Source organism: Coturnix japonica, chromosome 1, assembly GCF_054131305.1.
Source record: "Coturnix japonica strain WE chromosome 1, WE-NBRP24, whole genome shotgun sequence".
NCBI classification, from domain to species: domain Eukaryota; kingdom Metazoa; phylum Chordata; class Aves; order Galliformes; family Phasianidae; genus Coturnix; species Coturnix japonica.
Window position 1 is genome coordinate 166274039 of NC_140663.1, and position 140724 is coordinate 166414762.

The 140724-nt window shown below is 42.0% G+C and overlaps 6 protein-coding genes across 17 annotated transcripts; 4 read left to right on the top strand and 2 right to left on the bottom strand.

Moving 5' to 3' along the window:
* Positions 1–10592: 10592 nt before the first annotated feature.
* Positions 10593–40800, bottom strand: CEP126 (centrosomal protein 126). Of its 2 annotated transcripts, none has more exons than XM_015852256.3 (11): positions 40563–40800; positions 39797–39922; positions 31618–31763; positions 30214–30319; positions 29614–29812; positions 18409–20497; positions 15928–16086; positions 14761–14885; positions 14367–14454; positions 13627–13836; positions 10593–12274 (listed from the first exon to the last, which is right to left on the bottom strand). In XM_015852256.3, exons 1-11 carry the CDS (start codon positions 40685–40687, stop codon positions 12198–12200), a joined length of 3450 nt encoding a protein of 1149 aa, XP_015707742.1. In that variant the 5' UTR covers positions 40688–40800; the 3' UTR covers positions 10593–12197. The 2 variants fall into 2 exon arrangements, with proteins under 2 accessions (XP_015707742.1, XP_032298079.1); XM_032442188.2 differs by having other exon boundaries at positions 12050–12274; positions 13627–13830; positions 40563–40762.
* Positions 20001–55676, top strand: ANGPTL5 (angiopoietin like 5). Of its 11 annotated transcripts, XM_015852257.3 has the most exons (8): positions 42606–42903; positions 44655–44802; positions 45731–45834; positions 46390–46483; positions 47768–47868; positions 53063–53183; positions 53811–53996; positions 54374–55676. In XM_015852257.3, exons 1-8 carry the CDS (start codon positions 42805–42807, stop codon positions 54691–54693), a joined length of 1173 nt encoding a protein of 390 aa, XP_015707743.1. In that variant the 5' UTR covers positions 42606–42804; the 3' UTR covers positions 54694–55676. The 11 variants fall into 11 exon arrangements, 5 of the variants coding, with proteins under 5 accessions (XP_085364897.1, XP_015707743.1, XP_085364878.1 ...); XM_085508771.1 differs by lacking the exons at positions 42606–42903; positions 44655–44802 and adding an exon at positions 26313–26447; XM_085508752.1 differs by lacking the exon at positions 44655–44802 and having other exon boundaries at positions 42657–42903.
* A 7346-nt stretch (positions 55677–63022) lies between these two features.
* Positions 63023–64441, top strand: LOC146762839 (E3 ubiquitin-protein ligase PHF7-like). Its single transcript, XM_085538720.1, has 6 exons — positions 63023–63065; positions 63331–63422; positions 63518–63619; positions 63738–63862; positions 63991–64153; positions 64244–64441. Exons 1-6 carry the CDS (start codon positions 63023–63025, stop codon positions 64439–64441), a joined length of 723 nt encoding a protein of 240 aa, XP_085394846.1.
* On the top strand, positions 63908–66081 carry LOC146762840 (uncharacterized). Its single transcript, XM_085556153.1, has one exon. The coding sequence runs from the start codon at positions 64468–64470 to the stop codon at positions 65512–65514; it is 1047 nt and encodes a 348-aa protein (XP_085412279.1). The 5' UTR covers positions 63908–64467; the 3' UTR covers positions 65515–66081.
* A 5553-nt stretch (positions 66082–71634) lies between these two features.
* LOC107308383 (uncharacterized) lies at positions 71635–75129 on the top strand. The gene is made up of 9 exons (XM_085538787.1): positions 71635–71677; positions 71943–72034; positions 72130–72231; positions 72479–72603; positions 72739–72901; positions 72993–73099; positions 73325–73438; positions 73590–73708; positions 73866–75129. The coding sequence occupies exons 1-9, from the start codon at positions 71635–71637 to the stop codon at positions 74765–74767; spliced, it is 1767 nt and encodes a 588-aa protein (XP_085394913.1). The 3' UTR covers positions 74768–75129.
* Positions 75130–95701: 20572 nt separating this feature from the next.
* Positions 95702–98133, bottom strand: LOC107308381 (uncharacterized). Its single transcript, XM_085538890.1, has 6 exons — positions 97794–98133; positions 97597–97698; positions 97354–97478; positions 97063–97225; positions 96866–96972; positions 95702–96659 (listed from the first exon to the last, which is right to left on the bottom strand). The coding sequence occupies exons 1-6, from the start codon at positions 97878–97880 to the stop codon at positions 95702–95704; spliced, it is 1542 nt and encodes a 513-aa protein (XP_085395016.1). The 5' UTR covers positions 97881–98133.
* Positions 98134–140724: the final 42591 nt, after the last annotated feature.

Below are 140724 nucleotides of genomic sequence, written 5' to 3' on the forward strand. Positions count from 1 at the left end.
CAGTATAAACAGTTGTTCCCCCTAAATTGACTCTAGAATTGACTCTGGCCTGTTTCGTTTACTGATACAGCTATAAACAAACTTCACTCAGAGACAACTCAGTGTCTGTGCACCAAGAGTACCAGTGGCACCAAGCATTTTAGGAATTAAGATGCAGAGATTTCAGCCTCAGTTTAGGTTTGGAAGCCAGCTTTTTTTTTTTTTTTTTTTTTTTTTTTAGTTTATTTGTAGAAACACTGATTTTCAGTTACTTGGATAGAACAGCATTCAGCATTCACTTCAAGTGAAGAAAGTCATACCTATAGGAACATGAGCTGCAGAAGACACTGGTGACAAGTCCTCATGTTAGACATCCTCTTGTAGCTAACTTCAGCAGCTAACTTCATCCATCAAGGTTTGAAATCTAATGGGGAAAAGAAGTCAGTAGCCCTGTTCTGGGTCTGCCTGCAATGGCACTCATGCTATCTACCTTTAACATCTACAGAGTGCTTATAGCTGAGCCAGTCATTAGAAATGAACAGGCAGCTTTAGGTACTGATTTCTTAGACCTGTTTTAGATACAGACCTCAGGGACAAACAAATTTGCCTTAGAAGTGCCCATTTCTCTCCAGCAGTTGCAAAGGAAGCAGGGCAATCCTCACCCACACCATTTCTACACATCTATAAAGACATATGAAACTTCTAATTCCTCTGCCTATTTTTTAGCATTTTCTTCCAACTTCCTAAATAAATCACTACATAGCAGAACACAGAGTAGCTCTCAGCTTGCATCCAGCCCCACCGTGGTGGCCAGGCAGTGCAGGGTGGGGGTGCAGACCTCACAAGGATGAAGGTGACACGTGGTGGCCCAGGGGGCAGCTTGGGGTCTCCTTGCTCAGCACATGGCAAACAAGTGGCCGCGGACCTGGTGGGACTGTGCCTCTGCCACGGCTGCAAATTTACTGAATGCTGAACCTTCAGCTAATCAGCTGCCAAAGGAAACATGAGCAGCCGCAGGACTTACATTCTTCATAGGAAACAAATAAGCACAAAAGGGCCATCTGATACCCGGCTTGCTAATGTGCAAGTGCTGTCTCACTAATGACAAAAGAGATCTGAGGAACTGGAAGAGATGTGGAATATAGTGCTCCTGCTTTTTAAAGTACATTATTAACTCCACCATCGTAACTCTTCAGTTTTTCTCTTCCACAGAAAAAAAAAACCTTTTCCACTCATTAAGTTTAATATACCTTGCGTTTAATGTGCTTAATAGTTCCTGAAGGATTTTAAACTGCTATATTAATTATGGGCCAGATGTTACGAGCCGTGCCAAGCTAAATTGATAGAAATGGTCAGGGCTTCAAGTGCTGTGCCCCAAAGTTGTGTAGTCGTAGGCAGCTCTCAAGGGAAGGCTGACAGCTGCGAACCTTGGAAAGGGAATTTTGACCCGTGGAGACAGGGAAAATCTGCAGAGATTTAAGAATTATTTTGTTTATAAAGTCCCTTCTGCAGGGGTTCTGCAATGGATTTTCACTTCAGTTCTGAGGAACTGAACTGTGCAGATTTCCTCTGGATTCACCTCGATCTGCTGCGATCTGCTCTGTACATTTATTGCTCCTTTTAAGGCGCCGTTCAGATGCTGTGCTTGTACTTGGTTTATAATCATACCTGAGATTTCACATCTTTCAGAAAAAGGTGGACACCCTATTTCCATGAAAATTAATGGGAACTTTTTACCCTGTCCCTCCAGACGTCACTAAACATTTCTGAAACTACCTTGGGTTTTACATGAAGTCTGGGGGCTTTCCTCTCTGCAGTTTCTCTGTTGTTTCATGATTGGCAGAAGCAGAACAACTTCAAATGGGTCTCAGTGTTTTTTTGTATTGAGTAAAGAATGGAAATGAGCCGCTCTTGAAACTCTTTTGGCATAACTTTCCATACATTATCCAGGCAAAATTTGTCCCAGTGCTGTTCTCATCATCTGTGCTGCTATAATGCAAAACTACGCAATCACATTTCTCCCAGTATCTCAAGCAATATGTAGCCTGCAGCCATTCTCAGGAATCAGGTGAGAGAAGACATGGGACTGGGTCTGCTCTGAATGACACTGAGAAGCAGCATAAAGCTGGGGCAGTACAGCCTCTCCAGGTAGTGTGCATGGACAGTTGCACTGGACCCTACGTGGTGAACAAAGTAATACGCTCAGCCCACACTGTGCTGGATGCAGTTCTGTAGATCTGGTTGTTTAAATTACCACGTGTGCCCAAAGTGCCAATTAAAAGTGGCACTGAGCACACTGTGCTCCCTGCTGCAGGGTCTCCTGGGGGCAATGCTGCCCATCCTGAGCTCAGTTTGCAACTGCTCCTCCTCTTCCACCCCTGCCTGTCTGAGCTTAGAGCCAGAAGTCTCTGCCCTGTAGCCATTCTCCTGAGGCACTGATGTAGAAATGCCTTTAAAGACAACAAGAGAGAGGAAACAACAACAAAAGATATAGGCCCAAACTAAAAACAAAAGCTTATTTTAATTGCGATCAGAAATCCTCATGGTATTAATCTGTGTAGCCACAGTCTTGACACACAGTGCTGGGTGCAGGCTCACGGTTGGAAGGGTCTGTGTGTGCTGCTCATTGCAGTGCCAGGTCTCTCCTTTCCTGTTGCTGGAGGCCAGGAGGCTGAAACAGCCACTGGGTTCCTGTAAAGAGGGGAAGCTGGGTGGGTATCGTGAGCATGCAGGGCATTCCCTTTTGCAAGTGCGCATTTTGTGTGCATGGGTTTTTTTGTCCTGTTATCTCTTTTCTGAATACCCCATCTGATATCACTTGGGGATAGCGAGGCAGACAGCACTGCTAGAAGACATTCCATTTCCAGTGTTTCCCATGGCAAGGCTTGTGATTCAGAGCCCCAGGGCACCTCCATTCCCAGCCCCAAGCACTGATTTATGTGTCCTGCGCTGCCATGTGTGGCTGAGCACGGACTGGCTGTGTGTCCTGCCATGGGGACACCGGTCTCCAGAGACGGGAAGGATGGACAGATGTGGGCTGTAAGTTCTTGTGTGGCACAATAGGATTTACCAGAGCCTGGGAGCATGGGACCTGACAAAGGTTTGGCAGTAGGAACCTAATCCCTGCAGTTAGACCATGGCAAAGGAAGGTCTATGGAGACAGCTGTACAGAGCAGCATGTAAACTCAATAAGGCTGGAGAAGTCTTATATTCTGCTTCAGTGTCCTAGTTCAGTGAGATAACATCTGTGAGGAGACAGCACAACTGCTGTGACTGTTTAGGGAGTGAACAGACAAGGAATAATACTCATTAGTTCTCTGAGGGTTATTAACTTACAGGAGGATTTAGAATGGCACATGTCTAAGTGGATAAAGAAGCTTGGTGCAATGGTCTGGTGCCCAATTCATGCCCAAAGTTTGGTTTCTGCTCATTCACAGGGATGCCTGGAGCCAGTCCTGGGTGCAAGGCCTTTGTGAGCACAGACCTACACACATACAGCCTCTGAGTACATGCTCTGAAAATATGGTACCCTCAAAGCACATCTAAGAGATGCAGTTTTTTTTTTCTTTGCTCATTTTGGTGGAGTGTGTGAATACAAAATCAGATTTACTTTACTCCCATGTGGAGTTCAGTTTCAAATCGGAGGGACTCCTCTCCAGGTCTGGGTCCTCAGAAACAGAAATAGGGTTTTGGAGGCAGGGCTGGGTGGTGCTGCTGGAGGTGCTGCAGTGGGAAGGTGTGAAATGGCTTTGCTTGCGAAGTTTAACAAAGGATTTATTGCTTTGAGCACTGCCCTGTGGGATGGTGGCACTGTGACAGAGCTTTCGTAGCTGGAGTAGAACAAACTCTCTGGGTTGTCCCTTCCAGCTCTTTGTACTAACAGAGGCATAAAATGCTGGAAAAAAAACCGCACTTGGATAGGAAAGCTGTAAAAATGAACTTCCTTGATGGGAAATAAGATTTATGGGGAGTGAGGCTGTTGTGGGAGATAAAGAAAAGAGGGGAAAAGAGAAAGAACCCTGGGCATTTTTCTGTCACTTAACACCAAAGGAAGAAAGGTAGGGATTAAGATGCAGACTGCCCAAGTTAGTTAAAGCTTATCATTCACATATTGCCTAGAAAATGTCATCCACTGCTGTCCTGATTATTCCATATTTGGGCTGTCTGGCATTCAGCAACAAGTCGTTAGCAAGATAGAAATGCTGCTATTGCAGCACAGGCTGAACCCTTTTGGAAAAAGCTTGCAAAACAGTGAATAGCACAGAAAAAGTGAGCAAGATGTTCCTATTTCCCTGGGCTCAGCAGAGAGCAAAGCAATATGATACGGAGCTGAGATAACCCAAACCCGCTTCAAAACCTATTTAAATAATAAGATTGTAAATACTCTTCTGTACAAGACTGAGGCTGGGATGTCACTGTGAGGATGCTGTGCTGTTTCTTCTATCTGTTGTTGGAGGTCAAGCAGAGGGGACCAGAAGGGAGATCCTGCCACAGTCCTTACAGTAGGATGTGAGGGTGCTCTGTGTTGTTGATTCAGCATGCACAGACTCAGCTGATGTGCCTTTTTACAGCATGAACTGCCTGTACCACAGAGGTACCTGCTGGCAATCCCAACAGCAGCTCCCCCACCCCGCACACAGAGCGGCTGCCCCCTGTTCTCTGTGAGCAGCACTGTGCTGTGCTGTGGAGCTGGCTGCCATCTGAAGGTTTACCCGCTGTTTTTTCTGTGCTTATCGGTTCTCAGCTGTCCAATGTGTGTAAACTGGACACAGAGCCTGTGTCTGGGGGCTGTGTGTCTGACACGAGTGTCAGCTGTTGGGAGGACATGGCTCTCAGCAGTGCCCTTCAGCTCAGTGTCAGGGCTGTGAAGGACAGGCTGACAGCAGCACCGGCTATTTATACCCGGGCAGCACTGCGAGCTGTGCAGGTGGAGCTGCGAAGCCCCGTGCCTTGCTGACGATAGGCCGATAGACCGCCTGCATTTCACAGCAGGACAGAGCCGCGCTGTCAGCTGGGTGGCACCTCCTCACTGTGACGGCTCCTGAGCTCCAGCCAGACCGTGCTTTCACCCCAGGAGCTGTGTGGGCCCTTGCTGTGCCGTACAGCCCTGCTTAAGAGCAGAGCGGCTGCAGCCGCTTTCTTTCCACTGGTGCTTAGGCCATATTGCCTGGCAGTGATATTGGTGTGTTAACGTGCTGAGCATCTTCTTCATGCAGAATGTTGGTGTGGTGCAGGCCCCAGGCTGGTGTCCTGTGGCACAGAGGCTGTGGAGCTGCGGGCAGGACAGCGGCTCTCAGGTGTCAATGTTGGTTTATCTGTAATGGGTCTTCTGCAAAGGGATGAAGTTCTTTTGGTGGCTACGTATGCTTTGCAAATAATAAGCCATCTTAGGGTGACTCAACCGTGGAGCAATATAAATATGTGAAAAGCTGTTTTAAGCTGTGTCTCTGCAAGTCCTTAAATCCAATGAGCTGGAGTGTTACATTTGATCCAGTAATCACACCCAGTCTTATTAAGGCCAGAGCGTACGCACAGTAAGTGCAGGTTGGGACCACTTTACGTTTGACTAGAGATTTTCCTGAGAACTGCCTGCCCCAACTGTGGGACAGAAGCTTCTTTTTATTTTCCATAACTTTATGAAGGCTCGCTGGCATGGCAGGCCACAAGAACGAGATACAATAGGCTCTTGGTATAAATCTCTGTTAATGAGATCAGGACTAGAAACTTCATTGTTCAACTTGCATTCTGTCTGAACGCAATCTGCTGCTCAAATTATAAATCAGGGGCAAGACACTGTACCATTGTGTAACCCTACACCCTGCCTCTGGAATGTTTCCTAGTCACAAGAGGATTGTCATCGTTTCATTTATGAGAGAGCTATCAAACAGGCTTGGGCCATATTTGGTCTATAAAATCCCCTCACATGAAGACAGATTCCCCCCCCTCCCGTCCAATGGGGCACTTGTGCAGAACAGCACAGAAGCAGGCATTAATCACATGCCACATCCTGGAATCTAAAGAGAAGAGGAACGAAGTTATCGTCTCTCTCGCTGTCACAAGCAGCGCTGCAAGCATGCTGTCCAGGAAGGGAAAGGTTCAGCCACAGCAACCTGGGCTCTGCCTCCTGGTTCTGCGGGCAGGATGGTGAAAGTCTGTGTGTGTACGGTCCTTCCCTCCAGTCACCTGCTGCCTGAAACCACACCGTGCTGCTGCGCTGCTGAGCGCTGCTCGTACTGCACAGCAGAACAACGCAGCAAATTACAGCCCTAGTCTCCAAAGGGGACTCTGGGCATGGGCTGGCCAGAAATGCTGTGGTCAGTGGTGCAATGTGAATAACTATGGGAAAATAACTCCAGCAAACCGACCCTGTGATCTCTGAAGGCCGTGTTCTACCCAGCCCTCTGCCTACAGCTGAGAACAGAAACTCACATCTCCTGAGTAGGCAGCACAAATAATTGTTGCTTTTAAACTGAGAAGTCAGCAGGGGAAATAACTTCCATTGACAAAACATGACCAAAAGATTTAAGTGGACCTGAAACTGTACATTTTGGCATAGCCTCCGGCTGATCTGCTTAAGCTAAAGTGAGCTTCAAAATCTTATCTTGAAATGCAGAAATGGACATATACATAAGAAAAGAATTTAAAATTTTCTCATTTATTTTTTGTTTGACCACAACTCTTTGCTAAATGTGAAGTATTTCCCCATATTTCACTTTGCTTGATGGCACAGACCTTCAGTGGCCATCAAATAACAGACAATGGTCCGTGCTATTGGCATCTCTATCTAACAGTGCAAGGCACTAAAGAGATTCAGTATCTTTCAGCATCTCACTCCAATGCCAGTAGGAAAAACTAAATAGGAACAGACACTGAAAAATGGAGGAAAGACAATCTTGCCCCACTTCTCCCCTTCCCTCCCCTTCCAATCCTTCTCTCCACTCCTCTCCTCTTTTCCATTCTTCTTCCTGCCTCCCTGAAAGAGCGTGACTATTGAATGCAGATTAAATATTACAGCAGAACAATTCCTTCCTTCTCAAAACAAACGCAAAATTATTGTATACAATTACAGAGAGATTATATGCAGATTTCTGTCACCCGCAGTTACTTCTGTCACCTGGAGCACTGCCACCATTGTCGCTGGCTTGGGGTTTTTATTTAATATTGAAGGAATCCTGCGGCTACAATGTGAAACACAATTCCAATAGCACTGTGCAGTCAGCTCTAGTGAGATGGAGTCATGTTCGTGCTGTGTGAATTCTCTTGTATAAAAGCAGTGATGTTAGAGCAGGAATCAATATGAGCCGCTCTATTATGAATATTATGATGAGGATGATTACAGAACATGGAACTCTTGCCTACTTGCTTGAGCAGATCGATGTGTTTCAGTGCATTCGATGACAATCGGGTCTAATTATTCCCACAAACCGATGGCCACATGTTTTCAATGCTGCTCCCTGCACACAGTCTGCCCAGAAGTTTGCTGATTTCTTTTCATGCACATTGTCGTTCTATTTTTTTCCTGCAGACTTCAACAGCACCAGCAACATAAATGCAGCTTCCAAGGGTGCCTTTTAGTCTCAAACGTTCTGAGGTACCATCGGTCCCAGCAGAGCGTAGTTCCGCCTCTGCCTCGTTAAGTGCTCAAACCCATTGCCCCCTCCCACTCCAGAACACGGCTGCACACGCTGGAGCAGGTGGTGCTGAGTTGCCTGCATGGCACTGTAGATGCACAGGGAGCTCATCCTCTTCTGAGCTTTGGAGGGTGCTGTGTAGGAGGTGGAGCAGAAGGAGACTTTGGCCAGGTGCTTTTGTGCCCCACAGATCTCTGGTGGGTATCAGGCCTTGTCACAGCCAGGTGTGCCTGGGCAGCAGCGCTTGTAGCACAGTGCGCAGGTCGCTGTGAAAGCAACGCTGCCTACTTATTTCCTTAGAAACTAGAACAGATACAAATAGCACAAAAACGCTATTTGATAGAGCAAATTTTCAGCTACCAAACTACTTTTCAACGTAGTCATCACCATTAGAGGGAAACTGACTGTGAAGTGGCAAATTCATCTCCAAAAAGAGAAGCACATTTGCTTCCTGTGAAATGTGAAGGTTTAATCTTACCAATGGAAAATTAATTTTCATCTCCCAGTACAATTTCATGTGACCTGTTGGACTTCAGCCTTTTGCTAAAAGGATACTTCACCTCACAGCATGAAATGGTACCTGTTGATTTAAGGTTATTTTTTGAGGGGGACCACTTAGGCTGTTTTTTTGTATGTTTTTGTGCCAAAATTTGTTTGTGGAAAGAACAGGGACTAATATCTCTATAAAGCAGTGGAAATGGCAGTCAGAGTGAAGACTTTTAGGAAGAAATCTAAGGTTTTGCTTAGATTTGCAAATTCGAACGTTCACGTCCAAAACAACCTCGCTGATTTTATCATGGTTCTTCATACTTAATAAATAAAATAGTCTGCTTTTTAAAGGAACTCTGTGTGATTAAAAGAAAGCCTTAAATGTTAGTCAGGGGAGTCATCATCAATTGATGGAACGAAAAGGACTCGTTGGCTCTTCCCGAGTGCTCAGAATCCAGCAGCTGCCTCTGGGCTCATGGACTTAATGCACATTCCTTGTTCTGAGAATCACGCTGTTCAGACACCTAAACAAAAACTGTGATACTGCCAAAGGAATCAAAGCAATCTAAGAAACAAAGCTATCGTCTCGGAGGTGAATTCTGTAACCCTAAATCAACTATCTTACTTGAAAGGATTTTCCTAGGAAAATACAGGCACCTGTTTTTGACAAGTCTCGCCCTGTAATTAAGAGAGGAAGCTGACGCACGGGCTCTGCTTTTGCCACCTAAACCGATTAACAGCAGAAGGAACCTGGCTGAGCTGGCATGCTGGCCTGCTGACTAGCAGGGTTGTTTTTGATCCACAGTCTCTGGTATTTGGATTATTTGCTTTCCCTTTCTTAATCTCTGTGGGGAAACTTTCCCTCACTATTTAAATACTAAATCCTCACCATACTGGAATGTTGCGGTATAGTGCATACAAACAGAGATGTACGGGCTTAGCTTTTAGAGTGCAAACCAATTCTACAGGCAAACTCAGAAGGCCTTTGTTCATTTGCTTAGAGGATACACAGATGTCTTCTGCGGGGAATTTGACATGTCTTTGAGCACCAAAGGCCCAGTAAGCAGTAACACACATCACAACCCTTTGGGCATGTGGGCTCCAGCTTCCCCTTCTGGCCACAGGGACAGGACAAGTGGCAATGGCAACCATAAGGGAACACCAACTTTCAGTAGTTTTGATGCAGTTTATCTTAAGGGTCCACACTGAAGTCATCCCCTTTTGTGTCAGTCAGATTTCCCCCTCCCCGCCCCCCGAATTAAGAATTAAGATCATCATCTAGTTCTAGCCCCCTTCCACGGGCAGGGCTGCAGTACTGCGCCCACCAATGAAATACAGCTCTTTGAACCTCCTGTACACACACACAAAGGTTAGGAGTAACACTGAGTAGCACTCAGGGAGCTCTCTGATAGAAACAAGTCCCAAATCCCACAGTTCCTTCTGGATAGATACAAGACAAAAATCAGCATCTGATGGGGAATTATAAATCCAGAGTGCCAGTAAATTGCTTTGTTGCTTCTTGCAGCTGCTTAGCAGCTTAGATCTGTTGGCTGATTCTGTTCACTGCGTATACTTTTTATAGCTTTTGCAGTGTTTGCTTTGCACTGAAACAGCAGATGTTTCAGAGAGGAGGTTAAAAAGTTACTACTCCTTAAAAATTAACAAACTTCACAGATTTAGGTAACATGCTGGTTAATTAACAAAATGCCTGTGTTCTAGAACTGATGGGACAATGCAGACAGGTTTATCACCAAATATGCCAAATCCACCAACATGTTAACACTCATACTGGAAGTAAACTTAAAATCAAGGGATCAATGTACAATCTACCAGTCCAAGACTGCCAAAACAGAACTGCCCTCCAAAATAACCACTTACACAGACAAGTGGCCCAAGCTCTGCAGAAAGCCACCTGGATGTGTTCTTAGAATACGTATGTCCTTATGAAGGATATATTTGTACTTGGTCCGTCTGTGTTCTTAAGATTAAGAACAGGAATGAGCCCTCAGCTCTGAGCCTGTTGTCCCCACTTTTGTTGCTTGTAACTCTCATAGCACAGAGATTGTGTAACCTGTTACAAAGCACATGAGGGAAACAGGAAAAAAAACCCTTCTGCTGATGAGCTGTTGAGTGCTTATGGCTGTGCATTTCTAGAATACTTGTTTGAGCCCAAATGTGATGTATTAAGGTTCCCCAGTGTGCTTCAGTGAAAGTGCAACTGTATACCATTAGTTGTAGTCCTTGCACACGTACTTTCCTTCTGATTTCCTGCTAGTTTCCACCTGAGGTCCTTTATGTGAGGAGCTGAGGAAGAACTGTTCCTTAAGTTCAAGTGTTGAGTAAATCTGGAGCACAGGAATCTCCAGCAATTCAGAAAGAAGAGCAGGAGCCACTGTGGTGTGAGCAGAAGCAGAAATACGCTGCTGGGGCTACAGTCAGCTTGAGAGGCATCACATACAACTCTGAATAAGGGCAACAGACAGAACACAGCAATTTGCAGTGCGGCCACCAATATAAACTGAATTTATTCTTTGAATTCTTTGAACAAAGGTGAAACTTTAGGCGTCATTTACTGACAATCAAATAATTTAACAATTTATCACTCACAGTTGTAGCAAAATATATTAGTAAATCCTAAAAAAAACACAGCAGGAAATTAGGAGAATAGTTTACACATAATCTTAGTAGTGATTTTTTTCCCCTTTCACTTTAATTATGGACACTGGAAATTTATACTACCAAAACAAATACTGAAAATATCAGGTATTTCCATTCTTTTAATATGCAGGACTTTAAATTCAAGTTCAAAGTAAAATAGACTGAATTATCCAAAAATGCTCATCGACCAATTAACATTTATTGTTTAAATTACTGCATTCATCTTTATTCTGTGCCTAATGTTACAGCGTCATATAATATACATATAAAATATTAGAGCTGCAATATCCCAGAGCAGCTTCTGGAAAGCAATATTTCCTGCGCAGCTGCTAGTGGATGTATTGTGGTACTGCTGTGAGGTTGCTGCAGTATTCACCAAAGGAGAGGATACATACTGCTGAATCCTCTATAAAAAATGGAGAATGATGAGAAACGCAAGCATAAAAACAGAAGACAAGAAACCTCCTTTGATGATATTGCATGATCTGTTTTCAGTTCCATGTGAACAACTGTCCACTCCCTGGATTGAAACGCTGGCTTTACAAGGCATAATGCTATTTGTATCAATTACTGAGTGAATATCCATTCTTTATCTGGATGCTCTGAAACTAAGAGAGCTGAAGATGGTCCTCTCAATGAAGAAAAGACTTCAAAATTCCATTGCTTCTCATAGCATAAGAATAGATGAAATCTCAGTTACCTGTTTTCTGTAGCTGGGAACTTGCACAACAATTGTTCACTCATCATGGAGAATAGTTCCAAGCCAGTATGAGATCAGCATCTATATCTACAGGCAGACACACCTATTTGAATGCTTAAGTATGTATATACTCGTATACACTCATTGGGAAGGGAGGCTCTTAAAGGTCTGTCAGAGAACTTCAAGAGACTGGGCAGCCTGAGCAGTGCCTAGTGTTTGTATTTTATTCATGCTGTCATGTAGATGAAGAATCTGTGGAAGAAATCTTGTCACAAATCAGCCATCTGAGTCTGGCTACTGCAAGACAGGAAAACACGTTTGTGTGGAAAGCAGGTAATGTTTGTAAAGTAGGACAGGCTTTGAAAAAATCCCCAGAGAAACCTACAGGCTCACAAAAGATTCAGTGTAGGCCCAATAAAGGTAACTACGCTACCCTAATTGAATTAAATTGAATTGAAATTGATGAAAAACTAGACATGAGCCAGCCTTGTGCTCTTGCAGATCAAGAGACCAGCCGTATCCTGGGCTGCATCAGAAGTGTGACCAGCAGGGTGATGGGTGGTGATTCTGCCCCTCCGCTCTCATGAGACTTCACCTGGAGTTCTGCATGCAGTTCTGGAGCCCCCAACACAAGAAAGACGCGGAGCTGTTGGAGCAGGTCCAGAGGAGGGCCACGAAGATGATCGAACGTACAAGATAAACTATCGAGTCAGTGTGCAGGAAAGCTGAACTTAAGTAAGTTAAACACTTACAAAAGGGGAGGTTTTCTGTAAAATCCCTGAGACAGATGGATTTCTTGCAATTGCTTCTTGAACATCTAAAAATAGCATCAAAGTATATTTAGCAAGCTAAATTTAATATATATATATAATAATGTCATATCTAATATGTATATTAGATATACATATACATATCATTTTAATTTGCAGTTATTTTATTAATAATCTGTTAACTTCTTTCATTGTCTCTTCAATATTCCTTACGCACTATTCTTACAACTTTCAGTTTTGCTTTTCACACTTCCTAAACTCCAGCTTTATTGCTCCCAGTTCCTTTGCTGAATTTACTTTTCCCTTCATTTCCTTATCATTTCCTATTACTCATACAGCAGTTCTGTTTTTTTTTCTTGCAATAAAGCTCGTAGCTACTTTGTTAACTTGAATACACCATACCACAAGTCTTGTCTTATAAATGAAAGAATACTTTACTTCTGTTTGCTTCGAAAGAGAAGCAGTGAGGAGCTTCTGACCCAAAGCCAGATGGGAGGAGGAACTGTAAGCCATGGTTGACAAAGTTGTTTTATCCCGTGCTTAGAGTTTACAGGAAACTGAAGCCTTTTTCCTCAAGGTCCAGAAACCCACAATTTGATGTAGTGATGAACAGTGTGTGGGAACTCAATAGCATGAAGTAAGCCCAGGTTTGGTGTGATTCCACTCAACAGGAACTATTAGGGCTAAACAGGTTAACTAACCAGGGAATTATACAGTTTATAACAAAAATAAGTAGAATAGTAAAATAAAATCAATGGACTTCAAGGAAGCAGAGTCTTGTAAACTTGCATAATTGGCAAGTGAAATTGTGTATAAAACAAGTCCAAACAGAAAGGAAAGTCAGGGAGATTCAGCAGTTCCATAAGGGGCAAAGGTGGCAAGCAGAAGTTATTCCAATAGTACAGAAAGCCATGCAGACCAGTGAGGAGACTCCATGCACTGTTACAAGCTTCCCACTGATCTCCAATGCAGGACCATAAAATCACAGAATGACAGAATATCTTAAGCTGGAAAGAATCCACAGGGATCACTGAGTCCAACTCATGGCCTCATACAGGACCACATGGCTGAGAGCATTGTGTGAATGGTGCTTGGAAAGGATAGAGTGCTCAAAATAGAGAACTGGAGGATTTTTACCAAAGATCTGCATGTCCATACAATCATTGAAGTTAGAAAGGACCCTTAAGGTCAATTCCAACCATCAACTGATCACTACCAAGAACACCACTAAACCAAGTCTCTAAACAGTATATCTACACCTCTTCAATTTAACTCCAGGGATGAGAGGAAAAAAGATTTCATCACAAGATTCGTGTTTATAATCCAAAATAAGACATGACAACAAAATACGAAGTTACTTAATCACTTGATGTAGGATTATTTTTATAATTGAACTTACTTAGTAGCCTTTGATTGAGACGATCAAGAGACTGGAAAATCTTCTCTTCTTCTATTGAAAGTGCACTGATGCCTCGACGTGGAGCTGTGTTAAGCAGCAGGGGCTGTCTGGCTGGTTGCACACTTCCCATAGCTGCCAGGATTTCATCTTCTGCCGCTGCTGTTCTTGTTAGTTTTTCTGCTATAAGAAACTGAGCAGTGCTTTCTGAAACTGACAAGATTACAGGGTAAACGAGAAGAATGATTACAGAGAAAATGAGAAGAGCTCATGGCATTTAAATATACTGCTTGCTTTCATGAGTATAGATCTGTGAAACGTATAAAATTCACACTATAAAAATCAAATAGGTGGCAGTCAAGGATCAAGGTATGTCACAAAATGATATAGTTAAGATCACTAGTGTGTCTTACAGTGGGGATCTCTGGGGTCTCTACTAGCCCTACTTATATATGTATAATGACAACAACCAGTATCTGTCCATATTATACTGTCGCGTATCATACACACAGCTATCTTACAGTTAAATACAAACTATAGGTCGTAATGCCATTATAAAGCCATTAATGTTATGACACATGATGACATATCTTATGTTCCTGTGAAAAAATTAGACCTAGACATCAAAATACTCTTTTTTTACTTTGAAACACTGATGCCAAAAGATGCCACAGGAGATGTTACTCTATATTAGGTCAGTACTTCATATTTAACAGTGATTGAAGAGAGACGTGGTACTATACCTTCCTCAGACTCACAGGTGTAATTCCTATTTTGTGCTGGATCAAATGCAGACTGAACAGGACGCAGCTGGACGGTACGTAACAAATTCTATCAAAAATACATTAAGAGTTTCAAAAGTGTAATGTAAGGTAACAGCAATACTTTCTGAACATTTTTAGTTATTACTTCTTATTACTAGATGCTTTCAAGTGCAAAAATATTTGTATATACTAATACAGTAGGTGTGTTTTAGTTGGTTCTATTATTGTTATTAATAATGGTGGCAAGATGACTTAGTTCAATGATTCAAAATTCTGTGACATAGAACAAATATTTGGTATTCCTGAAAGTGTCTCAATTTGGAGGGTATACAACCCTTTCTCTTTCATGTTTTTAATAGCATCCAACATTTACCTGTGTATGATGAGTAGGCTTCCACCTTCTAGAATCCACAGTTTGCCTTCCCTGGTCTGTACAAGCTCCGTGTTTGTTTTCAAAGCCATTAAAAATCCGCCTTTGTTTTGTAACAGGAACAACACCTTAAATAAGATGCATTCAGAAATAAAGTAAAAACATGCAAAAATATGAGAAAGATACTAGAAGCAAAACTGGTGACAGTGGGTAAATTTCTGTCTCAGAGCTTAAGAGTTCACCTTAAGTTTACTTACAGCGTATCTCACTAAATGTATTTTCTTGATGTGAAGAGAGAAACAGACAATTCTAAAGCATGTTTAATTTCCTCTTAGGATAACACTATAAAATCCAGATGGAGATAGCACACACTCTGTACTAGTTTTCCTCAAATAGGAAAAGACCTGACTTAGATATCGAACCTCAGATTTATCTCAGTTTTGTTAGTGCATTTCCAAAATTTTGCTATCAGGTTTCAAACTTAAAATTAAGTTTTAAAATAAATTTCCATGCTCACAAACTGGAGATGTAAATCAGTATTTCCACATGCAAGTCAGGATCTACATATTCAAGGATATATTACGTTCTCATTAGGAAGCACAGTTACTTGATTTTTACGTGGAAATATAAATTAACTATTTATTCCCCTAATACCATGTATAATTGAATGTACAAATTTCATGAGGAGCATCTGAGGGAGCTGAGATTGTTCAGTCTGGAGAAGAGGAGGCTCAGGGGAGACCTCACTGCTCTCTACAACTGCCTGAAGGGAAGCTGTGGTGAGGTGGGAGTCAGCCTCTTCTCAAAGGAAACAGCAGCAGGGTGGGAGGGGATGGCCTCAGGCTGTGCCAGGGGACATTCAGGCTGGATACTGAGAAGTTTCTTTTCTGAGAGAGTCTGCCCATAGAGGTGGTGGGAACACCAACTCTAGAGATGCTGAAGGAAAGGGAATGTGGTACTTAGGGACATGGTTTAATGGACAGTATTGGTGGTAGGTGGATGATTGCACTACATGATCTTGGTTGTCTTTCTCAAGCTTAACAATTCCATGACGCTGTGATTCTATAAGCAGAAGTTTATGATTAGGCCAAGAGGTCTTTCAGTGATTTTAACAGAATTTAATTTCTTTACTTGTTACTATAGTGGTATTTAACAAAGCAGAATTCTTACTGTTTGCATGGAAAAAGCCCAATTTGTTCATCCTAGAAGAAGCTTTGAAACAAGTCTTCTGGCTGCTGTCCCCAGTGGGAATACAGGATACAGCTTTACAAGGCTGGCGTTTAGTTGCATGTGAATTGTTGTAATGTGACATACGATGCTGAGCAACACCTGGAAAGAAAGAGAAATGTCATTGTGTTATATTGTATGCAGGCAGAAATCGAAGAATTAAAGAAGAAACCTCCTATTATATTAGTCATCACGTAATCTTTTCCTGAAAAATAAATTCCAAAGTTATTCTATTGATGCTCATCGATCTTTATTTGAATCAGTTCACAAGACATGGTAGGTCTATGACCAGGAAATACTCATTTAGGAAATTTAATTAAAAATATAATAAGTAATAATATCTGTAAGAGCATGAGATACTGAGATATAAATGTTTATCTATAAGCATGTGAACTAGGGCCAGGTTTATCATACAATCATAGGCTCATTTAGGCTGGAAAACACCTTCAAGATCATTAAGTCTATCTTTAACCTGCCCTACCGAGTCTCATCACTAAGCCATGCCCCTTATCATGCCCACAAGGCATTATTTGTCTCAGGCTAAACGCTAAACACAATTTCAAAGCACCTCACTGGCTGAAAATTAAAGAACTTAAAATAATTCTTGCGTTTGGCAACAGAGAATAACTTGTGTCAGCCATGAAGTATTGACTTTAAGCCTGGAACCACAGTTCGAGGAAGATTCCCATGTACAACCACTTTATTTACTCATCTCGCTCTCACTTTCTGTAGCTCAGAAATGTGGGTACACATTGCAACCGATGACATTTTCTTATGTCCTCACAGACCTAAGTGAGCTCAGCAACAGTGTCACAGCAGCAATTTACTCAAGAGCAATGCAATATTCATTGTCGTAGCGAGCACTTCAGGACAAAACCCATGGTGATCTATGTGCATTTGCCGGTAATAGAACAAATAATAGCCAGCCATTAAGAGTAATTTAGAGCACTTAAATAAATAAAGCTTTCAAACCACAAAATGTAAGCAGATTCTGAGAAAGGGCCACCCACCCATATCTTAAAGAGAGGTTTCTCGGTCCCTCCTCTAACAGAGCTGGAGCTCTGTGACACCGGACCGCTCACTGATCTGATGTGCAAATAAGGGCATCACCTCTGCTCCAGGCCAGGTATGGTAATGGAAGGCTTCATTCATTTCCAATGTAAAATCAAATAGGTTAACTTAAATCACGCATCGTTAAGCTCATCTCTTTGCCTTTGAACTGAATGGACAAGGAGATAAAATTTCTCATTTCTCACACTTCCTTCAGGCCAAGAATATTCATCTAGCTCTGTTCCCATCGATAGAACTACGTGTTTACTGTAGATAAAATGAGAAACCTAGTTTTTTAATTCACGGCAATTCCTTATTTTATAGGAAGTGTCAGAGCTGCATGGCGGATCACAGCACGGTTCCATTTGGTGCTGTGTGGACTTTCAGGAGATGTGGCCCAGTTGGTGCCATCAGGAGGAAGCACAGCAGCACACAGCACACTTACAAGCAGAAGGATCTACTGCTGCCATGGCTGGGCTGCAGGGGACACAGAAGGGAAACTGCAAGTCTGAAACAGTTTTGAAGTGTAAAAACCACATCTCCCACGTCCCTTCTTAACCTTCCCAATCACTGCCTGCAGCAGATTGTTCCCAAGGTAATTTTTTGTTAAATATTTTACATAAAATGTGAGACTGGTCCTAAAATTTCATAATTTTTGTAAAACCGTATTTTAAATTTCTTTACAAATCAGATGTTTTGCAAAACAGCAACAGCTGTCTGGTGGAAGCTTTTCATCCTTTAAATGTATATGTAATCTTTTTGAGCACTAATTGTACTAATGAGGCCAAGATGTAATGATTTGAGGCATGTGCAGTGTCAGCATTATAGAAGCAGATAGATGGGCATGGCTCTCACTCTTGTTTGGCAGTGGCTGGGACTCCCAGTTATCACAGAACCATGGAACTTCCTGAGCCGAGCTGGGAGGGACCCATGAGGTTCACTGAGTCCAACCCATGGCTCCACACAGGGCAACTCAAAAATCACACCTTATGACTGAGCAGTTACCTTGTAAAATATGCTTATATAAGCCCACTTCCTCTTACTTCATTATTTAGACCACCTGTCACACCTGCTCATTACTCAGGATCTCAGGGAAATAACTTCCTTTTTATTTAACATTGTAGAAAACTTATAAAAATAGGGATCCACATTTGAGAGGCCTCTGGGCAGCACTAGACCAGAAATGACATTGAGAAATGGCAGAGAATGGTTAAAGCCGGCTGCATGGTGTGAATGGATGACAGGCTGTGTTTGGACTGAGAACCAAGCTGTGCCATTTAAAAACCAGTTCTTATGAACACACAACCTTCACATTTACTCAGCTCCAAAAAACAGAACATTGTCCCGTTCTCAGTGCACAGATGTGGGACTTACCAGCAGCAGGGTCCGTGGTGCTGAGGGCAATACGCGCCCCTTTCCACGCAGTTGTTTCCTCAGCTGTTGGGATATGACCATGATGTGATGTGTTTCCTGTGCTGGCACGTTGCTCAGTGCAGGTTACAGAACAGAGCTGGCAGCCGGCTGTTGGCCTGCTGCTGACACAACCACTGTGCATTGCCAGAGGTTCACAGGACGTACTGCAGTGATGAGTGGACAGCACAGTGGCCACCTCAGAACCACAAGTTCTGCTCTCACTGCTTCCCGGTGTACCTTTATTTAAAATCTGATGTGCCAGCCAAGCTTGCCCTTCACTTAAAGAGTTCCCATTGATAGAAGTATCTTGAGGACGGGAAGACGGCAGGGGCTGCCTCGCAGCTGGGCTGGCTCTGCTCTTGCCACGTTTGCTCCGTGGTGCAGGTGCAGATGGCGGCTGAGGTACCAGCATCCTGCCCTGAGCTGCTCGGCCTCCAGTGGCTGACTGCACTCGGACTGCAGTGCCACGGCCTCTGTGGCTCCTGGGCACAGAACACAACTGGTCTCTTATGGGTCTTGTACTTCTGATTATTTTTGCCTTATTTTTGTGTTGATTCTCTTCGTGAATGTTATCATCGTTAGCGGATACTGGGGATTCGCTTGCTTCATGTTTTGATACCATCCAAACATTTTTAGGGAAAGAGAATCCAGTAGACATCAGCATATTCAGAGAGGTGCATTCTTTATTTGATTTTGCAGAATTAACATTTGGTTTTGGTATATGTGGATTTTCATGGCGATTTTCTGTGACTGTAGTGTTGGAAGGGTGAGCACCCATACATGGATTAGCACAGGGAGCATTACTCACAGTATGAACACAGTAAACCTGTGCAGATCTTTCACTGATGCTTTCCTCATAGCAACTTTCATTATTCTCTACTATTATCTGGTTGATTTGATCACACCATTTGAGCTTTCTACCACTTTTTGTATTTTCTGCACTCTTCTTTTTACTTTTTGCAAGTTCTAAGCTGTCTCTGATATCAGACACAGGCCGAGTTCCAAAAGTGATTCCGTGGTTCATAACCACAGCTTCAGCCTCTTTCTTAAAGATACTACTGAGTAGTTTTGCTCTTTTTCTGTCGTAAATGCTGTTTTTCTGGGAGCTGTGCTGTGCAGCAGTGCCAAAACCCAGCTCTGTGTCAGACACCACTGACATAGTTTCAACCACATTAGCCTTTTCTTCCTCCTTGTTATTCTGCTTCTTAACATTGCACGCAGCTGAGGCATGTGGTATGTCCTGAAGTAAAGCTGATTTCTGGTCGATGTCATCAATAGATTTAATGTTTTCTTCTTTTCTTTCAATCACTTTTCCTAAAGTATTTTTAAAAAAATCCATGCTGACGTTTCTGTTCTTTGGCACCACCTCATCTGGGCTGGGATTGCCAGAGAAACACCTCTGATTAGGAAATATTCTGGATGTTGCAATGGGTTCAGTGGAGGTTTGCACAGATTTACTTCTTTTTTGTGGGGTCATTTTAAAGCTCTGATTTTGCATCAGATCCTGAACTCTTTCTCCTGGAGTAGAACCAGGGCTGGCCCAGGCTTTTCTAGAACTGAAAACTGAAGGACTGGTTGCTAATGTGCTACAAATGCCAGAAGATGAATCGTTCCTTTCTTCTTTTCTGTTTTGCAGAATGGGAAATGCTTTATTTACAGAGCTTTCTTGATTGCCAGAAGTAGAGAACTCTGCAACTTTTTTTCCAGATCTGTGAGGAACAGGTGGTTTCTCTTCTGTATCGTTTGCAAGAGTTAGAACGTTACGTTTGGCTAAAAGGCCCTCAGTAGGTAAGTCATGGTGGGTGTTTTGGGAATCTATATTTCTCTGACAGTTATTTAGATGTGTGTTTTTAGAAGTATTTTGAGCTGCATAAGACACATCGCTCCTAATCTGTGACTTTCCTGGAATACATGGCGCACAGTCACAACTTGTAGTCAAAGATGGTTCACTCAGTGGAGTGCAAATTGCGTTTTGTTCTCCAGCCTCCAGGCTGTCAAGACTTGATAAGCTTTCTGAATCGTCTGTCCTATCGACTTCTTCGTGAAAGTTCTGAAATACAGACACAAATCAGGACTGCTGAATTTATCTATCAGAAATATCTGTTGTTTTCTTTTCCCACTTGTACTAGCTTTTCATTAATGAGAGCTTAGACCAGAGCACAATCAATAGTGTACCAGGTGCTTTTATGATTTAAGGTCATAGCACCAAAGCTTCCATCATGTCAAAATTTAACTGCGTTCAATTGCAAAAGGAAATGATTTCTTCTGTAGATCAAACTGAGACAAACGAGCTGCACAGTTCTACAAGTTTAAATGCATATATTATAGCAATTCTACTATATAAAAATGGAATACCATTTGGAGAATCTAAACAGAGCTACTATTTCTGGCTTGTCCTGTGGTACACAGTGGTTCTTGTATTCCAACATAAAATGAAGCTAACAAAATGAAAGAGAATGCAAGAAAATATACATCAGTTACTGAATTTTTCCCAAACTGGATTTTTTTCTATACTATATGACTGTGTTTACTTTTATACAGACTGCCACAAGTGAGGAGGATTTGAACCTCATCATAACAAACATGTCCAGCATCTCACAGCTATCATCATCAACAGCTCAATCCCCTTCTTCTCATCTTTCAGAAAAAAGGGAAGTACCATCTGCTCAATGAGAACAGATCAGGTCTCAGGGTACGGAAGATTCCACCCGCTCCCCCAACCGTTTCATCAGACAGTAACACAGTAATTGAATAAGAGCGATGGGCACTTCTGAACTGCTACTGTGAGCATTTGATGTGTATATACCATACAGGTGCTTTCTTCACCAATACTTCTCCATCCAGACACTGAGATGCCTGACATAGATGAAAATATATGCATTCTAAGATCTGAAAAGGCACATAACAACAAGGAAAACATGCACTTTATCTATTTTCAGATTCCTGTATTTCTCCCTCTCTCTGTTCCTCACAGCTGAGCAGCTGAAGTATTTTGTACGACACACTGGCGAAGAGCCTAAGAGAAGCTTCCTTAGATATAAAGCAATTACAGGTTTTTTTGTTAGTAATTTAAAACAGAATGGTTTCAAATAGCAAAGTCTGTTCACCTCAGTAAGAGATGATATATTCCCTGGAAATAACAATGGAATTAATGTTTCAAAAACTTACTAAAGAATGCATAAAACTAATCAGTGTGGAACAAACTTTTGCAGTAAAACTGTTAATTCTACTCAAAATGTTAAGCCATAATATTGCATAGTTTATAGCTGCACAAGTATTTTAAATTGCAGAATAAAAAGCTCGTTGAATCCTGCAAGACTTTTTATGATTGAATTAAATCGTATCTTGTGTGAGGTGTTCGGAGATTGCTGCAGCCCTTTACTACAGTTATGAACTGAGATAAAGAAACTAAATGCAAGAACAAAGAACCAAGCGTAGAGAAAGATCCCTTTAGGGAATGTTTTCAAATTAAAGCTGTACAAACTGGAGTCTTTCTAAAACAGAAGAATAAATAATGCTTTGTTGGTTATTTATTAACTTTTGTGTTTGGCTAAATTATATTGTTAACCTCTGCTTGAACTTAGCCAAACAAGGAAAAACCACATACCCAGAAATTTCAGTACCGGGTTAAATTTAAGACTAACTCTGGGTTTCCCAAATGGGAAAAGCAAAGCCAAGCAAACCAAACAGATGATAAAAAGAAGTTATCCATGTGAGGTTATTTCTTGTTCAAACTAGAGACTGCACCTGTAAAATGTCTAGGTTAAATACAGGAGAAAAATTGTAATTGTTGAATAAAAAACTGACCCTAGATCTATAGCAGGTTAACTTAAACACATCTGGAGGGTACACGGAGAGCTGCAACTTTCAAAAGTCAAAACCAAAGCAGTTCAAGCACTTCTGCCCCAGAGGCTGAGAACAGATTTAATTCTGCATTGTATATGATTTTATTGTCCTTGTAAAACAGACCTCACGGGGACTAAAGTTCCAGTTGGGGCAGCTTCCAGAATTAAGTTCAGAACAGAAGGATGAAGAAGATGTTCTCCTTGAAATGCACCACCACTTTTACCTACTTCATGCAAATTTAGTTCACATACATTTATTTTGTTGTATTCATTTTGCTGTTTTGTGCAGTTTTATAATTTCACACATGAAAACTCCTCATCGGTCTCATTACAGATTTACGTACTTCATTTTGCTTTTGTAGCTTACTATGCAATGATAGCGAATGCCACATTTCCTGCTAAAAATGCATAAGAAGTACTATGCATGCAGACCTCAAAAAGCATTCGGAATTATTGCTTCTTTTAGTGGTCAATAGCTGCTCAGAAATAAACCAGAAAATCCCCAACATTTCATTTTATCTCTAAGAATATTATTGGATGATAAGGAAGCAGAAATGTTTCTAAGTTATATTATCTCTTTGCTTTCTAAATTTGCGTATCTGTTCTGTTTACATCAGTGCAATTTATTGTATCATCTGCTGCCTCTATTCACTTATGTCCCTTACAAATGAAATCTAACCCCAGCCTATCTGCACACTTGGCACTTTAGGAAAGGGAATACTTATCAGGAGCTACAGAGGTCACTTGTATGTCTTAAGCCTTAGAACAGCTGTGTCAATTTCATGTTGGTAACATGCTAAAACAAAGACAAAACGTGACCCCGAGGAAACTTTCATGATGACAGTGACCTGCCGCAATGCAGGAAGATAAGTTCCATTTAAATAAAGTGTTTCAAATAAACTTCTGTAGAGAAATGTTGAAATTAAAGTGGAATGGTCAAGCCCATTAGAAAATTAATAATAGTGCCAGTGCACGTTTGGAAGATGTGAAATTAATGGTACTACACGATGTTGATTTCACATGAGATTTGGGCTGAGCCAATAAAGCAAATCCCATCAAGGCAGGATTTTGGTTACACAAAAGATTCTGAATACTCCACCAAACACACCAAAGAAGCCGTGGAACACAGGATGACCAGAGAAAAACAAACTACCAACACCCTTGTCTTTCCTGGACTAATTCCACCTCCTCTCTCTCCAACCTCATCTAGGATACAGAAACTAGCTATGAACTGGAGTATTTATTGGGACTTGATCTGTTTGTCTGAAAAGCTATCAAAGGATGCTACAAACACAGGCTCTTAACTCCTTGCGATAAATAGAACTTCTTTTGAATCTCTTAGGCCATGCAGCACTTCAGCAATTGATGCTGAAAGATTCAGAAGGCAAAGCGACCTGAGTGCTCACTATCAGGGCCTTAACCTACAGATTTAATGAAGTCCTGAGACAAATGTACAAAATCATGTAGGGAATGTATTCAGCCATATCTTTCTCTCTGTTGCTATCTGTTAGCAAATTCAGCATTCCTGTACTGAGTGCTTGTTCTCAGGATCCCTGCTCCAGATGCTTAACTCTCTTATGGACTAACACAGTCCTTCAGCCCCAGAAATTGAATTCATAATACTACTTTTTAGATATTATTTAATTATCAAACGATTACATGTGGAAGTTCTGGGGATCACAGTGCATGAGTTCTCTTTTTATTTCTAACCCATCCATAAATTTTCTTTCAGTAAAGTGGTGTCTGTTGTGAAAATTTAAGAGAGAAGTCAAATACAAATTGTATGGAAAAGTAACCTGAAAGCTATCAGAAAGCAAAATTTAGAAGAATTTAGCACACATGCAGCATGAATTGTAAGGGTACTTAATTACTTTATAATTGTTTAAATGTTATACACAGAATGCAAGGACATTGTTTAATGAGCAGGTTCATAATTGTTTATCAATCTATGTTATGTTATATTCTGTGTCATTTTGGTTATCCCAAAAAGGAGTAAAGAAATTAACCAGTCCCAATCCACTTACACTCTTCTGGAATTTGAGGATTGTGGGATAAATGTTTTCAAGAAGATTTTGTAGATGAAGCTGTTTCGAGGCAGCGATTTATACAGAAATGAAAGCAAATAACTATAAAATTTGTTACCAATTTATAGCAAAGAAATAATCTCTCTCACTTATGTTTAAGGTTTCAATGAGACCCAAAGCTCTAAAATGATATTTTCCAGCAAATGTTTATGTGATTTATAAGAATATGTGCCATAGTTTTGGCCAATGAAATGTAAACAATTTCAGCTTCTACCTACCCTGCCCCCCCCCCCCCCCCAAAAAAAAAAAAAAAAGGCCTACTGAATTCAGAAGCTGATGTTTATGTGCTTTTTTTGACACTATCTGAAAGCATAATTAAGTTGTCTGTTACATGATCTATCTGCCTCCTGGGTCCCAGCTGTTCTCTGCTTGTTCCTGTCTTCTGAATTCAGAGTGCCTCGTTTCAAGCTTTATCTCCCAGTTGGTGACTCATGCTTCCATATGGAGATGTACAACCACCGGGCATAAACTGCACATCGAGCTCAAGCTGCAACATCCTACAGAAGTGCTGTGAGAGTTTGATAAGAATTAATATAGCACTAAATTGAAAGAGGTAACTAAGTTTCTTGGTTCCTACGCTACCATGAGCCTACTAGGATAGAAGATGAACCTTTGAAGAAAATGGTTAAATTTTACTGTGCTTTCCACTTCACAAATTAGGGCTTAATTCTGTTAAAAAGGAAAAAAAAAAAAAAAAAAAAAAGAAAAAGAAAAAAGAAAACCGAAGTACAGCTCTGTCATCTTCAAAGGGGTAGAAGCACTCCAGACAGTGACTTGAATCTTGGTGGGAAAGCAATAGATTTCCCAACTTCCCCTTGACACACTATCTACTGATAAATTGGTATCTACATGATCAAACTAATACTGATGCTTTTCCCTCTGTTCCTGTCCTTTAACTACATTTATGAACATTTTACTTCATTCCAAAAAAACAAGTCACTTCAAAAAGATTCCAAGGTACAACAGAAATCATTTTGTGCATAACTATACAGATCTCTTATGTATACCTATGTATAGATGGATGCATATGAATATAAAAAAATGAAGGCATGATAAAAAACAATAGCTGTTCTTTTGAAAAAGTACATGCATGGAGAGGAGTTGCAGGTATATATTAGATGACTGAATGCTGTATGAATAATGATGACGGTATTTCCACAAAGTCCTATTACTGTATTAATCTACCACTGAAAGAAAGCCTTTCTGTAGTGAAAATGCTGTTTCGGTACATATCCTCTACTGTCATCTGTTGAAGGAGGGCTGTCTTGAGGCAAGGTGTTCTTCAAATAACTGAATGGCCAGACTGTTAGATATGAAGCTTGGAATGTTATTTTCTGGAGCACCAACTTGGAACAAACTACTACTTTATCTTAAAAAAGCCTACTTTGAGGAATACATAACCAAAATGAGTCGGAGTATTTAGGCAGAGTAAGTTAGTCTAGAGATAAATTTCAATTTGTAGCCATTATAGCAAATGTGAAGTTATTTTGAATTAGGTAATAACGTGAAAGATAATCGTATATATTCAACTAATACTGATTGAAAGTCAATTAAAACTGCAGCCCCTGATCTTGCTAAAAGGAAACTTGAGTTTGTCATAAAATTCAAATAACCAACATAAGAGATGTTAATATTCACAGTTAAAAGTTAAAGATGGCCAGAATGTTTAAGTTGAATGCAGAAACCTATTTCAAGTCTTTGAATGGTCTCCTCAAACATAATTCTGAATTCCACTCAAATTCCACTTTATCCTAACCCTCCCCTTAGAAATCTGTTTTCCTGCTAACTAGCCCTGACCATTCTAGCATGTCTTGACTCTTGGAAGACATTTTGTACACTGACACTCCTTTTTCCCATGCAGGTCTTGCCTATGCCTCTGAAGAATTTGAATGATACAATACATATTGCAAAAGGAACCCTTGTTTCTCTCATTCCAGTCATAACAGAAAAGCACCTGAAAATGATTTCAGTGATTCCATCAGTTCACAGAATCACAGGGTTTGGAATGGACCTCAAGAGATCATCAAGTTCAACTGCTGTTAAAGCAGGTGCCCTACAACAGGTCACACAGGTAGGTGTCTTGAGTAGAGAAGGAGACTCCACAACCTCTCTGGGCAGCCTGTTCCAGTGCTCCCTCATCCTTACCATAAAGAAGTTCTTCTGCACATTACTTGATGCCTTTTCATTTCACAGACGTAGTCCAACATCAAAAGCCTAGAGACACAAATAGCTAACAGTTTTTAGGGCGGCACATTCATGCAAGAAGGGCTAAGTCCATACCTATGTGCAGTATCTGTTGCTTTCACTCATTGTAACACCACAGCTCTTCTTCTGTATTTCTCAGATGCTTATTTAACCCTTTCAATAGCATGAATAAACACGTGCCATATAAGAGAATACAAAATATTATTGGATTAGACATCCAAGCCTTGTGGTTCAGTTTGCAGTTTCTGAGAAATTCCATCAGTGTTCTAAACACTGCTTCTATACATAGTGAACCTAAAAAAGTAAGTAATGCATAATAACTTCAATAAATTGAGAATAATTTACTCCAAGGGGAACCATATAAAGACCAATAATGAGTACTTCAATGGCTGCACAATATGCTTGAAAACAAAAGGACAGCCAAAGTAAAATTTCTGTTTCAAATCAATCAGAAGAGGAATTTACATTTGGATTTCATCGACACCACGTGAATAACCTAATTATAGTCCTGCAGAGGAAGGAAAAGGAAAACGTGGTCTCCATCTTGTAATCTATACCTATTTTGTTTGTGAATTCATTCTAACTTCCAAGTATTTTGTTGAAAAAAGTGCAACAAAAGAGATAAAATGTCAAATGTTTTTTTCAACCATGATGTGCTTTTCTGGAATAACATGAAAAGATACGATACTGATCAAAACAGTTTCAGATGGTCAATGAACTGAAGAGGTGATGAAAAGAAAAAGACAAAAGCTACATGAGTCACATTATTCCTTAGCACAGCTGAGCCATTCTGGAGGGAGCTTTCTAAATTAGCTGGTTCAAGGCAGGTGCTAGAAATGGGAAATTTCAACATGTACAGTTAACATTTGGCAAAATGAAATGGAATCGTGGTTTGTGTCTTCTAGGTGAAAGCTGCAGGCAGCCTAGCTAAAGACTGTGCTATCAATCTAAAGATTTTACTTATCCCTAGCTAAAGACGGTGCTATCAGATCCAACCTAAAGATTTTACTTATGCCTGAAAAGCAAACAGAAGAGTACTGTGCAACAAAACCATTGTGACTGAACATTAACAATACTAATGTCTTCAAAATGGAGCATAATAAATAATAATTTAAGATACCGGCTCAGAAGTAACTGTTGCACAATACACAAACTATGGCTCTCAATATTTTAAGCTCAATAGTTTTGGAGAATGGAGAAGGGCTACTAAAAACGTTGGCTTACTGCTGAAACTGTACAAATCTTTAGGGTCAGAAAGCAGGGAACACACCAAATCTACTGGTAAGGTTCTACATAGACCTTTATGGCCCTTTAGGAAAGAGAAGAATTTTAGGAATCTTTATAATCCTGCTGGGTCTGTAAAAACAGCAACAAAGAGGTCAAAGGATCTCAGTGGATGGTTAGGCTGCAAAGCATGCGCACAGTGCAATACTTTGACATCCATTTCAGCAAGGCACACGCTGTTGAAATGACTGTGGACAACAGACAGTAACAAGGCAGCTGAAGACCATTCATGACAGCAGCATGAGTAAAGTATTATAAATATTGCTTCAGTTTGCAGAAAGTCATAACACACGCACAGTGGCCCAGTCCCAGTATTAGACATCCAGACCTCAGATGCTTGAAAAATGACAGCAGCTTTCTTGACTATTTTACTAATAAGATTCCAAAACATGAAATTTAAAGAAAGTCCAAATGCTTCAAGTACAAGTAGTTACAACTTGAAGCTATTTATTGGAGGGAAGAAGCTGAGCAACCCCTAGTGGTACCAGAAAAAATAAATTCTGAAAAAACAGCAAAACTCTGTATAGGATCAAAGCATTTTCAAAAATACACAAATTTGAAGACACATTAATTTGTAAATTCCTATATTACATTCTGTATCTAAAGCTGATTACAGCATATAAGAATGAACATTAATCAACAACTCTTCTAGTATAAACCATATCATCTGCCTCTTCAGTCTTTCTGAAGTCCACTCCAGTTGAGTGAACTTTTCTCTATTAGCCATCAGCTTCTCATGAACACAAATTGGAACAAAGTGGGTACAATATGCTTGGAAATCAAGATCAGAGAAGTCCAAATATATGAGCTACATTCAGTTCTTCAGAAGTTTTCCATGCAGATTTATGAAAAGGAAAAGCCCTTGCTCTGTTGCTACTAAAGATCCCACACCTCCAGCCATTACCAATGTAAAAATGATGGCTCCTCGTTATGTTAAGGTGATTTCAGGTTCACAAGCCCATACACCAGTAGAGAATCTTATAGAAATGTGAGTGATATCAAAATTATGTACTTGTGATTGATGTAATATTAAATAAAATACTTCCAAAATCAATGACAACATTGGCTGACCTAAAATCACACTTAAAAAGCACAGTTGAAAGACGTTATTTTGGACCTTATTTCTTCTTGATTTTCTCTGTGTTTCTAGGGGGCTTTTGAAATTGATTTGCATACTAGAAGTTAACTTAGGCACAAAGTTAAGGAATATTTTGGGCTTTTTACTGAAGCACCTGCATCTGTACCAAAGATGACAATAATAGACAAAGAATCTCAAGTGACATTAAGTGAATGCACACTTATCACTGAGAAAGAAAAAATTAACTCAACCTTTGATCTACCACAGTTGTATTGCTATAGCACTGTAGCAACCAGAATAGCAGAAACTCACGTGTGTTAGTGGAAGCTGCCAATTTGAGCTTGGAGCCAGCAGAGGACCCTGTACAGACTAATGCCTGGCTACTCCAGAGCCAGGAATTCTGACATACAAAACTTAGGTTCTTAAAAGAAGTCAGTATGGCTGATGTCTTTGAGGTATTTATGAAAAAATCCTTACAAACAGTTTTGAAGATTTCTGAATTCTTACTGAAAATGTGCTTACACTAATTATAAATTATCTACTGGTACAGCATAGTACAGAGCGCTCTAATTGTTAAGGTGTGCTTAACATCTCGCGTTTTATTCCATTCAAGAATCTTTCTCTTACATTTAAAAAGCATTCTATAATGAATCAGATGAAAATATCGTACCTCCAGGTTGCTGAGATGCTGTTTTTCAAGCAGCTGCTGCATTTCTTTCAGATTTTTCTGGAATAGAAGTCTGTTATTATCCACACTTGTTCTGCTGCTCTCCTGCATTGTTTTGTCCAAGCCAACCATTGCTGAAATCTGCTCCTGATGCGAATAACCATTCCTCGATGCTGATGAGTATGAAGTGTCATCTGTGGTTCTTGATGCAAGTGAAAAGCTTATTACTTTGGCTTCTTTCTATGTGCCAACTATTCACTTTCAAAGATGTTCCTTTCCAAAAGTACACATCATCAATAAACGCCTGGCATGTGAAGGACAGCAGAACTACATGTAACTACAGGTGGTGCTGTTTGTACTGTCCTGCGTTAAGACTGTCCAGCACTTTCCATTTTAAAACTTGTCTAATTTACAAATTGTCAGAGTTGTGATTGGGTTGTTGGGTGACTGCCTCGGGCTGAATTAATCTGGAAAATGTCAGCCAACAGTTTGGTCATCTGCAGGACTGGAGCATGGAAGTTTTTTAGGTTGTTTTTTTTCTTTTAAGACAACACAATAAGCAACTTACTTCTGTTGATCATCATCGAGAATGTTTATGCTCACCTGCCGGTAGTTTTGTTTCTGCTTGGCAAGCACAATCCTGATGTTAAAACTGATCCTTTAATTTGTTCAAGAGCTTCTTCTAACTGAAAAGCTGCTTTTGTCTGGACTAGAGGTATTAACAGAAAAAAAAACACATTGGAAAAAAATCTTTAAATTGGAATATTTTGTATGTTTGGGTTAAAATTCTTAAGTTCGGAGAGCCTATGTTCAGGCTGTTACCATGAACTCAGGGTTTTATCATTGTTAGGCATGGTGGAGCATCTCTAGTTTCTCTGAAACAAAGTTATATTCTGCTTGAATCTTTATAGTAAAGAATTTATTCTGCAGTTCTGATATTTGCCTTTAGACTACAAAACTGACAAAGTAGGTGGTTTAAATATCCAGCACTAACTTTGTTTTTACATCATTATTATGGTCATTCACTAAACCAAAGTTATGGCTTACAGGTATTCTACAGAGGACAAATTGTGACTTAGGAATTGAAGCAGTGGAGAAAGGAAAAGTCCAGATAGGCCCAAGGTGTTGCTTCTTACAAATAAAGAAAGGCAAGAGAGAAAAGGGCAGAGACAGAATTACTACTAAGAAAACCAACAAAAAGATTGTGATTCATCATATTGCTACGCAGTCTGGACTGAGAGTAGAGCTCCAAAGAAGCCCAGTACTGTCCTATTTTGTTATTTTATTCTGACATTTGATCTTGAAGTCAGAGACATTACCTCACAGCTGGCACAACTGCAGCTGGAAGAGTAAATCTGTTGAAGAATTACTAAGTATTATACCATATCTTCGGAGTTTCAACACTGGAAAGTTGACTGGAAGTCAGACTTGGCTGAAGCTATTAAGAACTCCTGCCAATCTGCACTCATTCCAATGAAGAAATCAGGAACTGAGTTGCAGTGATCACTACTTTCCAGCAGCGAAAGAACAGCTCAAAAAGCTGACTAATTCAGCAAAAGTTATATAATATATTAATATTTGCTAGGAGAACCTCTTTTAATGATAAACAAAAGGCATATTCTGGAATATTTTGTATTCAGGGCTTCAAATAGGGATCCTTCCTACTAACTTTCAGCGATGTTCTAACACAAAACTCTGAAATTACAGAGTTATAAGCAGTGAGGACCCTGCAGTGAAACAAGTGGAGAAAAAACATGGGAGCCACAATTCCTCTGGGAGATGATTGCACACTATGACTGGAATAAAATGAAATATCTCACAGTTTTTGGAAACAAACTAACCCTTATTATTTCATTTCTTCTACCCAATGTTATGCATACCAAACCTGTGCCTCTTGTCTGTTATGTTCTGCTGACACTAATTAATTCAGTTAATTTGGTTTCAGTAAAATTTGATTAATAAGAAAAAACTGCCTTGTGAATAGTGGTTGCACTTCCATTCACAAACCTATCTGCTTGTGCTGGGAAGCAGGGAGATGGGCGCGCTGGAACTTCTCAGTTGTTTCCCAGAATTTCATTTTCCTTTGTTGCAGGACTCGTTCTCTGAATCTTTGTTCTTGTTCTTCTTTTTGCTTCTGTCTTTCTTCAAAGGCTCTGTATTTAAGAAGAAAAATTAAATGACATCTGTGCTTTCTAATTACGCTTGCAGAAATATCAGCAACTTGTCTATTATCTGGTGGTGTTGGAATAAAAGCTTGGTTGTCCATAAATTAAATGCTAGAAAAATCAGCACAGCTGAATTATTATAGTCAGCATGAACCTCAATGGGACAGTGGGTGACAAAGAAATGCACCATAATATTTTTATTTTCTTAGCTTCACCCAGAAATGTAATGTTTTCTTATAAGGGAATTCACATGCAGAATCATACAGCTCTTGTCACTGATGTACTTTCACCACATTTCTTATGTGATCACATAAATGTGTAACAGTGGGCAAATATGTAGGATGATAAACTTCAGCTACTGTGAGTCTGTACCTTCCAGGAGCTTAAGAGTTGTTATCCAGAAGCAACACACAAGAGCTAGAGCTTTAACCTAGAAATATGTCAGAATTTATCCACTTCCAGTGGTTGGGAAACTTTCAGAAAGACATCAGTTCAGCAGTAAAAAATGGGATCTGAAGCTCTAATTGACCCTATCAGTTCTAAATACCATATATGCTTAAAATGTGTCCTTCTATGGACTGGAAAGCAAAGCAGTTGAAAACAAGCATCACCACAAAGCTTAACTCTTGTGGGCACAAGCTTGATGAAGCTACGTGGAATTTTCATTCCTGCTGACAAAAGCATCAGCTTTTGCCTCCAAAATTATATTGGCTCCTTGAGTGAAATCTACCCTCCAGCAGCAACCTTATTGGCACAGTGTCTGCACAGACAAACTAGCACACAAATCCATAACTTATCAGATTTAACCTCTACAAATTCTGCCATGCAGGGATCACTACAACAGAGCTGCTCTGTAACTCAGACTATTTTATTTATTCTTTCTCAGTTTTGTGGACCAATTATTGCCTTTCATTAATAGAAAGTGATGACAAAAGATGCACTTATATGAAATCGGATAAGCGCTGTGAGGAGATTCCATGCAGCTACTCAATCCTGAAATCGCGTATTTGCTTTTCTGATACCGCGGCTATAATTACAAGTGCACCTTAACACTCCCCCCCATATCATGAGGTGAACAAGAGGTTGTTATATACGATCTTCCTTTCTTTGACACTACAGCTCCAATCCAGCAGGGACACCCAGAGCAGGGTGCCCGTGGCCACGTCCTGGCAACGTTGGAAGATCTCCAAGGAGGAAACCCCAAAGCCTGTGTGCAGCCTGTGCCAGTGCTCCATCACCTGCACGGTACAGCAGTGCTCCTGGTGGTCAGAAACAATCATATTAAAAATGCTTCCTTTGAGAACCTCTTTTCAGCAAGGTGGACTGATTTAACTTGAAGCACGGCATGAGGCCCGAACAGCAGTTATCCAACAACAGATCAGATCTGCAGAGAAATATAAGCATCAAAGACACAGCAGTTTGGTTAAAGTTTGACAGGAGCTTTAATTGTTCACACACTCCAGAAGTTTCAGCAATAGAACCAGAATTTACTGTCAACTTGCAGTATTCTGATATTTCACTGATGGTAAAAACAGAAATCTGCACTATTGAAACTCTTTATCCCGACTGAAAATATAGGAAAATCACAATAGAAGAAACAGACTTGCTTATCCTAGGAAGTATTTTAAAAACATTCTTCTACATCTCCTTAATTTTTCCAGAGGTTGCTCTCAAAGGCCTTCGGTTGAACTGTGGCTGCTAAATTCAGATGTGGGAAATTCTACGACTTCACACCTGGAATAAATCCAGAGTATAACTGCAAAAAGGAATGAGTAAATTCTGACCAAGTCTTTCACTGTTTTTCTAAAGGGCTCTGGAATATGACATAGCTGCACTCTGCCACATTCCTTATAACTGGAATTCATAAAAGATTCTTGTTCCACACAGCTGGAGATGGGCAAGGCCAGCTGCTGATGGAGGAGGCCTTTCTCACTGCTACCCATCATGATCTCTATTTGGCTTGGAGTAAGACATGAGGCAGAAATAGTATCTTACTTTAACTGGAAGGAAATGCATTAGAGATATTCTATGAAGCCGGCGTCATTAACTTCTTGACCTTAGAAAATGTAAATTGGGAAATCCAGGTGCATTATGTAAAATAATTCTACAAATGCATAGCGGCATCTTACAGAAAAGCACTTTAAACAAACTCATCCACCAGCCTTCAGCCACCAGCTGAGGTCCACACCATACATATAACACTGGCAAAAGAGCATAGCTTTAAGATGAGGAGTTACCACAAGAGTTTCCTGACCCAATTCTTTTAACCTGTTTTTTTCCCCTGTACTATTAACAACACGGTGGTGCAGCGATTTCTGCAACGTCTGCCCAAATGTTTATAGCAAATGTGGAATATGAAACTTAAAAGATTTAGCAGTTCTGCATTTGCAGACATTACGTGGAAGGTATTTTCATGCCAAAACCAGTATAAGCAGATGGTGAAACTATTTCCTTGTTCATTTTACTAACTTATCTTCACAGTGAAGTGATGGATGCTACATCTGCAGGTGGACTGAGTGCTTATTACTACCTAAATGCTTATTGCTACACAGTGCACATGGAATGCTATGAAATGAACTGTTTGATGCTGAGCTGATATTCATTAGGATACAATTATTCATTGTCATAGTTCCTTTGCAAATCAGTGCATTTTAATTTTAAAATTGATGTAGATGGGTAATGCATACACTTGATGAAGACAGCAACATCAAGAAAAGGGTAAAATGGGGTGTTACACTCTAAATCTGAAGTGAAATACTTACCAGGACCAGAGGAACATGGAGTAATTGTATTCTCTCATCTCCTCCAATTATCATATGCTGAATAAGGGCAGCCCAAAATTGCTCTAAGGGCTTCAGAAAGACCAGCCCTAGGGGCTCACAGAAAGCTGCCTCCACAATGCCCTAATGGTTCACAGCAAACTTGACCACACTGTCCAGCAATTTGTTCCACTCCATATTTACTAGCAACAGGGAAGCACACCTCATGTAAAGCTAAGATTTTTGCTATTGTTATTAGCAAAATTCACATCTTAAGGGACTAAAAATGGTCTAACTGTTACAGAAAAATAATTATTATTCTGGAATATTCCTATATGAAGAAAGCCTCAGTAACAGTTACAATAGTTTTTATTTGTACTCTTATTTTCTCTTCCTCCTCCTGATGTTATGCTTACTCTTCCATTGCTCTTCTGGGCCCCAATACTGGTGGTTGCATTCTGATGGTCTTGGGGTGTTACAGTGAGTTGTCAGCACCTGGAATCCCTTCTTTAGAAGCAGTGAGATGTTCATATTAATGTTTTCTTCTTCCTCACCTTGGGACCCACTTGGAGTCATTTTGATGTTTCCTACCACACTTTTACACTTTTGCTCTTCTTTAACAGATCCATAGGTTCATGGTACATCCAGATATTTCACACCAGGTGCCTTTAACATAAATCCCATGCTACTCTGTTGTTCTCTCCGTTACTTCTGCAGCCAGTTCTGTCAGATCCAGGTCTGCACCTCCTTAACGGACTGGTGCTGATCAGTCTATAGCTGTGGGGTCTCCAGTGCCAGGTGTGTGTGCTGTCCATTATCATCAATGCTTGCACTCCTCAGTGCCACAGCCTGTGTCTCCAGTTCTCGAGACCTCTGCTCTTGTACTGGGTCTGGACTACTCTACATCGATATGTTAGTCACAAATATTCCATTCTACGTAGGATTACAGCCCATAGCTGCTACCTGTATAAAACTACGGTCATGCAATAAAAGGATAAGTAACAGCAAATCAGTTAGCCACTGGCACCCGATCAAATGAGAGAAATTGCTGTTAGTGCTAAACCAAGGGAAAGAAAGGTGCGAGCAGGTCAAGAAAAGTTCAGCAGAGAAAAGACAGTCCAGGGCTGTGGCTGGCAACCAGCAGTGGCAATTCTGGCTTAGAGGTCTGCGTGGTTACAGTCACCCCTGCTTTCTGAATTTTCATTCTAATGTAGAAAGCAGTACTGAGTTCCTAATACTTTTCCATCTCTCTTTACCAAGTGCTAACATCTTTCTCCCGTCTCTGGCACTGCCTTGTTTTTTGTCCTCTCCCACAGAAAGATGCTGATGAATAATTTAAGCAATCAATGCTAATCAGCCAGTAGGTGGAGCACAAAGCTTGTGCATATGGTTTTTATCTTTATTTTTCTTGAAAAAAGAAGAAGCAGTGAGTAGATATTGAAAACTGATACAGACTTGGAAAATATTTCCTTCCCCAGTTACAACAGATGGATTAGCTATTCAGATGTCAAGGTAATGCAAAACACTCACCCAGGGCAGCTGACTGTAAAGCTTTAAAATGCACGCAGACAACCACAGGAGATTTTGTGTTTCCTGAACCTACTGTCTACCTGCAACCAGTAACATCATGGTGAAACTGGATACACGTTCAGCACTGAGCAGTAACAGCAGGACGGCTGCGCTTCCAGCAGGGTGACAGCTGGTATTTAAAATGCACTGAGGCATATGAACACAAAATGTGATACTCTATTCACTTATAGCAAGTATGTGCTTAGGCAGTGGCTCATATTTCATAGAATCATAGAATCATTAAGGTTGGAAAAGGCCTCCAAGGTCATCCAGTCTAACTGCCCACCTACCACCAATACTCACTAAACCATGTCCCTCAGCACTGCATCTACTCTTAAACATCTCCAGGAGCAGTGGCTCCACCACCTCCCTGGGCAGCCTGTTCCAATGCCGCACCATTCCTTCAGAGAAGAAATTCTTCCTAATATCCAACCTGAACCTCCCCTGGCACAACTTGAGGCCATTTCTTCTTGTCTTATCACTAGTTATATGGGAGAAGAGGCTGACCACCACCCATCCATAAACTCCTTTCAGGTAGTTGCAGAAAGCAATAAAGTGTCCCCTGAGTCTTCACTTCACCAGACTAAATTTCCCTCAGCTGCTCCTCATAAGCCTTGTGCTCCAGATCCTTCATGAGTTTTGTTTCCCTTCTGCCAGCTTCTCCAGGGAAATACTGTGGGACACGGCGTCAAAGGCTTTGCTGACGTCTAGACAGACTACGTCAATAGCCTTTGCCTCATCCACCATGTGAGTCACCTGTCCATAGAAGGAGATCCGGCTGGTCATGCAGGACCTGACTTCCATGAGCCCATGCTGGCTAGGCCTGATCATCCAGCTGTCCCACGCACGTTGTGTGATCTCACTATGATCTGTTCCATAACCTTCCCTGGCACCATGGTCAGGCTGAAAGGCCTGTCATTCCCCAGATTCTCCTTTATAGATAAGGATCACATTAATAAGCCTCCAAGCCTCTGGGACCTCTCTGATTGACCAGGACTGCTGATAGATGGTGGAAACTAGCTTGGCAATCATGTTCACCAACTCAGCATCCTCAGGTGGATTTCATCTGGCCCTACAGACTTCTGACAGTACCTATATCTTGGGGGATTTATTCTGCTCCCACCATATTTCAGTAATGGCAACAAAGTCATAGTTTGCCTGTCACATAATGGTCAATAGATTGAAAACAAAAGAGTTCAGTCTGCATCCTCTCTGCGTATGGACTTCTCATTAGCTTAAAAAGTGCATAAAACAAGGTTGAGAACAGAGCAAAGGTTCTGCTCTATCTTCCCTAGGTCTGTTAAAGGAAATTCACTGCTCTTACTTTTCAAGACAGGCTTTGTAAATTTAAGGCTGACCTCACGCTCAACCAACTTGGCAAGCTTCTATGAAGAAATGACTGGCTTTGGAGATAAGGGGATAGCAAGGGATATTGCCTACCTAGTAAGATAATAAGTCTAGTAAGGTAGACAGACTTTAGATACTGTCTCCCATTAGATCCTTACAGAGAAGCTGCTGAAATATGAGCTGGATGTGCAGACAGAAGGGTGGGTTGAAAACTGTCAGAATGGTCAGGGCCAAAGGATGGTTACCAGTGGCAAAAAGTCCGGCTGGAGGAAACTAACCTTTTTATCCTAGGGGTCAGTACTGGGTCCAGACCTGTTCAACATCTTCACAAATGATCTGGTTGATGGAGAAAAGTGTACTCAAAGCAAGGCTGCAAATGACACTAACCTGGAAGGAGTGGCTGATATGCCAGAGGGTCCTGCTGCCATCCAGAAGGATCTCAGCAGGCTGGAGAAATGGGCTAACAAAAATCTCATGAAGTTTGATAAGAAGTGCAGAGCCCTGCATCTGTGGACAAACAACCCCAGGCAGAAGTATATGCTGGGTTGCATCACGGTGAAAAGGAGAATAGAAGAAAAAGTCCTGGGGGTCCTGCTGAGCACTAAACTGAACGTGAGCCAGAAATGCTCCTCTGCAGCAAAGACCCCTAACAGTGTAGCGTTAGACAGAGTACTGCCAGCAGGGTGAAGGAGGTGATCCTTCTCCTCTACTTGGCATTAGTGAGGTCACACCTGCAGTAAAGTGCTGGACTCTGCAGTACACGAGAGACATGAACATACTGCAGAGAGTTCAGTGGCGTGCCTCCAGGATAATGAGGGGACTGGGGTACCTCTCCTGTGAGGAGAGGCTGAGTGAGTAGGGCCTGTTGAGCCTGTAGATGAGGAGGCTCTGGGGGATGTCATCAATGTGCAGTAATACCTGAAGGGATGGTGCGAAGAGGAAGAGTCAGACTCTTTTTGGTGGTGTCCAGTGCCAGGACAAGAGACAGTGGTCACAAAGTGGAACACAGCAGGGTCCATCTGAACACCAGAAGCACTTCTGTGCTGTGCAGGTGATGGAGCACTGGCATAGGCTGCCCAGAGAGGCTGTGGAGTCTGCTCCTTCCAAAGGCACCTGGATGTGCTCCTGAGCACCCTGCTTCTGAGGCAACCTGAGCAGGGGGTGGATTAGATGGCCTCCAGTGCTCTCTTCCAACCTCAGCCATTCTGCGTGAAGGTTAGAAGTAGCAATAAGACTGCAGGATTTCACACTGTACCCATTTATGCTGCATATGTTGAAAGAAGAAAAATAATGAAAGGAAATTCCAGTTTTGAGAACATAAGGTAGCAGTGCCAAGAATAACTTCTGATGCTTGCCTATAAGCATATAAGCCCTGTCAGAGCATATTTAAGGTGCTGCCAGGTGAGAACTCGAAGCTTAAGGGAGTCACACAGTCCTTGAGAGTCATCATAGCTAGCACCTCCACAGCATGTTACAAAGATAATCGTTCTTGGCTCACAAGCAGATTTGAGACATAGCCACAATGGCTCTTGGTTTGGAATTTGACAGCTGCCTTATTTACATTTAGCAGAATACTTGTCCTCACAGATTTCCATCTGAACCACTTATGATGCTTATTCTCAATTATCACAAATGGAAATAACGTTCTAATTTTTTTAACTGGCTCACCTGGGTAATTTGGCCCTGTATAATACTCCTATATACTGTATAATACTCCTAAGGCCATACTGAAATGAATATGGAAATGTATTTACATATCAGCAAGTGTTAGTTTAGCTATTCCAGTCTGTCAAAAATATGCAGGTTGTCTCTGTTTGCTTTTCCATCAGCAAATAATATTTCAAGACAGGTAACATGATAAATAGTGTTCAGCTGAGATGTGTAGTGTTACAGTGCTGCCGTTCCATAAAACTAAAGAAGATATTTAATCTTTCAGCTGAGGCTTGGTATATTATCTGCAAAGGCTGCGGGTCTTTAATCGCTCCCAAGTGGTACTTCCTCATCCATTTTTCTTTGTGTTCCATAATGTGTGCTGACAGCACAGTATGTCAATCATCTGTGGAGCTAAAACAGCAGTATAAATACTATCTGCTGCCTATAAAGACTGTCTGCAAGGTCAGAGCAACAACGTGTGTATGTGGTCCATCAAAGTAGAACTCAGAATATTGTTCCCTTATAATTTATTTTAGGTTTAGTGAATTTTTTATGCCCAGGTTCAATTCCTCTGGGAAAAGCAGTGAGGCTGCTCAGCAAAGTGAACGTGCACATTGCAGAAACACACTGACCTGTCTCAAACTTCTGTCTCAGCTTTTTCTAACCTCCCACAGAACAGCCCTTGTTACTCACCTCCTTCTTCTATTTGTCTCCATCAAGTACTTCCTTGCTCTGCTCCGATGCAGCCTTTGATCTTCTTTCAGTGCCCAGCGTTCTTCTTCTAAATCCCATCCCAAGGGCACTGCTACAGCTCTGTCCCTGGCTCTGTGTTAAGGACAGTGCTGGCCGTGTCTCAGCAGCTCATGACAGATGCAGAAGCTGCTGAATGGACCTTCATGTGCCTTTGTGAGCAAAGGGCAAACTTTATCCCATCACATTCAAGACACTGATAGACTGTTTGGTGAATTACACAACAGTTGCTCCCAGAGATACGTATTATGGCCATAATTCATTCACTGTTCATCTGGAAAAAAAAAATAATAACGTAGCTACATTTTACTGTTTACAGTAAATTTAACACATCACAGGATCACAAAATTGAATTGGATGGGACACCTAAAGACCACCTGGTCCATCTCCCCTGCAGTGAACACCTACAGCTCCATCAGGTGCTCAGAGCCCTTTCCAGCCTGACCAGTAGTGTCTGCATGGACGGGGCACCACCACTCTGGGCACCCCGTGCCTCTTACCATACAAATGGTGCCCCCTGTGCCCCGTACCATCAAAACCATCAAAAACTAGGGCTGGGAATGTGGGCTGCCACCCTGCCGCACTGTCACAGAGCCGCCCCGCACCCCCGGCCCCACAGGGCCCACCCCGCCGTGTGGCGAGGAGCGGGCGGCCATTCCCGGTCAGGCAGTTCCTGAGGGCGGCGGTTCCGCCGCTCGCGGAAGGATACGCGCTCAGCTCCGCGCCCGCCCCGCGTCCCGCCGAGCGCTGGAGGTGCCGCCTCCACAGCGCAGCGCCGTCCGTCCCGCCGGGCTCCATGGAGCGGCCCGGCTCCTGTGGCCGCACCGCCGCCATCGTAGCAACGGGAGACGCCGCTTCCTTCGCAACGGGGCGGGGCGGCGGGGAGCGGCCGATGGGACGGGCCGAGGGGCGGCGGTTTGCCGGGAGCCGCCTCGGTTGGGCTTCGGAGCGGAGCGGGCGAGCTGTCCCAGTGCCTCACTGCTATTACCACAAAAAACTAAATCTCCTAACTAAGATTCATCTCCTACGTCTAAATCTCGTCTCTTAGTTTGAAACCATTTCCCTTTGTCCCATCAAAAGAGACCCTGATAAAGTGTCTGTCCCCTTATTTCTTTCAGCCCCCCTTTAGATACTGAAAGGCTGCTCTCAGGTCTCCCCAGAGCCTTCTTCAGGCTGAACAGCCCCAGCGCTCAGCCTGTAAATGATACCATAAAAGACTTCACCGAGAAAAGAGTCATGCAAATGGGACTGAATCACAGCTGTAAAACAGCTACCAAATTTGAGCTTATGTCATGCTTAGAAAGAATTTAAACTTCTCAGTCTTACTGTATATTTTTATCTTATCCAGGAAAACTCGTAACTGAATTCTTCTTAAATTCAGTATTAAGAATGGTCTTCAAATCTTTCTTTCTCTCTTCTAACACCTTTTCCTCTTTGTTCTTCTTCACAGCCCCACTCTGTAGCCTCCTCCAGGTCATTAGCTGCTTTTCTTGGTGAATAAGCTGAGCACCATGTACTGCAGAGCTGGATGGTTATTCTAGCAAACAGCTCGATCTCAAATGGTTACAAAATGGAAGATCCCGCTCTGGCAGCTGATTTGGAAGAAGTTTCATAACTTTTAATGTGAGCTGGAGACAGATATTCCAGTAAAGGATAAAGATCAACTTTAAAATCTTTGTGGGACAGACTGAATTTATTACTAATCTGATTTGAAGGCTGGAGCACAGCTATGCTGCTGCAGGAACATTTTTCTTTCCTTCTTGTTCCAGGGGGGATTAATCTGCTAATGCCCTTTAGCTTTCTTCCAGGTTTCATTTTAACTGTGTAGGGGAGGAGTTCAGCCAAGGATCTGCCCATTGTAACCATTCCTTCCTGAAATTTGCCATCCCTTCCTACTTCTGTGTATAGGAAGAGGAGTGAAAACCTTAGTGTCACATATAGTCAGCAAAGAAAACCTTTTCACCTTAACTCCCCAAGACTGTAGCATGGATCGTAACCTGCATCTTTGTAAGCAAGCATCAACTGGTGCACTGGTAACATTCCAGAATTCCTATCTTGGAAGGCTATAAAGTATTCCAGAACAGATTAAACATTTGATTACATTGGATCCCGACTAACAGAAGTTGTTAAAAATGTCACAGAGAACTTCCATGTGAATGCTCCCTTCTGAGGAATGGGCCAGTTAAGGGCACTGACTGCCCTGTAACTACTGATTTTGAAACAAAGCATTGCACTAAAAAATGGAATAATATGTGGATTTAACACTGAATTTATCCCCCACTTGCAACTGCTTTTAAATCTCACTGTAGTAAAGGCAATTTCCAGTGTATGTCAGGTTTGGACAGGGGTGGATGTGAACACAGCACTGAGACCAATGTAGGACGTTGGCTGTCCTTGTTTGAGGCGACACTCAAGAGTTTGTTCTGAAAGTAATTCAGATGTGACATATCCCAGAGGTGTGGAGCAAAATGAGGTTTGGACATAAGCTAAAATTGCTTTCACAACCAAATCTTGTGTTCTGCCACCCCACGAAGGAAAACACCTTCAGTTTAATGATAAAAGCCTTTTAAAATGTTGAAAATCAATACCTTTTTCTTTTTTTTTTTTTTCTTTCATTGAGCCTAAATTACTCACTACCAAACACAAATACCGGTGCTCAAAACCAGCATGTAAGAATCTGCCATGCTTTTACCACAGTGCAAAGACATGTTTGGTGTGTCACGTGCAGGTAATGAGCAGGAAGTGCTCACAGGTGACAAGCAGTGCGAGTAGATAAATCTACCATGCAACAGGGCTGTGTTCTATTAAGTGCAGGCATCAAAGGAGGGATCTGTTGGCTGCTCTTTGTGCTGTCCACATTCCCAAGTAGTTAGCTCAGCACTTTGCAGCATACAATTCTTTCCGCAGAAATGTGAATCCCGTCAAAACATTTGCATTGCTGCAAGTAAAAGATGAACCGCTTTGGGGTAACTTCATTAATTTCTCTTAGTGTTCTTTTGTTGGGCTGGGGAGAAACTCTTGTAAGTGATGTCAAGCCTTGTTCATCTAAGGTAAGACTTTCGGTTACTTTGCTGAGATAATAAATGGAACTGAATAATTTCTTAGAAAAGTGACAGAACTAGCCTGCTTTATTCAGGGTAGGTATGAAAATGTGGAATAATTCAGTATTTTCAGAGAGAAGAAAGTGCATTGAAACTGTGGGAGTTCAGTACAACAGGAAAACAGTTTTTATTTTAGCATCTTTTATCCCAGTTCAGTTGCTGGGCTGTATTTTTATGGTTATGTGCATCTCTGCAAAGACACAGTGACTGCTGGTGTAGGCACAGTCCAACCTGTGACATGAATTCCCGAGGTCTGATTTAATTGCCTGTTTCATTTTGCCTTTAAAATGAATTAATATTGATTAAAGTATTTTCTTAACGTTTCTTAATTGAGCAGCTGGTGAGTAGCTTCCTTTATTTTGTGCTTGTTTCGATATCAAAGAAACACATTGTTTTCATTCTGTAGCATTTATTCCTTTCTAGACACAAAATTGAATCAAGTCAATAATTGAGAAACAACTTCTTTTTTTTTTCAATCTCCCTGTTAAGAGTTTAATGTAATCCTTATATTTTCAATTTTAAAAAGCAGAAATCAGGAAAATCCTGTTCAGAGCTCTGTCAGTGTAGTTCCAAAAGCAGAAAGAGAAAGCTGAAGCTGGAAAGGAGAGCAAATAGTCAATTTGGTCAAGTCTAAGTAAGTTTTCTTTATAATCAGAATCTTTAAGTTTCCAAGCTCCTATTTACATCTGAAGGTGCAGTATATGAGCATGCATCAGCAATTCTGAGATCATGGAATTAATGAACAAAGACTTAAATGAGATTTTTCATGGATTATTTCAGCATTTCTTTAAGCGATGGATCTGAAACAGCCCTGTATTTTATGGCACCATGGAAGAAAAAACATTCAGCATGAAAATATTATTTTGAAATAACATTTCTGGTTGTAGTAGTACAAAACTACGATTACTAATGCTTTTATGATAACTATTTCAGTCAGTTGTATCCCTGCAAATAGTGTCTCCTTAAGCTTTCCCCAACAAGAGCACCTTAAATGTTTTTTGTGTGCTGGATTTGTCTGTAAATCTGTTTGAGGCTACTTGTGTGCCTGGACTCATAACTTCAGGAATTGTTTCCACAAACAAACTCTTAAGTTCTGAATTTGGAGCCTTTGTAGAGTTAAAGGGTTTTGTAATATGTGCTAAATCCCAAAGCCTTCTCCTTTCCAGGGGAAATAACTTTGTGGGCATTTGAGATGTCTGTTGGGTGTGGCAAGCCTTAAAATGCGAGCTTCTTGAATGCAAGCATTTGGGAGTTTTGGCCTGCAGATCACTCAGAGTATTTTAGCAGAAATTGTGGTGTATTATAAAAATGTATGGAGGTTACATGCCCAGAGATGTGGTGGATGACGCTCAAAGTCAGGCTGGTGGGGCTCTGAGCAACCTGATGGAGCTGTAGGTGTCCCGGTTCATTGGTGGGAAGTTGAACTACGTGACCTTTAAGGGTATTTTCCAGCTCAAATGATTCTATAATTTAGTGATTCTCTCTACGTCTGACACCCTTGCAAGACATGGCTAAGTAGAAGATGATGCCTAACAAGTAATGTACTTGACCTCAGCTCTGTCAAGTACAGCTATAAAACCTTTAAGAAAGCAGGTTTTAAAGGAAGAACCGTGGATTAATCGGTTTCATTTTGGCAGACTGAGCAATCTAACATATGTTTGTGATCAATTTATTTCCCCCTCCATTGTTTGGTACAACAGGGCACAAGGAATGTTGGAGCTGTGGAGGAACCACTCAAGGCAGAAGAGAAAAATAGATCTGCAGATATTTCAAAACAAAAAGAACAATGCCTTGTGCCATGTGATGTTCAAGCTAAAATTTTACGAGGGGAAAAACAGTATATGTGCAGTATGTATTCATACAGAATACTCTCAACAAGAAGCTATGCAATGCTGTGCTATGCATTCTTCTGCTACGCTATGCTCTGCTGTGCTAATTTATTTTTTAACCTGCACATGTGGCAGACTTTGACCAAGCTGCCCACTCTGAATGCTGTTCAGATTTGAGATGCTGTGTGCAGCTGGGACAATGAAGTTAATCATGCTACTTTCTCTTTATAATTGCTTCTGGGGACAGGCTAATCCAGGCAGTAGCTCACCCCACCTGTCTGTGTTATCCTCTGAATATCTGTAGCTCTCTCCATTGGAGAGAGAGGCTTGAGTGTCTGTTCCTTATTTAAACATTTTACTTAAGAGTCTGAAATTAAGTGGGAAGAAACCTGTATTTGAGCTTGCCTTTTGTACATATATATGCAGGACGTATCCTCTGTTCATCACCTGGAAAAACTAACCAGCAGCTGACGTTATCCAGCCTCAGAAAAAATGTGTCAAAATTCTTGTCTTTCCCATATTATTTTCAGTATGTATTATTGATTACATGGCAAGTTTAGTTACTATATTTTTAGCACCAGGGCAAAACAAGGAACCCGAGTAAATAGCACAGTAAACAGGCAAAATGCAGAGTAGCAGGAAACCCTGCATTTCTCCCTTTTTCAGATGTGTTTAAATTTCTGTGTTATCCATTAACTTGTTATCCCAGTAGCTGAAGGTTAAGATGGAATTCATCAAATCTTACGGTTTGTGAGGCTGAAGTTCTTAGCATCTTTGAGTTTAATCTTTGGTGTCTGTACTTTGCTTTCACTTTTAGGTACCTTAGATACTCTAAGGTTAAACACTTTTAATATTCACTTAGATATCATAAGTAGGTGTGCCATTATTTGATCGAGTCTATTTTAAAGTTTGGGCTAACAAGGCGAATGAACATATTTCTTTTAAAGGAAATTTGCAGAGCTCTCTTGTTGAATATGCAAGAAGCACGAAAAAACTGATAAGAAACATGATGGATGATCAACAGTCTTCCTTGGATTACCTTTCTAATCAGGTACTTTGTTCTTTATCATAAACATTTTTATTTATTATTTAGCACTATGATTATTGTCGAACTGAAGAAAATGAATTATTTACTTTGTTATTAACATGGTAGAATGAGAGTCTCTGTTGCATGGACTTCAGGAGGGTTGTCTTGTATCCTGGCTAAAGTGTGAGACCCAGGGAGCAATTGGGACCACCCAGTGCATAGCCGAGTGCCACATGTGGCAGTAGGACAAGTGGCTGTATGCAGCCCTGTTGTACTTGTGCACGTGACATTATATTATCATTAACTGGCAGTAGCTCATAAACACCGTGCTCACTCAATGCATATAAAAAGCTTTAATCAAAGTGAAGGGCTTTCCTTGAATTGATTGGAGTTATGCCTAAAAGTGACTTTGGATGCAGAAAGTAAAAAATTTGACAGATTCACATAATGAAGTTACAAATCACAAATATCTCAAAAGTGACCTTCAGATTATGTTTACTAGGACTCTTAAAAAGACCATCCTTAGAATATAAATTACTTCACTGCAACCTGTTTTAAAGTATTTATTTAAACTTTCAGGTGAATGAACTCATGAGCAGAGTTCTTCTTCTGAATGCAGAAGTTTTAAGAAAGCATTTGGATCCACTTCCTTACAAAGCAGTTCAATCCCACGGTAAATATTTTCCACATTTAATCTTAAGCTTTTTCTTTTTATCTTTGAGAGTATCTTAACAAAGAACAAATTACAGATAAGCAATTATAATATGTACAATAATTACTCTGTGTTAGTATGCACACATAAAATCTGAAAAAATAATGAATTATATAAGAATCTCGTTGGACTGACCATATTCTTTACAGTTCCCAACCCAGCTATAGGAAATATTATCTTTCTCAGTCCTACCAGCCTTAGGAACTTGAGTCTAACACACACTTAGCTTAACACTTAGCAAGAGACTTTATATATCTATGCATACTATGATATAAAAACTTCTATGAGTACAAATAGAAACATTTGCAGGAATTTCCCTGGGTAATATGTGTTTGTACTCTGTACAAATGTTAACCAAACAAAATCTGTGAAATAGAAACTGCATATATGTAGGCTGCTCTGAAAGTAATGCTTCCTATGAAAACTATGACAAATGCAAAGGGCACAATGACACTATTTGATAGAGTAAATTCTTAGCTGGCAAAACACTATTTTTCAACGTAGTCACCATCAGCCAACTCATGCAGATGAACTGATCAGGACACTCTTCATGGTGTGAAAGCTGTGCATGGCTGTCTGGAACACGTTACTGTCACCACTGCTGAAATGCACTATACACCACTTCACTGTGCTTACATCCACCGTTTGCTTTCCATAAATGTCGGTGGATGCCATTTTTTTCTACATAGAGGAATTCAGTTCCACGCCTGTGCATCATGTGCATTTCCATGTCAGACAGTATTTGTTAAACTGCTCCTCTGCTGCCATCTGTCGCACAGCAACAAAATGGAATGGAATATTGGTGGGAAGGTTCAACCTCTACTGCCATACACCAACATCCGCCTCTGATGTTGTGTGCCAACAGAATAAAATAGGAGGAATTAGTTTTGGAGCAACCATCATATAATCTTTACTTTCTGTATCATATCAGTTAAGATTAGAATGACTTTCAATAAAATGCAATTTATTCTTCTTTCCAAGCTTAGTGGATCTCAGAGAATTATCATCCCATAGAATCATAGAATGGTTTGGGTTGGAAGGGCCTTAAAGGTCATCTAGTTCCAGTTCCCCCAAGGTGAGGGTATATAAAATAAATACATATTTTAAATTTGCCCATCAAGAGATTCCATTTCAGATCATTCATGAGTTCCCAGCAGAATTTGTATTTCTCCTCTTGTTGTATTTGTGCTCTTTTTAAAAAAACATGTTGTGTTAATAAGCTTCATCAAATACTTTATTCTCCAGGGTTGGATTGCACTGATATCAAAGATACCGTTGGCTCAGTTTCAAAAACTCCAAGTGGTCTGTACATTATCCACCCAGAAGGATCAAATTATGCTTTTGAGGTAACAAGTTTATTTCTCATGATAGCTGAAATTTGCTTGAGAATATCCACTTAGAATATACTTAATAACATGTATTCCATGATAGTTTTCCAACTGATGAATAAGAAGTGTATTAAATCATCCAAATGTGTCTGCCTTTGCTACAGTTTTGAAGGAAAAAGATCAGTTTCTACACTGAAATTTAAACTCTGATATAATATCTCATAATTAGTTTTCATTTGTAGTGAAAAATGTACCAAAGAGGAAAACTGAAGAAACTCTCCAACTCTGCTTTTTGTTCCAGTTTCTCACCACCCTCACAGTAAAGAATTTCTTGTTAATATCTAGTTGAATTCCATCCTCTTCTAGTTTAAATCCATTTCCCCTTGTCCTGTTTCTGCATGCTCTTTTAAAATGTCCCTCCTCAGCTTTCCTGTAGATCCCTGTCAGGTCCTGGACGGCTGCTATGAGGTCCCTCCAGAGCTTTATCTTCTCCAGCCCCAGATCTCTCAGCCTGTCCTTGTAGGAGAGGTGCTCCAGCCCTCTGACCATCTCTGTGGCCCTTCTTTGGACCTGCTGCATTGGAGCTCCATGTCCTTCTTGTGTTGAGGGCTCCAGAACTGGGCATTGTACTCCAGGTGGGGTCACATGAGAGCAGAGCAGAGGTGCAGAATCACCCCCTTCACCTGCTGATCACGCTTCACTTGATGCAACCCAGGATACAGTTGGCCTTCTGGGCTATGAGTGCATATTACTGGATCATGTTGAGTCATCAGCTGACACCCCTAAATCCTTCTCCTCAGGGCTGCTCTCAAGCCATTCTCTGCCCAACATGTATCTGTGGTTGGATTGCCCTGACCAGGTGCAGGACCCTGTGCTTGGCATTGTTGAACTTCATGAGGTTGGCATAGGCCCACCTCTAAAGCCTGTCCAGATCTTTCTGTATAGCATCTGTTCTCTCCAGAGTGCCAACTGCACCACTCAGCTCAGTGTCATCTGCAAACTTGCTGAGGGTGCACTCAATCCCACTGTACATGTTGCCTACAAAGATGTTAAGTAATACCAGTCCCAGCACTGATCCCTGAGGAACACCACTTGTCACTGATCTCCATTTGGACACTGAGCTGCTGACCACAACTCTCTGAAGGCGACCATCCAGCCCATTCCTTATCCAGTGAGTCCAAATCCATTCTTCTCCAATTTGGCAACCAGGATGTCATGTAGGACAGTGTCTATGCCTTGCACAAATCCAGGTAGGCCATGTGTCAGTTGCTTTTCCCTTCCCCACTGATGCTGTAACTCCATCATGAAAGGACACCAAGTTTGTCAGGCATGACTTGCCCTTAGGGAAGCTGTCTTTGTTAACACCAGTCACCTCATCTTTATTTTCCATGTGCCTCAGAAGGAACTTCAGGAGGATCTGCTCCATGATCTTGCCAGGGACACAGTGACACTGACTGGCCTGTAGTTCCCTGGATCTTCTCTTCCCTTTCTTGTTAGTGGGGGTTATATTTCCCCTTTTCCTTTCAGGGGGGACTTCACCACTGTGACCTTTCTAATATGATGTATAGCAGCTTGGCAACTTCATTTGCCAGTTACTTCAGAACCTGTGGATGGATCTTGTGAAGCACAGCAGTCATATTTCCTGTCACCAGATCCATGCACACATTAGGAAAACTTATTTTTCTACGTTTATTTCCATTGCCATCTGTCCATAAGGACTTCCTTAAGAAGAAAACAGACAGATATGGCACTGACTGATAAGGGTGAAGATGGATATGGCGCTGAGAAACTTTTATTTTGCAGTACATGCTGGGGTTATTACTTTTTGGAGGAAAAAAATGTAGAGTTTTAGCCAGCAAGTAAATAGCAAAATGTAATGGGTACTTTTAAAGTCCTCCTTTATGTATAACAGAGGAAGAGTGAATCTCTTTATCTCTGGCCAATTGGAACCTTATAAAGTGCTATGAAAAAAAGAGCTCAGTATTGTTATGAAAAGGCTTCAGAAGTATGCTGGGATCTCAAAAGTAAAAATAGATTCTGGTTCTGCAGAGTCCTGGTAGAAAATCCTGCTGTTCACTCTGTGCAATGAAGTAAGTTTGAGGAAAGAAAGTGTCTGTAACTCATCATCACATTCTTTCCAGGTAAAAGAAAGGCAGAAACAGATAGAACTTTTCACAGAGAACTCATAGGTGTAGCATGAGGAAAATGCTGTCTGCCTCACTCCCAGCTCAACTACAGCACAAAATACGCTTGTTTCAGAACTTCTCTTGGATTGAGGAGGATCCCATTGAGGAAATACTCATGTCTCACCCAAATTACTTTTACTAGAGACGGTATGACTTCATCTATGTGAGAAAATGTAAAACGGTAAATCTCCTTTAACTTCAGACGTATTTTTGACACCTGTCCATGTTTGAAATTGCTGCCAGTGTCCAGAAGAACTGAGAATCAGTTATGTGAATGGAAAGGTTCCTTAAGGGGAACAAGAAACAAAAACTGTAATAATTGGATTTGAACCACAAGGTAACTATAAATAATAAGAATTCCCTGCACTCCTGAAATGAGTGTCTCATTTCTTGTCTGGTAAATGTTACACAGAACTGAAAAGATAGTGCCAAAAAGTACTCAGGGAAAAATATCTAAAGGATGTGTGTTCCCTCCAGAGTGTTATTTTAGGGGAAACTGTTTAATGCAATATTTTTCCATGTGTTGAAGTGTAAAAAAAGTACCACAGAAATGATGGATGAACAAAAATAAATCGAGACATTGAAATAAATTGAAATGCATGCAAGAGGCTGATAGCCAAGAGTTGGGGAAAGTTTGAGGACTGGCAAAATAAAACGAAATCACAAAAAGGCAGAAAATCGTAGTAGGAGAATTAAAAACAGAAAACAGAGCCACATGAAGAACTCATTTACAGGAGGACCTTTTCAACAGTGAAGGAATCAGCTGCCTCTTAAATGTTTCTGGAACTATAACAAAATGTCTCTGGAATGGTTTGCATAAAGATATCAGATAGATGAAGAAAACTATTTTTAATATCTCTTGTGTTCCCATGTCTTCATGTTTGAATCTTCATATTTTCAAAAGTGAGCACTAATTTTGGAGAGTTCATTTGAACTGACTCAAAACTGGATTCCAGGAGCTCTGAGCACATCCAGTTTCAGCATGAGCGTCAGGTTCCCAAATGGGTTTTTGTGGGAGCTTTCGTATGTGAGGCAATTAAAAGCAGTGCTCACTTTCTGATACATTGTTATACATTTGGATCAATGGGTTGGGGAAACTGAGTGGCTGTTTGGAATTCAGTTCCTGTACACACTAAGGGAAAAATACTCAGTAGAAGTATGATATATATACACATGCTCATTTAGCACTGTCACGCCCCTGGTACCTTGCACAATTTGAGACACAGAGCAAGTAGTAAAGTGGGTTGCAGGACTTTAAGAAAGGAAACAACTTGCATCATTTACAGCATATAAAAAATTAGGAAATACAGCAGTTTCTGTTTTTGCGTACCTATTTCATATTCCTATGTAGCTGGTGCCATATGTAAGTAACATGCTGATGTTCTTTCATGTAGATCTAAAACTTATTCTTCTGAGTATTACCACCACTCCACTGTCTCATGCTTGATGTTGTGACCGACTGGGCTCTTCTTTGTATTTCTGGCTCATAGTCAGGAGCAAAGCATGTCTTCATTTCAAGATGGTGTCTGAGTCAGTAGGGTTACTTGTAATGCATTTTAGATATTTGTAATCTAAATACCCATTTTGGAGTTATGGATATTTCTTTTTATTCCAGTTCTGCTCTCCTTGGGTGACTGAAATAAAAGCGTGACTCTCTGAGGAGAAAAGCCCATCATTTTCCAGATGCGCTTGCATGCACATGATGCTTACTGAGATTCCTTCAGTGTTTGAGTTGTAAGAATCACTCCCTCACGTAATGAGGATCAAAAATTGCCTCAGATATATTAATTAGATCATGCCAAAGCTCTGTACTGCTGCTTCTTGTGCTTCATAGAGGAGATGTTATGTCACAGAAGTTCTTAGTATGAGGTGGGGGTATTTCTCCAAAGAAAAAAACTTTGGTTTTGACAAAAGTACCAGAGTTGTACATCCAATGGAGGAGCAGCATGTAAAGCTCAGACTGCTGCTTGGGTGATGGTAATGTCTAAATATGCAATGTGCACCTTTCTACATCGGGATGCCGAGAATTTCTGATTTTTATTACAGCTGGTCAAGCGGTGACACTGCAGAAACACTTGAAAAATACCCAGAGTGACCTGGATGCATTCCATTTAATGTTAGACACTTAACTGATATCCCAAGAATGCAGCAGGGTCTGAGGGCCCTTTTTCTACAGACAGTGCAGGTAACTTCTGCAGAGGGTGATTTAGATCTTACTTTTCCAGGGCCACACCATGAATGCACGTTTCTTCTCTGTGAGGGGGATTACAAGGCAGACAAGGACAATTTGATGCTGAACTTAAGGTGGTCAGTTATGTGTCTGACATTAAATGGGCTGAGGAGAAAACATGCCGTGCAATGTGATACTTTATGGGAGAGCAGAGAGCAGCCGAAGTGTTATTGTTTGACAGACCAACGGGCACAAATCTTAGTGATCTCATAAAGCAAAGAATCTGAGAGCTGATCCTGTGCATTCAGTGGGACTGCTCAGTTGCAGGCTGCTAACTGTTCATATTGAGACTTCCCTGGATTGAGGCCCCCTTTTATGTGAAGTTTTCCACTGCTCCAACATGAATCATTGTATGCTGTGTTACCACTAGTACTTCTTCCATTCCCTCACCTGTATTAAATGCTCTGCATTTCTCAGGCATCACAAACTATTTCTGAAGGAGAAGGTATGATGGTGGAAGAGAAAACAGAAGAAGTTTTGACTCTTTGCTTTGTTGAAATAAACGTATATTCACTATTAGTGCCCCCCCCATCTGCGTTTCTTGCAGGATTAATGCATGCTATCCCATGTTGCTTCCACTTCATGCTATTATTAATACAAAATAAAATTTAGTAAAGGACATCTTTTATTTTTAATGTGAAGAGGCATTTGCACACAGCTTTTTCTTAAAATGCTGGAAGGAAGGGTACGTTGTTTGGCAAGAGCATAAACAGTCCACTTTTATGTCATTTGAAAAGCTATTTTCTTCATTACAGATGCATCAGGATTGCTTAATTGTACCTTATGTCTATTTTAGGTATTATGTGACATGGATTTTCGAGGAGGTGGATGGACTGTGCTTCAGAAAAGAACTGATGGAATCATTACTTTCCAGAGAACGTGGTCTGAATATCTGGATGGATTTGGTGACCTTTCTGGTATGAGTTTTAAATACTCTTAAGCCCGCTGTGGACCCAACATTCCTACTGTATTTTTGAGAGCTACATTCCCACTACACTGCATTGCTGTTTTGGTAGGGCGTAAAGTTCTTGTTTCTTAAGAAGTATTTTGTTTCATACTCAGATACTTTGTTCCTTCCCAAAACTCTAGTCTAACCTTCTCAGCAGTGACCATTGCCCTGCTGGAGTCCTTCACCACTGCCCATCCTGTATTTTGTTCCATCTCACATAACACTGACCTTTGTCATCTCTCAGTATCATCTGTAGGAGCGCCACTGAATTCTGGCTAGTTCAGTGGATATTCAGCACATCTAGTTTCTGTGGCCTTATAAGGTGTGTTAGAAATGGACACTTGAAAGTGATTGTATGTAAAATGCTCTGAAAATGTCATGAAGAAAAAGATGGTGCACACATGTGACTTCTTTCCATGGATCTTCCCAGTGAAGTAAGGAGACAACTCTGTACTTCTGTCAGTCTTCCAAAGGAATATATGCCTATCAGATATTGTTACTACATTTAGGTCAGCAAGGAAAGTAGGAAAACTAGAAAGCCTTATATTTTCTGTTTCTAGGTGTTTATTGAATGCACATTGTGGTTTTGCTTTAGGGGAATTTTGGATTGGATTAAGGAAGATTTTTTATATAGTAAACCAAAAAGCAACCACTTTCAGTCTCTATGTGGATTTGGAATCAGAAAATGACAAGCATGCCTACGCATCGTATGATGCATTTTGGATAGAGGATGAAGCGTGTTCTTTTAAAATTCATTTGGGACGTTATTCAGGAAATGCAGGTAAGAGCTCCCTGTCTTAATGTGTTTAATGATACCTACTCTTTCTCTTTTTTTAGTGTATTTAAAAGAGTAGTACTTGGGGTAAGTGTCTTTGAGGACAGAAATCTTTACCTTCACAGTCAGCAACACTAAAAGCACTAAAGCAAAAAGAGGATGAAGATGTCTCATCATTGCTTCCATACTTCTGAGTATTTTATACCTTTTCTTCCTATGTATCCAACACACAACAGTGCAGGGCTGCCTTGAACTGCTTTTGAAGAAATCCATTTTTGTAATAATTTCAGAGGAAATGTTTGTGAGTTACAAAGTATGTGAAAAAAAAATTCTATTTCTCACAAGTAACTCTATCAACATTCTGTTCCATCTCCTGTAATTAGGTGATGCATTCAGAGGATACAGGAAAGAAGATAATCAGAATTCAATGCCTTTCAGCACATTTGATGTCGACAATGATGGATGTAGGCCAATGTGCACTTTTAAAGAACAACCTGTAAAGAGCTGCAGTAACTTCAGCGATAACACGGGATGGTGGTTCAACCAGTGTGGCCTTGCAAATCTTAATGGCATTCATCGCTACACAGGTAGATTTCTTGCAACTGGGATTCACTGGGATACATGGACAGTGAACAATAAGCCAGTAAAAATTAAATCAGTCTCTATGAAGATTCGGAGGAACTATGATCCTTATTTCCATTGACCTATGAAAATAGAAATGTATCTATTCTTGCTGTTACGTGGGATAATGTATCAATGCAACATTAACATCTTTCATTTTCATTTAAACAGCTCAGTCTTAAAACTTTATTAAACATTTCCATAGTACAGTTACTCATTTTTGTTATGAAGTATCAGCATGTTTAGTGGCCCCACTTGAGTAAGAAGGCCCTAAGGAGAGGATTTCCAGAAAAGCAAAGAAGCTCAGTGTTTACAAGCTTTTATTTAGCTGCCTCGTATGTACTCACAGATCCAGTGGAAAAGTTATAAAAAGAGAAATGCTGAGTTTTGAATTTTTGAATGTGTTTCTTCTATGCTCTCTGCATATCTAAATTGCCAAGAAAGCGCAGGAAATTTTCTTTAAAAGAAGTGATACATCGGTCATTCTAGTAATCATATTTCATAAAAAAAAATAACTTTTCTTTGTGTTAATTTCCCAGAACCAGCTTTTTTTTTCTTTCTTTTTTTTTTTTTTTACTGTATTCCTTATCAGGCAAGATAATACTAACTTCTGTCAGCACACATGCAAGGTCCTTACTTGTAAAACATGTCATACCTTACTTGTATAAACAACGATGCTCTGAGAGTACTGCACAGACCCCGAGTATTGTATACCCTCAGGGCTTGACTTTTAGCCATGTAAAGTAGATTGCAATATGCAAGAGCTATGGTCTATTTTCTATTTAATTTTCATGGTCATTGTATTTCATGTTCAGGTTAAGATTTGTAATTCCCTCAATTCACTGAAAAATGAATACTTCTATTTTTTTCAAAGAAAATGAATAATGTCTCATATCTTTGGAGTTTTGATTCTTGGATGTATGGGCACGAAATTATCATTTTCATTTTTCCTGCTGTTCACTTTGTGAATCTTCTTGAACAAAAGACTGGAGTTGTATCATTTTAAACTATGCAGTGTTAAGTGTTTGAATTACTGTCAATAAAAGTGGAGTAATACAAAAAGCACATGAATATTGTCAGTACTGCGGTGTTTGTGGAACCTGCCATCTATTCTGTAGCGACTGAGCGTGCTATTTCTCATACTTGCTTCTATCTCAGAGGATCAGGTCTGTAGCAATATGTAGTATTGAATCAGTTAAAAACCCTATGTTACTCATTTTTACTGTCTCACAATATGGTGGACAATGCTTTAGTCCATTTTCATGTTAGAAACCATAAACAAAAATAGACGTGCATATGAAATTCTCTTCTCGTACTTACCATAGTATCTACTAGTCATGATCACACTTAGTGCTTCTCTGATGTCTTCAACAATTAATTAGATAATAATATGAGCACATAATTATTTTATTTCCTTTTGTGGAGTCCAGCAATGGAGGGGTTTTCTATAATAAGATTTCTATAAAAAGTTCTTGAGCACTGGAATCTCACAGATCATCGTTGCGAGTGTGTGGCATATTGGTATTGGTATAGCCCATTTTTGTTTTAGAGTTATATACCTTGGAAAGCAGAGTGCTAGAAACGAGCTGGCAAGTTACCTGGCGGAAATCTGAATTGCAACAATGAGAGAAGACCACGCTCCACGCGATAGGCGGTTACTGTCTTCTAAAGTTCATTCAGTTTCCTCTAAGATAAAACAGTAAAATCAAATAACTGCTTTAGCTGGGTATGAAGAATTTAAAAGGACACTCAAATGATTCCAGAGGGCTGTGTTCAGTATTTGCAGCTGATGCTTCCCAACCCCATTCATTAGATTTTCATTAGCTTTTATTTAGGACTAGTAATGAGTCATTACTGCCCAGACAGACTTGTTTCAACTAAATAGAAATGAATGTGTGTGGTGCAGGAAACAGACAGTATGTTCCAAATAAAAAGGAACTTAGTTAAACTACATTTAGTATCTACTGCAGGAGTGATACTCCAGACTATGAAAAGCTGTCTTTAAAGGATGAGTAATCTCTGATGAGAAATGGCATTTCTTTTGTTTTCCTTTTCCAAGAGCATCTTCAATTTGTAAATCAGAGTTTGGTGAACTCAAATGATTTGACCCGGTTTGTGATGCTACAAAAATACAAACAAATGACAACATGGTTTCCATAGCCTGAGTGCTACCGACGTGGCAGTGCAGTGTGTTAAGCATCTGGAAATAACGGAACAGTACAACCAAAGGCATTTTACTTTCCACTTGGAAAGGCCTTACATGGACAGTAAAAAATCCTCCAAAGTACTTAGATTACTCGTTTCTCTCTCTCTTACGGGTTTTGTTTTTTTTTTAACTGTAAACTGTGGTATGGATTTAAAACTTTATAATCAGCTGTGTTTCATTAATTTTATTGGTGCCTGTTACAGAATCTATTTATGGTAAAAAAAAAAAATAAAAATACACTTAACATCTATATATAAGGTGGTTTTGCTTTGCTACAGGATATAGTGTGTTTATGTACTGTACTCCAAGCTGCACGTCAGAAAGTCAGGTGCACAGCTCAACTATTCAGCTGGTTGGATGCAAAAATAAAGTTTTCTGAGTTATTTAAGGATCTATATTGTAATACACAATTAATATGCAATAATTTACACGACTGTCTCAAGAACTCTTGCTTGAAATCTTTTACATTGGATGTTCTGTAAATGTTGGCAGCATGATCCTTGACACTGCTGCTTGTTTTGAGTGTTCAAGACCACTATTCTTTTAATGGAAGCTGTCAGTCCCTACTAAATATAGTTAACCATGTAAGTGCTCAGTTCTGTAACCTCAGCTTCATATGGGAACTCTCTTCAGTGGCTGGCTGGTGTAGTAGAGCTGGTTAGTTTTTCTACTTAAGTGCAAGTGTACAAATGAAGCTCACAGCCAGCCTAATACAGATGGGCTCTCATTCTCAGACAAAGCTGGTGGGTGATCCAATAAAACAGAGACAGTCCTGACTCACCCCAGTCTTTATAAACATGAGAGGAAGCTTACACTCCTTAGCATAACTGTGTGTATGCATGCATGGCATTCCACAAGTTTTGATGTTCTAGTGTGTATTTTCTAGAAAGCTTCACTATAGACCTTATATTCTCTCATCTGTTCTAGCTGTTGTAGTTGCATTTTGTCTTGGTTCATGTAAAGAGCTTAGAGACAGCAATTTTAGCTATACAAGGTAAACTGATGTTCACAGAATTGAAGATTCATAGATGACTGAAGCTTACCTAGTCTACCTCCCTGCTACCAGCAGATCTAGTTAGATCAGGTTGTTCATAGGTGTGCCCTGAACACTTCCAAATATAAAACAAACTCTCCAGGCAATATTTTCCAGCACTTGACCACTTTCATGGTGATTTTTTTTTCCTAACATTTGATTACATTTTCCTTGTTTCAACTTGTGTTTGTTGCCAACTGTATCCAAGCTGACTGACTTTTTGTGTATGTCTGAAAGGGGTTAAGTGGTCCTTAATTCTTCTGCTGCTTCAGAGCCATAGGCTCTGCTCATAGACTTGGGAGACCAGGGATGCCAAGGACAAGAGTCAGTGAAAACTGAGGCAAAAAAGGTGTCAGTGTGTTCATAAATCCTTTTCCTGTCGACTTTCACATCTCTTACTAGTTTCATCTTCAGCTTTGCAAAGTCTACATGCAGGCTATTTCACAGTATTCTCTCCCATAGCCTGTTACTGCTCCCAGCTTCTGGGTCCTTATATTTGAGCTCAGTGAGGAGCTCCATGTTTTCTCACACTGTCCTGCCATGCTTGCTCAACTTCATGTACTTAGGATTGATAATCACACATATATATTTTGGGGTAGTTATATAGAGACCAACAGCATGCAATAATGCCATTTTCCTTTATAAAGTCAATTTCATGCAATGAGTCTCTAATTCATAGGGAAATACATACAAACTCTTCCTGTCATGATAGTGAACTGAATATGTTTGCTGGGAATTAAACAGGAGAATGGGATTGTTCTTTTCAAATTTTGAAACAAATCCATAGAATTCCTTCATATAATTGTATTTTTTCCCTCCTTCCAGATTGGAAAGTTGACTGAAAACTAATGGGGCAATGGAAAAAAACAAGAAAAAAGATAAACCTGTGGCATAATAAAATTAGCTTATAACTTTTCCAAATTAAACTCGTCGAATAAGTACTAAAATTGCACTGTGGTGATTTTATTTATCCTTAATATCTGCCTAGATTAGGAATTAAGGGAAGGTTCAGCTGCTTTGTTCTGAGCAACGGCAATGAAACTTCCTTTGCTTGCTAGTGTTTCAGTTTCCCTTAAAATCAACTGAGTGAGATCACAGAATTGAAAAGGTCCTGCTGTATTTGAAGGTCTCCACAGCTGTAGATTCAACAGCCTCTCTGGGTGACTTCCTCCAACACTCAACAACCATCACGGTAAAAAAGTATTTTCCGTGTGCTGGAGATCCATTTTTTGAAGTCCTCTGGAAAGAGTTCCGATGCATTAGTCCTTTCAATGATTACACAGTAAAAAAGAAGAAATATCAGTGCCTTCACTTGTTTACCATTCTCATTGTGAGTACAAATTTAGTCTTTATTAAAAAAATCATAATAGTGGTAGAAGCACGTGGTCTGTGTTGGCACAGGGGCTCACAGCTTTCAGTGTCTAAAATACTGTATCAGGAAGGAGGGATTTAGGTCAGTTTCAAGTAAAGAGCTCAAAACAAACCAGTGTAAGTAGCAGAGGCTATAAGTTCTACGGTAGCTTTTTTTGAATATGGGCACTCAGCAGTTGTGACTGTAGGAATCAGGGGATCACAGAATCACAGAATGACCCGGGTTGGAAGGGACCTCAAGGATCATGTAGTTCCAACCCCCCTGCCTAGCAGGGCCACCAAACATACACATTTACTAGATCAGGTTGCCCAGGGCCCTGTCCAACCTGGTCTTGAACACCTCCAAGGACGGGGCATCCACATCCTCCCTGGGCAGCCTGTTCCAGGGCCTAACCACTCTCCTAGTAAAGAACTTTCCCCTAACATCCAACCTAAATCTTCCCTCTTTCAACTTAAAACCATTTCCCCTAGTCCTGCTATTGTCAGCCCTTTTGAAGAGTTTACTCCCCTCATGGGTGTAGGTTGCCTTCAGGTACTGAAAGGCTGCAATGAGGTCACCCCGCAACCTTCTCTTCTCCAGGCTGAACAAGCCCAACTCCCTCAGCCTGTCCTCATAGGGGAGGTGCTCCAGCCCCCTGATCATCTTTGTGGCCCTCCTCTGGACCCTTTCCAAAATCTCTATGTCTTTCTTGTACTGAGGTCTCCACACCTGGACACAGTACTCCAGATGAGGCCTCACAAGAGCAGAGTAGAGAGGGACGATCACCTCCCTATCCCTGCTGACCACCCCTCTCCTGATGGAGCCCAGGATCCCATTTGCTTTCCGGGCTGCCAGAGCGCACTGCTGGCTCATGTTAAGTTTCTCATCTATCAGGACCCCTAGGTCTTTTTCTGCCGAGCTGCTCTCAAGGACCACTCCTCCCAGCCTGTACAGGTACCTGGGGTTCTTCCGGCTCAAGTGCAAAACCTTGCACTTTGCCATGTTGAACCTCATTAGGTTCACCTGAGCCCAGCTTTCCAGCCTGTCAAGGTCCCTCTGAATGGCATCTGTTCCCTCCACCGTATCGACCACACCACTCAGCTTGGTGTCATCAGCAAACTTGCTGAGGGTGCACTCCATTCCCTCATCGATGTCATTAATAAAGATGTTAAAGAGCACCGGTCCCAAGACAGACCCTTGGGGGACACTGCTCGTTACCAACCTCCACCTGGTCATAGAGCCATTGACCACCACCCTCTGTCTGTGGCCTTTCAACCAATTGCTTATCCATCTTGTGATCCACCCATCAAATCCACTTCCCTCCAGTCTGGAGATGAGGATGTGATGGGGGACCATGTCAAAGGCCTTGCTCAGGTCCAGGTAAATGACATCGGTCGCTTTCCCTTTGTCCACCAACACCATCACTCCATCATAGAAGGCCACAAGATTAGTTAAGCATGACCTTCCCCTGGTGAAGCCATGCTGGCTGTCTCGGATCACGTGCTCGTTCTTTATATGATTGATCATGTTGTCCAGGAGGATCTGTTCCATGATCTTCCCAGGCACAGAGGTGAGACTCACCGGCCTGTAGTTCCCCAGGTCCTCCCTGCTCACCTTCTTGTATATGGGAGTGATGTGACGTGGGGATGAGGAAACTATGTATGGACATTGACTCACAGGAGGAATGGAAGGCTTCCAGCTTAGAAAGTGATTGTAGATAGACTCTCTGGGCAGATGAGATAAACCTCATGTCAGAAAGAGACATGAGGTTTCCTTCAGTACACCCTAATGCCCTGTTTCACATATTTTTCCAAGCATCTGACAGTTCGGTTCCTGATGACAGAGTAATGTTTGGCTTTCACATCAGAAAATAAGATGATATATTTATTTTTATTTAAGATGATATATTTATTTTTTTCTCAGAGAGTGGTCAGGCACTGGAATAACCTGCCCAGGGAGGTTGTGAAGTCACCATCCCTGGCAGTGTTCAAGAAGTGTGTGGATAGAGAGCTAGGAGATATGGTATAGAGGTTTCCTGTAGGTATGGTAAAGGGAGGACGGTTGGACTAGATGATCTTGTAGGTCCTTTCCAACCTTGTCATTCTATGATTCTATGATTCTATTTACTTATTCCAAATAAGAAGACAGGCTAGTAGATAAAGTTATTGTCCTTTTGACTTATGGCTAAAGACTGCCTGGAATGTCGCACTTCATGGGTGGTTCCTCTAATCCTTGCTCTGTTAGGCAGAAGATGCCACCATGATAAGCTATGTCATGACAAAAATACCTGAATTAATCTCTTGAAAGATGATAGGAAACAATATTTTCTAAGTGTAAAACCAGATCCATAGCTGGATAGTGAGAAAAAACAGTTCTAAACAACAATTGGTGATTTAACCAGCTGTGATATCTATTCTGCTGATCCCAGCTGAAAGCATTACAAAGTTAATGACTCAGAATCAGGCCCTTGGTCTTCTGTGACATTCAGGATGAAATTGCTTTCACAAAACAACTCTCTAAAGCAAAATGTTGGCAGGGTGCAACTTACAACAGTACCTCTTGAGGAATTAACTGCGTGTGGGAAAAGAGAATTGTAGATCATTTCTATGTTTTAAGTATAGAAAAGACCTAATTTTGGAAAATGAAATATTACAAGATCGCTTTATTTCTATTCTTAGAATCAAAGCAACTTCAGGGACCATCAAGTTCATCTAAAATGATAAATGTTTATTGCACATTTTCAAGATAAGCCACCAACAACAGCTCCAAACTTTAAATGCAATCATGACAAATCATTTGAGGCAGAGATGCCAGGAGCCCTGACATCCAGACCCCGTGCTATTTACCAACGGAGACAGTGAGCCAGAGTGGAATTGCTGCCCTGGGTAATACGGCCTTTGTACACATCCAGCCTCCTCAGGTGCTCTTCAACTTGCTCTTTGTTCACTGTGGGAGGCATTCTGTTCCTCCAACTCTGACTACAGATTCAGGGACATGAGAGACATGGGAAGTCTGACTGCCAGGGAAGACTGAAGCAAAGAACTTGTTGAGTGCCTCAGCCTTCTCCACACCTCTTGTTGCTATTTCTCCCTTCTCCTTAAGCAGAAGGGGTACACACACCTTGGCCTTCCTCTTCTGGCCAAAAATACCTGCAGAATCCCTTAAATCAGATTGGTGTCCCTCTGCCCAGCCCTCTAGACAGGAGGATACAAGTGCTGTGCCTGCCCACAGCAGGCCTAGCCTTTATTGACCTGTGAGCGTTGGCCTCAGCTTCATGGAGAAGCTGGAAACAGGCTCGGGGTGGAAGAGCAGTGGTGCCCGAGTGAGGCTGCAGGGCTGCAGTCCTGGCCAAAGCCAGCTCTGTTCCTGCCTCTAAAAAGGGGAGTGTTGCCAGCAGGTCAACGGAGGCAAACCTTCCTCCCCACGCCATGGCCAGCAGCAGGCACCTCACTGCACGGCCTAAAACAGCCGCCATCTTGTATGGGCGTTGAGGGCCCACGGCCCCACCCCTCTGTGTGGTAGTGACTGCATCACAAAGGGTGTCACGGAGCAGCCATTGTGACCTATGGGGCCAGGACCAGTTTAGGCCAGGCCAGGCTCAGGCCTTGGCTCAGTTTGACTTGGTGAGGTGAGGAGAGAGGACAGGGAGTGAGGGGCTGCCCGAGGCTGCTCAGTGAGGACGGGTCCCAAGGCCTGTGGGGCCTGAGCTGCTAACTCACTCTTGTCCTCCTTTTCTCTCAGAGTTGACAGAGGAGAGTGTGCAGGAGAAAGCCCAGCGCTGACTGTGCAGGGACTCCAAACGCTCCTAGTTGACGCGTGCCATGTCCAAGAGGAAGGAGAAGACCTCCCACTTGGAGGAGGAAGGTGAGAGTGAAGTATCTCTGCATGCAGCTCCCTGCAGGGGCAGGCTGGGGTTCCTCAGACTCGGCTGGGCACGGCCCCTCTGCTCCTCAGCCAGGTTGGCCTGTGTGTGCCTGCCGCGACTGCTCAACCTACCATGGCCCTTTCCCCCTCGCATCTTCCAGCCCTGCCCCTCATCCAGCATGGCAGACACGGTGCAGGCACCCAGCAACAGTCCTCAGGGGCACTTGGCACTCACCACTGCTTCTGTTTGCTCTCTCCTCTCCAGTTTGCATGCTGTGCCACCGAGCAGATGTTCATTTGGACATCTGCGGGCCCATACTTGGTGACAGCGGGCTTCGCGTCCACAAGTTTTGCTTGGTGAGTTCCCTCGGGGCTCCTTCCATCTTCCAACCTGGGATGCTCCCACTTTTTCTTCTTGTTCTCATGAGATCCCTCTCTTTTCTCTTCTACAGTATTTTGCCGACAGCCTTTATGAGCTCACTGCCAATCAGAGGGTTGTTCTGAAGTTCCCCCTCGATGCCATCAGAAGCACAATCGAGGAGGCAGAGCAGAAGGTGAGGTCTGCAGAGCATGACCCAGCAATGCCTGCATTCTGTGCCCTGCCTAGGGGCACCACGTTGGCCTCAGAGCCCTGAGCCTGGTGCTAATGGGTGCTGCTGTTGCTCTTTCCAGCACTGCTTCGTTTGTGGAGAGAAGGGGGCCACCATCTGCTGTGAAGAGACAGGCTGTGAACGCAGCTTTCATCTGCCCTGTGCCACAGATGGGGAATGCGTCACGCAGTTCTTTGGGAACCACAGGTAAGGGCTGTCAGCAGCAGCCAAGCAAGGGAGGAACGTGCAGGGCTGCTTCCCAGGGCGAAGCAGCCAACTTCTTTGTGTTCCTCTCAGCACTTCTCAGCTTACCCATCCTCTCTATCTTCCCCCAGGTCCTTCTGCTGTGAGCACCGCCCTCAGCAGATAGTAGAGGCAGCTCCAGGGCCAGACACTAACTGCATGGTCTGCCTGGAGCCCGTGGGGGACCAAAAGTCCTACCACACCATGGTGTGCCCGGTGTGCACAAAGTCCTGGTTCCATCGGAGCTGCATCCAGGTAGGAGCCCTCTCCTTGCTCTGCACTCACAGCAGGTGCTCAGCGGCACCAGGCCCCGCTCACACTCTGGCTCTTTGTGTTTTGTTGTAGAGACAGGCAATGGAAACTGGCATTCTGCGTTTCCGATGCCCCGTTTGTGGAGACAGGGTGCAGTTCCGCTCGGAAATGCACCGCCTCGGGATCCAAATCCCAGTCAGGTTGGTGCCTTCTGCTCAGCTCTGTAGACACCAAGGCACAAGTGCTGTGCCTGCCATTGGATTGACCCCAGCAGGCCCAGCTGACACTTAGTTGTTGAGGACTTTGGCCTCAGCTTCATGGATAAGATGAGAATGGGCTTGCGAAGGAAAAGCAGGGATGTGCCTGGGGCACTGAGGACTCATCACTTTCCCTCTCTTCTCTGCAGTGTACCAACATGTGCATACAAGGCGAGCTGTGCCGAGCAACACAAGACGCACAGTCTTGCGGGTCCCAGCACTGCCAGCCAGGAGATGGAGGGGCCATCTCATAGCTCCCCAGCATCTGACAATGACAGATGTGCATCCACCAGCCAGGCAGCACTGCAGTCATCTCAAAGTCCGCAGCTGCCTAAGTGCAACATCCTGTCCAGCCAGCTCAGGGGAGGACAGTGGAAAAGACGCATGGCTGCATGCAAGCAGCACCAAGGACACCAAGGGAGCAGCCATACTCCTGCTCCAGGTGCAGAGAGCAGCACCCAAAGATCCACCAGCCAGCGGGAAGTGGGGCACTCCAGCGACTACCCAGCGGCTAAACGCAGATGGCAGTCCAGGCAGCAGGACACAGGCCGGACAAGAAGCCGCTCTCCACTGGAGGATCGTGCTTCCAAAATCCCAAGACTGCTCAGAAGACCTCCTGGCAACAGGTCTATTCCTCTAAACTCAGGTGCTGGGAGCAGCAGGCATGCTCCAGCCTCAGGTGCTGAGAGTAGCATGCGCACCTCTGGTAGCCAGTGGGCATCCAGCAATTCCCCAAGGGCTGGAAACAAGAGATGCCACAGACAACAGGGCACAAGCCAGAGACAAAGCCATTCCTGCCGACAAGGTCTGGCTTCAATTTCACTGATCCAGCCCCGAGCACTGTGCGGCAGCAGACTTAGTCCAGCCCCAGGTGCTCAGAGCAGCACCCAGAGCTCTGCCACACAGGTGACATCGAGGGCCTCCAGGGATTCCCGTCTGCCTGTACCCAGAAGACTCCTGCAGCGAGGGCAGCCCCAGGAACGAAGCCGTTCCCCACGGGATCGTCGGGCTTCCAATTCTCAAAGTGAGGCTGGAGGAAGCCCAAGCCGCAGCCCCAGACAGCGGCGGCCAACTCAGGCACGACGCCAAAACCGGAACCAGCCCTGAAGGCACTGCAGGAGCGGCCACATACCACAGCCATGTGCCAGCTCCTGTCCCCAGCAGCCATCCCAATGGACTTGTCACGGAGTTCTCTCTACACCTGTGTCCGTGACAGGAGGCAGCAGGCCTGGGAAAAAAGACCAAAAGAAGAGAGAGGGAAGAACAAGAAGTGGTTATGGTGTACGGGCCAGTCCAGCACGGCCCCATGACTAAAGAGGCAACGGACTCGTGGGCACCAGGAAAAGCAGTCCACAGAACCAGAACATTAACTCTATGCAACTCCTTTACATGATCTTATGATTTGGAATATCAACAACAAAAATCAGAAAACAACAATAATGATTTGGAATATCAACAACAAAAATCAGAAAACAACAATAATGATTTGGAATATCAACAACAAAAATCAGAAAACAACAATAATGATTTGGAATATCAACAACAAAAATCAGAAAACAACAACAAATTAAAAAAAAAAAAAAACTTAACCCAAAATAGCTGTGTTGTGTCTACTTTCTAAACTGGGAGATGAATACTCCAGGTACACTGTTAGAGCACTGAGGATGAAGAAGGACAAAGATTATATGCCCCGCATAAGGAGCAGGGCAGATATCTTCACACAAGCACTTCCAGGAGGACTGGCCAGTGAAGATCCAACCACAGGCTTACAATTAACACTGGCTCTTGGCATATGTATTCAGCTTGATTGCCATATTAGGCTTATTTTGCACAACTGGCTGCACTACACCCAGCCTGGCCTAGTGCGTACTGAGCCACCTTGCTCACCTCCACACCCAGCTCTTGGATGGCGTTCACACCCAGCATGACTGCAGTGACTGCAAGGGGTCCTCTGCTGAGCTACAGCACACTGAGCTGGATCTCAGCACTTCCCTGAGCACGCATCAATAGGTAAAAGACACACAATCAGACACCTCTGATGCAAGAGGACAGAGAAACAGCACCGACTCACTTCACTGCAGTATCTCCCTACCTTCTGTCACCAGCTGCTCTTTAAACATGGGCCCTCTGGAATCTCTCTTATTGTCGGATGGCAAGACCTTATGTCAGCAGCGCCAACAGGAACCTGAAATCCTCCAGCTGCCCACTGCCCACCTCTTTTTACTCCCAAACCTAGCAGTATGTGCTAGATGCATACACACACAAACGCTGTCATTACAGTTCTTCTCTCACTTAAACTAATGAAAGTTAACTTGACTTACATCAGCGGAAGTTGGGCTCAGTTTCTTTATCAGAGAAAAACTGAGGAAGCAAACATAAAGGAGATACAATGAACTTGCTAATGATCCTACTTCTGGCAGTAATGCTGAAGTACTGCCCCCACAAAACCACTGACAGCCAGACAGTCTGGCCCAGCCCCGTGTCTAAAGAGGCAAGGGAATAAATAAGAGTCCCATATGAATAAAATAATTTTAAAAAATATCATAGCTCCATAAGATTTAAAGCACTTCAGGGAAATTCTAGAGCATTACATCATAGTCACAGAATGGCTTTGGTTGGAGGGGACCTTAAAGATCTAGTTCCGATCCCCCTGCTGTGGGCAGGGTTGCTGTCCACTAGATCAGGCTGCCCAGGGTCCATTCCAACCTGGCCTTGAATGTCTCCAGAGATGAGGCATTCACAGCTTCTCTGGGCAACCTGTGCCCATGTCCCACCACCCTCTGAGAAATAAAATTCTTCCGAACACCTAATCTAAATTTCTCCCCTCTTAGTTTAAAGCCTTGTCGTATCACTTCCTTCTGGTCTAAAAAGAAGGTAGCCCTCCTGCTTGTAAGCTCCCTTCAAGTACCGGAAGGCTGCAACGAGGTCTCCCCAGAGCCTTCACTTCTCCAAGCTAAATACGCCCATCCTACTCAACTTCATCAGGGAGGTGCTTCAGTCCTTCATTCATCTTTGTGGCTCTCCTCTGGACCCAGTCCAACAGCTCCACAGCCTTCCTGTATTGTGTGCCCCAGGCCCAGACACAGTACTCCGGTTAGGATCTCATGAGGGCAGAGTAGAGAGGGACAATCACCTCCCTCTCCCTGCTGGCCACCCCTCTTCTGATGCAGCCCAGCATATCGTTTGCCTTCCAGGCTGCAGGAGTGCACTGCTGGCTCATCTCCAAGGCTGCTCTCAACGAGTTATTCTCTCAGTTTGGACACATACCTGGGATTGCCTCCACCCAAGTGCAACACCTTTCACTTGGCCTGGTTAAACTTCATAAGGTTCTTGTGTATCCACGTTTTGAGTCTGTTCATGTCCCTCCAGATGGCACCCTTCCCTTCTATTGTGTCAACTGCAACACTCAGCTTGGTGTCATCAGCAAAGCTGCTAAGGGTACACGCAGTCCCCTGTCTCTCTTGGTAAAGATGGTGAAGAGCACTGGTCCCAGAACAGCGCTATGGGGGACCACCACTCATCACTGGCCTCCACCTGAACATAGAGCCATTGTCTCTGGCTACAGCCATCCAACCTATTCTTTACCCACCTAACAGTTCAGCCTTCAAATCTGTATCTCTCCATTTGAGAGATGATGGTGTGGTCTGGGAGCATGTCAGAGGTCCTGCATGAGTCCAGCAGACAACACTAGTTGTCCTTCCTTTGTGCACATATTCCATTGCTCCCATGAAATTAATTTAATACCAACCTTTTAGCCCTTCTTAAGCAGGGGGTTGGGCTAGATGACCTCTAGGTGTGTCTTCTAACTTCAGTCATTCTGTGATTCTGTGAACACAACTCTTGGATTTGTTTTCTGTTTGGATTGTTATTCTTATGGTATTAAAAGAAGAGGAAGGAAGCTACTTGACTAATCTGTGCTTAATTTCCACAGGTCTTTTATTATTTTTTTTCTGGCTTTTTTTTCATTTCCTTTAATAGAATCACAGAATCATAGAATGGCCTGGGTCGAGAAGGACCTCAATGATCATCAAGTTTCAATCCCCTGCTACATGCAGGGATGCCAACCATGTAACCAGGCTGCCCAGAGCCACATCCAGCCTGGCCTTGAGTGCCTCCAGGGTTGAGGCATCCACAACCTCCTTTGGCAACCTGTTCCAGTGCGTCACCACCCTCAGTGTGAAAAACTTCATAGAATCACAGAATCACCAAGGTTAGAAAACACCCACAAGATCACCCAGTCCATCCACCCACCTATCACCAATAGTCCTCACTAGAACATGTCCCTCTACACAACATCTAAACGTTCCTTGAACACCTCCAGGCCTGGTGCCTCCACCACCTCCCTGGGCAGCCCATTGCACTGCCTGACAACACAGTCAGAGTAGTATTTCCAAATGTCCAGCCTGAGCGTCCCCCAGTGCAGCTTGAAGCCATTCCCTCTAGTCCTTTCACTGTTACACAAGAGAAGAGGCTGGACTCCAGCTCAATACAACCTCCCTTCAGGTAGTTATAGAGAGCAATAAGGTCTCCCCTGAGCCTCCTCTTCTACAGACTGAACATTCCCAGCTCCTTCAGCCGCTCTTCATAAGGCCTGTGCTCCAGACCCCTCACCAGTTTTGTTGCAGTTTTTGGAACACACTCCAGGGCCTCAATGTCTTTCTTGCAGTGAGAGGCCCAAACTGGACACAGTAATTGAGGTGCGGTCTCACCAGTGCTGAGTACAGGGGGACAATCACTTCCCTGTTCCTGCTGGCAGTGCTGTTTTTGATGCAAACCATCCTCCTAATATCTAAGCTAAACCTCCCCTGTCTCAGTTTAAGACCAATCCCCTTGTCCTATCTCTATCCACCCTCGTAAAGTGCCATTCCCCCTCCTGTTTATACGCTCCCTTCAAGTTCTGGAAGGCCGCAATGAGGTCTCCCATAGTCTTCTCTTCTCCAAGCTAAACAAGCCCAGTTCTCTCAACCTTTCCTCACAGGAGAGGTGCTCCAGCCCTCTGATCACCTTAGTGGCCCTCCTTTGGACCTGCTCCAGGAGCTCCACATCCTTCCTGTACTGGGGCTCCCAAGCCTGGATGCAGTACTTTTGTTTGGGGCCTCACAAAAGCTGAGTAGATGGGGACAATCACCTCCCTGTCCCTGCTGGCCACAACTTTTTCCAATGCAGCCCAGAACACAGTTGGCCTTCCAGGCTGCCAGCACACACTGCTGGCTCATGTCCAGCGTCTCACCCACCAGCACCCCCAAGGCCTTCTCTCAAGGGCTGCTCTCAGGTGGTTCTTTGAGCAGTCTGTAGAAACACCTGGGTTTACCCTGGCCCAAAGTGCAATGTCCTGCACTTGCTGTTGTTGAACCTCATTAGTTTCACACGGGGCCACGTCTGCAGGCTGTCCAGGTCCTTCTGGATTTCTTTGTTCCCTTCCCTACAAAGCATCGACTGCACCGCTCAGTTCAGTGTCATCTGCAAATGTGCCGAGGGTGCACTCATTGCCATCATGTTTATGTAGTAAAGGCCATTTAGTTTAAAAAGAATTAAAGAGAATTAATATAATAATTGGGTTTCTACTTAAGAGACTATTGGCTATCTTGCTCCATCGTGCAGATACAGAAGTAATGCCCAAAAGAGATACAGCTGTTGCAGTAGAATGGAAGCCTAAATCAAGGTATAAAACAACAGAAAGATAAAAGAAGTGGAAGGCTTGTGTGACACCCAGGCTTATACTCACACTGCAAATCATGGCTTATGCTTTCACCTTTTGATTTAAATTACTGCAACCATTTTACTAAATACCAACTATAAATGCCATTTTAGGCACAAAAGTTGAATTTCCTCCAGAACATGCGGATGTCTGTACTGCATCCAAAAAAAGGTTCATATAGGCAATGGTCTTCATTCAATTCCCTACTCTTCTCTCGCTGTTAGAAGAATTGCTTATTCACATACGATACTCTCTAATTCCCTCCTCTTGAGGAATTATTTGCACATGGGAAAAGAGAATTGTAGATCATTTCTATGTTTTAAGTATAGAAGAGACCTAATTTTGGAAATGAAATATTACAAGATCACTTTATTTCTATTCTTAGAATCAAAGCAACTTCAGGGACCATCAAGTTCATCTAAAATGATAAATGTTTATTGCACATTTTCAAGATAAGCCACCAACAACAGCTCCAAACTTTAAATGCGATTATGACAAATCATTTGAGGCAGAGATGCCAGGAGCCCTGACATCCAGACCCCGTGCTGTTTACCAACAGAGACAGTGAGCCAGAGTGGAATTGCTGCCCTGGGTAATACGGCCTTTGTACACATCCAGCCTCCTCAGGTGCTCTTCAACTTGCTCTTTGTTCACTGTGGGAGGCATTCTGTTCCTCCAACTCTGCCTACAGATTCAGGGACATGAGAGACGTGGGAAGTCTGACTGCCAGGGAAGACTGAAGCAAAGAACTTGTTGAGTGCCTCAGCCATCTCCACGCCTCTTGTTGCCATTTCTCCCTTCTCCTTGAGCAGAAGGGGTACACACACCTTGGCCTTCCTCTTCTGGCCAAAAATACCTGCAGAATCCCTTAAATCAGATTGGTGTCCCTCTGCCCAGCCCTCTAGACAGGAGGATACAAGTGCTGTGCCTGCCCACAGCAGGCCTAGCCCTTTATTGACCTGTGAGCGTTGGCCTCAGCTTCATGGAGAAGCTGGAAATAGCCTTAAGGTGGAAGAGCAGTGGTGCCCGAGTGAGGCTGCAGGGCTGCAGTCCTGGCCAAAGCCAGCTCTGTTCCTGCCTCTGGCAAGGGGAGTGTTGCCAGCAGGTCGAAGGAGGCAAACCTTCCTCCCCACACCATGGCCAGCAGCAGGCACCTCACTGCATGGCCTAAAACAGCCGCCATCTTGTATGGGCATTGAGGGCCCATGGCCCCACCCCTCTGTGTGGTAGTGACTGCATCACAAAGGGTGTCACGGAGCAGCCATTGTGACCTATGGTGCCAGGACCAGTTTAGGCCAGGCCAGGCTCAGGCCTTGGCTCAGTTTGACTTGGTGAGGTGAGGAGAGAGGACAGGGAGTGAGGGGCTGCCCGAGGCTGCTCAGTGAGGACGGGTCCCCAGGCCTGGGGGGCCTGAGCTGCTAACTCACTCTTGTCCTCCTTTTTCCTCAGAGTTGACAGAGGAGAGTGTGCAGGAGAAAGCCCAGCGCTGACTGTGCAGGGATTCCAAACACTCCTAGTTGACGTGTGCCATGTCGAAAAAGAAGGAGAAGACCTCCCACTTGGAGGAGGAAGGTGAGAGTGAAGTATCTCTGCATGCAGCTCCCTGCAGGGGCAGGCTGGGGCTCCCCAGGCTCGGCTGGGCATGGCCCCTCTGCTCCTCAGCCAGGTTGGCCTGTGTGTGCCTGCCGCGACTGCTCGACCTACCACGGCCCTTTCCCCCTCGCATCTTCCAGCCCTGCCCCTCATCCAGCATGGCAGACACGGTGCAGGCCCCAAGCAACAGTCCTCAGGGGCACTTGGCACTCACTGTTGCTTCTGTTTGCTCTCTCCTCTCCAGTTTGCATGCTGTGCCGCCGAGCAGGTGTTCATGAGGACATCTGCGGGCCCTTACTGGGCGACAGCGGACTTCGCGTCCACAAGTTTTGCTTGGTGAGTTCCCTCGGGGGTCCTTCCATCTTCCAGCCTGGGATGCTCCCACTTTTTCTTCTTGTTCTCATGAGATCCCTCTCTTTTCTCTTCTACAGTTTTTTGCCGACGGCCTTTATCTGCTCACTCTCAATCAGAGGGCAGTTCTGAAGTTCCCCCTCGATGCCATTAGACGCACAATCGAGGAGGCAGAGCAGAAGGTGAGGATCTGTAGGAATGGGGATGCTTGTGTCAGCACAAGCTATGCCTGCACCCTGAGGAAGCAATGGCAGTCTTTCCATGTAGCACCAGGACAGTGTTCTGCTCCAGCAGATTAAACTGGTGTGCCAGGCGGGTCTGCAGAGCATGACCCAGCAGTGCCTGCATTCTGTGCCCTGCCCAGAGGCACCGCTTTGGCCTCAGAGCCCTAAGCCTGGTGCTAATGAGTGCTGCTGTTGCTCTTTCCAGCACTGCTTCATTTGTGGAGAGAAGGGGGCCTCCATCTACTGCGCAGAGACAGACTGTGAACACAGCTTTCATCTGCCCTGTGCTACGAATGGAGAATGTGTCACACAGTTCTTTGGGAACCACAGGTAAGGGCTGTCAGCAGCAGCCAAGCAAGGGAGGAACGTGCAGGGCTGCTTTCCAGAGCCAAAGCACGCAGCCAACTCCTTTGTGTGTTCCTCTCAGCACTTCTCAGCTTACCCATCCTCTCTATCTTCCCCCAGATCCTTCTGCTGTGAGCACCGCTATCAGCAGATTGTGGAGGCAGCTCCAGGGCCAGACACACACTGTGTCATCTGCCTGGAGCCCGTGGGGGACCAAAAGTCCTACCACACCATGGTGTGCCCGGTGTGCATTCAGGCCTGGTTCCACCGGAGCTGCATCCAGGTAGGAGCCCTCCCCTTGCTCTGCACTCACAGCAGGTGCTCAGCGGCACCAGACCCCGCTCACACTCTGGCTCTTTGTGTTACTGCTGCAGGGATATGCCATAAGCGCTGGAATTCTGCGCTTCCGATGTCCCGTTTGCAGAGACAGGGTGCGATTCCGGACGGAAATGCACCGCCTTGGGATCCAAATCCCAGCCAGGTTGGTGCCTTCAACCCAGCTCTCTAGATACTGAAGCACGAGTGCTGTGCCTGCCATGCGATTGCCCCCAGCAGGCCCAGATGGCCCTTTGCTGTGCCATAAGTGTTGTCCTCAGCTTCATGGAGAATCTGGGAATGGGCTTGTGGTAGTAAAGCAGGTATGCCTGTGATCTGCCCTATGCATGGGGCACAGAGGACTCACCACTTTCCCTCTCTTCTCTGGCAGAAGACCAACATGGGAGGACAAGGAGAGCTATGAAGTGCTGCACGCGCCTCACAGCTGCTGCGATGTGGATGAATGTCAACACACAGAGGGCAGGAAGCAAGCAGAGGAAGAGGGGTGAGTTACCTCAGCAGCCCTGTGTGGGATCTCAGCCTCACCACAGGCTGGGGGTAGCAAGGACTAAGCCCATGAGCTGTACCCGGCACTCCCTGGCTCGCCTCATTTTGTCCTTACTGCTTCAGCACCATCTTTTTTCTTTTACTCCCAGGCCCTGGGAGCTGCTCCTTTGCACCTCCTGTGCTGTGCAAGGCACCCACAGAAAGTGTGCCTCCTTGAGCGACAGCACAATCAGCTGGGAGTGTGACATCTGTGCTGCCGCGGACGCAGGTAAGAGGCAAACAGCCGTGTACTGCTGTCTTGGGGCCAGGCAAGGCCTGGCAGTGGGTCCTCAGTGCAGCTTTGCCAGAGTTTCTCTGCCCCAGGAGGGATGGGAACCTCTCCCACCATGGGGACATCCTGTTCACCTTCCTGCCTCTCCTTACAGCCTCCAGTGCCGAGTCACAGCCTGCTGGTCCCAGCACTGCCAGCCAGGAGGAGGAGGGGCCATCAGATAGCTCCCCAGCTCCTGACAACCAGGAATCTGAGTCCACCAGCCAGGCAGCATTGGAGTCAACTCAGAGTCCGCAGCTGGCTAAGCGCAGCAGCCTGTCCAGCCAGCCCAGGACAGGACAAAAGAAAAAGCGCGTGAGCATATCCAGCCAGCACCAAGAATGGCATTACGAAGAACACCAAGGGAGCAGCCATACTCCTGCTCCAGACGCTGAGAGCAGCACCCACGGATCCACCAGCGAGCAGGAAGTGGGGCACTCCAGCAGCTCCCCAGCGGCTGAGTGCAGACGGCAGTCCAGGCAGCAGGGCACAGGCCGGACAAGAAGCCGCTCTCCGCTAGAGCGTCGTGCCTCAAATTCCTCGAGTCCACGCAGAAGATCTCGTGGCAGCAGATGTTCTGCAGACTCAGGTGCTGAGAACAGCAAGCGCAGCTCTGCCAGCCAGAGGTCAGCAAGGAACTCCCCAAGGGCTGGAAACAGTAGAAGGCAGAGCACCACAAGCCGCAGGCAAAGCCAGTCCTCCGTACAAAGTCTGGCTTCAAATTCCTCAAGCCAGTCCCAAGGACGCCGTGGCAGCAGAGTTAGTCCAACCCCAGGTGCTGAGAGCAGCACCCAGAGCTCTGCCACACAGGAGACACGGAGGGCCTCCAGGGATTCCAGGGCTTCCCAAAGACGGCGTTCCAGTCTCCTGCAGCGAGGGCAGCCCCAGGAACGAAGCCGTTCCCCACTGGATCGTCGGGCTTCCAATTCCCAAAGTGAGGCTGGAGGAAGCCACAGCGGCAGCCCCAGACAGCGGCGACCATCTCGGGCACGACGCCACTCCCGGAACCAGCCCTGAAGACACTGCAGGAGCGGCCACGTACCACAGCCACGTGCCGGCTCCTGTCCTCAGCAGCCATCCCAATGGACTTGTCACGGAGTTCTCTCTACACCTGTGTCCGTGACAGGAGGCAGCAGGCCTGGGAAAAACGATCAAAAAGAAAAAAAAGAAGATCTTAGGAAAAAAAGTGGTAACGGTTTACGGGTCAGTCCAGCCGACCCCGTGACTAAAGAGGCAAGGGCCTCGTGGACACCAGGAAAAGCAGTCCAGAGAACCAGAACATTAACTGTTTAATTGGAATATCAACAACAAAATCAGAAAATAACAATAATGATGTGGAATATCAACAACAAAGATCAGAAAACAACAATAATGATTTGGAATATCAACAACAAAAATCAGAAAACAACAACAAATTTTAAAAAAATTTAAAAAAAATTAACCCAAAATAGCTGTGTTGTGTCTACTCTCTAAACTGGGAGATGAATACTCCAGGTACACTGTTAGAGCACTGAGGATAAAAAATGACATAGCATAAGGAGCAGGGCAGATATCTTCACACAAGCACTTCCAGGAGAACTGGCCAGTGAAGATCCAACCACAGGCTTACAATTAACACTGGCTCTTGGCATATGTATTCAGCTTGATTGCCATATCAGGCTTATTTTGCACAACTGGCTGCACTACATCCAGCCTGGCCTAGCGCATACTGAGCCACCTTGCTCACCTCCACACCCAGCTCTTGGATGGCGTTCACACCCAGCATGACTGCAGTGACTGCAAGGGGTCCTCTGCTGAGCTACAGCACACTGAGCTGGATCTCAGCACTTCCCTGAGCACGTATCAATAGGTAAAAGACACACAATCAGACACCTCTGTTGAAAGAGGACAGGGAAACAGCACCGACTCACTTCACTGCAGTATCTCCCTACCTTCTGTCACCAGCTGCTCTTTAAACATGGGCCCTCTGGAATTTCTCTTATTGTCGGATGGCAAGACCTTATGTCAGCAGTGCCAACAGGAACCTGAAATCCTCCAGCTGCCCACTGCCCACCTCTTTTTACTGCCAAACCTAGCAGTATGTGCTAGATGCATACACACACAAATGCTGTCATTACAGCTCTGCTCTCAAAGCGATAGAAAAAAAGTGTTAACTGTTTACACGCCAGTCCAGCACAGCCCCGTGACTAAAGAGGCAAGGCAATAGATAGGAATCCAGCATGAATAAAATATCAACAGTAACATCACTACAAAACCATCTTCCCGGCAGCCCCTCCGACCCGTGGGCTACAGACAGCGCAGCGCCGTATAGCCGGCAGGGGGCGTCAAAGCACCGGCGGTGCGGCGTGGCGGTGAGACTCCGCCGACACTGAGTTCTGTGTCTGATGCTGTGCAGACACACAGCGCTGAGCAGTAAAATAGAAGATAAAAGTGCAGTTATACTGAATATTTCCAAATTGTAGTAATCAAAAGTCACCTTCATAGGGTGTGTCCATAACACGGCATGGGGACCACTGAGGGTACTGTGGGATTTTGGATGGGTGATGGGACTTCAGTTCTGGAGCGACTGGGAATCAAAGGATCATAGAATGATTAAGGCTGGAAAAGACCACTGAAATCATGTAGTTTAACCACCAGCCCATCTCCGCCATGCCCACTAACCATGCCCTGCAGCACCACACCTCCACAGTCCTTGAACACCACCAGGGATAGGGACTTCACCACCCTTATCCAACCTTAAGAAATTCATGGCTGTCTGTATACAACACGTCAGATAAAACAGGGAAAGAGGTAAAGAAACAGAACAAAACAAAATCAAACAAACAAGAAAACAATAATGTTACCCCATATTTTCTCAGGGCCCAACAGACCCCCAGGAGGAACAGGAAGCCAGGCAGTCTAATAAGCTCAGCATTCACCCGACTTACCTTCTACCACTTATGGGTAAACTGTTGTCCTATAGTCCTGAACCTTGCTGGCCTATGAGCTATAGGCTGAATAGAATAGTACGAAGGAGTCTCACCATGAGCTTAAGAGGATTAAGTTTGCATCCTGCTCAAATATGGAATGCAGCTGGTTTGACACTTTGGAGCCAGAGGATGATACAGGCCACAGAGAAATAATATGAAAAGAAAGAAGGTCCAATGAGGCAAAGTATGGAATGGCTTCCTTGTGGGAGTACATAAGTAGATTAAGACTCAAATAAATTGCCTCTCTTACAGAGTGGGGAATATAACGGGGAGTTAGTGGCATGGAAGGGGTGAACAGGAACAGATGTCATGTATCTTCCAAATTAAGACCTAGGAAATAAAATCAGGAAGTTCAGAATGAGCAGAAAGCAGAATGTCTGCACACAATTAATTGTGGAGCTTCAGAGTTTGAAAAAAGACAGTAAAATTTTGCATGCATTCAAAAAGGACTTGGAGACACTCAGAGAAGAGGAATGTGTGAAGGCTCTTCTACTGACAGACACTGACACTGGACCAGGAAGTGCCTGCACCAGAGGCTGATGGAGCTGCATGAGTGTTGCTGTTGGCTTCCATCATATGCGGGGCTCACTTAGGTAGGCCTTTGGACGGATATTCTGCAATGGGAATGTATGTGGAGGGTAACATCCTTTTGTAGGTGTTGTAGATGTTCAGCAGTTGCATTTAAATGTAGACAAAGGAAGCCCTTCCTAGTCCCTAAGGTGGCACAGATAAGTGTGGCAGTGGCTCAATGCCTGTTGTGCATAACTACATTTTTGCTTGGCTGTGTGTCAGACCCTTCTTCTACTGATAGGAGAAGAGGTATTGGCCTCAAGTTTCACAACATGAGTTCCAGGTGGGATATTAGGACAAATTTCTTCTCTTAAAGAGTGGTGAGGGCGTGGAATGGGCTGCCCAGGGAGGAGGAGGAAATCAGTGTCCCTGCAGGCTTAGTGGGCATGGTGGGGATGGGTCAGCAGTTGGACTGGATGATCTTAGAGATCTTTTCCAAATGTAATGATTCCATAATTCTACGGTTCTCTTACGCACTGGGTTTCTGCAGCCTGAGTTGTTGTGTGGTACATAGCTGCAGGTAAATAATGCCAGTCAAACCAGTTAGTTTTCTACAATGAGCACGTATAAAATAGAAGCTTCTCCACTTTTTTTTTTTTTTTTTTTTTAAAGCAATGTGAGTTATGAAACTGAGAACTCAGACATGAAAGTACTTCAAAAATAAAAGTTCATTTTGTACACCTTCTATGACAGCAGATTCATTTCATCGCGTAAAGCTATTTTATTTCACCTCATAATATTCAATAAAGTCCTGCATTATAGCAAGATCGAGTATATTGCAAATCTTCCTTTTCTCTGCCTCTCTGTGATCCAGCTGCACTGGCCAACAACCCACCAAAATGCAGAGAAATAAGAACAGAACTGAGCAAACAAAAGCGCCGAAGCTGAAAAGATCCAAGTAATATGGAAGATTATTTTGATACAAAACATATGAGATATTACAGTTTTAATAACTTTTTTCTCATTAGAAAATTGCATTCAGAATGAAGGCACATTCTATTTTCACTTGACATATTTGGACGAATTCAGCTATTTAACTGTTCAGGCTTTTTTCAGCTTGGCTTTATGTCCAGTTGCTAATGTCTTTTTCTGTGTTTAAGTAATTTGTTCCCACTTTTTTTCTCTCCTTTTAAATTAATAATTAGAAGGCAGACACAGAAATAGCACCTCCATTCAAATGAAAAGGAATGACTCATTAGTGCTTATCACTCTAAAAACACCTTCTGCTCTGGGAACTTTCAGAAGATTTTCAAGTGTGACCTACGTGCAAATTGCTGCTTTTTCCACGGTGTACAGCCAGTAGTTGCTGTGACATCCGACAAGCTGGTTAGGGCTGGGGTGTGTGCTCTCAGGTCTGGCTGTGGGAAGGCGCTTCCTCTGCAGGGTGCAGACCCTTCCCAACAGAGTAGTTTGCCATGAGCTCTCCAGCCTGGTGTGGGAAGGCAGCAGGAAGAATCTGTCCTCCTTGTCTGCCTAAGGACCTCATCCCTCTCCTTAAGCTTCTCCACAACTGTAGAAAATGGAAACGATTTCTTTGTTGTTTGGACCCACTTTCACGTGTGTGTGAAAGCTGAATGAGTAGGTGTCAGTGCACTCAGCCTGGCCATCAAGGCCCCCTCTGTAGGGCAGATCATCTGAGTTTCTGGGGACTTTAAAGCCAAGGGGAGGTAAGCTCTAAAACAACTGAAAGGAATAAAGTTTTGTACCATATTCTCATTCTGCTATTTAATGCAATCATAGGATCTTAAAGGTTGGAAAAGACTGCCAAGACAATCACGTCCAAACATCAACCCCTCACCATACCCACTCAACACATCCCTCAGTGCCACATTAATCCTTTTCTTGATCAAATGTTCGCAACTGACCTACCTTAGCACCTTTCAGCATCTTTCTCATTAGTCTGTGATTACGTAGAGGGAGGATTCTACCAATCGATTTTCCTAAGCAGTGGATGATTATTGGAGTCATCCCAGAAAGAGGAAATCTTTTAGAAAAAGAAGTAGCTCCAGGGCTTGTTTTCCATACCACTAAGAAACCTGGATGTGGATGTGAAGTACCTGGGAAGAGACAGATAAATACATGCCAAGAAAGAGTTAGTTGTCAAAAACATTGCCTTGTATTTATTTTGCTACAAATGTGGGTGGAAATTTTGTCCCATTGCTTCAGTTTAATTTCTGTGGCAAATGTTATGTAGCCATAGAAAATAGTCAAAGTCTGTGGCCAACTGTACTGAAAATTCAATTCCTTCATTGACACAAAACAATTCCATGGAGAGATCCATAAATACCACTTTTTTTCTGTTCTTTTCCTCTGCTACTCACTGTTAATTTTTCTGGTTGAGTTGAGCTTTTCTCTTCATCCTCAATGCAGCTAAAAAGACAAAAAGATGGGGACTCTATTTATGATGTGGCGGCCCTTGACTCTGCTGTATTGCAATTACAGCCCCATTTCCTAAAATGAAGTGGAAACCTGTGTGAAATCAGAGATTAATCACAGCCAGGGAGGCAGCTTTTGGGGATCCTTTGGATACCTATGAAGGTCAGTATCTGGGAAGGCACGAATTCCTTGCATTGGGTGCATCTCTAGTGGGAATCTGGAGACACCTGGGCTTTCCCTCTTTGAACCCTAGGAATGGGTGTACTTTCTGCCCACCCTGCACACCCTGACCTGAAACATCTCAGGATACCCTAACTAAATGCTCACCACTGTCAAAGCTGAAGTCTTGGTTTAGGCCTTAAGATTGTACAATTAAAGCTTTTTCAAGTGAAATTTTTAATTAAATTTAGTATCTGATATATTGGTGCAAGTTGTTCCTTTGAGTTGCATTTATAGAGTGTATTTCTGTTTTGTTATAAAGTGAAACTTTTTTTATGCTCTTCCTTAAAGTGACACTGAATTGAATTAGCCATGATTAAATCCTTTCAATGAAGCAGGGATACAATAATTTTAAGCCTGCAGGGTCATATATTTGTGTTGCCTTTGAAGAATACATGGAAGAAAGTTATGTACTAATAATGGCTGTCATTATTCAGTTAAACCCTGTCTGTGTGCCTGGGGATGTGGGCGATTGCTACAGCCAGATGTAAAAGATCACACTCATCTGGAAGTGTGGTACATTGGGCAGTGGAGACCAGGCTGGACAGGTGAGTGGGATGGTGCTCTGAAAGACAGAAACAAAGTAGAATGAGAATGAGTAGGAGAAGTGGTTATAAAAATCCCAGTGATTTTTATGACATATTTATTTATTCATACTGGTTCCTGCCTCACTGCAGAGAATACACACAATAAAAATCTGGAGTGGCAAGGGAATTTGTGTTGAAGAAGAGAGCAGTGTAAAGTCTTGCAGTGAAACTATGACAGCCACATGGCTTTCAAATGTGTGCTGGGAATGGGTGCAGCCATAAGGTGAACTGAGACATCATAGTCACTGAAAGGATGGGGCATCCACAGCCTCCTTGGGCAGCCTGTTCCAGTGCATCACCACCCTCTGTGTGAAAAGCTTCCTCCTAATCTCTAACCTAAACCTCCTGTCTCAGTTTCAGACCATTCCCCCTTGTCCCATCACTATCCACCCTCCAAAACTGTTGTAAATTCCAGTTAATACATCAGTAGCACTTTTAGATCAAGAAGGTGTTCAGTGAGAGAGCTTTAACTAAGTTTTCCATGGAAATAAACATGAGCTCCAGACTTTGTCCTGCCCAATACTGGCTTGCAACCTGCTGAGGGTTTAATAACAGATTTCAGAATCATAGACTGGTTTGGGTAGGAAGGGATCTCCAAGATCATCTAGTTCCAGCTCTCCTGCTGTGGGCTGCCAACCACAAGGTCAGACTGCCCAGGACGCCATCAAGCCTGGTCTTGAACACCTCCAAGGATGGGGCATCCACAGCTTCTCTGGGCAGCTGTGCCAGTGCTTTAGCCCTCTGAAAGATGTGACATTTGATTACTGAGTGTCTTGGGGGGGGCTCTGATTTTTTTTTTTTTCCCAGCAGTTTTTGTTGCAGTCACTTTACTGTTTACTTGCTTTTTGCTTTTACAAGCTAATTTTCATGATACTTCTCTGATGATTTCTCTTGAGTAACCCTAACTGTCTCACACTTGTATAAATTTTAGTTAACCAGTAACCAATATTGGACTGACCATTATCCAGTTCCGTCATAATTATGAAAAACTACCATTGTGAACTCGGTCAGTGCTTTAACGAGGCACCATTTCTTTCCAAGTAGTTCCTGAATACACTAAGTTAGTACTATGGAGCGTTAGTCTTTGCTTTCACTGAGTATTTTCATCCACTGAGTATTTGTGATGGCCATGCAGTTAACAACAACCAAACAATTATAAAATTGGTCATGGGGAATTTAAAGTCTTTGACCATGGCCCTTTGTGATTCATCATCTGCCATCTCATTAGAAACTTCTGGTAATAACAATGTCTCGGGAGTTTATTTATCCCAGATGCAACATCATGCCTTTACCACTGGATCATCAGATGTAATTTTGCCCTAAGGAGCAGGAGACATGCAATTTGATTAAGTCCAAGTTCCTTGTTCAGATTACTCACAGATTTTAGGCAATATACTTAGATTTAACCTAAATGGTTTTCCATGAACATGATGTGAAATTGTGCTGGAGGTTGAGCACCTGTGTGAGCTTTCAGAGTCATAAGTGGGAGTGAGTCTGTAGCCATTCATTCATCAGAAGGAAATGGGAATTACAGTAATCTCTAAGGAGGCCTACTGTATTCAAACCAGCTCCAGGATTTATCTCCCTGCCTGTTTAAGTTTGTTGTCCTTGTGAGACTGTTGTAGTTGACTGATGGGTTTAAAAATGTTAGGAGGGCAGAGACAGAAGAGCACAGAAGATTGACAAGCTGACAGAGGTATAGACAATGAAATGTCATGCACATACAAAGAAGAGCTGGACACCATCACTGTAGAACAGGATGCACTGTTTAGAAGAACTAACAACTATTTATGTGTTAATAGTGCACCACCAGGGAGGTGGTGGAGTCACCGACCCTGGGGGTGTTCAAGGAACAATTGGATGTTGTGTTGAGGGACATGGTTTAGTGGGAGCTATTGGTAATAGGTGAACGGTTGGACTGGATGGTCTTTTAGGTCTTTTCCAACCTTGGTGATTTTATGATTATATGATTCTAATACCATTGTAAGACATTAAGCTTTGTTATGATGTCTGTGGCTTTAGTGGGACTGTCCTGTGTATAGCACCACAGATTGTCATACTGGTGGGTGTTGGTTCGGGCTCTTCCTATCTTACATACTGTCATCAATTAGCATGATTTTGAAAGAAAAGAGAAAAAGCACTAGAATTCTGTGTAAAATAAATGATGGAGAGTGATGGAATTAAATTATGTGAAAAATATTTTCTACTTTCCTAAAGAGTACATGATGTAAAGGCTGGTCAGGAGGCCCACCATTTTGTAGGAGTTGCTCATGTGTGTTGACGTCACCATTTGCCTCCACAGAACTGACTAATGATGGGAACGCAGATGATCACTTTTGTGATTTTCAGTCGTTATCAGCACTTCCAGTGGTTAAAATAATCTAATCCTGGTGTTACACTGGTTTTACAACACCCAGTTTGAAGAAGAGATGTTGATCTTAGATTGGTGTGACTGCCTTGTGAGCCATGATGCTGCTTTCCATCTGTTTGATAGGTATGTTCGTTAGGAGAACAGTGCTACAGATAGATGCTAGAATAGAAATGCTTGTTAATTGTTTGATAAAGGAAAGAAAGTTGGAAATGATGTAGGTGGGTTTTTTTGTTTGTTTGTTTGTTTTTGTTTTTGTTTTTTTGTGACATGGACATTTTTGTGATATGGACATTAAAACCAAAGGCAAACCTTGACATTTTATGCCCAGAGATCTTGAGCTCTAGCAAGTAACACAGAAGGGGTGAGAGAACTGATATTAGAATCTAACATTCTGGATCTAGATTATGTGTTTCTCAGGTGTTTCTCAACACAATAACAAGAGATTTACTTTCTTAGCATTACATTTTTTTTCCTGCTTGAACTTCAGAACAAAACAGAAACATATTTGGTGTTATTCATAAATTGGAACATTTTTACCCCTGTGATTTGTATCGCATGAATAGTTCTTTGTTATTATGCTTCTTTTCACATTAAAAATAAAAGCATGAGCTTTTGTCACCCACTACAAGCTATTTAAAGAGCTTCTTGGTATTTAAGGTCACTGGTTTTCTAACAGGAAACGGAGGCATGCTGTGGGAAAAATCTCTAGTGTAAATGTTTAAATAATAGTGAGATTGTGTAAAAATCAACCACACTCAAAAGGACTTAGAAGTAAAGTCTGTGTATGTGTGTGCACCAAGGCATAAAGCCAGCATTTGTTTGTAATTTAATAAGGCTGTGTCTGTTATTGCTGTTACTAGGATTCTTCTTGTTGACTTGCGACAGTAAAGGTCCTATAAATGCATGCTATCTCCTGCTGTTATTTACTCATATTCTTCATGAGCTTGTTGTGCACAATGATATTCTGATGAACATCTAAGTCATTCCTGAGAGACATTAGGTTCCATTGCTGTACAGCTTTTATTCTCTTGGCAAAATCCCTTGATCAAAAGTGGCTGGGCTACTGTTGTGAGAGGAATGAAATATTTGTGGGGCCAGAGGCAGATGATGAACAAGAGGAAGCCTGGCTCCCAAGCTTGCTGGAGGGGGTCTCTGGAGAGACAGCAAGAATCCCTTCCTATCCAGTGTTCTGTTACTGATCCTATCTCCTGCTACTGACTCTCCAAGGAAAATATCTCAGCAGATTCAGGAAAAGGGGTGGCCTGTAGCATGTTTCCATTTCAGCACACTTCTGCATTCAGTCCTTACCGTGTGGTTTCTTTCAGTTCCCAAGACATTTGCATTGCTCTGAGAAGCACTGTAGCCAGCTTGTTGCAGTGACCACTTTTGCAGATGTATTTGCAGAGAGCTATTTCACCACAGCTGCAGACTATGGCACTGAGAACAGAAAAGGTGGAAGGGGAAACAAAGATCTTCAGATGAATTATGAACCCCCGAACTCATGACATGAGCTCAGTTCCCATTACTCTTTCTTGGGGATTCTTCTTTACCTGGGATGGAGTTGTTGTCGAGTTCCAGCTCTGCCTCAGGATTACTCTTGCAAATATCTCATTAGCAGGTATAGAGACTACCACAGTTTGTTAGGTAAGGAGGAAGGTATCAACATCTTCTTCAGGATCCAAATTCAAGAACTTTATAGGCCCTGTTGGGATTAGACAAGTGAGACCAAGTTCCAAAATAAAATGGATGAGGGTTATAACACCTTGTGCCACCGCCAGTGCTGGTCCTGAACAGCAGTTTGTGCTGTAATTACAGGGTGGTGCTGGCTGCTGGTCTCTGATGAGGCTAATTTTTACATTGGCACCTTCTCAGAAGGAAACCTGTTATTTCCGCCCTGGAAGCTCAGGCTTTGATGGCAGACTTGTGATCTTATGTTCCTTCACCATGTCTGGATAAAGATGACCTTTAAAATCCACCAAGTGAATGCTGAGATTTGCTTCTACCTTAAGTCTGGCATTTCTCTTTTCTTTTTCTCATTCCCACTGGGTACCTTGACTTTCCCTCCAAGATTATCTTTGTAGATCTATCTAAGCAGTTCCTGTGGGAACATGCTGAGACTGTTTATTACCTGTTTAAAATTCTCTCTTTAGCTACTCCCTGGCTATTTTAAGCATAGTTTTGTTCCATCATCATCTCTTTTTTTTTATGCATCCCTTGTAGACTCATCGTTTACACCCATCTTTTTAGTTGAGAGTTCCTACTTTTAACCATCTTACTTGGGATACAAATTCTAGCTCGGATTTGGTTTTTTTTTTGGCTTGTTGATTTACAATCCCCCATCAGTATATAAATACACTTCAAGGGAAAGAGTTGTCATAGATATGCAAGTGATGTTCTTCATGGATTTACCAAAGATCCATTACACCTCATTACCTCGGTATCTTTCACAGAATCACAGAATCACAGTCTTTATTTGAATAACTATTATAACTATTATAACTATATAAGAATAACTATCGACAGTGTAAAAGAAGTGATATCTAATCTGTCTAGACATAAGTGCACAGTCATCATGGACGTTACTAATTACATGTAAGAAGCTGGGGATCAATGCAGAAATTATAAGGTGTGTGATGAACTGACTAAGTGAAAGAAGGAAGTGCTCCTAACTGAAAGGGGAGGAGTCAGTCTAGAAGGGTTTTTACTACTAGAGTTCCTCAAAGGTGATATTTGTGATGGCTTTATTTTTTGTTCTAACAATAATTCCCTCATGCACACATTCGCATGATTGTGTGACTTTGGAACAGAACCTTTAAACTATAAAAGAAAAGTGGAAAATAGTCACTGGTGTTGATAAAGATGAGAAAACTGAAGGCACTGATTGTTAAACACTGAGTGAGCATTGCTATCTCAGTTATATCCCAGCAGTGAGCATAGTTACCTCCATTGGAGGACAATGGTGAGTCTCAGACATTCTTGGGCTCTTCTTCATGGAGGAGTCTGCCTTGCTGTGCTACCTCTTTTCAAAACATTTTGTGCAAGTTCATAATGAAAATCTAGACACAATACTGAAGGGATTTTTCATGCTGTGTAGAAGGTAGACATGCTAGAATTTCAGACATATATCAGTGTTTAAGATCTCAGTTACATGAAGAAGAGAAATTCTTTGGGTTTTCAGTCATTGTGAAATCTCTTTAAAATCTGCAAAAATGCTGAGTAAGAGTTACACGACTTTATTGTACTGGAATGCAAATCTCAAGGAATGGGCTTCTGTAGAAGGTGAAATCGAAGGTGTACCAGGTAGCAACCTGGAGTACAACTTCAGGGTGCTTCCTCTGTTTGTTTCAGTTACCAGACCTCTAACTTTAAACAGAATTTCTATGATTTTCTGGTGCTAAATCTGTCCTTTGAAATATCCTGTCTGCATTCATGCCCCCCTGCAATCGATACTGACAACGCAAGGATGCCATTTACTCAGAAGGACCTCTGATGAATTTCTACAGGAATATTTATCAGCAGCAAACACGTCATTCGAACCTGAAATAACTGCTGCAACACTATTGTACTGCTAAAATGTTGGTAGAAATATATGAGGAAATGGATTAGAGAGACTAATCCGGTGACTTCATTGCAGCCTTTCAAAACCTGAAGGGAACTTACTCCCAGGAGGGGAGTAAACTCTTCGAAAAGGCTGATAATAGCAGGACTAGGGGAAATGGTTTTAAGTTAAAAGAGGGAAGATTTAGGTTGGACGTTAGGGGAAAGTTCTTTACTAAGAGAGTGGTTAGGTCCTGGAACAGGCTGCCCAGGGAGGTTGTGGATGCCCCGTCCTTGGAGGTGTTCAAGACCAGGTTGGACAGGGCTCTGGGCAACCTGATCTAGTAAAGGTGTATGTTTGGTGGCCCTGCCAGGCAGGGGGGTTGGAACTACATGATCCTTGAGGTCCCTTCCAACCCGGGTCATTCTGTGATTCTGTGATTCCGTGATTCTGTGACTATTTGTACATCTTCATAAACCCTCTTCCCTGTGTGCTGAAGATTTTTTGACCAGTGAAACTTACTGGAAGTTGAGGGAGTTGATTTTGTATTTCTGAACATTGCTGTTACCCACAACTGACAAAAAATTGACCCTTTCCTTTGGAAAACTCATTAAACCTCTGGAAAGGCTGACTTGCTGGACTTGGACAAAGGATGACTGATGATAAGGGGAGTAGCCTTGTGACCTGGAATTTGGTATCCTGTCCCAGAATTAAATGAAAGCAAGTGAATGATTCATTAGTCTTGAAGGATTAGCTTATCCTGATAAACTCAGAACACTTCTCCATATTAGTAACATACATAATTTTAGGTTACTGGAACGAACAATAGCAAATCGTAAACTATGTGATACTTCCATAGCAGCACAAACTGTCATTTATGTTCCATGAAGAAATTACGGGGGGCAGCTGACCTTTGTGATATAAAGTTAACATATTGATCTACTAATTCCTGCTCTGAAAATCTCCAGAGGATGATTCATTACCTTAACAGCAGGCAGCTGAGTGCCAGCCTTAAGCTGCAGTTTGCTTCCCAGCATCATCTCTGATACCCAGAACTTAAGAGACAGTCGGAAATATCTGTGCTATTTTAGGGTGAGGCTGGGGAAAACTGATTGTTTTCTTCATCTCTCTGAAGGATGGCATTAAACAACCAGCTGCATTAGTACTACTTTAATTCGATTTAATTTTTCTGCAAGATCTACGTCTGGATTGTATTTGGTGTAAATCATGAGCACTTTAAATATGGTTTCAGCAGTAAAAGACTGTTGAAAATTTATGATACATTCATGATTAAAGTTTTAAGATTATTCACTTTTGTAAGGAAAAAGGTTTCAGAACACTGTCACTGTTAGGAATGGCACCAATATTGAGATTCAGTACTTCTGGTTCAGATGCTGAGTGCACTACACTTACACACTTATATTACACTGATAACTGCATATGAATTATTTGAAAATATCCAGCTATAAAAAATGTAAAACATTCAAAAATCCAGGATACTCATGTGAAAATGACTGTTGGTCATTTTCATTACTGCCAACAACTACTTGGTAGTAATTGTTTTAACACCAGAAATGATTATTCAACTTGTCTAGCTGCTAGAGACCTGCTTCTATGTAGTTCATTCTGTACATGTTCAGTGTTGCACTGAAGGCCTCAAACACTCTTTTGAATCTACAGAGGCAGCCCAACAGTGCACATGTACTGTGTTTGCGTGTGGCTTTTACTTGTGAGGTACACAAAAAGCTTCATCCCGCAGCTTTGCTTGCTCTCCCTGGTGCATTACAGCAGGAAAAAGCCCCAGCACAGCTCTCCCTGTGCCTGGTTCATTATGCCTAAATGGGTGAGAAGGAAAATTGTCACTGTCCTCAGCTGGAGAGAAATGACCCTGGAACACAGATTCATTACTAGTGGAAAAAGTTTTAGACTAATGCTTGCACAATCCTTGAACCAGCAAACAAATGAGCAACCAGTGTCGTCATTAGTTAGGGATTTAAAGAGATCAGAAGACTATAAAATTGCTTCTCAAGGAAACTCTGGTGCTCCAGACTAAATTGTTGTTTTTTGATAGTAAGAAGAGATACATTTGAAAACAGTTTGGATTTGAAGACGAAATGAAAATTACGTTATCACAAACAGTGGCTATTTCACTGTCGTGGCCCTTCCAATTTCTAATGCACTTCCTGGAGAGCAGGTTTGCTGGAGTCACTGCTGCTCTGAAGCCCATTTGCTTATTAGTTTGGATTACATCAACAGGACTGCTGAGAGCTTGTACTTTTAAAAGTGGAACATATGGTCCACAAATATCACTCTTTCTTCTCCAGCTAATGGGCAAAAGGGTTTAATACCAAACTAACAATGGGTCATTTCTCTGCAAAACTGTTCACTGCTTCCATGGAGACTGCAGCAAGCAGCAGGATTGCACCTGGTAACTATTCATGGTTCAACCTCAGCAACAAAGCCCAAGCACAGTCTTTTTGTACCCACCAGGTGAAACAGGCTGAGAAGGACTTAGTTAATTGTAGCTTACTTTGAACTCAGTCATAAACACGTTTAAGCATCTTTCTTACAGAATGACCCTGTAAAAATTGTGTTGCTGCTGCAGGACACATGCCTGATGCTGAAGGCCCCAGTCTAGGCTTGTTATCAGCTTGCTGTCTGAACTGGAATGTGGCACTATGTGTTTCCTGCTATGATACAAAGCTGAAGCATGCAATAACAGTGAAGACATTGAAATTAAAAGGCACAGGTTGAAGAGAGGCCTGAGAACTAAGAACAACTATCCAATGGTCACCTGGCTACTGGAGAAGGGCAAGGGTAAGATCTGAAAAACTGCTCTTTTGCTTTAAGGCAAGAAGTTGCAGTTAAGCAAGAGAGTAAAACAGCTATGTGATAAATAAAGTCCCTGCTAAAGCCTGGAAAATAACCTTACCTAATCACAGCGAAGTCTGTAGTTCAGGAACAGGGATAGTGGGTTAAGAGCCATCCTGAGGGTGAAAACTCTTGTAAAAGGAGATCTCAAATTGAGGGCAGTGGGACAGGAGAAATGTGAGGTGTGCTCAAGGTCCAGCTTCCCTCCTCAAGGAGCTCTAAGGCTTGATTACCTTTGCTTGGGTCACTGAGACCATCAAGGACCATAGCAATTAGTGCTGACTGTATGGATTCAGCTTCATGGATTCAGCTTTACTATATTATATTTTTATTATCAGTCCTCTAAGGACTTTCACCACAACAATCAATAGTTTGTTGGTATATACATCAATTCAGTTGCAAAAACAGGTAAACAATGAAGACATTTTATTTCATATTTTTTTGTAGAAAGTGTTAAAGATTCCTTTTAATGATCTTAAACCCATCAAGGTTAGGTTTGTGATGATCTGATCTGACCTCTGTGAGATGTCAACCAGACTACTTCTCCCACTATTGCCCCATGCTCTGCATTCATTGGGACAGACTTGTTATAAAGGGGGGCTATAAGAAGGAGGGGGCAGACTCTTTAGCAGGGTCTGTGGAGATAGGACAAAGGGTAATTTAAGAGAGGAGAAATTTAGATTGGATATAAGGAAGAAATTTTTCATTATAAGAGTGGTGAGGCTCTGGGAAAAGGTTGCCCCATCCCTGGGGACACTCAAGGTCAGGCTGGACCAGGCACTGAGCACCGGATGGAGTTGTAGGTATCCATGTTCATGGCAGGTCTGAGTTGGACCAGATGATCTCTAAGGGGCCCTTCCAACTCATATGATTCTATGATTCTAAGATGAACATCAGCTCTTTTTTGCTACATCTGGATATGGAAAAGCGTACCTATTTTATCTCACCATTACATGGATTTTTGCAGTAGAGATAATTTTTGTGCTTATCTGGACTGCATCTCATTTTCCTGGTTTTTGTCTGCTTTTGCAGATGTTAATTGTATTTTATGTCAACATTTTTTGCAATGTCTGTGGTACCATTACTAACGACAATTTCTCAGCAATAACTATGTCTGACTTCATTAAAATTTACGATCACCACAAAGAACATTAATGGTAAGACTAAATCTCAGCCACTCTGAACTCATTAATTTCAGTGTTTCAAATCAGCACAGGATGTAGCTTTCTCTTCTGAGGGCTTAATTCAGCAGAGAACTTGTCCATTTAATATCATAGTTAAGGCTCTTAAGTGCAACACTATTACTGGGATTTAGTCTCAAATAACTTTTATGTCTGGCTTTGGCTGTTACATCTCAACTATATGCTTTAGCTAGCATTCATCTTGATCTAATGAAGAACACCTTGCTTTTCAAGTCTAGTCTCTGGTAGCCAGTAAAATCATGAAGTGTTCAGCCTGGACAGCTCTGCTCGTGTATTGTTGCAGATATTCACCTGCTTTGGAGAAGGTTTGTATGAATGGTTGTATCTCCTGAATGACTGGATCCATTAAGGCTGCCTCTTATGAAAAACACTCTTAACAAAGGTGGACTGTCTTTTACAGTATCAAGAGCTCTCATTCAAATGTGAATTCAAAACCCTAAGCATAAGATCATCCTTCTGCCATACGTTAGATAACCTCAGCCAAAATGCTGCCTGCTAGGCTACAAGCAAATACTTTCCAGTCTCTCTGCTGAAGTTGCCAAGACTCTTGTAGTCCTCTGTAGTGAGTGATCATGGTATTCAGCTATGTGTTAGCAAGGACACGGGTTGTGACATGGCAGAACCTCCCCTGCTCTGTGTTGTAAATATAACACACACTTAAGGGGTGCAGACGAAGCAATTAGAGTACTTAAGGTGCTAATTGCACCATCGGCTAAAAGTGATGTCGTTTGAAGATGTTCGGAGGTGATAAGAACCCCGCTGACTGCACTTGTGCCCGATGGATCAATGGTCCCAGACAAACCCGGTGGAGACGAAAAACTACAAGATGGCAGTGGCTGCTCTGAAAATCCACAAGATGGCGGCAGCTGTTCTCTGACTCATCCCCCACCACCATACCCGGATCCGCACAGCCGGCCCACATATCCTTTTAAAGAACTGAAATTGTGTGTGACTACTGTTACACAACCTGCACTGAAGGAACAAAAGGAACTGGGCAGAGGAGGAATGTGGAAGCCGCAACTTCCTTGTGTGCCCAGGCAGGAATGCAAAGGGGAGGTAAAGGGAGAGAAGAAGAGGGAGAATGGTATTGATTCTCCGGAGTCAGCACAGGCCTTTCCAGTTACTGAGGGAAAAGCCTTGGAATCCTTGTTTGCAGAGGAGGGGGACGCTTTGCCTGAGAGGCTGTTGAAAGAACTTCTGTGGCTTTCCGTTAACTGTAAGTCGTTAGCTCAGGCAGTTCAAATTCAGGCTGTGCAGCAACAGCAGGAGATGGTTCAGCAGAGCCCCTTAAAGATCCGGTGCATGATTGGTATGTGACTGTTAAGAACTGCGCGCTTCAAGGAGATCTTCAACCATGAGAGAGGGGAGGCCGCTTGTACGCCCCATGGTATGGCATTGTCAGGGGCGGCCTATCTGGGAGTCTTTTGATTGGCAGTTAGTTAAGGAGTTAAGATCAGTAATGGCTACTTCAGGCTTGGAAGTTCCTGCCTGCCAAGCCCTATTGGACATAATACAGGTGGAGCTCACCACCCCTTTTGATTGGCATGGCCTGGTCAAGGCAGTCCTATCCCCGCCCAGATTGTGCTTTTTGAAAGTAAATGGGAGTTGTTAGGACTGGCCCTATGTGGGTTCCAGTACTATGTGTTTGGCCTCATCTCAAGGCAGAAACTAGTATCCAGCTTTCATAGTGACTGGGATTGTGTGCTTCTTACTGGTATTGCTTTGTAACCTGCTATACTGCAGATAACAGTGGTGTGACGTAATGGGAGAATTTCCAGCGTTTCCAATGCAGTCTCAGGAATTAGAATTATTAGGCATTACCCAGGTCATTATGTGTTTCTTTTATTTTAGTAATAGATCGAATGTGTATAAAACAGGATTTGATGTAATCAGTGCTGGAATCTATGGGAATAGCTCTTTTAATGTATTAGTACTGCTCGGTTATGATGTTATTAGCCTATTAATTAGCTTTTCTTAATTTGCAAAGACAAAACCTGGAAAGGAATCCCAGGCAAAGAGATGGCCCTGTATCATAGAATAGATACCTCTCTTACATCCAGCTAATTGGGATTTTTAAAATATGACCAAGCATCACTTGAGACAACGGTGCACACTAGTAGAACTAAATTTAATAGTTTATTCTGTTTTCCAAGCAGGTGTTCCACTTGGGCTCTGTATCACGCACTGGCCATGTGGATATGGTGTAACAACTGGAAAAAACACTTCAGAGCCTGAAAGCAGGAGAGAATCTGTGATGGGTGAGAAAGGTAAAGTGCACTTCAGTGATGCATTTTCTGGTGCATTTTAGAGGCATCCCCTGCCATTCAAAGACACCTATTACATGGGACAGCTGGTGTGAATCATCTCAATGCATTTTCCATGTATATAATGTGTAAAGCAAAACAAGCAGATAGTGCTGCGGGAATCAAAAGAGAAGCTTCTCAGAAGATGGAAGTTCTTATGAATTTTTGGTTAGCTGTCTTTGCTTTGGCCTGCACCTATCAAACATATATCCAATACAGTCTTGCCCTTTAAAGACATAAATGTTGATGGGAGTAAGGACAATCTCAGTTTCACTAGTGCTACATTTCAGTTCTACTACCTTTCCATACTTCAGTTTTCCTAGCTGTAACTTGTTTCTTAAAGGTCTGGGCTAATTTATCTGTTTATTTGAGTGCTTTGAAATCTTTGGCTGAGAAATATGTAGGTTGTTGTTTTATTACTGTTATTAAGTCATCTCAGTTGGAAATTACTTGCTCCATATTTTACAACTCTACACTAAAAGCTGCCTTATTATCCCAAGAATCAAATGGTGAACATAAGGTAGGAAGAATGCAGGAGAAGAAAAGCAGAAATATGCAGAGACATAGAATTTCATTTAGCCCCAGATTTTTTATACTCTCATTTTTCATAGCGATCCTCTTTCTGTTTTTTTTCTTTTTTTTTTTTCTGTCAAGATATTCATAGACTGAAGAAGTAATGCATCTGTCAATACTAAAAAAGAAATAAAACATGTATCTTAAAGAACTGATCCATTACAGATGCTCCATTCTCATGTGTATGCTCATTGAAGCCCTAGCCTTATGAAGATGGAGAGTGCAAACCTCTGATCTTTACTCATTATTTGAAGAAAAAGAGGAAGTAGTTACTGAGAACTTCTCTGTTTCTGTTATTTGTCTCATTAGAATTACACAAGCAAATCTAAAGCAGTAATCTTCCTGCAATGAAAAATGATAATCCTCTAGGTAAAATCATTTTATATGGGAAAAGAAATACCTATAGGAATAGAACACAAAGCTGTGGGGAGGTAGCCACTCAAGAAACAGCTCTGTGGGCCGATGATGTCTGTTCTTTTGGGGGACAGTTACAGCTGGCATAATTTTTCCTGAGTGGTTCAGTGGCATGCCCAGCACTCCTCCGGGCAAAACTCTTAAACAGTTTAACAAAGGGTCTGGATCATTCTGACTGAACAGACTAGGGAGAACCCACATGAAGCCCTTCTTGGAGGAAAGCCATAGAGACTGCCACCTTCAGTGTCACAGACCCTGTTTGTTTCCAGCTCCATTTATAAAAACCAACAAAAGTGAATCCACTGCTATATGGTGAAAGGTACAGGAAATGTTTTACATTGGATCTGAAGCTTTGAATGGACTGGCAAAAAGCAAATATAATAACTAACAACTTTCTTTAAAAAAACAAGCCTGAAATAATGCCAAGGCGCTACCAGCTCATATTTCCTCTCAGCTGATTTAAAGTACTAAACCTGTTATCAGGCACTCATAGCAAAAAGTATTAAATGCATTAATGTATACAGGAGCTAGCATGTTAGCTTGTTAGTGCATCAAATGGGACGTGTAGGGGGTGTGCATGAAATCTGATTGCTTATGATGAAGGCTGTAATGCAATGTTAAGTGTTGGAATCCCTAGAGTGTGATATTGTCTGGCTGTCAATGGTACTGTGTAGGCAGTACTTCAGCATTACTGCCAGAAGTAAGTACAATACAAAGTTCATTGTATCTCCTTTATGTTTGCTTCCTCAGTTTTTCTCTGATAAAGAAACTGAGCCCAACTTCCGCTGATGTAAGTCAAGTTAACTTTCATTAGTTTAAGTGAGAGAAGAACTGTAATGACAGCGTTTGTGTGTGTATGCATCTAGCACATACTGCTAGGTTTGGCAGTAAAAAGAGGTGGGCAGTGGGCAGCTGGAGGATTTCAGGTTCCTGTTGGCACTGCTGACATAAGGTCTTGCAATCCGACAATAAGAGATTCCAGAGGGCCCGTGTTTAAAGAGCAGCTGGTGACAGAAGGTAGGGAGATACTGCAGTGAAGTGAGTCGGTGCTGTTTCTCTGTCCTCTTGCATCAGAGGTGTCTGATTGCGTGTCTTTTACCTATTGATGCATGCTCAGGGAAGTGCTGAGATCCAGCTCAGTGTGCTGTAGCTCAGCAGAGGACCCCTTGCAGTCACTGCAGTCATGCTGGGTGTGAACACCATCCTAGAGCTGGGTGTGGAGGTGAGCAAGGTGGCTCAGTACACGCTAGGCCAGGCTGGGTGTAGTGCAGCCAGTTGTGCAAAATAAGCCTGATATGGCAATCAAGCTGAATACATATGCCAAGAGCCAGTGTTAATTGTAAGCCTGTGGTTGGATCTTCACTGGCCAGTTCTCCTGGAATTGCTTGTGTGAAGATATCTGCCCTGCTCCTTATGCAGGGCATATAATCTTTGTCCTTCTTCATCCTCAGTGCTCTAACAGTGTACCTGGAGTATTCATCTCCCAGTTTAGAAAGTAGACACAACACAGCTATTTTGGGTTAAGTTTTTTTTTTTTTAATTTGTTGTTGTTTTCTGATTTTTGTTGTTGATATTCCAAATCATTATTGTTGTTTTCTGATTTTTGTTGTTGATATTCCAAATCATTATTGTTGTTTTCTGATTTTTGTTGTTGATATTCCAAATCATAAGATCATGTATAGGAGTTGCATAGAGTTAATGTTCTGGTTCTGTGGACTGCTTTTCCTGGTGCCCACGAGTCCGTTGCCTCTTTAGTCATGGGGCCGTGCTGGACTGGCCCGTACACCATAACCACTTCTTGTTCTTCCCTCTCTCTTCTTTTGGTCTTTTTTCCCAGGCCTGCTGCCTCCTGTCACGGACACAGGTGTAGAGAGAACTCCGTGACAAGTCCATTGGGATGGCTGCTGGGGACAGGAGCTGGCACATGGCTGTGGTATGTGGCTGCTCCTGCAGTGCCTTCAGGGCTGGTTCCGGTTTTGGCGTCGTGCCTGAGTTGGCCGCCGCTGTCTGGGGCTGCGGCTTGGGCTTCCTCCAGCCTCACTTTGCGAATTGGAAGCCCGACGATCCCGTGGGGAACGGCTTCGTTCCTGGGGCTGCCCTCGCTGCAGGAGTCTTCTGGGTACAGGCAGACGGGAATCCCTGGAGGCCCTCGATGTCACCTGTGTGGCAGAGCTCTGGGTGCTGCTCTGAGCACCTGGGGCTGGACTAAGTCTGCTGCCGCACAGTGCTCGGGGCTGGATCAATGAATTTGAAGCCAGACCTTGTCGGCAGGAATGGCTTTGTCTCTGGCTTGTGCCCTGTTGTCTGTGGCATCTCTTGTTTCCAGCCCTTGGGGAATTGCTGGATGCCCACTGGCTACCAGAGGTGCGCATGCTACTCTCAGCACCTGAGGCTGGAGCATGCCTGCTGCTCCCAGCACCTGAGTTTAGAGGAATAGACCTGTTGCCAGGAGGTCTTCTGAGCAGTCTTGGGATTTTGGAAGCACGATCCTCCAGTGGAGAGCGGCTTCTTGTCCGGCCTGTCTCCTGCTGCCTGGACTGCCATCTGCGTTTAGCCGCTGGGTAGTTGCTGGAGTGCCCCACTTCCCGCTGGCTGGTGGATCTTTGGGTGCTGCTCTCTGCACCTGGAGCAGGAGTATGGCTGCTCCCTTGGTGTCCTTGGTGCTGCTTGCATGCAGCCATGCGTCTTTTCCACTGTCCTCCCCTGAGCTGGCTGGACAGGATGTTGCACTTAGGCAGCTGCGGACTTTGAGATGACTGCAGCGCTGCCTGGCTGGTGGATGCACATCTGTCATTGTCAGATGCTGGGGAGCTATGAGATGGCCCCTCCATCTCCTGGCTGGCAGTGCTGGGACCCGCAAAACTGTGCGTCTTGTGTTGCACGGCACAGCTCGCCTTGTATGCACATGTTGGTACACTGCAGAGAAGAGAGGGAAAGTGATGAGTCCTCAGTGCCCCAGGCACATCCCTGCTTTTCCCTCACAAGCCCATTCTCATCTTATCCATGAAGCTGAGGCCAAAGTCCTCAACAACTAAGTGTCAGCTGGGCTTGCTGGGGTCAATCCAATGGCAGGCACAGCACTTGTGCCTTGGTGTCTAGAGAGCTGAGCAGAAGGCACCAACCTGACTGGGATTTGGATCCCGAGGCGGTGCATTTCCGAGCGGAACTGCACCCTGTCTCCACAAACGGGGCATCGGAAACGCAGAATGCCAGTTTCCATTGCCTGTCTCTACAGCAAAACACAAAGAGCCAGAGTGTGAGCGGGGCCTGGTGCCGCTGAGCACCTGCCGTGAGTGCAGAGCAAGGAGAGGGCTCCTACCTGGATGCAGCTCCGGTGGAACCAGGACTTTGTGCACACCGGGCACACCATGGTGTGGTAGGACTTTTGGTCCCCCACGGGCTCCAGGCAGACCACACAGTTTGTGTCTGGCCCTGGAGCTGCCTCTACTATCTGCTGAGGGCGGTGCTCACAGCAGAAGGACCTGGGGGAAGATAGAGAGGATGGGTAAGCTGAGAAGTGCTGAGAGGAACACAAAGAAGTTGGCTGCTTCACTCTGGGAAGCAGCCCTGCACGTTCCTCCCTTGCTTGGCTGCTGCTGACAGCCCTTACCTGTGGTTCCCAAAGAACTGTGTGACGCATTCCCCATCTGTGGCACAGGGCAGATGAAAGCTGCGTTCACAGCCTGTCTCTGCACAGCAGATGGTGGCCCCCTTCTCTCCACAAACGAAGCAGTGCTGGAAAGAGCAACAGCAGCACCCATTAGCACCAGGCTCAGGGCTCTGAGGCCAACGTGGTGCCCCTAGGCAGGGCACAGAATGCAGGCATTGCTGGGTCATGCTCTGCAGACCTCACCTTCTGCTCTGCCTCCTCGATTGTGCTTCTGATGGCATCGAGGGGGAACTTCAGAACAACCCTCTGATTGGCAGTGAGCTCATAAAGGCTGTCGGCAAAATACTGTAGAAGTGAAAAGAGAGGGATCTCATGAGAACAAGAAGAAAAAGTGGGAGCATCCCAGGTTGGAAGATGGAAGGAGCCCCGAGGGAACTCACCAAGCAAAACTTGTGGACGCGAAGCCCGCTGTCACCAAGTATGGGCCCGCAGATGTCCAAATGAACATCTGCTCGGCGGCACAGCATGCAAACTGGAGAGGAGAGAGCAAACAGAAGCAGCAGTGAGTGCCAAGTGCCCCTGAGGACTGTTGCTGAGGGCCTGCACCGTGTCTGCCATGCTGGATGAGGGGCAGGGCTGGAAGATGAGAGGGGGAAAGGGCCATGGTAGGCCCAGCAGTCGCGGCAGGCACACACAGGCCAACCTGGCTAAGGAGCAGAGGGGCCGTGCCCAGCGGTGTCTGGGGAACACCAGCCTGCCCCTGCAGGGAGCTGCATGCAGAGATACTTCACTCTCACCTTCCTCCTCCAAGTGGGAGGTCTTCTCCTTCCTCTTGGACATGGCACACGTCAACAGTGAGCGTATGGAGTCCCTGCACAGTCAGCGCTGGGCTTTCTCCTGCACACTCTCCTCTGTCAACTCTGAGGGAAAAGGAGGACAAGAGTGAGTTAGCAGCTGAGGCCCCACAGGCCTTGGGACCCGTCCACACTGAGCAGCCTCGGGCAGCCCCTCACTCCCTGTCCTCTCTCCTCACCTCACCAAGTCAAACTGAGCCAAGGCCTGAGCCTGGCCTGGCCTAAACTGGTCCTGGCACCATAGGTCACAATGGCTGCTCCGTGACACCCTTTGTGATGCAGTCACTACCACACAGAGGGGTGGGGCCATGGGCCCTCAACGCCCATACAAGATGGCGGCTGTTTTAGGCCGTGCAGTGAGTTGCCTGCTGCTGGCAATGGCGTGGGGAGGAAGGTTTGCCTCCATCGACCTGCTGGCAACACTCCCCTTGCCAGAGGCAGGAACAGAGCTGTCCTTGGCCAGGACTGCAGCCCTGCAGCCTCACTCGAGCACCACTGCTCTTCCACCCTGAGCCTCTTTCCAGCTTCTCCATGAAGCTGAGGCCAACGCTCACAGGTCAATAAAGGCTAGGCCTGCTGTGGGCAGGCACAGCACTTGTATCCTCCTGTCTAGAGGGCTGAGCAGAGGGACACCAATCTGATTTAAGGGATTCTGCAGGTATTTTTGGCCAGAAGAGGAAGGCCAAGGTGTGTGTACCCCTTCTGCTCAAGGAGAGGGGAGAAATGGCAACAAGAGGCGTGGAGATGGCTGAGGCACTCAACAAGTTCTTTGCTTCAGTCTTCCCTGGCTGTCAGGCTTCCCACGTCTCTCATGTCCCTGAATGTGTAGGCAGAGTTGGAGGAACAGAATGCCTCCCACAGTGAACAAAGAGCAAGTTGAAGAGCACCTGAGGAGGCTGGATGTGTACAAAGGCCGTATTACCCAGGGCAGCAATTCCACTGTGGCTCACTGTCTCTGTTGATAAATAGCACGGAGTCTGGATGTCAGGGCTCCTGGCACCTCTGCCTCAAATGATTTGTCATGATTGCATTTAAAGTTTGGAGCTGTTGTTGGTGGCTTTTCTTGAAAATGTGCAATAAACATTTATCATTTAAATGAACTTGATGGTCCCTGAAGTTGCTTTGATTCTAAGAATGGTAATAAAGCAATCTTGTAATATTTCATTTTTCAAAATTAGGTCTCTCCTATACTTAAAGCATAAAAAAGATCTACAATTCTCTTTTCCCACACGCAATTAATTCCTCATGAGTAGGAATTAGAGAGTATCTTATGTGAATAATCAGTTCTTCTAACAGCGAGAGAGGAGTAGGGAATAGAATGAAGACCATTGCCTATATGAACCTTTTGTTGGATGCAGTATAGACATCTGCGTGTTCTGGAGGAAATTCGACTTTTGTGCCTAAAATGGCATTTGTAGTTGGTGTTAAAAAAATCGTTGCAGTATTTTAAATCAGAAGGGGAAAGCGTAAGGCCTGATTTGCAGTGTGATTATAAACCTGGGTGTCACACAAGACTTCCACTTCGTTTTTCTTCCTGTTCTTTTATACCCTGATTTAGGCTTCAATTTGCTGCAACAGCTGTATCTCTTTTTGGCATTACTTCTTTATCTGCACAATGGAGCAAGATAGCCAATAGTCTCTTAAGTAGAAATACAGTTATTATATTAATTCTCTCTTTAATACTTGTTAAAATAAATTCCCTTTAATTCATATACATGATGGGAATGAGTGCATCCTCAGCACATTTGCAGATGACACCGAACTGAGCAGTGCAGTCAATACATTGGAGGGAAGGGAAGGGAAGGGAAGGGAAGGGAAGGGAAGGGAAGGAAGGGAAGGGAAGGGAAGGGAAGGGAAGGGAAGGGAAGGGAAGGGAAGGGAAGGGAAGGGAAGGGAAGGGAAGGGAAGGGAAGGGAAGGGAAGGGAAGGGATCCAGAAGGACTTGGACAGGCTGGAGAAGTGGGCTCATGTGAATCTAATGAGGTTCAACAACGGCAGGTGCAGGTGTTACACTTTGGGCTAGGTGTTTCTACAGACTGGGCAAGGAACTCCCTGAGAGCAGCCCTGTGGAGAACGACTTGGGGGTCCTGGTGGGTGAGAAGCTGGACATGAGCCAGCAGTGTGTGCTGGCAGCCTGGAAGGCTAACTGTGTTCTAGGATGCATTGATAAAGGGGTGGCCAGCAGGGACAGGGAGGTGATTGTCCCCATCTACTCAGCTTTTGTGAGGCCCCATCCACAGTACTCTGTCCAGGCCTGGGGCCCCCAGTACAGGAAGGATGTGGAGCTCCTGGTGCAGGTCCAGAGGAGTTGCACTAAGTTGATCAGAAGTAGAAATTGGAGGCCCCCTTTTCTCCTGAAATGAAGCGGTGCTGTAAAGAGCACAGCAGCTCCCATTAGCACCAGGCTCCCATATCACTGACCACAGCCTGTGGACCATGCTGTTATATGTGATACTGTTCAGGTCCCTGCTGTTCATAGAATTGGTGCCATTGTTGAAACGTAGCAGAGTATGGCAGAGTAACAACTGTATGAGCCTTGGAGCCTCATCCATGGCACTTATCTTCCTCTGTGGTTTCAGATGGAACAACAGATGGATTTCAATAGATTACATAGTGTACTGTTGTGGAAATCTTAGTTTCCTGAATCAGTAAGCAGAGGCTCTGGAGATCACTCCCTTCATAATTTGGTATTCCTGAGACCTCTCTTCCTCTGGAAGGCGCATGAGCTGTACACCTCCCTCAGCCCTGAAAACATGTGGGAGTCACAGCTAACTTTTCCCAGCAGCAGGCACCCTGGTGCTTCTCAGTGGGCTCCCAGGAGTCTCCTGGTAATCTCAGTTAATGTTCCCAGAGGATGTGCAGAGTCCCGAAGTTGAGCCTAAAAACTGCTGTTTGAACTGCAGTGTCCTTTCGCTGCCTTGATGAGCTGTGCTGTGGGGCTCTGTGGGACTGAAGTGAAAGCAGAGATTTCTGTCATGCAATGTTTTCAGAGAAAAAACTAGTCTGAACATCAAAGAAAGCTAACCACAAACAGAGGAAGATAAATTATTCTTCTGTGGACATTAATAAACACTTCTAAAAATACTCTTATTGCCCTTATCTGTCCTTGAAATGTAGGATCTATTTTTTGAAAACTTTTGAGAATCCCAGTGTGAGTGCATTATTACATTAAAACCTTCTGAAAACCTTTCTATTTGAAAAGCAATGATTAGATTAAGTCACATGCTTGCAGGAACTGTCATTTGCCATAGCTGCTCTGAATGGCTTTCTAATGGAGTACTTTGATAAAGCTTAAGTGTTCTAGCTTTATCATGTTGACTTTCAGGAGGTTTTATCATGGAGAACCTCTAATAAGAAGCAACTTTTGGCTATATTGAAATGAAAACACAGATAATATCCAACACTTCTGAGGTGAACTTTTCTAGAAATATTTCCTCATGGGAGATTTTGACATTTTATTTCAATTTCTGTCAAAAGAGAATAACAAAGAATTAAATGGCCATATAGTATATAACATGAATTCTAGTGTTTCATCACCTTGGACATACCCTGAGCTAGAGATTGTGGTGTTTTCCATCTTCCGCCTACTCCATTCATTTCATATCTCTTTTCAAGTCACATTTTAGAATGAAAATCAATATTGAGCAACCAGATTTCAGTATGTGCACTAATGAGCTCCAAGCAGGAATGGAAAGTCTGCATCCATAGAGCTGCTTGCACTGATCTTACATTTCTGGTTGCACCTCTTATGTTATGAGGCCCCACTGCTGAATGTCCCAGACTTTGCCTACAGCCTCTTGCGAAGGCTGGCATGCTTTCAGAAACAAGGTGAGCGTTGTTGTGAGAAACTACAGTTTAAATGCTTTTACATCTAAAATATTTAATGCTTTTTCTGTAATGATTAATTACAGGGAATTTATTTTCTGTTCCCCTTGTCCATGACATGATCAAAAAGCTGGAGTGAACAGAACAGTGCTTCAAAGAAATGTTGCACTATATTCAACAGATTTATGTTTGCTAGAGAATATATACAGAAATGGATACTCAAGCAGAGGGCTGAATTTGGTTTGTTTTGTTCTGTTTTGCAGAAAATAATTTCTGATCTGCTTTTGCAATAGCTGACTTCTTTCTTTGGAAGTTGAAACAATTTCATTTGAAGATATTTTCCTATTTCAAGGTTCACTGTATTATAAATAGTGTTTATTTCTGCTTCAGTGTGAAAAACCCATGAAAATAGAATTAGATGCGAGGGATGTAATATTTAACGATGATCAGATCAGCTTATAGTTAAAACTTGGATCTAGATCTGAGTGTGAAGGACAGTACAACTAAGCACACACTTTTCTTTGATATTTGTCTTTTCCTTATTACTGTTCCTTAGAAATGTCACTACAATTATTACATTTGGCTATGAAGTTTCCACCTTTTGCTTCTTCCTCTATCAAACCTTTCACATTCTTGTGTTCTGGTGAAGCCTTAATGTAAACAACATCACTGGGAAGTTGTCTCTGCGAATGAATCCCCACATGCTAGAAAAAAAATTGATATGAAGGTACAAAGTAGGAAGGAGATAACGTTTAGTTCTGAACATATTGCCAGTCCTTGGGAACCAGTTTCCATAAGGAGGTTCTAAGAGGTTCTTTGTGGGGATTCAGTGGTTTTATAATAAATTAACATGGTAGGATCTCAGGGGCTTGTGGAAACTGAATGGTATTTATGAAATAACCCAAGAGAAAATAAAGGGAATAGTTTACTTTTGAGGTACCTTCCACTACAGTGTGTTAGGTTTTCTTAAGCAATGTGACACATCTCTGCAGCTTTACAGGGTCATATATCTGAGCTTCCCAGCTCTAGCAGAGGTCTAGGAGCTTCCATGGGCTTTCCAAGGAGCATAAGCTTTTCTAGGATTATGACAAAATGACCAGCTGAGGTTTCTTACAGCATTAGAAGATCGTGGAATGAGTGGTAATTAGCTTGCATGGCTAACCTACCTACCCTTTCAACCATCCAGGTAATCATCAGTACATCCTTGAGTAAGGCTGTCAGCACTTAAGGACAGGTGACTCACAAATGGGATACTTAAAAGTACTTTGTCTCACTTGCAGATCTTGCATTATGTTTAACTGCTAAGATATGTTATGTTCAGTTGGGACTCTCAGGCAACAATAGTTCCAGAACTTAGGATTTAGTGATGTGCCAGTACTTAAAATCATTCTGTGCTTGTTAAAATACACTGTCAAATCTTACAGTTATTTTCACCTATTCTAATGTTTATTTTAAAACTTCTGAATGTTTTGCTGGCTTTGATTTACCTAATATCCCTAGTCTTCTGCATATTTTAAAGAAGGAGACCAAGAAAAAGACTGTTTTTGTCCCCATTGTCACAATTATTATAATTTATGAATGGCTTTTTCTGCCTTATCCTTGAAATCAAGGGTGTATATATATATTTATATATATATGTATAATACATATTTAGCCTTCTCATGGTCTTTATTATACTTTTGTCATGAGATATTGAGAGAAATTTATAGGAAGAGTGTGCACTGACTTTTGGATGTTCCTGCAAGGAGCTGAGAGTTGGAGTTGATGCCAATTATGGGTCCTTTCTAGCTTAGGATAGTCTATGATTCTACGATGCTTTTATTGCAAAAATTTCTTATGGAAAATCAATACCATAATTTAATGAAAACTATATCTACCTCCCCCACCCCATTTTTAAGCAAATATAATGTGAACAATAGAAAATAAAGCTTATTTTATCCTTTCTCCCAAACTTCAAATGAAGGATGAGTTAATGAGTAATTTATTCCATGTTACGGAATAACAGTTAAAATTCATTTCAGCAAAGTACTCCACCTGGAACCAAGGGGCTGATTCATTCACTTAGGTATATAAAAATTGTTGTTTTTCACTTGAGACTCTTAAGTGGGGACTTGTCCAGAATGAAAATCCATTCTGGTTTCCTACACCCCGTATGAGACCCTCTGCAACGAAGTTTTATTTGTAGATTGTGGCACTTTGTTTCAGATGTGTCTCTTTTCTGTGAGTAACATTTCACTGGTTATCTCTACAATATGACTACTGTGGGTCAAGATCATTCAAATCATGTATCCTCATGAGACATATTTTGAGTATCTGTCATGAAGGGCCTCAAAAGTATTGCATTTATTATTCATTCCTTAATTGTCTGGCACTATCATTTATTTCTCTGTAATCATTGGGGAAAAAGAAATCCATTAGTATTGCCAGCAGTAGTTAAAAAGTTATGCACTGAAAGAACTGTTACCAGATTGTTCTACATTTACCTATGAAAAGAAATGGTGAAAAATAAATGTGAATTTCACCATATTTTAATAGAAGTGGAAAGCTAATGTGGTTATTTGCCCATTAACAAAATTAAATCTTTTGAAGGAGCACATTTGTGGAGTATAACGTTACTAATTTAGGAACAGAATTCAAAGCATATAATTACTGTTCATAAGAATACATCAAAATTTCAAAATGCCTCACAGGTGCCAAAATACACTGATACTAAAAAACATCCAGCACCTACTTTACTGCTGCCAAACCCAGCAACTTCCACTACAGACTGTGACAGTGAAATGATCTTTGTGGGACTGTGTCTGATAAACTGAGATAAAGAGTGATATCAATCTTGAGACCACTGCGTGATGGATGATGCTTGATGATTTTCAGGTAATTTGATTCTTCCTTGAAAAGCTGTATTTTTAAAGTGTTCATAGCTCTGTAGCACCATCTGCAGCTCCCAAAGTTAAGATCATGTTTGAAAAACTGCATTCCTGTGGGTACTTCCTCCCAAGGCTCTGAGAAACTCAATAGTAATGCTCCCATGTAAACTGGCCTTTTTGTGAATGAAACAATAGTAACCTAACAGAGAACTGAAATGCTACCTTTGTCACTGCCTGCTTGGAAGCATCTTATCCAGCACTGCCCTGTGTAATTCAGTTTGCCTTCTGAAGAGGTTCAGGAAGTGGAAAAGCAATTGCGTAACTCAAAAGTGAAGTGTATTAACAGATCTATGTGTTTAAGTGTTCACAGTGCCTTTTCTCTGAGCCTATATTAAACCAAAGCTATTAATAGGACGGAAATGTTTTGGATAAATCCCATGAACTTTAACATCAGACTCAAACTGAAACTTCTTTAAGTCTTGGAAAAAATTCCATGTTCATTTCAGTGGCTTGTTTTGCTTACTTCTGTGCTTCTTGTCTGCTAGAGAAAACAAGGAAGGGGAGGTTCAAAATGCAGCCTGAGAAGCTTCTTATGACTGTGTGTATTGCTTCAAGCATTTGGCACTGAAACTAAATAGGCAAATTATAATAAATTGTGAAGAACATTCTGTGAAAATCTGAAGTTTTAAATCCAAAATGTGATCTCACTGTACGCTGACCCATCAGTTCTTTCCTTTGATAATATTCATTAGATTCTCTTGCAGGTGGTAAGGAGAGTCATACATGCAAACGGAGTTCTTTATTCAGCAAAGTTCTTTATCCACAACTGGTTCTTCAGTAGCAGTTCAGCCAATGTGTTGATGCTGGGACAACTGGGATGACGGAGTGCATTCCAGTGCTGGGATTTGGTTCCTTAGTGTCTCCAGCACGCCACTAAATAGATTTCCCATAAAGGGAGAATTTCAGAGATTAAAAACTGTTTACTGTTGTAAACTAATACTAAATACTAAATACTAAACAGAAAAAGGTTAGAACTTTATAAATCAAAACTAAAAGTGACTGTTTAGAAATGTTTTAGTTTTGTCACCATGTTTTTATCCATAATCCCATTTCTCCTACCTTTCAGACTCTGTAGATTTTCCTTGTTTGTTTGTTTTTTTCAATTTGAGATTAAATTTGCTAAATAATTGTATTTGGGTTGTTTCAGAATTGCCTAAGTTGTTCTGTTTCCAGATATAGTAATTCTGTATTAATTTAGATCATTTGTCTTGAACCTGGTAAAGATCAGTGAGTAGTGAAGTTAAGGATTAACCACTTCAGATCAAGCAGTTCAAATCAACCTGGTATTCTGTAATTATGATTTAAGTTACATTTAGGAAACCTGCTTCAGTTCTGCTGCCATGGGTGGCCCTGGCGGTGAGTGTCATCACCTGTATGCTCACAGAGAATCCAGGTTTCCAGATGCTTCCAGGAGCATTTGAACAATTCACTACTGAAATACACAGTATTGTTTATGTGCATGAACATGGTTGACTTCCAAAATGCCCATTAGTAAGGGTGATACAGGTAATTAAAGCTGCTTTTGTTAATTAAACACCTAGTACCCAGAACATCCCAACAACATAGAGCAACCCTCAAATGTTATTCCTTTCCTGAAATGAGGCTACGTGCTGCATGACTCTTGCCTTTGTGACAGTTTCCCTGTTTGTTGATATTAAAATCCTCTTCCCAGGACCATAAATATCGTGTACTTCAGAATGGCACGTACTAAGCACAGATTCATACTAACTTAAAGGACCTTTAGCACAGCAGCAGTTGTCCCCCCCGGTGCCATAAACACAAGAGAGGCATTTATTAAACAAGCAGATTACTGCCCCAATCCCAAGCATAATTCCATGCAGCTTCAATTTCATCCACAAAACTTTTCATTACTGAAGACCAAATCTATATTGAAATGAAAATATTTTGAGGATAACATGATTCTTTATCAATAAAGCATACTTTGAGAGAAGAATAGAGTGTTTCTCTGCTGGCAGGCTGTCTGTTGAGCTCTTTGTTAAAAACGAAACCATTTTTTAAAGAAGGTAATACCACATATGTTATGCCTGACTGTCCCTACATCTATTTGTGTGTATATTTTATATATATATTCACATACACAGAGATACATGTGCACACACACACGCACACAAGCGTTGCTCTGAAAATAATGCCTCCCATTTTATTATGTTGGCCCATAAAGTCAGAGGCAGATGTTGGTAGTATGGCAGTAAACGCTGAACTTTTCCACCGATATCCCATTACATTTTACTTTGTGACAGATGGCAGAATAGGAGCAGTCTGACCAAATGGCATCTGACATGCAAGTGTGTATGGAGCAAAGATGTGTCATTGAACTCCTCCATGCAGAAAAAATGGCACTCTTTGACGTTCATTGATGCTTGCTGAATGTTTATGCAGATTGAACAGTGGATGCGAGTACAGAGAGGTGGTGTGGGTGATGTACTTCACCAGTGGCTACAGCAGCGTGAAAGACAAACCGCAGTTTGGATGTCTGTGCAGATTTTTATGAGTGAGGCATGCAGACTCTTTTTCATCACTGGAAAAAATGCATAAGTAATTATGTTTACTACGTTGAAAAATAGATTTTTGCAACTGAAAAACTGCTCTATCAAATAGTGTTATTGTGCTCTTTGAATCTCTTGTAGTAACCATGGAAATAAACAGGAGGCATTACTTTCAGAGCAATCTATATGTGTATATAAACAATTTTCTAGATTTAGGATCCATTTTTGCCTTTACAGGTTTATATAGTTCCTATAGCTACGGGCTCCTGATTAATGATTTGGAGCTGCTGATGCACAGTGCAATGCAAATAATTTATTAGTAATAAGGTTGTTCAGGATGGAATTCTAGAATTATAGAATCACCCAAGGCTGGGAAAGACCTCCAAGATCACCCAGTAGGTTGGATGGTTGGTCCACCTTCCACCAGTCTTTCCAGCTAAATTATGCTTAAATGTTTCTTCAGCACCTCTAGGGTCAGTGACTCAACCACCTCCCTGGGCAGCCTGTTCCAGCACCAAGACACTCCTGTTGATAAGAATTTTTTTCTAACATCCTACCTGAACATCTTCTGGAGCAACTTAAGGCCATTCCCTGTTGTCCTACTTCTAGTTACATGGGAGAAGAGGCTGACAACCACTTCACCACAACCTCCCTTCAGGTATTTGTGGAGAGTGATAAAGTCTCCCCCTGAGCCTCCTCATCTCTAGACTAAACAATCCTAGTTCCCTCAGCCACTCCTCATAAGACTTGTTCTCCAGACCCCTTATCAGCTTTGTTGCCCTTCTCTGGACACACTCCAGGGCTTTGATGTCTTTCTTGTAGTGCATGGCCCAAAACTGAACACAGTGTTCAAGGTATATCCTCACCAGAGCTGAGACATGGGAGCAATCATCTCCCTGATGCAATATTACTTCTGATACAAGCCAGGATACCATTGTACTTCTTGGCACATCTGGGCACACTGCTGGCTCATGTTCAGCCAAGTCTTGACTAACACCCCTCGGTCTGTTTCTTCCATACAGTATTCTAACCACTCTCACCCAAGCCTGTAGCATTGCCTGGGATTGTTGTGGACAAAGTGAAGGACTCGGGACTTGGTTGTGTTAAACTTCATCCCGTTGGCCTCAGTCCCATGATCCAGCTGACCCAGATTGCTCTGTAGGGCCTTCCTATCTCTCCAGGCAGATCGACTCTTCCTCCCAGCTTGATGTCATTTGTGAACTTACTGAGGGTGCCCTCAGAGCCCTTGTCCAGCTCATCAATAAAAATACACAGGACAGGCCTCAGTGCTGACCTCTGGAGTAGTAGACATTTTATGGAGGATGCTAACTGCAGAGGAAGGAATAATTTCAGTCACAAATAAGAATAATGTAATCAGGATACTCTAGCAAAATGTCCAGTGAAAATTCTCGTTAACGGTCAGGGTGGACTATATATCATGCAGTTAGAAGTAAACTGGTAGGTAGATGAAAGCTCTAAATTCTGGGTTTTAAAGATCGTTCTGTTCATGTCTCTTGTTTAAAATCTGAACAGTCAAAATCAAAGCATTTTTTAGCCTATCAGGAATGGATTTCCCAGATGTCCAACAACAAGTCCCTGCAAAATCATTGCACTTGGCAATGGGAAGGATAAAATCCATTCTGTACAGTTTGGTTCTACAAAAGGGACTCAAATCATAGTAGAAGATGTAACAACTAATTTCCTATGGTCAGTATATCCAGGACTCTGTTACGTATTCCTCCACTGCCTGTGGAAGAAGAATGCTCAAATGATTGCTCCATCATCTTGTCCTTCTGTACAAAAGGGTTAGTGTGCATAAATCATTCTATGTTTGTCCTCATTATTTGCTGACACAAACACTATGCAAGTTCTGTGACTTCTAGTGTGGCAGCAGGAAGAACATAAACTAGACCAAACTGCAATCCATTACATTTCCAAGGACTAGAAAGGGGATGTGATGCTTCAGTTTCTAGGGTAAAATACCAAGTAAACTCATGAACACAAAAAAACCCAAAAACTACAGAAATCTTTCTTCAAAGGGGCCCATGAGTGCAGAGACAGTGCAGAGCCAGGTATCACTTTGTCAGTCCTAGTGCACTTACTACCCTTATGTCATGGGCACATTCTCAGTACATAGGTCATGTGAACATGACTTACAAAGCTGTATTTTTAGCTTGAACGAATACATATTTTACAAGAAGAAGGAAGCTTGCAAATGATGTGAGATTCAATTTTTTTCCCACAGACTCTTACACACATGTTACAGACATCAAGAGTAATGAAAATTTTTAATCTGGCTAGCTAGGGCAGCTGCATAAGTTAAAATGCAGCACTAAGCTCATTGACAGTAGTCTCTGCTGCCAGATGTTCAACTTGTTTGTCCTAACACTCTCTGAGAATGGTGTAAATTCAAGAATAAACTGTGATTACATTATGCTCTGTACTCTACTACACTGCAGATCGTTGCAGCTTTCTTAAAAAGATGCCCAACAGTTGAGTAACTAATTATAGCTCAACATATGCTGTGTTTGCATTGTAGACCTTCTTTTCTCATACAGAAGATGGTTCAATTAAAGCTGACTGGATGATATTTTTACTGCCTGGTTGATTCTGCACGACCCTTAGTTACAGCCTAAGGTTCCCTAGGTCAGTGCTGTTTGTGTATGAGCATTAAAACTCACAAAACTGGGAGAGTCAGGTCCTGTGATAAGAGAATTCTCATACGGTATATCACTTCTCCCTCATATCAAAATGTAAATATAAATCTGCCCAGACATGTCAAAAAGGAAATAAAAATTAGAATATTTCCTTCCTTCCTTCCTTCCTTCCTTCCTTCCTTCCTTCCTTCCTTCCTTCCTTCCTTCCTTCCTTCCTTCCTTCCTTCCTTCCTTCCTTCCTTCCTTCCTTCCTTCCTTCCTTCCTTCCTTCCTTCCTTCCTTCCTTCCTTCCTTCCTTCCTTCCTTCCTTCCTTCCTTCCTTCCTTCCTTCCTTCCTTCCTTCCTTCCTTCCTTCCTTCCTTCCTTCCTTCCTTCCTTCCTTCCTTCCTTCCTTCCTTCCTTCCTTCCTTCCTTCCTTCCTTCCTTCCTTCCTTCCTTCCTTCCTTCCTTCCTTCCTTCCTTCCTTCCTTCCTTCTCTGATAAAATTCTTAGTATTCCCAAATAACTGATGTCACCTAGCTGCTGTTCTTCAACTAATTGCTGTATCAATGCTCACGTGAACATGCAGACCGTAGAATAAACTACAGAGCTTTCTAGCAATTAGTAACATTCACACTCACTGCCACTGGTAGGCAGACCCTGTCTGTCTGCTGCCTGCTGAGAGATCATTTAAACATCAACAATCATTTTTTTAACTATAATTTTTTACTTCTTTTCAAAGTTTCCTTTAATGCCTATCCCAGGTTTGAGTTAGAATTCGTGTCCAGGAAGGAGAGAGATGGAATAACTTCTACTACCATCTCTATTCAACACATTCTAGCCTTAGTTCACATCCTAACTGAAGATTGAAATATTCTGGAAAGATTGATGTAGAAAATGAGGAAAATGAAGTAAATGGTCTCACACTTGTCTTGCACGCAGTTAAGTTATTAGCACTAGGGAAGCTGTGGGTTTTGACACACCAGATAAGGACACAGATTTGGGACTTAAGAGTTTAATTGCTGATTGGGTTTGGGTTTAAAATTCTATCTGAGTCAGGCATACAGAGCTGTATTTTGTGTATCTTCTTGTTCACCTTCCGCTGAAAAGCATCATTTTCTTCCAATCTGCTCAGACTTTGAAGGTCGCAGAGGCTATGTTAGCAAACACAGGAGCACTTCAGAAAAGCTGGAAGAAAAAATGGAAAGCAAAACTATGTCTACTTCATGGAAACAGATTTTTTCTAGTTCCATTCTTCCCATTTGGGAATGCGGTTCAGAGAAGAATTAATTTACAAATAAAAACACTGAGTTGGTAGATGGAGATATTTTTACAGCTACAGAGAGCAGCCAAAATACACAAAAGTTCTTTTCATATGTGATTTGTCATCTTGGCTTTCTTTTGAGAGAGTGCAGAGGAATCTTGAGGCCTTTGAATTCCTGTTATCTCAGAAAGAATCTAGCTTGCATGTGTTGAGCATTTGCCCATTTGTCTTTTCAGACAGCTATGACCATTTTCATTTCATTCAACAGATAAAAAATCACTGTATATATATGTATATAATATATTGTGAGACACCAGGGAAATGAAAGAATATTTATTAAAAATAAATTCTCTATGGAGGAGTAATTTTTATATTTTTAAAAGGATGAATAACAACGACTGGATGTTTTCTTGTTGAACACACAGTGCAACATGTGCTGTAAGGTTTTTTTCCTTTGGGGGCTGCAGGAAACATTGACGTTAAGGGACAGACCAGACATTTAATGGGATGTCCAACTGTTTGAGTTCTCTTGCATCTTTACTGGTAAATTTCCAAGAATTAATCCAGATCTTTGGGGAAGGCAGAAGATCCATATTAGAGTACTGATTTCCTGAGCCACCTTAGTATACTGCCACCATTTTTTTTCTCTGCTACAGCTTTCATTACTCACCAGCTATTTTTCACTTGCATAAGTTCCATTAACTTTAATGAAAATCCTATGTTCACTATTAAATGGAGTCTAAATCTTGAAGAGTGGAGAAGCTGTAGTATTTCCTGCAAAGATGTCTGGGGAGAAGGTAGGTTTTGTTATAAATATATGGACATAGTTAGTGGGGAAGCAAGAAGTAGCTATACCCCACTCACTATGTCCATATATTTACTTCTTAATGTCAATTGTTGTCAGACCTACTGTACTTTACTGAGAGGAGAAGTTAATTAAATTAAGAATTTAGACATTCAAAAGTATGAAGCAATACACAGGATGCTTTAGGAAGTCTTAGAAGTGTAATTTAGGTTAGAGAGATCCGGAATAATCTGTGTGTGCAGACACAGACTTCCCAGCCAGAATTGTGAGGTCTGACCTATGTGGCATATCCTGGCTAGACCAGGTCCTTTGATGTAACTGAGATGTGGATCTCCCAGCTCCTCTTTCATTCATACCTGCAAGTGTTCCTCATGATTATCTGAGCACAGAAGGCTGAGTATCATTAAGGTTCTGCATTGCATTTTATTTATCATTTACCCATCAATTCTCTTTTAATCACATTAGGCTTAGCTATTACTGCAGAAAATAATTTAGTTTTAATCTGCCATGGAAAGTGCATTGACCAAATTTTCCACATCAACCTATGGAAAAATTATCTTTTTACATTCACTCTGGGTAGGAACTTGGGTGCTAAAATCTCATCTAATTTGGTATGTAGACATTGAAATTAAAGCTGTATTCATTCCTGCTAGACAGCAATTTAGACTTCCTGCTTTCAACAAACATTGCCTAGAGCCTACCTAGTCTGAGTAGTCCTCTGGGTATCTAGATTTAGCCATTCAGACATCATCCCAAGTGCTCGTTCTAGGAATATGAGAACATATCTTCAGTCTCTATTTCTGTCACATTCCAGGTTTAGGCAGAGATCCAGCTACAATCTGCAACTCTGGAAAAAAAGAAATACTACATGTGTTTTACACTAAAAAATGGTGGGTAAAGCACAGACTGGCATCCTGAGCTCCCTCCTACAGAAGTTCACTCTCTCATCTCTGAGAAAAGTACTCTCAGCACAGCACTGTGGGATTCCCACTGTAGAGTGGGAATACTTCTTTACAGCTCCTTACAGAGTTCATCCTGGGATCAGAGATTTAAATCATTGGGCCAAAGGCAGAATGGAAAGAGGGAGTCTGGCTTTAGCATTGCCATGGGCATTCTTGGGATTGTAATATTCCAGTCTGTAGTGAGTATGGACTTAATTCCCAAAATCTGTTTGTCTGCAATCCATAATTTCCTTCTCTATTCAATGTTAGATTTGACAGTAGGCAGTAGCTCTAAGAGCAGGTTGAATGAGACCCTGGGCAATCTGATCTAGTATTTGATCTAGAGGTTTGGCCATCCTGCTGATGGAGGGGAGTTCGGAACTTGATAATCCTTGGCATCCCTTCCAACCTGAGCTGTTCTATGATTCTGTGATTCAGAAACCCAGTTCAAAGTGAACTGACATGAAATCCAAACTCTGATAATTTCAAGGTTAGTGAGGTACTAAGCAAAAGCAGTTTTGACCTTTGGATCCAAAAGTCTGTTTCACCTTTAAAGTTCAGTAGTTCTCATCCTGAGCTGTGTATTCTTATGGTTCTCCTGTACCTGAAACCTTAGAAAAGTGCTCTGAAGACAGAAGTCTGAATCACTTCAGTTTATGGCTATGCTCATGATCATCCCAACCATGATGCATTTGTCCTGACTTGGAAGGCTTTCATCTTCATGAGAGTACTGCAAAATAGTTTAAAGAAATTATCCCTCTTAAGAAGCTGTGATCTGATCCATTTTGGGGAAGCCATTCCAGCCAGCCACAGGGTGGCTGTTATCTGCCACCACTCAAATAACAAGAAACAATGCAATAATTATAGTGAAAGCAGAAGCCAAAAACTCACAAAATGGTAATGCTAGGGAGGAAAATTAAGCACCTGTAGCAGCAATTTAAAGAATTTCAGCAAAGATTAAATGAGGATTAAAAACAGCAGGTCCTGCCTACTGCCTTGTTTTAAGCAAAAGATTCATGTGGTAATAGCTGCTATGATTTGTGGGTTTGAAGGCTAAAGTCTGGAAGAAAAACTCTTGTCACTTGGGCTGCAGGTGGTATTTCACACTTTTGGGATGATTAAACCTGGGCTCAGCCCCAAAGCCTGCAGCTAGGACCAGCTGACAACATGAAGGACATTTCAGTAAGAGCTGCAAGGCTCACACCTTTCTTTTTTTGAAATGAGCTGAAAATTTTGCCAGGGACTGTCTTGTGTTGCATATTTCAGAACTCTAGAACAAAACACTTCCATCCACTTGTTTCACTGCAGGCTGTTTGATCCTCCTTAACATTCAGAGATAAATAGGATTTATAAAGAACCCCAGCTGTGAGCTATACTCTACTATACCCTGGATGTGTTTAAGAGCCATTTGGATGTGGTGCTCAGAGATAGGATTTAGCAGAGGGTTGTTAGAGTTAGGGTACTATGGTTAGGCTGTGGCTGGACTTGATGATCTTCGAGGTCTTTTCCAACCTCAGTAATTGTATGATTTTATGATTCTATTCCTACCAAATTCTGATCAGTATTTACCACTGGTTTAAAAGTAGTGTAAAAACAGGCTAATAACAGTTATAAAACCTCCAAAAACTTTGCTGGGAAAACAACTAGGCCAAACAAGAGCGTCAACAACAAAAAAAGAGACCTTGAAGATCATGGAATTACAGGGGTTGTAAGAGACATCTGGAGATCATCCAGTCCGAGCCTTTGCTAAAGCAAATTCCTTGCAGAAGGTTATAAAGTGTTCAGGAGGATTTTGAACATCTCCAGAGAAGGAGATTCTACAACCTCTCTGGGCAGCCTATTCCAGTGTTCTATTACTCTCACGGTCAAGTTTTTCCTCGTGTTCATATGGAACTTCCTGTGTACCATTTTATGGCCAGTGCCCCTTCTTGTTGGGCACCATTAAAGAAATCTGGCCCCATCCTTTTGAAACCTGCCCTTTAGATATTTACAAACACTTATAAGATCTGCTTCTCTTCTCCACACTGAACAGTCCCACGTCTCTCAGTCTTTCATAAGAGAGGTGCTGCAGGCCCCATGTAATCTTTGTGGCTTTCTACTGGGCTCTCTACAGAAGTTCTCTGCCTTGAACTTGAGAAGCCCAGAACTGGACACAGTACTCCAGATATGGCCTCACCAGGGCAGAGCAGAGGGGGAGCATCACCTCCCTGGACCTGCTGGCCACACTCTTTTTAATGCACCCCAGGATGCCATTGGCCTTCTTGGCCACAAGGGCTCATGGACAGCCTGTTGTCCACCAGGACACCTCGGTCCTTCTCTGCAGAGCTCCTCTCTAGCAGTTCTTCCCCTTACCTGTACTGGTGTATGTGGTGTAGGACTGCACTCTTTTACCTATTGAATCTCATAAGGTTCTTCATACCCAGCACTTCAGCCTGTCCATATCTCCCTGAGTAGATATGAAGATATGAAGATATGAAAAGCCAAAATCAAAACAACTTGCTTTTATCCCAAAGTAATATATGTATTGTGAGTCTCAGAATATATTCCAGGAGAAAAATCCAGCAAACCTGGTGGGAAATATTTTTGTTTTCAGATTCATTTTTTTCATTTATAACCATTACATTTCCTCTCATAAGCAAAAGAAGCTGCCTGGAGACTTCCTAAATCAGTTCAAAGATTTCAAGCATTTCAGCCAAAGTTTCTGCAGTATTTCATTTTAGAGATAATGGAATATTTGTGTTCTTGAGATTAGCTGATGTGAACTTGACCTTCATCTACAGACAGAGTTTAGTTTATCAACTCCTAATTTTTTTATCTCTGTCCTTCTGTTGAGCACAATCAATAAACAAAGCTTTAAGCTGAAAAAAAAAAACAAAAAACTACCATCAACATGAAAGAGAAGATGATAAGAATGCAGAAAAATACCTTTCTCATTATGTTGCCTTATGGATTCTTCGGTTTAATGTAGTAGCTACAGCTACTACAGTGGAATTAATTCACTAAAAGTTTGATCAATGCCATGGAAAATTGACTCCTAGTCATTTAAATTGACTATTATTATTAATCTTGCCTGGAACTAATAAAATAATTTCAATCTATTACTTCCCCACCTGAAGAAAAGTTCAGTATTTCAGAAAATATTGGTGAGCATTGTTCACATTCTGCTTTGGATGTTTTTCAATTTGTATTCAAGCATTTCATTCAAAAGATACCAGAAAAGTCTTATAACTTCAATTTTAATTTATAATGGATTTTTTAAGAGTGCACAAGTAATATCTGGCCAACATAGTGGAAACCTGTAGTGATTTAACAACATGCAAAGCAGCAGCTAAGAAGAGTGTGGTTCATCTGAGGTCCATCTGTGAGGTCCATCATGGGATATGACGAGATTTCACCTTTTTTGTTTATTTTCCCTTACATCCAATCAGAGAAGCTATTTTCAAGCAGCTGTCTGTGCCAGTGTCTCTGTCCAGGCTCATAACCTGGCACTGGGTTAGAATCTCTCATGCTACTGGATAAAATAGGTGTGAGGGATAGTATGGTTTGTTTGTTTTTCCTATTGTCTAGTAGCTTTTTAACTCCTTATTTTGACCTTGTGATTGCTGTCCCACTGCCACTACTTCTCAGGATGCTGCAGGACTGGAATATCTAGAAGGCCAATTATTGAGTTTACTCCCGCTCCTCAGCCACAGAGTGGTTTACTGTCAGCAGAAAAATGAGGAATAGTTATACCCTTTCCAGGCAAGATTTGAAAAAAGTCTACCACATCGGGCTGTTATATTGATCTATTAACATCAACAGCCATGTGTGTAAACTGCAAGGTGTTGGAAGAACGGCAGTGGGACTTGAACATCACCACCCTCTCCTTCCACTGACATTTCTTCTCTGCTGTGTAGTGAGGGACAGGGAACTGTTGGCAGAACAGTTGGTTGTTTAAAGGCTGAGATTTAAGCCAACAAAGTCTTATTCTATGGTGAGTGAAGGAAAATAAAATTCATGATGAATGGAGGTAACTTGGTGTTAGCAAGTAGAAATTGTGTTGGGGAGTGTATTTTGGAGGAGATGAGAAGGCAATGACTGATTGATTGTGTTTTCAAAAGTTTTCCAGTGCATCTGCATCAGGGCACGTACAATCTATCTCAACAAAATGATAAGATTTCTTTTGCTAATTCCTCCTTCATTTCTTGATTTGATTTACTTCCTTTGACAAGAAATGTAGTTGGGGAAATCATGTACTGCTCAGAGATGCAAGAGCTGCGGAGTGTCCCCTCAGCCTTTGCTTGCTTTTTGTTTGGGAAATAATAGTGAAGAGAGCTGAAAATCCACTTGCTTTGAATCCTTTAGGCATTGTCAATACCAGAATTGGAAGTGTCAAATGTGGCTCCCTCCCTAGGCACTGTTATATATCTCCAAGGCTTTCAGACATCTGGCTGAGTAAGATGAATCACTGTCAGCCATTTAAAAGGTTGAGAACAAAGAACATGTCAAGGATGGTGTGAGAACCTCTCCAGCACTTACCTTTGAGCTGAAGTTATTACAGACTCTAAAAAATTGCTTGTCAACTGGTAAGGTCACTCATTAACTATTATGAATTGCCAAAAGTTCCTTGAATTTCATGAACTCTGTAATCAAAGGCAAGAAATAAGCCCCACTGACTCAGTGTTGCAACCTTCAATGATAATATCCACAATTTTTATGGGGCCAGCTCAGTTTTAATTACAGATTATTAAAATAGATTCATAAGCAGCTCTGGAGAATGTGAATCAATAAGTGAGGTCTTTAAAGGACAAAGTATTGCAGGAGGACTAAAATAGCTGACAGATCACTGGGTCTATATCTGGTCATCCTCTGTGTCAGGAAATATGGTTTATTATTTTTGGATTGCACGAGTGAGAATTTCATTGGCTCAGCCCGTCTCCTTGGGAAACGTTAGGAAATTACTAAACCACCGTATTTTCTCCTCAGGTTATTTTGACCTCTTCTTCCGGTATTTCTGTCATTCCTTTTTGTGATTGCTGCTCATGCAGACATATCCAATCTAGCTTTAGATTTGTTAATGTAATTTTAGCAGCATACAGCTCGCTGTAGGCTGCAACAGTCAGGTTAGGAGTATGGTGCAACATTTGTTCCTCTTCTCCCAGGTAACAGCAACAAGACAAGAGACAATGGCTTTAAGCTGTGTCAGCAACGGTTAAGGTTGGATATTAGAAAAAATTTCTTCTCAGAAACAATGGTAATGCACTGGAACAGGATGCTAGGGGAGGTGGTGGAGTCACCGTCCCCAGAGGTGTTTGATGTTGAGATGGGGCACTGAGGGACATGCTCTGTGGTGCAGTAGTGATGGGTTGACAGTTGGACTAGACAATATTAGTGGTCTTTCCAGCCTTAATGATTTCATGATTCTATGATTTATCTTCTGCTTGGTTAGTGCTGCCAGAATTACCAAACTGTCTTGTTTTAATCCAGCTCATGTTTGTCTACAGAAACAGTGGTCAATGTTTTGATATAGTGGAATGCAGTTGCATGATATCCCTTACATTCTGAGCTGGTCTTCAGTTTGACTTCCAGGTATCTTTCCTGAAGGGCACTGAGCTCTCACAGGTTCTATGTAGCACCAACTCACTGTGTAAGGCTGTCTTAGGTAATTGTGGTGTCTCAAACAACACAGCATGTGCATTTAGGAAACTGAATTGAGCTCGAATCGTTAAGGAACAGACTAGAAACTCAAACTTTTTCCTACAGATCAGTCTGCCCATGGAAACTGCTGTACACATGGGAAGCTTTCAGTGAAATACTAGGCACGCATTATGTTATGTTAGGAAGGACTGCTAATTTCTGGTTAGAATAGTGCTGTATTATCTGCCACAGCAGTCACTCGGTGTTTACCTAACTTTAGTGTGAGTTCAGTTGTCACACTCCACATACTTTACAGAAAAGGATATTCTGAATTACATTTTTATTAGACTAAGGGGGGGAGGGGATACACAGTATTGCAAGTTTTATCCCTGTAATTCTTATTCATGTGGATGCAACGGGGTTATTAGCATTGTAAGTACTAGCTGAATGAGGATGTTTAGGATCAGGTCTAAAGCTGTATGGCCTCAAGCCCCCTATATCAGCTCGTTGAAAACATTTTCATTTTTTTCTTATTTACTTGTAAATTCATTATTTGCATCTAAAGCATGAGGAAATATTACAGAATGCAGAGCTTAGAGTGTCAACTCTGAATTTCTGAAAAAAATAATCCTTTTTCCATGCTGCAGCTCTCAAAAAGTAAGCAAGCTAATGTATTCTGTATAACGTTTAATGTGCAAATGGCATCTACAACTCTTCAGACAATAATAAATATTTAAGGATGAACTTCCTACTAAACATCGCATAGGTTGGCAAATCAAGAGTGCATGAGAAAGAGAAAAGAGAGTATCTGAGACACTTGTTATGCAAATGGAAGAAATGTTAACTGAATAAGTTTCCTAACTGCCAAAAGCTTTTACCTGCAATGGGAAAATGAGCTAGGCTCCAGGAGGGCTGTTTTCAAATACCACTACAAAAAGCACTATTTGTCACTCAGATGCAGAGTATTCGAAATGCACTGGTGCAATGCTGTTTACCATCGCTTCAGACTGAGCTTTTATCACAAGTAAAGTTTGGTGGTATACTCAAAATAATAATGAACTTCCTGGGACTGTGAGCTTCATCCATTAGAAGATTTAGGCCTTCTAATATTTCTTCATGCTTACAAAAATCAGAAAAGAGAATCATAGTTCGACCAAGTTTCTGACTGAATTGAGCATGGTGATGGGGTGGTTAAGCTTCCTTAGTAGCAGCAGAGATTTAGACATCTTCCAACAGCCCATAAACCATTACAGAGCAGTAGTGAGATAAATAGCTGCAAATTGTGTGCTCATGTGTTAAAACTCCTGGATATATAGAGAGTATATATATATACATATGTATATATGTATATATATATATATATATATATATATATATATATATATATATATACAGAGTTATAAATGAAGATCTCTCATTTTATACCATACTTTTTCCTCCCTAACTTTGTTTAAAATCACTTCTCAGTTTACATCATCAGGATTTTCCCTTTAGAATCACTAAATCATTAAGGTTGGAAAAGACCTCTAAAATCATCCAGTACCGCCATCCACGTACTGCGGGTTTGCCAACTATATCATGTCCCTAAGTACAACATCTGCCATCTCTTGAAACACCTCCAGGGAGGGTGTTTCTACTTGGGTGTGTCTCCTTAAAGGAGAATTTATCAGATACTAATGCTGCTGTGAGAAACTTTCTGCAATTTCAAGCCATGTGCAGTTTCTTTTCTTCAGAAAAATGGCTAAGTATCACTCACAAGCAAATGAAAGTATTGAAAATGCTGCCATAATGGCAGTAATATTTATACTGCATTGACAGAAACATCATAAACTACTGTTAGAAATATATTACCTGCAGATTAAACATCAGTATCTCCAAGTAAACACTTGAAAATCTCATCTTTTAATCAGCCAAAAGTAAATTATCGTAAATAATATTTAACTGTAAATAAAAGCAATGATAAAATGGGTAATTTAAAAACATTTATGCATGGAAGGTAAACAAATAAAGAAGCATTCCTATCTTAGAGGATTTGCTTGTAGATATCAGTACATCTGGAACTGCCCAGAGTTTTCTCATCAAATATGAATGGTATTTATGGAGAAAGAGGAGGGGATATGACAGTTTCACTCTGGAAATAAAGGATCCTTAAGGTGCTCAAGCTTTTTTTCCCTGTTTTTAGATAACATTCGTCTGAAATGACCACATCATGGTTTTCAGTGATATGTTGTTTATATTCTACTGATATGGTTTGAGAGCAAATACATGAAGAATAACCCATAAGTTTTTATCACTGAGCAAACTGCTCTGTCCTTGGTGCAAGGTCCCTCTTAACTATCAACTATAACACTGTGCCAAGTTGTACAGGTACTATGTAAACACTGTAGAAAAGACATTAAAATCAATTTGATAAGCCACAGACACTCATACAAAAGTCATTGCCAGGTAGCTAGCGTAATTGACCAATTTTTGCTTTATTACTTCCAACAAAACCTATATTTCCATTATATCATAATTTTGCTACTCACATACTCCTAAGTACTCATACAATAAACATCAAAGACTTCAAAACTAAACAACAGATTGTGAAATTGTAGTCTGTATTTCTGCAGTCATCAAGGCAATTTGATTTTCACTGGTGAAAATCAGCACCTGACGTCTTTTCAGTGTTCTGAAATTCTGCAATGGAGTTTGTTTATCCAACAGATGGTCAGTGTGGGAGATGGGATGTGATTTTCCTTTGCTCTTCACTGAAACAGTGCAAAATGCGAAGCTTGGGGTTCTGGGGAGGAACTAACGTCACTCTAAATTACTTTTCTACCTTCTTATTTATGTCTTGTAGCACAGACATAGAACATCTTGAATTTGATTTAATTCAAACAGGCTTAAATATTTGAATAAATCACAAACATCTTATTTCTAGCTTTGGACATCCAGAAATAGTGTCTAGACCAGGACTTGAGGCAGGGCCCTTTTAAATCAGCACAGTGCAGTGCAGTGAGAGAAAATGTGAGGAAAAGAATTCACTACCTGAATGTGATTTACTTAGAAAAACACTACAAAATAGATGTATACTGCATATATCTTTCAGAGGAAAAAAATATGAAGACATAGCTCCTACTACAACCAATTATTTTGTTATATTGCAATAATCTTCATATTAATAGATTAACCAGGTTGTGGAATTAAAATTGTTTGTTTGTTTGCTTACTATAATCTAAAATATGCTACCTTTTAGAATCTTAACTTTGTGGGAAACAAAATAGTAACTGCTGTTTTACCAGAGTGGGGTAGAATTTGGAGAATTGAGAGACACTGAGTTTGTCCTTGATTACTTTGAAAAAGTCATGCAGTGTGTGCTCTATATCTCTTTTCCCTTCTCATTATCTGTACAGACATGCTGAAAGCTGTGCAACCCAGAGGACTTCCCCAGGGGGCAGTTCAACTAGCTCAGGGTGATGTAGGGTCTCTCCAGATGGAAACTGCAAGCAATGGCCATGAGAGCCCCACCGCTGACTGAGGGGGGACAACTTAAGGCCACTGCTCTTAACTTCCACTCTCTCCCTTCTCCTGGGAAGGATCATTCTAAAGTAAAAACTACTTTTGGGGGTCTGTCTCTTGTCTCCCGTTCCCAGATGACAAGCTTTGGTGGAGGAAATGCAAGAAAGATTTGAGAACGTTGACAACATCACACTCCTGTGTTCCCATGACCTCTCTGCTTCTTAAATATACCAGGAAGAAGGTGGTGCCCAGTGCCCCACAGTACTAAAGTACTTGCTCTGCCAGTAATTTAAAATGGGCATGTGCAAGTTGTTCAGGGCTGGGAGACTGTTTTCCAAGACAATTTCAAATCAGATAATGGTTGTAGACAACAATAAAGCAAGAGGGAAATGGAATTACCAGAGGAGGAAGTAAACTGCACCAATAAAACTGAAGGGGACTTGTTATAGGGCTTCTGTAAGCTGCAGAGAAAGATGAGACAGTTTATCTTCCTTGTGTGCCTCATAGAAGTGATAGCTAGAAAATTACAACGTTGATCCCTGTATCCTCCTTTTTTTTTTTTTCCTGATTTTTCAAAACTTCAGTAATGCTTTGCAGGAAGTAATTGGATGAGAATTAATCACCCACTGCTCCAGTAAGTAGGAAAATCAGCTCCTACTTGACATCTCTGTGTATGAGATGGGCTATGATTGCAGTGGCTAATATCTAGAACAATAGAATCATAGAATCATTAAGGTTGGAAATAACTTCTGATATCATCCAGTCCAAATATTACCTGGGGGAAGAGGCCAACCCCCATTCTCACCATAACCTACATTTCTGTTATAGTGGGTCCACATTCCCCAAGGGTTCCTAACATTAATAACGTTGACCATGCTCTGCACAGTGCAGGCATGCTTGCTGCGTGGAATCAGAATCACACAGCTGGAAAGGACCTACAAGATCATCTAGTCCAACTGTCCTCCTATCACCATTGCTATCCGATAAACTCCTAAACCATATCTTGTAGCATGTCATGGTGCTACAAACTGCATGGTGGCAAAAACTGTAGTTTTAATGTTCCTAAAGCCTTACTGGTGCCCCTAGCCCTTTTTCCTAGATAAATTATTTAGATGATTTGGGATAAAACTAGGAAAACCTGGTCATCACACTATAATATTTTTAAAGAAAATGCATGACTAACTGAACAAGTGAGTATGTTTGATATTAAAGGGCTCCTAAGGAAGACTCTTGTTCAGGCTGTCTTGAAGGATAAATCTGAAGATGAATGTGTTTAATTACATAAGCCATTGTTCATTATACTGTATACAGCCCTTCTGTCAGCACCTGACTGGAAGCAAAATCGGACAGGTTTAGATTTAAGAGGTCACTGGTAAAACATCTCCCAGAAAAAATCGTAAAGAAAATTAAACCAAAAGATTTGGTCCTAAATATGTTTGTTTTCCCCAATTATAAATCCTATTAAATGGATTAACAAATATTTTGACTCAGAGGAAAGGAGAAATTAAGTACTTCTATCTATCTCATACCTGATCTCATAGCATAAATTGTGCTGTTGGCAGTTGCTGGTGCAGCCCTCCTGCTCTGCACTGCTTCTGCTCTCCCTTGTGTGAGCACAGTACAGGAAACACGGCTTCTCACACGGTACATATTCAAGCTCCATCTATCTCTAACCTCCAGGTAAATGAGTTCTTTACAGCTGTTTATAAACATCTCTAAGGGACATACTGCAAGGTGACAAAAAAATGCACAGACTTATAAAACCAGATAAGAATAATCTGGCAACAACTAACCTTTGGCTAAAAATCCAAAGACTTCCTGAACATGACCCTAGAGAAGGACTGGAACAGTCAGAAGAGTGAGGAGAGAAATAAGAAATGATCCTACATTTGGGCAGTATTCAGTAGTACATTCACATAGTGCATTCAGTAGCCCAGGAGGGCTTCAAGCTTGTGATCCAGAGATTTGAACTAAAGACATTCTCCATAAATTCTTTATTGAGAAACTCCATAGTTTGCCACACATAAATTTTAATTGGTGGTAAGGAATGTGTCACCTGTAACACCTGCACTCAGGTATTTATGTGGAGGCTGATTAATAACCTGATTTTAAGGAAAATAAGCTGATCCAAATTTGACATAAATATTTCAGCTGTTGCAAAGATAGGAAACATTTTTGCTTCTCAGTTTGCGTTAAGGGAGAAAGCAAAAGAAAGGAGGAATAAACTTTCACTATAGCCTCTCTTGTCCTTGCAACAGAACTAATTTATTGCAGACTCATTTCTTGGTAAGAAACTATTAGAAAACACTGAAGCCACACAGCTTTCAATAAAAATTAAGCTAATTGCAAAAGTTTCTTGATTTGTGAAGTTTACAAACAGGAAACACATATTCTGTTAGCAAGAAAAGGTGAAATATGCTCTGAAGAGGATATAAGGGAATTTCTGCACTTTGTGAAGCTGAAAATCAAGGAATACAAATATTGTTTACCCCTCTGGAACCCGAGGGAGCCATCATCTTTGCAGGCCATGCCCATGGCAGAAGAGCCAGTGATGACTCATCAGACTTCCAAGAGAAGGTGATCAGAAACTGATTTGCTGTGATTCTTTTTCTTGCATTCTGACTGTGTAAAGGATACTCATGTGTGCAGGTGCCTGTGTTGTTTTAATAGCATTTTGATGCTTCCCACTGGAATGTTCACACACTATGTGAAGGATGGCAATTTGTGCTGCATCTGGAAAAAGGTTCAAATGCTTCCTACAGACATTATGGCTTCTACAGGTTACTAAAACTGTTAAAACTGAGCAAAATGTTAGAAAAAAACCAGTAATCTGTACTGAGACCAATGTCTGGAGTGTAGAAGTACTCATCTACAGAGGGGTGCTCAGTGGAGTGTTACACAGACTCGTATCCATGTCCATCCATAACAGTGGATACCACCAGGCCCTGGAATAGTATCTTCATAACACTCAATTTTTTAAAGCAACTTGCAGATTTTTCTGGTTCATTTTGTATTAAACTCTGTAAGAACATCAAATGTACTGTAAACAGCAGCAGCAAAAGAAAAGGAGCTAAAACTGCTGATGGCAATTTTCTCAGTTAGCACTAATATGGTTTAGATCTGCATCACCTGCCCTAGTGCAAATAAATTAGCCAAAGATGTTTAAAATGTGATTTTTAATCTCTGTCACTGTATCATGGAATAAATATGAAACGTTTTAATGGAATCCTCTTGTGGCAAATGATTGCCTCCTGTACAAACTGGCAATATGATGCCCCAATGCAGAGATGTTTTTTTGCAACAGATGGCTCTTTGGGGACCAGGATTTGCATACTAAATGAAGGATGCAAAGGAATGACATGTTATGTAATATATCTTCATCACAGGATCAAAATCAAAAGTCTAGGTTTGATGTATAGTCATGGGAGAGAAGAGAATACCTTTATGCATTCTACTTGAAACCTATTTGTTAACTGGATGGTTCAGGGGTTTTGTTAATTGAGAGATGGTCACTAGTAGGTGAAGGTAAACTCTGATAACTATACCAGCTCTAAAGAAATGCAGACAGGATGATACTTATGTCTCACTACTCAGATTGTGCAACCCTACTCACAGTAAAGCTTTTAAGCAGTTTTGTCTGTACTTTACATAATCAACAACACGGAATTTTTTTGCAGTAATAGCTTGAGATGGAAAATCGTGGAATCATACTACACTTTGAGTTGGAAAGGACCCTTGAAGGTCATCTGGTCCCACTTCCCTGCAATGATAAGGTTGCTTAGTGCCGGGTTGGCTTTCTGGGCTGCAAGAGCACTCCGTTGGCTCTTGTCCACTTTGCCATCCTCCAATACCCCAGGTCTTTTTCAGCGAGACCGTGCTCCATCCTTTCACTCCCCAGCTTGTACTGAGTACTTGTACTATTGGGGTTACCACAACTGAGATGCAAGACTTTGCATTTGGCTTTGTTGAACTTTGTGATGTTCACCTGGGCACACTGCTTGAGACTGTGTAGGTCTCTGCATGGCATCTTGTCCCTGTGGTGTGTCTGATGGCATCACACAGCTTGATGTCACCCACAAACTTGCTGAGGTTGCACTCGGTCCCACTGTCAGTGTCACTGATGAAGAAGATAAAGAACACTGGGCTAAGCACTGACCCCTAAAGGACAACACATGTCGCTGATCCCCGTATGAACACTGACCATCACTCTGTGGGTACAACCTCATATGTTCAAGATATATTATTTTAGAGGAAATGAGTCATTCTCCCGCAGTGAAATGCCTTTCTAAAATTGCTCAAAAAGGAATAATAGGGAGTCAGTTTTATGGTGATGAAAACAACACCCTGAGAGAAAGACTGGTGAGGGTAAATGCTCTGTGAGCTTTGACATTTTTGAAATGCAGAGAAGATTTACTCACATCGCTCTGAATCTGCAGGCAGTGGGTTGCAGAATGAAAGCAAGAAGTCTGAGGGCAGCTGTGCTTCTGGTGTTGGATTTGCTAATAATTATTTTTAACAGCTCTGAGGCAAAAGTTCAGTGTTGTTAAAAAGAACTATTTTTTTCTGAATGGTAATAGAAGAGGTAGATGTGCAGATTCACAGTAGGGAAACAGAATTAACCCTTTGAAAGTACTTAGAATTTGCCACTGTAAGACAGCCCTACCAACGGTTGAGGCTGGTGGACAGTGCTCTGGCACAGCCAGACAAGAGATAGAAGCAAAATGACCCAAAGTATAAAGAAGGTCAGAGCTAGCATCTATTTGCCATGTGTAGCTCTGGGAGCAGTTTAGCCTTTTAGGGTGGGAAGGAGAGATTGGAAAGGAAAGAAGGTAATATCAGCTGTGGATTGTCTTATTTGGCTGGGCTCTGTGCATGCTGCGGGCTGGCTATCAGGGTAGTGCCCTTAATTCAAAAGAATTAGGCCTAGAGGCAAAAGGCTGTGCTGCAGGAGAAGACAAGCCAGAAGACAAGTCTCAAAGCAAATGCAGGATTTGTGGACTTTGAGTTGGATAAAGAAAGGCAATCAGGCAAAAAAAATGTATCAGAAACAGTGATATTAGCACTAGAGAGAAGATAAACAGCTAAAACTTGGGCTGTGCAGTGCTGATCTTACAACAGAGAGTATGATTACAGAGGTAAATACCAGCATGGAAAAAAATCTGTTCTTTAACAGTGCTGGGAAAAAGGTATGTTAGGTAAAGGGGAGACTGGAGTTTCATATCCAGCGCTGCCACTTCCAGAACATTCTAGTGTCCTGGGAAGATACTGATGACAGACACAAACATGCAGCTCCTAAGAGGAGAGCTCCAGGAATGCTTCTGTTGTCCTAGAGCAACACAAGTCACTGTGGATGAAATTCAGGCTGCAATTAAAGCACCTCAGCTAAGAACTCTGTAAAGGTTTCTTCATAATATTTTTTAAGGTTTTTCTTCATAAATTGTCTAAGTTCCTATTGGAGTCAACAGAGATTTTGAGTTTAATGTAGTTGCTTACGTGTAAGCATTTGATAGCATAACCTCCCTGTGAGAGATGGATTTCTTAAAGGTTGCATTTCATGTCTGCAGACCCCATGCAAACATCTCCAGTACCAAAAGGAGGTATGCACTGGGGAGGATATTTTGCAATTTATAAACATTTAATGTGTTTGTTGGTGCAGTGGTTTATTTTGCCTGGCCTCCAGCAGCCCTAAGAGCAAGGTATGGATTTCTGATGGGTATCAGATCTGTCAGACCTCTGAGAATGCTTTTTATTACTGATTAAATAGTTGCTTGTGTATCACTTGTTACATACATTCGTATACACGTATATATACATACCTGTATAGTCATAACTGTACTCCTTTTCCTTTTCTCTATTTTAGTGAATAGTTTTATCAATTCATGAGTTCTACTTTATTTTCTCCCCCATCTCACAAGGAAAAGTGACTGAATGACTGTGGTCCTGAGTAACCTGCCTGGTTAAACCAGTACACAATTGTAGTAAGAGCAGTCTGAGAAAAAACCCTCGAAACAGACAAAAAACACCCAACAAATCAAAACAAGATCAAGTGTAGGGTCCTGCATCTGGTGAGGAACATTTGTAAGCATCAGTACAGGTTAGGTGCTGACCTACTGGAGAAGAGCTCTGTGGAGAAGAATCTGGGTGTCCTGGTGGACATGGTTGGCCATGAGCAGATGTGTGTCCTGGTGGCCAAGAAGGCCAGTGGTGTCCTGGGGTGCATTAAAAAGAGTGTGTCCAGAAGCATGGGAGAAGTGTTCCTCCCCCTCTACTCTGCTCTGTGAGGCCTTGTCTGGAGTGCTGTGTTCAGTTCTGGGCTCCTCAGTTCAATAAAGACAGGGATCTCTGAGAGAGTCCAGCTGAGAATGATGAAGATAAGGGCATGGAGCATCTCCTGTATGAGGGAAGGCTAAGAGACCTGGGTTTGTTCAGTGTAGAGAAGGCTGAAAGGGGATCTGAGAAATATTTATTAACATCTAAAGTGTGGGGGTCAGGCTGATGGGGGCAGACCCTTTTCAGTGATGTGCAGCAATAGTACGTGAGGCAGTCTTCACAAAATGGAACATGGGAAGCTCCATCTGAATGTGAGAAATTAATTTTTTACTATGAGAGTGGCAGAGTCCAGGGACAGAGAGGCTAGGGAATCTCCTATGGAAATGTTCAAGATCCATCTGCATGCCTTCCTGTGTGACCTACTGCAGGGAGCCTGCTCTAACAGAGGGTTGAACTTGATGATCTCCATAGATCCCTTCCAAATCCTATGATTCTGTGATTCTGTGAAGACATACTTGATCTTACTGTCTTGATCCATAAACATGATTGAGTATGCTTGTACACCTCAGCCATGGAGCGACTCTGTAGGAGATGAGACACAGGGAAGCCTGTGGAGCTCAGTTCCACAGTATAAAATATAAGTATTTCCAGATTCATCTGAGCTGCCTGGGCTCATCATGATCTTACTTGTGTCAGTTTAAAAAGATTATTGTAATCTCAAAGTCAGGCCTCACTGATGTGAATTCGCAACCAAGCAAAGTATCTGTGTTTTCATACAGTGAGACTTTGTGTTTCATGTACTGCACTTGTAAGAAAAATTGAATTCAAGTATTTTAATGGAGAATGACTTTCACAATGTTCTTTTTCTGTGTGTGTGCCCTCAGCTCCGTAAGACAGCTGCAGTTCAGACCTTAAATGTGTGTTTTTCTGCTCTCCCAGTGCCGCTCGGACCTCCGCCAATGGGAGCTGGCACTGTGAGTGAGCCCAGATGTACTCTTGGCCTTTCCAGGCCATTATTGCATTTTGGATTACTTAGACCATAGGGGAGATATTTTTACCTTCTATGTGTTTCCTAGTAATTTTTCAGTGTTTTTAAGGTATCGCTTGCCATCTGCTAGTGTGAGTAATATCAGTGTGCTCTGGCAGTGATGCTGGGGCTCCATTTAATGTCTGCAGAGGAGAGCAAAACGGATGCAGACAGTTTTAAATGCTATCAACAATTTTTAATTGCTCTTCTGACATAGACTCACCATGATTCATGTGAATAACCTTATTTTCGTGGTCTGGCATTTTGAGGGCTTGTTTTATTTGTCTGCAGAACACATCACAGAACAATTCCACTTGTGTTTTGTCCCAGGAACAGAGCAGCCCTATGATATGGCAGTAGAAAATACTTCTAGCATTTCACAAATGAAGAATTAACACCTGCATAATTGTTTGATGTGCAATTATTCAATCTGATTCACCTCCATGATAACCGATGATAAGATGTGCTGTCTGTGGCAGATTTCAGAGAATCATAGGATCATAGAATGGCTTAGGTTGGAGGGAACCTTAAAGAGCATCAGTTTCCACCTCACTGCCCTGGGCTGGGGTCCCCCTCCAGCTCAGGCTGCTCAAAGCCCACCCAACCTGGCCTTGAGCACCTCGAGGGATGGGGCACCACAGCCCCCTGGGCAGCTGTGCCAGGGCCTCACTGCACTCTGAGTAAAGAGTTTGTCCCAAACATCTAACCTATATATCCCCTCTTTTAGTCTGTCCTGTCACTATCAGACTGTGCAGTCAGTCCCTCTATTGCTTACAAGCTCAAGTACTGGAGAGAGCTTGTTTAGTCTCTTCTTGGGATTTGCACTTACAAGGGTTTGGTTTTTTTGCTTGTTTTTCCATGTCAGTAGTAGTGAAAGGTCCAGGTGAATTTCAGACTGGTACTAAAATTCTGGGTACCTCAAGGTTTATTAGGATACACATTTTATTTGAATTTCTTTATTTACCTTGTACTGTGTTGTCAGGTTATTCCAATATTCACTTTCAGAAAGTGAAGAATTTGTGTTCCCTATAAAAGATATACTGAGCAGAAGCCTAAGGAGATCTTTGTTGGCACTGATACAAGGTGATGTTGCCATAAGCAGGAATGAATATGAGGTTTCACGTGTCCCTTCTTTATGCCACAAGCATGATTTCTTCCACATTACTCTCAGTGTGCAATAAATCAGAGGACGATGGTCACTAAAAGGTGATTCCTCCTTGAAAGCTGGAGTCAGATGTCCCCTAAGTGACAAATGAGGGCTTCTGAAGCACTGAAGCACTCAAATTATTTGTTTGGAAAGCATTGTGGTTGCCTTCTTTCTGCACAACTTTTCAAATAGATCAGCAACTTCTGAGACTATGGAAGCCAGTATGACTGGTGATGTGGGAAAAACAGGTTGCTTCTCTGACATCTACTTGGTGTTGAAAGCCACACTGGAGAGTTCTGATGCAGAATTAAAAATAAAAGAGAAAGCAAATCAAAATACTAAGAGCATTTTACACTTTGCACTACAAAGATAATGTTTTCCAAGAGCCTGCTGGATTCTGTTTTGAATTGGGAAGTCTTTAATGTAATAGACTGTAAAGCCCTAATCTATCTGTGAATTCCTAACTGACATTTTAAGAAGGTAATTAGAAAGTTTGTTGGTTTTTTAAAATTTAATTTACTGCATTGTCTAATTCCTGTTTCAAAAAGATTTTGTCCAATGAAAAGGCAAGAAATAGGTCATGAAGATCTGTGAACTTTATGAAAAGAGGGGAAGTGCTTTCTTTTCTTATTAGCTTGTGTATCTTCTCCTCTGGAATGCTTTCTGCTGGAACCCTGGAAGTCTGTGACAGCTCTGTAAGATCTGCAGTGTTGTTGATTAGGGTCATTAGTTTCATACTGAACACAATAAATTACCAGCATTTGTTCTTGTTTTCCACATTCTCCATTTTCAGCATTCACATAATTATTCACCTAACTATAAAATGATTCTTAGGCTGAGTAAAGTTTTCTTCTGGAGCAACAGGGTTCTGGAGGGAGCTCACTAACTCCCAAGCAGATCTGGGCTAGCTCTGACAAAAGAGACGAGGAAAAAACAGGTCAGCTGAAGTCAGATGATGTTTAGTAGGATAATGCTCTTCTAGATTTGAGGAACAGGAGGAACTATAACAGCTGTTCTAAAGCAAACAGTTAAATATGCGATAAAGTATGTTGACCAAATATGGGCATTGTCTTCTCCTTCTGCATCACTGGGCTTATGGTTAGCAATCATGGGGTAAGCTGGCAAAGTAAAATGTTTCTGACTTTATGAGTTGTGTCATCAAAGCCTAGAATAGCCATCAGGGTCCATACTTCCTCTAGAAGATGTCTTAAGAACTCTAATTTTGAGTGCCAAAATATGTTTATATCTAAATTAAAAGCTGGATTTAATATCTAAATATCTTAATTTAATATCTAAAGCTTAATTTAATGTTTAAATTAAAAGCTTTCTTCATCTTCCAAGATACAAATTATATTAGATATGTGATTCTGCAGTGATATTAGTCTCCTTCCAAGGTATTAATAATAAACATAACAATAAAAACTCAGCGAGTTCCATGTTTTATATGTGAAAAAACTTGACAAACCAGAAGAAAAATATCCTGACGAGAACAGTCTTCAATTTATTGCGCCAGTGAGCATTTACTCGTGAGTTACAGTATGAAAATGTATGGTGGACATTACTGGTGTTTAGAAAGTTAAGTTTGGACAAAGTTTAGGAGATTGGCAGTCTCTTTCCCATGCACTGGGAAAAACTTTCAGTGTAGTTATAACCAGCTCACACAGCGAGTTATATACAGTACATTTCAGTTCATCTTGGCAAATCTCCATTTATTAGAAGAAAAACTAAAATAGTATTTATGAACTCCAAATTCCTTTACTTCCTAACGAGATGGAGGAATTCCCTGTGGAAACACAGTTTCATTTAAGAGCAGTCAGGAAAATATTTTGATGGACATGTTGATCATTTGTTCTCAGTGGTAAGAGAAATTTTTACTTCCAGGAAAGTGAAGAACAGAGCTTTTGTGGGAACAAAATGATTCTGAAAATTCTCTGGCGCAAAGAAACTGTATCTTCTGGATGATCAAGGAAAAGACCTGTTCTGCTCTTGGATGTTGTTTTCCTCCTCTTCACTAATCTAGTCAATAAAACTAAAACAATATGGATACCGGAGTATATTTCATTTGCCTAAATATCTGTGACAACTGCAATATGAGATATCTTGTAGCTTCCCATTGCCATTTCTTGGTCTGGCATGGTCTGTTACCAAATATGTTTTCCATCAAATATATCATCCTCGTGAAGATGTCTCAGTGTATAGAAAATTGCTACTTGAGTTAAGTAAGTCAACTGAATTGAGCTCCTGATAACTCAGTTATGAGTACTTTTGCTTCTCTACAGGAAATGCTTTCACTGATATATTCTAGAATTGCATTTCTTCTGTCATAGTTATAAAGACTGGTGACCCTCCTTCACAGCAAGATTTGATTATACAGTCAGATCTCTCTCTTACTTGTCAAATTCCACCTGAGTTCCTCTGTTGCACTAAAATTTGCCTTTCTTAATTCTTATATTAATGATGTGGATATTATAGAGGAACATTTTACCCAATTCTTAATACTCTCAGCCTGAGAGTATATAGTTTTTTCATATCTGGTATCCCAGACATTTTACCTATTAACAGTGTCATCTAATTCTCCTCAGGAAATCTGATTGTCACAGATTTTATGATAAGGGAAAAATATGGAATATTATACCAAGGCCATTCTTTGGGGACTTACATCGCCATCAACAGTTCCAACTGCTGTCTATTGGTTTTCTATCTCTTCAGCAATAACAGGAAATCTCTTCTTTCCCCATTTTTTTTTTCTGTTTGTTTGTTTTTTGTTTTCCTATTTACCTTCTATCAAATACTCCTCTGATGTGTAAATCAAAACCATAATGTTTCTTTTGTCTCTAGAAACATTTATCTAAACAAGTATTGTGAGATTATTCCAGTTATGCTCTTTTAATAATATCATAATGAGCCATGTGCAAAATTTTACCTTTTGACAGAAACACTTTATTTTATGGTCTTTCCTTCCTGTCCCCACGAGCATTTGCACAAAGCAATGTTACAGGTCTTTTTCCTACACTTTTCCCATTTTTCCTAAGTATAGGTACTGCAGTTGCTATTAGTCCAGACTGGATCTAGTTTTTAAACAGATCTGATTTCAATTCTGTCCCTGCTGATAGCTTGATTCACTTTGATACAAACATCCTGGTGGTTACAACATCTCAGGTCAACTTCTCCATAAGCAGGCTTACATCTCACATTCCAGGAGGATCTCATAGCTCTTGAGATTGTTTCTTTGGTAGTTTGAAGAGCCAAAAATGGTGTTTACTTTGTCCATGTCTAAGTTGACATAGACAGATGACTAAGTGATTATTTTTAAACCAAATTTGTAAAGCGGAGCTGTATACTTTTGGCTTAAGACACTCATTGACTTTAATGAGTATCTGTTAATATCAATAAGCAAAATATTTGTCTTCTACTTGTAGCTATTGAAATATAAATGTATCTGCCCTTATTTTCATTCCAAGAGAATCTTTGTGGTTGTCGTTCTGTCAAGCCAAGTAATTTCACATGCTTAGTTAAAATTAACGTTCATTTTCACAGTATTTAGATGGTTTAGAGTTGAGGGATGAACTGACAAACTAATTTTGTTTTTATATTATACAAGTTCTGTCACTTGTATAATTGAGTATGACATATCAGTGATGCCTAACTGAAAACACTCACAAAATTGAAGAGGTTTTTTCATGTGGCTATATTCTAGGTCAAGGGGTATTCTTAAAAGCAAGATGGCAACTTTCTAAGATATAAGAATACGGGCACCTGAGGGAACACTTGGCTAAGTAGAAATGTAAAGTTAGTCATAAAGAACTTTGGAAACAATTTATGAGAAATGCATAGAACACCTCTCTCAATCTCATGCCAATAAATGACTAGTGTGTCAAAAAAAAAACAAAAACTGTGCAAAAACATGAAGCAGTAACTCTGAAATGGAAAAAGTGTGTTTGTCTGACTAACCTTATTTCTGGCTGAGGAGTTCACAAATGCTGCCATTCTCTGCAGACAACATGTCAGAGGGTCTTTTCATATCAAGGTGTTGGCTGAACTTGCAGAGAAAATAGATAAAGTGAACAGTAAGTAATGACTGAGACTAGTTATTATGTCTCCAAGAGATCTAGAAGAGTACTAAAATGAAATATGTAGAATATTAGCTATTATTTTTAACTGCTAGGATAAAGCAGTTTTGGTTTCATAAAAGAAAGACACAACATTAGCTGGAAATGTGTGCCTGCATCCCAGGAGGACAACTGTATCTTGGACTGCATCAAGAAAACTGTGACCAGCAGGGCAGGGGAGGTGATTATGCCCTTCTGCTCTCATGAAGCACTTCAGTGCTGCGCAGGTCATAGAGCACTGGCACAGGCTGCCCAGAGGCTGTGGGATTTCCTCCTTGGCACTTGGACATGGTCCCGGGCACCCTGCTCTGGGTGTCCCTGCTTGAGCAGTGGTTGGTCCAGATGGACTCAGAGGTCCTTGTCAGCCTCTGCAATGCTGTGATGTTGTGATATTTAGTCTGATAATATTTAAAAAGCTTTAGATGAGATATGATGTTTTCAAGGTAAAGAAAATGGCAGCCTGTCCTACAATTTTCTTGTAGTCCAAAAGAACAGTTTATAACTTGAGAGATTATAGTATTATCCATTTTCAAGTAATGCAAATTGATGCATAACTCAAACATAAAAGCACTATGATAAAAACAATTGAGGTTGCTAAGAGACAAATACACCATGAAACAGAAATCACTACTTTCATTTATCTGTTTAGTCAAGCAATAAACTCATATGTGTTTTTGTATCACTGTCTCACATACACATACCAGACTCTGAGATTACAGACCGAGAACTTACAGTTCAAGCGTGTTTATTCATAATAGCATTCCTTCATATAAGCATTTCACAGCTTGAAAAGAGGTGAAGGTTTTAATCATGGGAATTCATATTCATAGACCTCCAGAATACTTCCAATTATGCACCGAAATGACCGACGCTTAAACTCCAGTGAGAAAGTAAATGGCTCTTTGTGCTTTATGCCTGGGGTGTAATTGTCAGTCATACAATACTATTTTTTTTTCCCAAACAGGGCAAATTTTGCTTTTACTCTTAAGAGTGCTGTGACAATAAACCATGTTTGGAAGGCTAATAGAAACTAAGAACTAGTGAAAAGCAATTGAAGGATAAAACAGTCTAACAGATGTTAAGGCTTAACATGCATAATTAAAAATATTAAGTATACAGGAGAAGAAAACTGCCAAAGCATTCTCTGCTCATTTATCTTCACTAAGTCAAGTGAATTGAAACTGAGCATGCCTTTGTTCTTTTTTTTGCAGGCCCAAATCCTCATAGTCCCTGAGCACTTCAGCACTTCACAGTGATTAATGCCCTGGTTCTCACCATGATGCTCTCTAGTCCATGAGATGGAAAAATGCGAGGACTTTCATTTCTAACTGATCAGGACCTGAAGCTGGTGCAATCTAACTTCTAGGTGCTTCACTGCTGTACTGAAATCCCTTACACCTGTCTGTATGTTCACATAAAGTGCCTGGAAAAGAAGTAGGGCCTCCAGCAGAGAGCAGTCCAAGCTTGGGAACACACCCAAGGTCATCCAGTGGGGTGCTGAAAGTAGGATACATCCTCCGTGTCACTGCTCCCCAGTGCTGAGTTGCCTCATGCAGTGTGGCAGATGAATACCTCCTACCACTTGAGATACTCAACTCTGAAACTGCTTACAGTTATGGCACATCTTCTTTCTCTCTAAAGCAGAGCAAAACTGCTTCTTCAAACACTGAGTCTCCTGGGTTACGCCACTGTTCCTGTGCAAGGTTTTACCACTTATTCAGAATGTGGCATCCTCATCTTTAATTCCCTCTTGTAACCGAGCAAATTTAGGCTTCTTTTGTCCTTGCAAGCAACTTAATTTTAAGTTGCTCTCACGTTATGACGCTTACTGCCTCTCCAGGTCTGTTTTTGCTGGGCGGCAACAATTCCTGGTTCAAGGTGGGTTCGGTTCTCTTTTCCACCCCATGCAGTGGGGCACAAGGAATCCCTTCCTACTTAATTAAATGGAAGAAAGAATAGGCCTTGTAATTCCATAAACTGCAATTCACCCACACTGCTTCCTAGCTTTGGTTTATCACTAATTGCAGTCCTCCAGCACAATTATAGGCCACAATATTTTATCAAGGCAGCACAATTTTCCATGAGCAATGATCTACGAGCAACTGAGAACTGTAGTTCTGAGCACCTTAGTGGGGTGTTGCTCTGTTAACAGTATGGCACACAACCTGACATTATGGAGTGCAGAACAATTGGGTAGGAGATAATTTTAGACCTTTAGCTCTGATGCCTGTGTTGGGACCCTGGAGTCTCTTTGTAGGAACTGCAGCCATTAGAGCAATTAAGAGCAGCTGCAATAGGAGCCTCCCTCCACTGCTCTCACAGCACACAGGCTCCCACTTAGGCACAAAGTTAAATGCCTCAAGTAAGGAGATTGAACATTGCCATTTTCATTAGGCTTAACAGAAATGACAAAAAGGCCAAATTATTACATGCTGATGCCCTAGCAACCTTTCGATGCAGTGCTCCCGCTGTAATGGCAGAGAATTTTGTCCTATAAGATTATTCTCACTGTTTGCTAAGAAAAAGGTTAGAAACAGATGAGTGTAAATATCCTGTGATAATAAAATCTTAAGGATCTTATGTTGGATTACTATTCAAATAGTGAAAAATTACACAGAAGGCCTCAAGCTAAATGTTTCAGCTCTCCATTTTGCCAGTGCAAATTAATCCCTTCATGAAGAGAGTATCCCAAAATCTACCCATACACTAAATGTGTATTTCTTGTCAAAAAGACGTGGCCTTGAAGCAGCAGCTTTGCTATCTTTTAAGACAGAGTGTATGTTTCTGAAGTGTTCTATAGCAACTGATTCCCTTTATAGGGCAGGGTGTTGAACTTCTGATCTCAGTATCATTCTCTAAATCTTAAATGCTTCAGTTTTCTTCTTTTGCAATGGCTGTAGACAAAAGAGTGCACTAATCACTTCGAAATTCTGCAGTTCATAGAATCATAGAATCATTAAGGTTGGAAAGACCAATAAAACAACTAGTCCAACCATCAACCCATGCCTGTGACTGCTCTAGATTGTTCTACTCTGTGTGATATCTACATTTTTCTTGAAAACCTCCAGGGATGGTGACTCCACCACCTTCCTGGACAGCCAATACATCATCACTCTTCCAAAGAATAACTTTTTCCTAATATCCAACTTGAACCCCACCCCCTGGTGCAACTTAAGGTTATCTCTTGTCCTATCACTGCTACATGGGACAAGAGGCTGACCGCCACCTTGCCGCAACCTCCTTTCAGGGAGTTGAAGAGAGTGATAAGTTCCTCCTTGAGCACCCTCTTCTCCTGACTGAACGGAATGTAAAAATGCATAGCTCTTTACAATGAGATCTTTACTCTTATCTGCTGAATATAATAGAATAGCTGCTTTCGTGGAGATCTAATGCAGGCAGTATGGAATAAGGATGGTTACTATTCACTTAGTGATTTTGTTATTTCTGTTTTGTTTCAGTTTGGCTTGGTTATGTTCAATATAACTTCATTCCAATAGAATCGCCACTTAAAGTTTTATTTAACTCATATTTGAGATAATGCAAGTAAGCTCTGGCTGAGAAGAACCACACTGACGTTCAAAATGCAGGTAGCATCTGCATACAGCTCTTGAATGCCACACTACAGAGTCATGTAGAAGTGACATTTTTGTGTTGTAGGATGTGGTGACAAAACAGAACCTCTGCAATGCCCATAAATGTGAGCTTGAGATACTTGCAGATTGCAAAAGCAACACACATTGGTTTATAGCAATCAACACAGAAGTATCTCTCAAGAAATCTCAGCTTTAATAAACTTACTCAGTTTTTAATGTTAATTCCTTTGTAAAATGGAAGAGGAAAAAAATGGCAAATTTACATATGTCAAAGATAAATCGGTAAATCAATAATTTCTAAATCAGACAATGGAAAGGCTGGAATGTAACTCTTCCACAACAAATTGCCAAAAATGTGAACCATTCTTTGTCAACTGGAATCTTTAAATCATCTTTAAACCTATTTGAAGACATACTTAATTTAACCACGAGCTGCTAAGGTTGCTGTGAGAATCACTTAATGAAAGATTGTGCCATGATTTACGCAGAAGATCAAACTAAATTTCCATAGTACATGTCATTAACAGTAATGATTTTGAAGTTGGCAAAAAGCAAACAACTCTAATAGCTAACTTTAATATTTTCAGTGGAAAATAAGGTCTTGGAAGGTTATATTAATTAATGCACAAATCTTTGTAGGCAATTTTTTTGCAAACATAAAAATGTGATTTATTACGCATTACAGCTCATTTCTTATTAAAACAAACATCTTAATTTCTGTTCTGTAGTACAGATAAATATTTCCATTTCCACTGAAAACAAAATTTGCTATGTTGCATTTTAGGCAGCTTAAATATTGTTGAGGAGAGGAATAAGGCAAAGGAACTACAGTTAAATCTAGATCTCCATATGAAAAACAATGTTTTGAATCTGCTGACAGACTTTAAAAGATCTGACAACATTGGAACATTTTGTTGTTTGTTTGTTCTTTGTGCTGCTGTAATGTTAGTAATGATCAGTATAATGGAATGAGCATGTTATTAGTGTACATATCAAGCTGCTGTTTTATGATTCAGGACTTCACCATTCATTCAAATAATGTAAAACAGCAACATTTAGCCAGCTCAGTCAGTATTGAAGAAAATTATGTTTTTTGAACTATTACTGAACTATCATTTGTACATTGATGGAAAACAATTTATGGAGAGTGACACTGACTTTTCATCTGAGAATCATCTCAATAATTCTAGGTTTTCTTGCCATGTACTTGCTTTTCCTCACTGCCAGGTATTAATAACACAAAAAGAAAATATATAGTTGAATAATCTAATTTTATTTTCAGAGAATGTAAACTAGCAGAAACACATGAATTACCTTAAAATAATTGCATACAGCATGAGATCAGGAATGGTGTGGCTAATCTGCATTTGCAACTACTGCAATTTTTCAAGTGGCTCTGCTAACACACCAAGCTCTGAGTCCCTTCATGGTTATAATTACACACAAATCAAGGTACAGAATTTGAAAGAAGGTGCACACACCTGGATATTGAAAAATAGCAGATGTGACCCCTAACAGAAAGCCAAGTGCCAAGTAGGGACTGGCAGGCAAAAGGGAAAGCTCTGCTTAGGTACGCTGCGGGAAAGGAATGGAGGTGGGCATCAAAAAAAGGGCATGGCTTTATCCCTCTATAAAAAAAATAAAATTAAAAGCAAGAGGAAAGAGGAAGAAAAGCAGGTACTTTGTTCAAGTGAACCTAAGAATTAACTAGATCATTCCCATCCCTGGGGATGTTTGTTAAAGGTTGCCTTTGGTGATACCTTGGGCAGCCTGACCTAGTGGATGGCAGGCATGGCCACAGCAGGGCGGTTGGAACTGGACGATCTTTTTGGGTTGGATGGTCCCTTCCTAAGCCAGTCCATGATTCCTTTTTCCTTTTTAATGAGAATTCTAGAGAACAATAAAAATAACTAAACATCTTTAGTTATTGTTTGAAAGGGAAATTAGGCTCTGTTGCATGGTTTAGACTTGTGATAGAAACCTAGACTTTATTATGACTTCATACTGTAGATAAACATTGGATTATTGACTCTTACAGACCTATCACATTAGTGTTTCTTGTCCTTTGTGGTGAGTTAACCTCATTTGTGTTCAGCTGTCTATGGCTCTCATCACTCTCCCTCCTCAGCAGAACTATTTCTCCAAGGTAGACAAGGATATGTAATAATTGCTCAGTTCTGCTAGACAATAATTATAATATGGATACTAATTTCTCTGAAATTCTTCTATAGCCAACAAGCACAGTTTCCAAGTATGCTTTGGTAATGGGGACACTGTCATTTTACAGAGCTGGCTTTTCCCCAGGGAGGTTAATTTTCACTTTCCAAATGTTACTTCACACTTGTCTAC

Coding starts and splice junctions, on each gene's coding strand:
- CEP126 (XM_015852256.3), bottom strand. CDS start 40,687: ATGGCGGCGGTGCGGCCACAGGAGCCGGGCCGCTCCATGGAGCCCGGC. Junction 31,764..39,796: donor GAGACAAATAGAAGAAGGAG/GTGAGTAACAAG, acceptor TCTTAAATACAG/AGCCTTTGAAGAAAGACAGA. Junction 14,455..14,760: donor AGCCTACTCATCATACACAG/GTAAATGTTGGA, acceptor TATTTTTGATAG/AATTTGTTACGTACCGTCCA.
- ANGPTL5 (XM_015852257.3), top strand. CDS start 42,805: ATGAACCGCTTTGGGGTAACTTCATTAATTTCTCTTAGTGTTCTTTTG. Junction 46,484..47,767: donor CAAAGCAGTTCAATCCCACG/GTAAATATTTTC, acceptor TTTATTCTCCAG/GGTTGGATTGCACTGATATC. Junction 47,869..53,062: donor GATCAAATTATGCTTTTGAG/GTAACAAGTTTA, acceptor TGTCTATTTTAG/GTATTATGTGACATGGATTT.
- LOC146762839 (XM_085538720.1), top strand. CDS start 63,023: ATGTCCAAGAGGAAGGAGAAGACCTCCCACTTGGAGGAGGAAG. Junction 63,066..63,330: donor CTCCCACTTGGAGGAGGAAG/GTGAGAGTGAAG, acceptor TCTCCTCTCCAG/TTTGCATGCTGTGCCACCGA. Junction 63,863..63,990: donor CAGTTCTTTGGGAACCACAG/GTAAGGGCTGTC, acceptor ATCTTCCCCCAG/GTCCTTCTGCTGTGAGCACC.
- LOC146762840 (XM_085556153.1), top strand. CDS start 64,468: ATGGATAAGATGAGAATGGGCTTGCGAAGGAAAAGCAGGGATGTGCCT.
- LOC107308383 (XM_085538787.1), top strand. CDS start 71,635: ATGTCGAAAAAGAAGGAGAAGACCTCCCACTTGGAGGAGGAAG. Junction 72,604..72,738: donor CAGTTCTTTGGGAACCACAG/GTAAGGGCTGTC, acceptor ATCTTCCCCCAG/ATCCTTCTGCTGTGAGCACC. Junction 73,439..73,589: donor AAGCAAGCAGAGGAAGAGGG/GTGAGTTACCTC, acceptor TTTTACTCCCAG/GCCCTGGGAGCTGCTCCTTT.
- LOC107308381 (XM_085538890.1), bottom strand. CDS start 97,880: ATGCTGTGCCGCCGAGCAGATGTTCATTTGGACATCTGCGGGCCCATA. Junction 97,479..97,596: donor TCGAGGAGGCAGAGCAGAAG/GTGAGGTCTGCA, acceptor TGCTCTTTCCAG/CACTGCTTCGTTTGTGGAGA. Junction 96,973..97,062: donor TCCACCGGAGCTGCATCCAG/GTAGGAGCCCTC, acceptor GTTTTGCTGTAG/AGACAGGCAATGGAAACTGG.